Below are 144,179 nucleotides of genomic sequence, written 5' to 3' on the forward strand. Positions count from 1 at the left end.
GTAACTGTTAAAGATACAGGAGCCCTGTCCTCCTTTTGATATGGTCACATATTGGGGAACATTTTGAGCGAGATAGCGTACATCTATCTGCTGCATGTATACTGGAGCCATTAGATATTATGATGGGAATTTCTCATAAGTAGGGACATGGAGTGACCACAAGATTAGGCTTGGAGCCCAATGCAGAAAACAGCCCAATTCAGATCCCATCCATGTTGACTTGGGTCTAGATCTGAATCTTGATTTAGAAACCCATATCTTGATTTCCTGCATTGACTATAATTGAAAACCTATAAATCATGATACATTTTTTTATCTGTCAGAATGGTTTGTCAGAAGTGTCAAAGTTGAACAACATTCAGAGGCATAGTTGCACATTATTACAAAGGGATTATACCTGCCAAATTTCAGAATCAGGTGGTGTGTTTTTGGTGCTACACACCTTTATATTTCGATTTTTGAAAAAGGTAACTGTCAATGACATTTTTCTTTCTTGGCAGAATTGGATGAACATTACAGAGTACAGCACCATGTACATTGATGGTGCTATATAAATAAATAAATAATAATAATAATAATAATAATAATAATAATAATAATAATAATAATAATTGTTGAGGGGATCAGTCCTGCCACATTTCAGATGAATAGATGCATGGAGCTTTGTGCAAGAGCAGCTTTTACATTTGGTGGCCGGTGGAGGAACTTAGCTATGGCCCAGTTCAGAAGACACTTTAAACCATGGCTTTAACCATGGTGGTTAAGGCAGAAAGCCGGGCCGTGTTCAGAAGACACCTTAAACCATGGCTTTAACCGTGGTGAGTAAGGCTTTTTTGCGTTAGTCACCATGATTAAAGCCGTCGTTTAACGTGTCTTCTGAATGGGGCCTATATGTTTGTTCTGGGCAATTATTATGAAAATGACATATAAAATAGAGATGGTCCACCTCCTTGGACAGTTTACAAAGATTAAAATTAAATATTATATACAGTGTAAAAAAAATGAACACACACACACACAATTTAAAACAACATTTCAATTTTATGGCTCATGGTTCTCTTCTTTGTGCACAAAATATAATTAAAGCAGATCTTAAAGCCTAGTATGTATATATTCCCCAAACCTCTGTGGCTATGTAAAATATAATAATAATAAATCTTCTGCTCCTCTGGTCAGAAAAAAAAATCACTGATCCAATTTCAAATATCTGAACTGGTAAATGAAGGCTGCAGGAGGCTGTTCAGCAAAACTGAAGATTAGAGCTTAGTTGTGCGTGTCAGCATGCAGCAGTATCTTTGCACATCTCCTTCCAAATCCAGTGCAGAAAAGTGCCATGTAGTATGACTTCCTATTATTGCAAGCTGAAAATCCAGTCCAGGCTGCGTACCAAAGAAATGGGACATCAGTAGATGAAGATGCAGAAGCTTTGAAAGTTTTCTTTGGAGTCAGAATGAGCGACAAGGGATTTGCATGACATCTCTTTGGCCAGGTTTTAAATACTGCCTTCTACGCCAGGCCTGCAGGTGGCATGATTCAGCAAGCCAAATGCAGTCCACAAATCATGTATAGCACCCCGCAATGACTTGAAACCCTGTTTACAAGGTTGGCTTGCCCCCCCTCTGTGGCTGCCCCCCCAATTGTGAAATTGTCTTCCATGGGTGGTTCATTCCTCTCCCCCCCCTTTTAAGGGAAAACTATTGTCTTTTGTCAGTTGTCATGCTGTCACTTTTTAATTATTTTTAAAATTCCTTTAATTGTTATAATGGTTTTATTGTATTTTTAAAATGTTGTTAGCCACCAAGGTAGCTATTTTGTCATGGAAAGGCGGCATATACGTTATTGGAATAAATACAAATATAAAATTAAGTCCTGCGAGGTATTAAAACAGAAGAGCCTAGTAGGTGACAATGTAGAGTTGGTGGGCTAATTTTCATCTGATGAGTCACGGGTTTGTCAGCGTGTCTTATATTAAGGGCATAGAAATTTGTTAGCATGAAGGCAACAATGACTATTTTAATTTGGCCAGCTAGCTTAAAGTTGGCTATGATTTTTTTTGTCTACTTCATACTGTGAGACGACGAGGGAGTAATAACTAGGTTGATGGGCATTGTTGGTCACAATTTTGATTTGGCAGTTATTTGAGGGCATTGTGTGTAAGCATAGGAATGGTGAGCATTCTTTGGCACCGTTAGTGGTGAGTGGTAACGCCTGAGGCTCACAGCTGGGAGTCTTGTGGCAACAGCTGGCAAGATAGAGCTTACCTCTGAGGCCAACCTTTCTCACTCACCTGGAGTTTCGTAACACAGGTTGAGTGACACCGGAAGGCCTGCCAACCCCATTGCAGGGAAACCTGAAGGGTGGTGGAATAGAGGCCACAACTCTCAGGATACGAATGTCTCGCCTGATCCCTTTAAGGCCAGTTTGATGACCAAGATACGATGCCCGCTTAGGCCTCCACCTCTTGCAGAATCATAAATAAAAGTGGCCCTTATTTTAAATCCATTCCTTGTGTGTCATCTCTTTATTTATGCACTCCACTCACGCAACTGACACATGCACACACAATCCATGTTCTTTCTATCTCTCACTTTCTGACACACACTTACACACATGATCCACATTCTCTCTCTCTCTCTGGGCCTTGCTAGACTAGCTGGATAAGCCGGCAGGGAGGCGGGGCGACGGCGCACTAACTTTAGCGTGCACCGCCCCGCCTCCTACATGCACGACGCACAGGGACTCTGGAAGCCCTGCAGCATCAGCCATTTTTTTTTAGTGTTAAGGGGGCCACGTGCACCCCGAAGACTCAGGACAAGGTAAGTGGTTTTTTTAAAATTAAGCCCCCCACCTGCTCCTGATCCCCCATGCCCCCCTGTCTACTCTTTTCCCGCCCGCCCTCCCCATCCCCGATGTCTGTGGCGCCCTCCGCCATCCTCCCATCCCTGATGTCTGTGCTGCCCTCCGTCATCCCCCCCCGTCCCCGATGTCTGTGCCGCCTGAGGCCAGGACTGTGGAAAAACCGCCCTATAAGCGATTTAGCTTATGGCGGATCAAATGAGGTCTCAGCACGGCCTGACCCCAGATTCCCCTGTGCATCATCTGGATGCACAGCAGGGAAACCGGGCCTCACAGCGTGCTAAGACCTCATCTAGCAAGGCCCTCAGTCTCTCTCTCTCTCTCTCTTTCTGACACACACACACTCGTAATGCAATCCTATGCATGTTTACTTAAAGTAATTCAAAGGACTTACACTGAGGTAAGTGTGTATAAGATTGCACCCACCCACCCACTAGAGCTGTTCACAAGCCAGGAAGGAAATGATTTCCTTTGTTTTTCTTCTCTTCTTATTTTATATATGTACCATAATTGCATGGACTTGCTTCTCTTTTCTGAATGCAAATGGTCTCCAAACAAGAAAACAGCTGAGGAGGACTGCTCCGTACACTCTCCAGGTGTTCTCTCACATTGCTAGCCATTTCAGGATGCATGGAACAGATCAGTGTCAACCTGCCTCTTACCTACGCACTTCTCAGGTACGTGAGTGATAATTAAGACAAATACACTCTGCATGTCAAAGCTGACTTTCCAAAAATAATCTGTGTTTTGCATTCTTGACACACACAAAGGACTCATGCTGTGGGAAGATACAGTGTGTCGTTAAAATTCTTAGCATTGCATTCGCACTAGTAGTTTACAGCTAGGATGGTGTTGGGATCAAAACTTTCTTCCTGAGTTCTTTTTTTGTTTGTTTGTATATAAATAACAATAGCACCTCAATCTTTGGTCAATTTAACCATTTGATTTTTTTAAATTTAAAATATTTTGATTGTCTAAAATGACACCCCAATTAATCGGGCAACATTCCCCCTTCCCAAATACACACACACAAACACACACACATTCAAAGCATAATCCTATGGTCTTGGTGCCCAAATGACAAGACTGGATGAGATTAAAGGCTTCAGATTATACTATGTTATGGGGGGGGGTGCATTTCCCTACCATGGCTTTGCCTCCTGCTTCTGTCCCACAATAGGGATGAAAAGCTTCCTCTTTCTTCACACGGGGAAGAAAGAAGAAACAAGCAATGGCCACATGACTCATTCAGTGGGCATTTTTATTACGCTGCTTCTCCTGCACACAGGAGGAAATGGTGGCAAGGTTCGCTATAGCCCCTCAAATTGGATTTTCTCTGTCTTATTTTATGAAGGAAAAAAGACCAGAAGGAGCATAGGAAGCAGACGTCATTGTCGAAAGGACCCGCAAAAAAAGTGAATGTTGAATAACAAGCGTGCTATAAACACTTGTCTGATGGGGCTCTGCGCCAGCAGGGAAGGGGAACGATAGAAGCTTTCTATTTATTTTATTTATTCTATTTATTTACAATATTTATATACCACTCCCCATTGAACATTTTGGAGCGGTGTACAAGATAAAATAAAATAAAAACAGGGGGGAAAACCCCTTTAAAATATATTTTAAAAGAAGCAAAGTGTACAAAGTGTGAACCGCCCAGAGAGCTTCGGCTATTGGGAGGTATAAAAATGTAATAAATAAATAAATAAATAAATAAATACAGTGACCCGTGGCTGGTAATTAAGGAAAGCTTCCTGGAATAATGACGTTTTCAGGAGGCACCAAAAGGAATACAAAGTTGGTGCCTACCAACAGAGCACCAACAGAGGCAGGGAATTCCATAGGAGGGGGGCTACCACACTGAAGGCTCTTCTTTTAGCCTCTTCATCCTCCTTCACAGAACGTTATACTAGATGCCCCTCTGAACTCATCTAGCTGACTTGCACTGCTAGAGATGGAGACAGAGGCTGAGAGGACATTGGATCCCACACATCCACAGAATTTCCCTACAGAACTTTGCAGAATTCCCCCAAATTGTCTTCCTATTTTGGGGTGGGTTTTGCCTTCCCTTCTCCCCCTTCCTCCCCCTTCCCCATGCTCCAGAATGATTCCATTTTCCTAAGGACCAGTTTGCCGACACAATCAATGCTGTTGCTGCACAGTAGCAGCACAACATTTCCAAACCACTTTCCAAAGCTGTGCTACAACCCTTGCCAGTGGGGAGCCTTCCCTGTGAGAAATTGTTGGAGAATTTCTACTCCTCCTGGAGAAATTTGGTGAAATTGGCCACCAAATTTTTCTACCCACCAGGAGGGGGGAGGATTTCAAGTGGCCATTTGTATACAGTTCTAATCAAAACTGCTGGTGGCAAGTGCCATTTTAGAAGAGGCATTCTCCATTCATGCTCACATGGTACAGAATATTTCATGCTTCTTTATCTTCTTCCAGTGAAACATGTTCTTAGGGATGTATGGATCTGTCTACAACCAGTTCATGTTGGGATCATATGTATTCAATAATAAGTCTGTTCTGTTCAATTTCTGCATTATCTGTAAAAAAGAAAAGAAGAAACATTTTTAAGAAAACTGCATAGAAGGAGGAAAGAGCAATAATAGAACAAAAATGGGGGAAAGTATCATTTATCCCTATTTTGTACCTTAATTACTGATCTCTGAATTTAATGCTTGACACTAGCTCTTCCACCTTATGGTGGAACTCATAATTCAAATCCTATAATTTAACCTCTTCTGAAAGGTTGTCACAGAGAGGAGGGTCGGGATCTCTTCTCAATCATCCTCTAGTGCAGGACACAGAATAGCAGGCTCAAATTAAAGGAAGTCAGATTCTGGATGAACATCAAGAAAAATATCCTGAGCAGTACGGCAATGGAACCAATTACCTAGGGAGATAGTGGGCTCTCCCACACTAGAGGCATTTAAGATGGACAGCCATCTGTCAGGGATGCTTTAATGTGAATTCCTGCATTGAGCAGGGGGTTGGACTCGATGGCCTTGTAGGCCCCTTCCAACTCTGCTATTCTATGATTCTAATGGTCTTCTTTTGTTACCAGAGTTCTCAAATCCAGCCAATGTTAAGAATGTGACAGTGTATCCCCAAATCCATCCTAAAAGAAGGTGAAACTCATCATCCTAACTAAGTGTAAGTTTTTGATTGGTGTGTTTATGCTGTGTTTATGGAATCTAATAGCTTTTGGTGTAATTCAATCCATCAGGTATTAAGACTTATCACTGTTTTTATGTGTATGTTTTTAATTAAAAAAAAAGGTTTTAATTAAAAAAAGGCATTCCAAGGCATGCAAATTTAGCAGAATTTTTAACAGTTCATGTACTTTTTCTCTGCAAGTTCTTTTTCTTAAAGGCCACCTCATCCCCAAACCTGAAGCTAGAAACCAAGTTGCATTTTAAGATGAAACTATGTCTTATTTAAAAAACAACAACAACAAGTAAATATTTATTAGGCCCTTGAATTTTTTAACATAATATTAAAATTGCTCTGAAGTTTACTTGAGAAATATTTATTATGAAAGACATTTATGGTGAATTTTAATATAACTAAACATAACTTGCACATTCCAAAGGTATCAATCTATAAATGCAGTCATTTATAAATCTCTTGCATATTCATGATGTAATATTTTACACTTTATGAATTACATTAGGGAAGTATTCCATCATTTGGTGTAAAATGTCCCATGTTTTCCTAAGAATACTTTTCTTCACAGTCTGGCTTGTGTGTGTGTGTGTAACCTTTAAACCAAGAATTCTGTAAGCTTTTACAGATGACACAAAGCCCCTGATGTTACTGAGGAGCTCAGCCTGACTGCCATTTTGGGTATACTCTTAACACCTTGACTCTAGAAATCTCCATGTTGCCTGGGTTTCAGGTCCCACCATGTCGTCTTCAGGTCCAACCATTGCCTCTCTTTGCCCTTAACAGAAGGTACTTTGAGAGCTGGGATACTTAGTAGTCCATATTTTTGAAGAACTACAGTCCCAATGCCAGAGTCCCATTCTTCCAGATGAACCCTTGAATAACAGCTAAACCCTTCTCACATTTGAAGAGGTAATATTTGCTCTCCAATGCTTCCTTCCTTTGTAATCCCCCCTCTCCCTCCCTCCTGTCACCCTAATTTTAGAGTAATTACCCACTTCTCCCATAGGCCCTACCAGGTGTTTGACTTGCCTGGTTGCTCTTTTAAGGGCTGAGCAGGAATTTTTGGCACACTGCTGGATTGGCTTGCTGGGCGTCTTTTTGCCTGTTTCATTCTGTAAGCGGGATGGAAGCATCTTAGGTTGATTTGGTGGGTTTTCTTTTGGTTCAATGGGTCACATTCCCTTAGGTAGGCTGGTTTGGGTGGGCTGTGTTTGTCTGGGTAGGGATGGTGGTCATTCTGAGGAATCAGTGGTGGTGACAGGTGAAACCCAAAAACCTCCCACTGAGGGTTTTGTGGCCCCAGTGGGGAGATAAGGATTGCTTGTGGAGCCATCTCCCCTTGCACACCTGGTGTTTTGTGGCCTGGGAGGGGATGTGACAGGGGATGCCCCTTTCCTCAAATGAGGAAATTCTGAGGGGTCCCAATTCTATAATTGACATCCAGCAGGCAAATAATGATTTGCCCAATTACATTGACCGGCTAGTGCTGACATAGGGGAGTAGCCGCCCAGGGATTCCCCTTTGTGGATCAGATTTAATAAATGTGGCCCAATTTTCAATCCATACAGCTATGTCTCACCTCATTCACTCACAATTACATCCTCTCTCCACCTCACATACAAGGCCCTTTTCACCTGCCTCCCATCAAGGGCTGATGAGTACAGAGCAGGGCCTTCTCAGTGGTGGCCCCACATCTCTTGAATCAACTTCCATCAAGGGGTTTGTCAGGCCCCATCTTTGCAGGTCTTCAGGAAAACTCTTGCTGGCCTTCCCTTATGTCTGGGCCTTTATTTTTTATTGGTAAATTTTGTTTTCATTCTAACTGGAAATCTCTGTCTTTATGGATTTTATTGAAATATGTGTTTATGGCTTTTGAAAAACTGCATCCATTTTATGTGGTTTTTATCTTGTACACCACCTTGAGAGGTTTCCACCCTTAAAGGCATTTAGAAATAGTTTTAGATAGATTGATCATTCTGCCATGCCCGGCACAGCCTGGGCATGGGGAGAGGATTGCGGGCAGGGCAAGAGAAGAGGTGTGCCCATTGGGCATTGGGTTTGGTGCCACGTGGATGGGAGGGGTGACCCAAGGAACAAAAGCTGGGCACTCACCCTCCCACCCAAATCTGGCCCCTGTTTAAACCCAAAGTTCTGTGTGTCAACTCTTTATTCTTGTGTCTGTCCTGCAATGATCTATATAGGAACAGCCTCCTCCCATTCTTCATTAGGAAGCAGCCTCCTCTCTTCCAATTAAAATCACTCACAAGGCACTCTGCTTATCTCTGTCTTTCTCTCCATCTCTAGGCCCCTCTGTAGACTTACCCAATTAGTTGCTACTCCTATCCAGCTTTTGTGCATGCAATATCTGTGTAACAAATGCATATTTGATTATTCAAATCTTTGTCTCTTCTCTCATGGCTAATTGTCCCTTCCCCCAAGTAAGGGCTCTGGAGCAGTTCTCGTTTTCCCAATCAGGTGCACAGATTTATGCCGCTGAGCACTGGGACTCTAGGCTAAAAAACAGTTGCTTGGCAACCACCCACCCTGGCTTCCCTTCCCCACCCCCAAAGGTTCTGGAATCGGTGCTCCCCCCGCCGCGCTGCATTAATGGCAGCCACCGTTAGTATGGAACGGGGAAATGCGCCGTTTCCAGAGCCTCCGGAAATCGCACATTACTGATCTGAAAGAGCCTGATGGGAGGAATTACCTCATGAAGTTTAGTCTTCCTCTGGGCTTTAAATGAAGCATGGGAAGCCACGGAGGCTACAGGCTGCCAGAGGGGTGATTGTACAATCGGGAAAAAGAGACACTTGCCCACACTCCTTGGCCACCTCATAATACGGTTAGCACAGGAAACCTCAAACCCATCCCATGAGAATTTCTGCAAAATTCCCTTCACCATTGAGGGTTTTCTATCACATTTATTTATTTATTTATTTATTTATTTATTTATTTATTACATTTCTATACTGCCCAATAGCCAGAGCTCTCTGGGCGGTTCACAAAAATTAAACACATTCAAAGTATAAAACAACAGTATAAAACCATAATATAAAATACAATATAAAAGCTCAACCAGATAAAAACAGCAGCAATGCAAAAATACAAATTTAAAACACCAAGTTAATATATATATTACTGTTAAAATGCTGGGAGAATAAAAAGGTCTTCACCTGGCATCTAAAACCATATAATGTAGGTGCCAAGCGAACCTCCTTAGGGAGCTCATTCCACAGCCCGGGTGCCACAGCAGAGAAGGCCGTCCTCCTGGTAGCCACCTGCCTCACTTCCTTTGGCAGGGGCTTGCGGAGAAGGACCCCTGAAGATGACCTTAGGGTCCAGGCAGGTACATACAGGAAGAAGTGTTCCTTCAGATAGCCTGGCCCTAAGCCATTTAGGGCTTTAAATGTTAATACCAGCACTTTGAATCAGGCCTGGACCTGGACTGGCAGCCAATGAAGCTGGAAAAGGACTGGCGTGATGTGGTCTTGTCGGCCAGTCCCTGTTAGTAACCGTGCTGCCCTGTTTTGTACCAGTTGAAGTTTCCGGAAGTTTCATTGAATAAGAATGGTCAAAAAAATGTGGTAAAAGTGTTTGGTACAGCACTCATCGAACACACATACACACACACACACACACACACACACACCTGAAAACAAGTGCCTTCAAACTTACAGTACTTCTGTATTTCTAATAATAAATCTACCTAATTTTTGGAAATACATTTGTTGCTCTCACCATAAAATTAATTGGAAATCCCAATAAAATAGAGGCTTGGGAAAGGGCTCTGAGTTTATTAAAACAGTCACTTCTGCAGATGTAGGGTAGCTGGGTTGGGAAGCTTCCTAGAGTGTGGAACAGGCCAGCGAAGGGGTTGCATGGTCCCTTGTTCATTTATTTATGCAGCTTCTATGGGAAGGTTCACCATTCCCTGAAAAGAATCACTCAGGGTGGTGTTATCCAGCTCTGTTTTGAGCTCAATTGAAAATGATAAGGTGCACTCAATATTATGAGCCAATACACAACTCATTGGTTTTGTTATTTCATTTAGCATTTCCCTGATCGGGTGTGTGTGTATGTGTATCCATGCACAGGTATGTGCATTAAACCCTATCTAGACTTTTCGATTTCTCACTGAACATTCCTTTTTTTGACCTGGAACACAGAATAAATCTTCAAAAAGGAAGGATTCAGCAAGAGCCCTGCATGAGCTTGAAGTCTTAAGTTTACTAGGGGCTCATCTACACCTAAGGGTGTAGCGGGAGGGAGAGGGTAGGATCGCAAACTTACCTGCTTCTGTGATTCTCCTCCAGCATCTATACAGTCGTGTGATGTCCTGGAAGGGAAGAGGGACATCGTGGGTGTCTTTTTTTTTTTTTTTTAAAGAGGAGCTGCGTGCATGCACACAAAAAAGCAAGGAAACAACACATACACACACACACACACACGCCACCGCCAAACTTCATGCCCAATAAAAAAAAAACCACCATCCCAGGCATGGCAAAATTGCTGGGGGGCCCTATGGGCATGGAACCACCCTGCACAGCTCTGTGCCCATTTGAGGCCCTGGGAGGCCATGTCACACCATCCACAGTCCTAAGGGTTGTCCTGGGACCATGGAAAAATCAGGAAATCCCATTTCAATTATCCTGGAGGAAGTCTCTGGTCATCAGCACCATGTACATTGATGGTGCTATATAAATAAATAAATAATAATAATAATAATAATCCCTGGTTGACACGGGGATCCCCTGCACATCATTTGGATGCACAAGGATGACCTAGAGACTACCCCGGGATATAGGCATGGTGTAGACATGCCCTAGGCAAATATTCCTCCATGGTGCCTGAGAAAGCTGTCGTACTGGGAAAGTGAAGGAGGAACACAGAAATGAATGAAGAAGAGGGATGGTTCCATACTACATTAATTCAAATGAGCTTTGGAGTAAATGGAAATATCCACAGAATATATCCCACAATCCCATTGTTAGCCATGTTGCTGGTCATAGCACAGGATGGATGGTTGATGTCTCTTCATGGAAGCTCATTGTTAGGGGAGGTTTTCTTGATCCCTAGGCATCTGTCATGAATATTTCAATGAGAAAGCTGTCAGAGGTTGGAGAAGGTGATGGCCCTCATCTTAGGAGAGGGGCTGATGTTAGAGATGAATGTGTGTGAAGGCAGAAAGGTTTTGCACATAGACACAGAGAAGCAAAAGAGAACTCTGAATTAGTTGAAAGCTGGAAGTGTCTTGTGGATGCAGGTCTTCCTTCTCTCTCTCTCTCCCCCCCCTCTCTCTCTCTCGGCATCTGATCAGGGGGAGCTAATCTGATGCTTGGTAGGCGCATGTGTTCTCTGCTTCCATCAATGTATATTTGTAAAAAAAAAAGAAGAAGAAGAAGCAAACATTACATAAACAGGATAAGTCTACAGTGTTCTTTCATCCAATGATGCCAAATCCAGATGGGAAGCTCAGAGCAACATTATACCAAAGGATCTTGGCTTGGCCACTATCTGACACAGGCCTTAGCTAGACCTAAGGATTATCCCAGGCAAATGGAGGGGTTGTCCCTGCCTGCTCCCGGGATCCCCTGTGTGTCATATGGGTGTACAGGGATGATCCCGGGACAATCCTGGGATATAGGCTTGGTCTAACCATGGCCACAGTATCAGGCTATAGTATGTCTTCTCCTACTTCCTTGTGACCTTCTTATAAGCTAGTACAATATGTTAAAAGGGAGAGAACTATATTTTGAAAGGACAATTGCTTAATGACACAGAAGTAGACATGACTCACCTAACTAAATGAAAAAGGAAATGGTGATACCTCTCCGGTATTTTAAAAGAAGGATTTCTTGCATACAAAGAAGGACTAGTATACTTGATCCAGATTCAAACAGGGCAAATAGTTATTGTACATAATATTTTCTGACAATCATGACAAACTAAGGTTTTGTTCAGAAAACTTTGTTTGCCCGAAACGAAATAAACATACAAACAAATTGAAAGCAAATGAAGCACAGTTTCATAAATGATTTATGAATGCAGAAATGATTTCGAAAGACTACAACTAGAGATGACATCTTCCATAACATATTATTACTTTTTAAAAAATAATCATGAGGATGGGCAATGATCAAAAGTGATAAAGAAATACACAATAGATTTTGCAATATGAAGTGACAGGGGGATTTTGTCTTAGGCCTAATCTACACCAAGCAGGATATAGCACTATAAAAGCAGTATGAAAGCAGTATATGGTATGTGTCAATGGCCCCCAACAGTTGTCATTGCACTTCAATACTGCTATAAAGCAGTAGTGTGGCTCCTGCCTTTTATATACTGCTTTCATGCCGCTTTCATAGTGCAATATCTTGCTTGGTGTAGATTAGGCTTTAATCGGGTAAAATTTGAATGTTTTGAGAAATGTCCCATCTTCATGTACAGGAAATTTCCCATTGGCTTGGGGTTATTGTTAAAGCTATTGTCACTGGAAGCTACTTGCCAGCCTTTTGGTATCTCTTTCTTGGGAAGAAAATGAAGAAAATACACCAAATTTGTTTGCATCACCATCTTCATCATCTTCACTGTCATCAATAACAACAAACTGAGCTTCTCCTTCTGGCTTCTACTGAAGATCCTGTTCCTTAAGCCTGGTGCAACCACACTTAGAATATTATGTACACTTCTGGTCACCACACCTACAAAAAATATACTGTGGAGCAAGAAAAAGGGCAGAAAGGGGGATTGGAGCATCTTCCCTATGAGGGAAGGCCACAACAGTTGGGATTGTTCAGCTTTGGGGGGGGAAAAGGACACTAAGGAGAGAACTGACAGAAGTGTACAAAATTATGCATGGCATGGAGAATGTGGATAGGGAGACATTTTTCTCCCTGTCCCATAATACTAGGACCTAATGGGTCATCCCATGAAGCTGATTTGTGGGAGATTCAGGACAGAAAAAAGGAAGGACTGCTTCACACCAGACGCAGTTAAACTATGGAATTTACTTCCGCAAGATGTGGAAATGGACACCAGTTTGGATGGCTTTAAAAGGAGGTTGTAAAAATTCCTGGAGGAGAAGGACATAGTCACAATGGCTATGTGCAACCTCCAATATCAGAGGCAGTAAGCCTGTATACACCAGATGCTGGGAAACATGGGTGGAAGGGTCCTGTTTCACATGTGTCCTGTTGCACCTGCATTAAAATGAACTAAATCAAAATGGCATTTGTCTCAGCATAGTGCCTGTACATGAATCCAATGCATCTTTTCTCCAGAGCTTTTCTTTCCTCTTTTCAGAGTCATAGAAGAAATCAGATCAAGCATCTGCCTTCACATTATTGGCTCCATTCATCATGTGCTTTCATTCAATGCTAAGGTTCAGAGTGATGAGCATGTGGTTTCTGAGCCCATCCATTGGGCGAGCAAATAACGTGATGCACCTTGCTCCACTATATGGTATTTTAAAAGAATTCTCTGTGTGTGTGTGTGTATAGCATGTGTTTGAAAGGAAGCGATGGGTGCAATCCTATGCATATTTAGACAGAAAAAGGTCCTACATCTCCCAGCAAGTCCCAGCCATTCATGCTGACTGGGACATGTTAGGAGTTGCAGGACTTTTACCTACCACAATGTGCATAGGATTGTGCCTTTAGCCTATTAAGTTGGTGAGGATTTTTTTTAAGTGCCCAGATCTGCTAGGCTTTGCTGTGTGGATGAGTGAGCCACACCTGCAATATATAAATATCATTTTATCCTCATCTCTCCTATCCTCTAGGGTAGCAAGTTTGGGTGATGAACAATTTTCTTGAAGCCAGTGCTACAATAACTAGTGGAGTGGGGAAAGTTATTTGCAGGTAGGTAGAGAAACAGCCTGCATCATGTTTTCCCACTTGAAAAAGGATGATGAAAATTGGTCTTTCTATAGAAAACAGACCTTCCCAAACCTTCTATAGGTATTACTGTCTGGGCCTGAATATGATGCTGTGTAGGTCCTTCCTACCTCCTGATGAGCACATGATACTCCTAGGCCATCTTCCCCCTTCAAACAATAGATAGCCTGTCCAGACAACACACAAATTTATTTATTTATTTATTACATTTTTATACTGCCCAATAGCCAAAGCTCTCTGGGCAGTTCACAAAAAGCCATGGTTAGGCCGCTAACCCTTTTGCAGTAAGTAGTTAGTGACCGTGTTTAAACCATGTTAATAGAAGTATAGCTTCCAAATCACAGGAGGTAATGGTTCCTCTCTATTCAGCCCTGGTTAGGCCTCATCTAGAGTATTGTGTCCAGTTCTGGGCTCCACAATTCAAGAAGGACACAGACAAGCAGGAGCGTGTTCAGAGGAGGGCAACCAGGATGATCAGGGGTCTGGAAACAAAGCCCTATGAAGAGAGACTGAAAGAACTGGGCACGTCTCTGAAATTATTCAACTATTTACACTCTCTCTCTCTCTCTCTCTCTCTCTGTGTGTGTGTGTGTGTTGTGTCTAATTGAAAACCTTCCAATAAGGAACATGGGGTGATGGAGTGGGGTAGTTTTGATAATTGATATTGACATCTGTGGCTAATCAATTAGAAATTGCCACAGTGCTGTCTGTGACCGTGTTCTCTTCCAATCACAGTATTTGGGGAAAGGAATGCCAATCATTTTTTTCATGGTGTCCTTGATTCCACACTCATTGGGGTTCTCGGTCTGGCAGTGTTCATTTCGGTCAGAGAGAGAGAGAGAGAGGCGTCATCTACACCAAGCAGGATATTGCACTATGAAAGCAGCATGAAAGCCGTATATAAAAGGCAGAAGCCACACTACTGCTTTATAGCAGTGTTGACGTGCACTGACACTGTTGGGGCCCATTGGCACATACTATATACCACTTTCATGCCACTATATCCTGCTTGGTGTGGCTCCTGCCTTTTATATACCACTTTCATGCTGCAATATCCTGCTTGGTGTAGATGAGGCCAGAGAGAGAGCAACCCCCAGAGAGATACCATTTCTTTAGCGTTTGTTGCAAAGTGAAATGTTGAAATTATTTAGGAGAGATACAGAGAGAGAGACAGAGAGAGAGACCTGTTTTTCATTTGGCTGCCTTTATGCTTCCTTCGTTTGAGATGTTCCACCCCCAGCATGTGCGCACCCAAAAATCTTAAGAAATAGTTTTAAAAAGTATTTTCTTTTAATGGTTCCTTCAAATATTATTTTAAGACCATTCAAGACAGCTGTGGCCACAGCTAGACCTAAGGTTTATCCTGGGATCATCCAGGGTTCGCCCCTGCCTGAGCACTGGATCCCCTGTGTGTCACCTAGATGAACAGGTTTGACCCCTGGACGATCCAGGGATAAACCATAGGTCTACCTATGGCCTGTGTGTGTGTGTTCTATTCTTTAACTTAAAAATCAGGGGGAAAAGAAGTGGTTTCAATTAAAATCCTCCACATGACACACAGGGGATCCCAGGAGCAGGGAGGGATGATCCCTCCCTTTCCCCTGGATTTCGCTCTACACTTCTAGCCTGCTTTTTCCACAGTCTCGGGATGATCCCGAGACTGGGGAACATGTGGGCGGATGTTGTGGTTTGTCCCGGCTCCTTGCAAGTAATCGTGAGGTACTGGGAGCCAGGCACGGAGCACAGTGCTCCTCAGGAGCTGTGTGCCCATCGGGGGTGGGTTGGGGGGACGTGATTTTTTTTTTAAAAAAACGTACAGTTTTGAGCCTGATCGCTTATGCCCTCCATCTCCCTTACAAAAACAAACAAAATGGTGGGCGCGATGTCCTCTTCCTTCCTGGAAAAGGACATTGTGAGATCATCTCCCTCTGACCCCCTCGTCTAGCTGAGGTCTTAGTATTAATTCTCATGTTCCAAGGCAGGAATCCAGACATGCAAATCCATTTTAACATGCTGAGCTCTGCTTAAGCCAGACTCAAATTAAGTTCTCTCTCAATATAAAAAAATTGTTGTAACATCTTCTAATCTTTGAATTTGGCACATCTAAGTATCTTTCTCTTCAACTATGCGGAACTAAGCTATCTCTGAAGTTTATTATGAAGCTATAGCCTGGCCGAAGCGTCAATTATTGTGACAAAACATTTCAGTGCTTTTACAGTGGCAGACTGTATACTTTCTAGCTCAAAAGTCAATGGAGAGTATTAACAACGGTTCTAATAAAATGCATCTCTGCAATTACAATATGGGTGTATACATATATACACATACATACTGCTGGAAGGTTTTAGCTGTAACTATTAAATCCCCATTGAGTGGATGTTGTTTAGCAAGTCCCAAAGGGCAGCTTTTAAAGTTAGAGCGGGGGAAATGAGTGTAGACAAATTTTCAGTGCCCAGCTTGGTTAGTAATGGAAGGAGATAGGAAGGAAAAGAGAATAATCTGGGTCCCAAAGTTGGCTGTGCTTGGTAGTGGTTAGCTTCAACATCTATTGATCTTGATAATGATATACTGATAATGATAACTGAAAAATAACTATCTTCATAATGAAACATTGCTACAAAACCATAATGGTGTCTTAGATGAAACCCACATTGAAAGAAATAATTTAACAGTAGCAGCATGGCTGGGTTGGATAATGCTACTCGTGTCAATCAGAAGCTATCTTGCTTCTGTAAACCAGTTCCTCCCCAAAGGTGCAGTCTATTCACAGCAGCACATTGCCATGAGGTCTCTGGGGGAGGGAGGAAGAGTAGAATGGACCTTCATAGGAACTGCTCATGGACCATGTGGCCAACACTTGGTGGCTACTTCTTATTCCAATTGTGGGATGAAGGCAGGATCATTGCTTTACCTATTCCTTGGGGTATAGTTACACAATACAAGATGGTTGACTCTCTCTCTGTGAGTGTGTGTGTGTGTGTATTTCAAATAACAATAAATTGCATCGAAACAGTGTGTTATCCAATTAGATAAGTGACAATTGCAATGACAGCAGAAAATGGTATCATAAAGAGGAAAGGAATCTGCATCTGCCAAGTAAAAATATCCCCAAAGGGGTCACATCCAGCTTTTACAGATTGTCAGGGAAGTAGGTCTCAGTAATAAATTAGCTGCCTGCTTCTATGATCCCAAAATGTCTTCTCCTTTCACACTCATATTTTCAGCTTGTTAGACTAGCAACATGACAGTACAAAGGGATGAGATATATATCTGTTCATGCATACTGAGAAAATCATTTTCCAGTACCCTGAGTCAGGATTTCGTAACCAAACAGCAAAGCCACAAGAACAGAAAACAATATTTCTTAGAGTAGAGAAGATCATTTTCGAATCATTTAGAAGACAATTTAAAGGTAAATGGACACGCTCATGTTAAACTCATGATGATTGGTTTCTTGGGAAACTAGGTCTGCATGACTCACAAATGTCTCTCTTGATTCCCATTCATTTCAATGGAGGAAGCAAATCCCTTCCACTTCCACTCCGGAGTTGTCCCTTCCATTAAAATGTAGATTTGCACAACTAATGGGAAGGACCCATAGACCCACCATAGGCTAAAGCATGAAAATGTAGATGGGGGGAGGGTGCATTTAGAGATGTAATGGCTGTAGTGGATAAAGGAAAGAAAGCCTCTTCATAAACAAACCTTCACAAGAGTGTGGGGAGATGCTTCTATGCTCTTCTCTATTTAATATGACTACTCTAATATCAGGAGACATGCTGAATATTTGTGTACAGCACTTTGGATTAGACGCATTTTGTAAACTTCCACCTTCTGAACATCCTTCTGCCTTCTGAACATCCGTGTGTACAGTATTTTGGATTAGATCTATTTTGTAACCTTCTGCCTTCTGAACGTTCTCATGATGATAGCCTTTACAATATATGTTTTATGGCAGACAGTAGGATACCTTATGTACAAGCAATCTGGACACTATTTGTATTGTGTTGCATGGGATGTAAGGATGGGTGAGAAATTCATTTCAGTTTGGCTTTGTTGAAAATTTAGTATGATTGTCAGGAGCGAACACAGCTGTGAGCACAGACCACTGCCAAGCACTCGGGAGGCCTCAGCAAGTACTCAGCAGCTGCCCGCAGCCACTCATGAGATCTTCCCCCTTCCATGTTAATGGTGGCTGCCATTGGTGTGAAAGGGGAAAGTGTGCAATTCCTGGAGCCTCCAGAAACCACACATTTCCCTCCTCTTTCATGTTAATGGTGGCTGCCATTAATGCAACGGGGCAAATGCACAATTTCTAGAACCTTAAAGGCCCCATTGATGCAAGAGTAAAGGTGTGGATTTTACCCTCACATCAATGGGGTCTCTAAAGCTCCCATTGGTGCAGGGGAGTGAAAGCGTGGTTTCCTGAGCTTCCAGAAAACATCATCCAGTTTTTTTCCTGAAAATATTCACAAACGGCAGAAGAGAATGCAAGGTGTCCCCTCCCATGTTAAATTGCAATAAGCTTGAGTGTTTTGAGAATAGATTGCAGGTAAACCACATGCATTTTTAGGATTTCCCAATAGTCCTCCTGCTTAGATTTAAACACATACAGTACATACACCTTACACTCAGGCCTTAGCTAGACCTAAGGTTTATCCCGGGATCATCCCTGTTCATATAAATGACACACAGGATATCCCGGGAGCAGGCAGGGCCAATCCCGGGACGATCCCACGATAAACCTTAGGTCTAGCTAAGGCCTCAGTTGCTTAGGAAGGTATAATCTATGCAGATGCATTTATCCTTTTTCTTTCTTTTTTCCTTTTTTCTTTCTTTGCAATTCTCTTTGCCAAAATGCCATTTCTCCAGATTTGAATTGAATTAATCATGACAAGAGTTAGATCGGTTTCTGAAGAAAGCAGAAGATAATGTGTTCCCTTTATTTGATTTATACAGTGGCACGCTCAGCCCAGGTTTTCAGTGCAATTAGTAATTCATTACCTTTGAAGAGTCCTAAACAAGCAAACTGCAGCTTCTGTTTAGTGGCAGTTTCAGAGCACAGAGAAGAACTACACAAAAAGCATTTTAAACCAGCACATCTCTACCTCTGTTCAGGTTTTCCTCCACTTCTGTAGGCGACTGCAGTGAGAAATTGGATGAGATCCAGTTTGGGTTGGTGTGCAAAGCAGTCAAAGAGAAATTGATCTGAGGATAACGCTTGGTGGTTCAGCCCATCTAGATTCAGATTCTCTAGCTTTTGGCTACCTTATCGAAGGAAAGCCATATTACTTAACAAAGAAAGAAAGAAAGAAAAAAGAAACAGGTTCTTTTATCTCTATTTCCTACCATATGTTGAAACAGGGTGGGATATGTGGACACACTGATCCACCTGGAAAACTAATTAGCCATATCTAGGACCACCCAGACCGACCACATCATTTTAAAATTGTATGGAAGGGCAGGCTAAGTTGCTTTCCCCCCTCTTTTTAATAAGTTGATTGCGGGGGGTGGGGGACCTCCCAGAAACAAACCATTTTGGAATTGCTGTTTTTGCTGATATTGTTTATAACAGGAGCTGGCCCACCTGAAGTAGAAGCAACAAAAGGAAGCCAGCTCCCAAAGAGCGAGCAGTCAGAGCTGCATATAGATTTTCATTAAAAAAAAATATCACACGTTGATGCAGAAATGGGTTGAAAGGCTAGATCATCACTTGTGCTCTCTGTTGGTATTGAATTGCACTGATAAATGTTGGGGCATGTTACGCATTCCATCTGCCACTTTTCGAACATTATTTCCTACTTTTTCTTCTGTATTATCCAAAATGTCAAAACAGATATCATTGTGTCTGCCAGAAGGTATAAATGAGGGATACAGTGTCACCGTGATGCAATCATATTGATATGGCACGAGGTGTAGATCCGGCCAAAGATAAGCCTGGAAAAATTAGAAATGGTGAAACCAAAACGGATTTTAATCTATTGTCTGCAAAGGTTGTTGCTGTTGATACTGAAAAGCAGGCACAAGAGGCAGGAGGCCTGTTTGGAGGATTGACAAGTGAACCCAAGTACTTAAGAAGAGCCATGCTAGATCAGACCAAGGGCCTGTCTAGTCCAGCACTTTGTTCGCACAGTGGCCAACCAGCTACCCACAGGAAGCCCACAAGCAGAACATGACTGCAATAACACCACCCTGCCCGTATTCCTCAGCAACTGGTGTACACAGGCAAACTACCTCTGATACTGGAGGTAGCATATAGCCCTCAGGACTAGTTGCCATTGATAGCCTTCTCCGCCAGGAATTTATTTATCTTGCCCCCTTTTAAAGTCATCCAAATCAGTGGCCATCATCACATCTTCTGGTATGAATTCCATAGTTTAATTATACACTACATGAAGAAGTGCTTCCTTTCATCTCCCACTAATCAGGCAAGTACACAGGGCTGTGGTTACAATGTTTTTCCACTATGGTGAAATCTTATTCCTATGTAAATTATAAGAAATATTTCTAAATTTGTACTTACTCGTATAAATTAGCATGTGCAAATTTTATGCAACCCTATGTCCTCTTTCTTGGTGAAGCATTTCCTCTTTTGGGGGGTGATGCATAAGTGGTCACACTAGCTATATTCTATAATTATCAATTATTTGAGATAGTTGAACATGTACAGAGTTCCAGCTGCACACAAACATTTAGAGCAGGGCTCATGGTTTCTTTTCTTATACCACTTCTTTTAATAAATAAATAAATATCCACATGATTAAGCCAAAAGTTACATGGAATGTACATTGATGGTGCTATATAAATAAATAAATAAATAAATAATAATAATAATAATAATAATAATAATGATAATAATAATAATGTATTTGAGGTATTAATTTTTAGAGAGTACAGATGTGGATTCTATGAAAGTAAATACATTCAAGTTTCCTCTCTAATGATATTTCCTCACCTATGTCCTGCCTCCAGCCCTCATTATATCATATGAAGATCAAATATCTTAAGTTGTTATTTCAAAATCCATTTTATTTTATATGCACATATTCCTTCTCTTTCCTATTGGAACATTATCAATAATAATAATAATAATAATAATAATAATAATAATATGTCCATAGCTACTACTATGAAAGCATTATCCTTGGAAAAACTCAGGAAATTGTGTATTTCTATTGAATTTTTTCCTGATAAATGAATACTACTAATGGTCACCTTTATGCCTTTCCTTGTCTCCATGCATTCTAATATGGTGTGATCAGGAACCGGTGTTTACATTGGTTGAATTTTGACACATACAACCAAATACTGCTCAGGTTCTATAGAAATTAATAAAAGTTGGCCAGAAATTATTTTTGGTCCAGGGTTCATTTCAAGAATCTGGGTGCAATCCTATGGATGTTTAGAAAGCAAAAAAAAGTCCTACAACTCACATCATTCCCCAGCCAACTATGCTGGCTGGCGAATGCTGGGAGTTGTAGGACTTTTTTCTGTCTAAACATGCATAAGATTGTGCCCTTAATTAGCAAGACCATTGTGTTTCTTTAGAAAATTAATGTGTGAATTTTGTCCCAAACAAGATCTATTAACTTCTAAACTCTTCCTGGAGCTTTGACATACACAGGTCTACCTGGGGAGCCAAATATGTGCTGCTGCTGCTGCTCCTCCTCCTCCTCCTCCTCCTCCTCTTTAAACATGGAGCTCATTTCTTTTTCACACAGATCTACAACAATAGTTACCCAGGCAAAACTTTTGCAAGTAGTGACTTAAAGGAATGCATCAAAGGAGCCTTTCTGGAACAGACTAAAAATCCATCTAAAACAACACTTGTGTCTCACAGTGGCCAGCCAGGTGCATTAGGTGATATTCACATTTGTACTAATGCATATTTGCACAGTGTGAATTTGTGCAAACCTAAGAACATAAGAAAAGCCATGCTGGATCAGACCAAGGGTCCATCTTGTCCAGCACTCTGTTCACACAGTGGCCAAACAGCTGTCAACCAGGGATCCACAAGCAAGACATGGTGCAACAACACTCTCCCACCCATGTTCCCCAGCAACTGGTGGACAAAAGGAACCCAAAAGGCAACCACCATCGAAACAAAATAAACCCAATGAATTAAATTGTCATTCAAAAAATTATACATACTTATTTTTACTAAAATAACTATTTACAATCCAAGCTAATACAAGTCTACAACAATTAACTATCACATCAGTGTAGCATTTCATTACATATCAATAGCATTCAATTGTACTTAACAATAATTTCAAACCAAATTTTAAACAATCATTGCAGAAAATCCGACCCATAGACATCAAACACTTTAATCTAGGGGGGATTCGCACGTCGCTCCCAGAGCGCTTCTATGCGACCCCAGAGCACCCCGAAAACGATAGTCCGACTTCCCTGTAAAAGAAACGAGGAAGAGCCGTCCATGCCGCCGCCGCCAAGGACAGCTCTCCGCCGGCGAGGAGAGCTCGGCAAAAGAAGGTGGGGTAGAGAGCTTCTTCCGCTCTTCACCCCGCCTTCTTTTGCCGAGCTCTCCTCACCGGCGGAGAGCTCTCCTCATCGTCGGTGGCGGCGTTCTTCGTTTCTTTTATAGGGAAGTCAGACTATCGTTTTCGGGGTGCTCTGGGGTCGCATAGAAGCGCTCTGGGAGCGACGTGCAGATCCGCCCCTGATCACAACAGTATATTAAGACCAAATTTAGTCTCCAAATTTAGTCAAATTTAGTCAACAAGGTTCATTCTAAATTTGGACTAAATTTGGTCTTAATATACTGTTGTGATTAGATTAAAGTGTTTGATGTCTATAGGTCGGATTTTCTGCAATGATTGTTTAAAATTTGGTTTGAAATGATTGTTAAGTACAATTGAATGCTATTGATATGTAATGAAATGCTACACTGATGTGATAGTTAATTGTTGTAGACTTGTATTAGCATCGGATTGTAAATAGTTATTTTAGTAAAAACAAGTGTGTATAATTTTTTGAATGACAATTTAATTCATTGGGTTTATTTTGTTTCGATGGTGGTCGCCTTTTGGGTTCCTTTTGTTCACATTTTCACCACCACTGCCTCCCTTACTATAGTTCCCCAGCAACTGGTGTACATAGACTTACTGCCTCTGATATTGGAGGTTGCACTTAGCCATCAGCACTAGTAGCCATTAATCGCCTTCTCCTCCAAGAATTTATCCAAACCCCTTTGAAAGCCATCCAAATTGGTGGCCATCACCACGTCTTATGGCAGTGAATTCCATAGTTTATGGACTGTGTAAAGCCCCGCCCATAAAGTAAAAAATCCCAAAACAGTTCACAAGTCCATGCAACTCAGAGAAAGCCAGTCTGCTGCAGAATCAAGAAGTCAGATTCATATACATCTAAACTCATTTGAATCCGTTGTGAATTTCTCCGACATCGGCAGACGGGTCCATATGCAAAGTGCTGATCAAATTGCTGTTGCATGTGGACCAGACTTATTTGTTTCTCATCATTATTCTTTATGCAAAACACTGTCTCGCCCATTTGCTATAGCATGGGGTGATAGACTGTTTCTCACACTTGTTCCTTATTCAAAGTGCTGGCCAGCTTGCTATATCATTTTATTTTGTGTGTTTTTTACAGCATAGGGTGCTTGGCTATTGTACATCCTCCATCATTACATAAAATAGAGTCCCTTCGGTGTGGGGGAGGTAAAATCCCTTGCAAAAGAAGTTGTACTTTATTTCTTATTTCATGGATCTATAATAAGTGTTCCAAAACATGTGAACTATATCTGGGACATTCATCTGCAACTGCAAATATGCAATTTTAACCTTGAGAAATTAAAAGCAACAGTGTTTGTTCTGTCTCTAATATACATATTTTAAAATAAATCATTGCCCATTTGACGTGTTCTGGGTTAGATAAATGAAAAATATAGATCTGTAACTAAATGAAATGAAATAAGAAATAACCCCTATTTTTTCTCAATACATTCTCTAGTACGACTATTATTTATGAACTTTGAAAGTGGGTGCATTCTTTCATCCAGTACCCAGATGTGTTTTTTGGAAAGTTTGTCAAGATGCTAGCAGCTCAACCTCTGGGGGGGGGGTCAATATAGGTCTCCAGAGGTGTTTCAATCATTATTTATTTCCCAGGTGTGCTGATTTTTGTTTTTAGTGGTTGTTGTTGTTGTTAAAAAAATGCACGTAGGTGTGTGCCTGTCGAATCAAGTGTAGAAAGAAGACAAAATGTTATTTCTTCCATCTGTGCACCACACATTTTATGAATTTTATTAAAAAATCTATGTCAGCTTCAGGTGGAAGAATCCCCAGACTTGCCCTGAAGCAATTAGCATTGTCTGTTTTTGTAAATGCATTCAACCCATGCTTGTTTGCCATATGAACTCTACAAATATTCTTTTCACTTTATTTAGTTGTTGTTCTTGTTTTTTTAAAAAAATGCCTGACCAAAGTTGCACAGCTAACTAGGAGATGGAGAACCCATAAGATGAATTGACATGGCCACCTGTACCCTCGCCATTCTGCTAATGAGCAATATTCCAGCTCCAGGCAAAAACAACTTGCCAGTGTGACAAGAGGATGAAAAATAGTTATGAGAAAAATGGGGGGAGGGAGAGAGAGAGAGGGAGAGAGAGAGACAGTTAGAGATGACCCTTCTTTGAGTGGCCCAGTCATTATTTCTTTTAGCAGAGAAAATAGCCTAAGGATCTTGATTCAAATTTGTTTCCATATCAGGCAAGATTCTCCACTAAGGGAACAGCCTCAAGATGTTTAACACAGATTAGCTACCTCTTGACACCACTGGAGAATTCCGTTCTGCTCGTAATCAGGGGTCTCAAGCATGGTTGCAGAGAACCAGCCATCTTGTTATCTGTTAAAATGGCCTCAGGTGGCCAGTTGAACCCATACACACACCCAGTTCTCCCTTCCACCTTATAGACCTTGCTAATTCTCAGCAGTAAGAAAGGAGATAGTCTCAGTCCAGCCTACAGGCTCCAGAATTCAGTCTCCTGCATTCTAAAGGATGGATGCTAGCAACTAGTTGCTTCCACACTTGCTCTATTCCCTGGAATTAACACCCTTCATCCACTCAGTTATATTATGGAAAATCCAAATAATATCACTGCCAGGGTTTTGCAAGCCAGGGTTTTCCTCTGGTCTTTGGCCATTTCTACACCTGCCTTTTTTCCTGGGATCATTCCAGCATCATCTCTGTGCATACAAATGACACACAGGAGATCCTGGGAGTAGGCAGGGATGATCCCTCCATTTGCCTGGGATAATCCTTAGGTGTAGAAAGGGCCTTTGTATAAATTTGTATGTAGTTGTTAGTTTTGTGGGCTGAGACTACAAGTGTCATGATCTAGGGCAGGGAAAATATATTCCACTATCAGGGTTCCATCTGACCCAAATCCTAGAAAGACATTTTCAGAAGTAGAAGGCTGGAATTCAACAAAATCAAAACCAAGAAAACTCCCGCTACCACAGAAGGCCTGGAGGAACCTGCAGCAGACCAAAGGAAGCTGAAGATGCCTCACTCCCCACCCCAGTAATCCCTTCACCCCTATCTTGAGCCTTGCTTTACTCCTTAACTCTCTTCCATCATCTTCTGGGTCTACAAAGCAAAGGCAGCAGCGGATCTAATGGGCGCAGGGTGACACGGGACAGGGAGGGAGGGTGCAGGGCGACACACGGGACAGGGAGGGATGGCGCACAGGGCGACACACGGGACAGGGAGGGAGGGCGCAGGGCAACACACGGGACAGGGAGGGAGGGCGCAGGGCGACACACGGGACGGGGAGGGAGGGCGGGGAAAGAGTGGGCAGGGGGCAGAATTTTAAAAAGGGTGGGGGGCTTAAGTAAAAAAAACCCACTTACCTTCTCCGAAGTCTTCGGGGCGCACGTGGCCCCTTTAACAACAACAACAAAAATGGCCGACGCTGCAGGGCTTCCGTAGTCCCTGCACGTTGGCCATCTAGAAGGCGGGGCGGCGCACGCTAAAGTTAGCTCGCCGTCGCCCCGCCTCCCTGCCGGCTTATCCGGCAGGGTCTAGCAAGGTGACAGCCTACATAGTCCTCCTCCTCCTCCTCTCTCTCCCAACCTCACAAGAACCCTGTGAGGTAGGTTAACATTTATATCCTGTTTTTCTTTTCCCCTTTACAGGGAACCTAAGACAGCCTACATAATCCTCCTCCTCCTCTCCCTCCCAACCTCACAAGAACCCTGTGAGGTAGGTTAGGCTGAGAGTCAGTAACTGACCCAAAGTCACCCAGTGGACTTCATGGGCGGGGGGAGAATGGAACCCAGGACTCCCAAGTCCTAGTCCAACACTCTAACCACTGCACTGCACTGGCTCTACAGTCTGGCTTTACAGACTAAAGCCTTCCATCTGCTCTGTATCTTTGCTGGGTTAGTAGCTCCTTTTGAGCCTCTTACGTCCTGAGGCCAAAATGACATATTCTTCAAATTAATGAAATACCTCAGTGTAAGCCTTTGTGGTTCCAATTTGGGTCATAAATTTAAGCTTCCCCCTCCCATTTTCCTGAAATTCCACCCACCATGGGAGGGGGCTAAAAAAAAAACTACATTGGAATCATCACCTTCCTCAAAGTATGATCTCTGGCCTCTAGAGAAGGTGGGGGAGGTGGTAGCAGACAATATTTGAAGGGATCTCTTTATTTTTTATGTTAAAGTTCCCTCATAGTTTTTTTTGAATATTCATTCAGAGCACTCTGGAAAGCCACACCCACATTTGGGGAGACCATATCACTTCTGTTGTTGATGTAAAATGGCCATGAAGTAACTGGGACCCCACCCTGAAAAAGCTAATGTATATATGATGGAGCAAAAACCAAGGGTGAAACAACACAGGCCACTTCCAGCTCATGGCTTGCAACTCCAATGTTGCTTCTCTCTTCAGAAGGAAACCCTTCAGGAGAAAAGCTGCACTTGGGGAGGGGTACTTCACCTCCTAGGAGTGATTTGTTGATATGGATCAACACAAACTTAGCTGCCATTTTAAACTTTGCCCAGGGGCATGGCTATTGGGATTGTCATGATGAGTGACTGCCCTTTTCCATTGCTTGGGACCAGGTTATCTGAAGGAATGACTCCTCCCATTTGTACCTGCCCAGACCCTAAGATCATCTTGAGGGGCCCTTCTCCATGAGCCCCTGCCAAAGGAAGTGAGGCAGGTGGCTACCAGGGGGAGGGCCTTCTCTGCTGTGGCACCCCGGCTGTGGAATGAGCTCCCTAGAAAGGTTTGCCTGGCGCCTACATTGTACTCTTTCCGATGCCAGGTGAAGACGTTTTTATTTTCCCATTATTTTAACAGTTTATTATCTTAGTCTTTTAACTTTGCTGTTTTAAATCTGTATAAGTCTCTGCATTGCTGCTCGGTTTTATTCCGATTGTATTTTTATATTGTACTTTTTACACTGTGCTTTTATATTGTGGTTGTTTTATGCCTTCAATTGTACTAGATGGTTTTAATTTTTGTGAGCCGCCCAGAAAACTTCGGCTATTGGACGGTACAGAAATGCAATAAATAAATAAATAAAATTGCCTCGACACCGTTGATCACCACTTCTTCCCTATCAATCTCTACCATCTGCCACCACTTTGCAGAGCAGGAGCGGCAGCTAGGATGATATGATGAGAGGCAAAAGTAGAGTATATCGTTTCAGCCTAAGTTGAGTTCTTGGATCAATACACAGGTCTTGGATTTACCGCTTAGAAGCCTTGGAACACTTCAGAAATATGACAGAAGCATTTGTCTGCTCTATGCTTTATTTTCTGCTTCTGTTCTTAATGGGCACTTTGGAAAATGAAGACAGAGCAAAATATAAGTTGTGCTGTTCCCCTTATTAAAGACTAGTGATTCCCCACATATTGTTTCCTTCTGAGCATTACTTGGGACGTATGTGGTTGTGTTCTGCTGGTAAATATTTAATAGAGCAAGTCAGGATGTTCTGTGATGTTCTGGCAGGGTGTCATATTTTGTTTGCTTTTGTAAATGTATAACCTTTACACTTCAGAAGTAGTAAATGGAAGGAAAGAACATAACAGAAGCAGACCAGCTCCCAGTGAAGATATGTGTACTGTCAGCAAACACCTGTACTCCCCCACCCCCCGCTCCATCTTGCTGCCAGAACCCTGGAGTATTTTTCTAATATTATTAGTTTGATCGTTATGATTTTGGCGCATCTGGATGCCGCTTTGGGTGCTCTGGCCAGTTGTACCTGCGCTTTTAGGCAATGGAACGTTATTCAGTTGGTATAAAGGGCACCTGTTTGTTATAATTCATATCTATTTTTAATGAATAAATTACCAGTGAAATACTGGAAGGAAGGAAGCAAAGATGGAATACAGCAGCGAGAGAGTGGGGAAAGTCCCTGGGCTTAAAAAAGGCTCCAGGCTCAGTAGATTTTTAATTCTACTTACAGTATATTTGCAGTGAAGACTCAGGGGTCAAACCTGTTCATCTAGGTGACACACAGGGGATCCAGTGCTCAGGCAGGGGTGAATCCTGGATGATCCCAGGATAAACCTTAGGTCTAGCTGTGGCCTTAAAGTAGTTTAACAGTTATTCCATCTCTCCAGAAACTTTGGGAAATGCAACTTTGTAAATGGGAAGGATATTGCATGTTTCCAGTTGTCTCTCTTTTATTAAGGACACCCCACTTTTGGAGTTACCTATCACTAGGAAAATCACTGTACCTACTTTGTTCTTAGGATTGCCTTTTAGACATTAACATTTTTGTTAGTGTGAGTTTCTGAAGGGTCCACTCCATCCCCACTGCTCAAAGATTTCTTTTGTATATCATAGTGTTACAGAATAATCCCATCAAGGTACATGTTCAGGCTTCTGCACATTCCCTGGGATTCACATTCCATTAAGGGACCTTTTTAACACTGGCAAATAGATCATCTCTGGCTAAGAAGGCAATCCTCACCCGAAGAGATTTACACTCCAACAAGTTTGTAGAATATAATGCCACTTCGGCATGGATTGAAATGCACGACCTGAGCAAAGCTTTTAAGAACATAAGAGTTGCCATGCAGGATCAGATCCAGGTTCCATCTAGTCCAGCACTTTGTTCACACAGTGGCCAACCAGCTGTCAACCAGGAACCCACAAGCAGGACATGGGTGCAACAGCAACTTCCTGCCCATGATCTCCATCTACTGTATATAGGCTTACTGCCTCTGCTACTGGAGGTAGCATATAGCCATCAGGGCTAGTAGCTATTGATCGACTTCTCCTCCAGGAATGTATCCAACCCCCTTTTAAAGCAATCCAAATTGGTGGTCATCATGTGGTAGAGAATTCCATAGTTAACTATGTGCTGCATAATGTTTGTTAAACAATACACAAATTGGGGACACTCCAGCCTTCATCAGAAATCCTCCCTTATATTATTTACACCCAAGAAATGACGTTGCAACTCATATGACTATCCTGCTTAAAACTTGCAAAACTGGCTCCTTTTGCTGAGAATGATGGTTCTTGCTGGAAACAGAAGACCTGATGACTCTTCCTCCCTCATGGCAAAGGAGGGCACTTGAGAAACACAGCTGTCTTAACTAGGATCTGCAATGGATTCAAATGCATTTGGATTTCTATGAATCTGACCAGCAGATTCTGTAGAAGACTTGTGGACCACCTTTTAAAAATCTTTGGGGTGATTCCCCCCCCCAAATGTGCACTAATGCGCATTACTGCAAGTGTGCAAGTGGAACAAAATTATCATGCATTTCTAAAAAAAACCACCACCCTTCACTGAGTGGGCGATGGAATGAAAGACACCTGACAATCCATGAAACACAGACTGAAGGGATTGCATAAAACCTGTATACTATTAATAATATATGTAAATAATGTATGTAAAAATAATATATGTAATGCAAGCAATAGGGACACCTGCAGTACTGACCAGGTGCAGGTATTGCTCTTAGTATGCAGCATATTTGTGTTTTGCTTATTTTTACCCCCCTCTTTTTGCCTTGGAACATTTATATTTGGGAAGTCAGAAACGGAAATGCTTGATCTTATCCCATTCTTGTGCTTTCCCAACTCACTGATGCTGAGGATGGAGACATGTAGTGCATTGCTCCATGCAATGGAGTCTCTACTGTTCACTCTAAGCTTCTTCAGAATAATACCATACAACAGGCCAGAACAGGCTGCAGCTCTGTCAAATTCGACTCAGTGTCAAGTTCCGTTTTGCCTTGTATAACATTTAAAAGTGCCCTAAAACAACACAACATAGTTTTGTTCTTGTTCTTAATAACGAGGCCTGCTAACACTGGAGACCATTGTGGTGATTTTGCTCTATGCTGAGAAATAATTGACTTCTTGCACCCCTGTAGTTTAAAAGATTCAACAAATCATGGATGTTGGCTGCCAAACCCAACAGTAATGGATAAAGGGGGTTCAGTCATTTTTTATAGCCCAGAGGCAACCAATATGATCCTTTCCTTGTTCCCTGTTGTGTCTTAAATTCCTTAAGCAAGTGGAACAGATTTGGGGGTGGCCCCTTTTGCAAATCAGCAAACAACCTCTCCCACGACTTAAGCGAAGGAATGAACTAGGTCAGCTGGAGAAAAGTAATGTTTCTTAATTAGTGGCAGATACATTCTGAGTCTGGGAGCAGATGCTGCATGGCCAAGAGCTAGAGAGGCACTGACAATTGTGCTAATGATGAGACCCATAACTAGAAGGCACTTTTGAGCAGCCACATTGTCCATGAGTCCAATCTACAGATGGTGGAACTGACCCCCAGGGTTTCATAGCCTACATGAGAAATGACTGGAAATCAAACAGTTCTGCTAGTTGTGTCATATAGAGAAAATGGATCTAGCAAGTGACTGACAGCTTGGCACAGCAGAAGAGACAGAGGAAGCAGACAGGAAGTGAGAAAGAGAACAGGAGGACTAAAACTAGGCAAAACCAGCCTCCACACAGGAGTATGGGAGGTTTTATACACACACACACACACACACACCTCAAACAGGTATCTCTGATCTGGCAGAAGAACAAACTGTCATTTTAATTTGTGTGATACTGACAACTCCACCAAGGTTCAAACAACAATTTCATTCTTTTAAAAAAGATACCTTTTGTCATTTCTAAACATTTACTGTTCCCCAATTTATTTCTGTTCTGATTATGTATGGCATCCATCCATTTCTTATACTCTTTCTATAACTCTGCTGCTGGTATGACAGAACCTCAGAACCTGAAGAGACCCAAATCTAAAGCAAACTGAGGCAAAGCAGGCTGTTCACATGGACCTGCAAGATTTGGAAGGGTGTTTGTTTGTTTGACTTCTTCTGGCCAATGTAACTATTTATTTATTTATTTATATTAGGGGTGTGCACAGACCCCCCCAATCCGCTTCTCTTCCAGATTTGCAACTTCCGGACTGAGTCCGCTCCACTCCACCTATAGTCTGCGAAGCTCCAGATCCGGATCGGAGCTCCGCTTCCCCCCCCCCCCCCCATAGACTTGCATTGCAATCCAAAAAAGCCTCCAACTTTTTTTCTGTTAATGTTAGAAACCTCAAACCTGGCACCAAGATAGCTTATTCATGTATATACATGCATGCCAAGCCTCAAACAAATCCAAGCATCTCTGACTTTCGGGGAATTTTTGAAAATCAGACACCCCATTTTCAGACATGGGATTTACTCTGACATTTTGACAGATAAAAACTTTGAAGTGGGCACCCTCACAGATGCCATCTAGGTCCACATTCATGGCAAGTGTCAAGCAAATCCCATCATCCCCTGATTTTTGGCGAGGATTTAACCTTTTAAGTCACCCCAATTGAAGTCCCATACTAGAACTCCGTCAATTTTCATGTTAGAAATGTCAAATTAGGCACCATGACACCTGATGCATGTATACACATGCATGCCAAGCCTCAAGCAAATCCAAGCCTCCCCTGATTTTGGGGGGATTTTTGTAAATCAGACACCCCAGTATCTCAGGGATTTTTAAAGCTGCAGACAGCTCAATGGGCTTTATTCATGGCCATCCCATCATGCCATGAATTGGGGAGTAGATAAACCTAAATATGAATCTTCTTCCACACTTGAAAAATTGATTTGGAACTTCAAAAAGTCTAAGTGAGTGCAGGAAGGGCTTATCCCCTGAGTCAAAGCAAGACACAAACAAACCATCCCTGCGAGGCAGGCACAGAGGAGGACAGGCAGCACTGGGAGCAAGCATGCTGGAGGCTTGTGGGGTTGAACCACAAAGCCCATATGTAGTACAGCTCCCAGGCACCAGGCGGGCACAGAGGCAGGCAGAGATATGCCATAGATCTATGGGGAAGTCAGTCCCTGCGGATGCCCCACAACAGCAGCACTCAGGCAAAGGAGGGAAGGCAGCCAGGCAGCAGACATTTCTGGGGGCAAAACGAAGTGAGCCAAGGATTGTTTCAAAGCCAGTAATGCAAAGCATCCCTGCGAGGCGGGCACAGAGGAGGAGGACAGGCAGCAATGGGAGCAAGCATGCCAGAGGCTTGTGGGGTTGAACCACAAAGCCCATTATGTAGTACAGCTCCCAGGCACCAGGCGGGCAGAGAGGCAGGTAGAGATATGCCAGAGATCTATGGGGAAGTCAGTCCCAGCAGATGCCCCACCACAACAGCACCCAGGCAGAAGCGGGAAGGCAGGCACGGAGCAGACATTTCTGGGAGCACAAGGAAGTGAGCCAAGGATTGTTTCAAAGCCAGTAATGCAAACCATCCCTGCGAGGCAGGAGCAGCACAAAGAGATGCCTTTTCTTTTGCATCCCATAACTAGGAGGCTAGGAGGATAAGAGTAAAGCTTTGTGATCCTTGCTTCAGAGTTGATTGACTGCATTGTGATCACAGCCATTATTAAACAACAACAAAATAATAATGTTAAGAATAGCAGTACTAATTAATATTAATAGCAATAACAATAACAACAACAACAACAACAACAACAACAACAACAACAACAACAAGCCGTTGAACCACAATGAAAGCCTGCCTGACTTCACTGAAGAGGAAAAGCCAGGAGAGCTTGGGCTATGGGGTGTATAAATATAAAATGTAATAAATAAATAAACAAACAAAGGAGGGGTGGAATTAAAAGCAGCAGTGTTGCTGAATAAACAACAACAAGAATATTTTTTAAAAGGCTATGTCTGTCTTTTACCAGTAAGAGGAAAGTGGATGTGCCCAGGGGGAGGGGGAATTATGCCAATTTGACTGGCCCTAAGTAAGTACCAGTCTTTAGGAACTACCTGACACTTCAACTCATGACAGGCATAGCTTGTCATACTTTTCCAGGGTGTTATTTACATTTCTGATTATTAGTTTAAGTGAAATATAAAGCATATATTTCAGTCATCGTGTGGATGCCACTGAAATGGTCATCCCATAGTGTACCCATAGTGTACATGACCTACAACATTTGTAAGAACTTACCATGTGACTAGCCCACATAATGCTATAATGTACTCTGCGTTCCAAGAGGCAGCAGGTGACAGCATAAAGGCCTTAGCTAGACCTAAGGTTTATCCCAGAATCGTCCCGCGGTCATCCCTGTTCATGTAAATGACACACAGGGGATCCTGGGAACAGGCAGGGACGACCCCCAGGACGATCCTGGGATAAACCTTAGGTCTAGCTAAGTCCAAAGACTGACACTCTGATAGCCTCAGTCCATTTGGTGAACACTCATTATGACCAAAAGAGAAAGAACTAGAATGAGGGAGGTCATTTTGGGTAACTGCCATGTGTTCTTGCTCAGTACCTGCAACCTATCACACAAATACATTTATTTTTTACGTAACAGAAACATATGCTTCCTCTGGATTTGTAATGATTGGGTTGCACTTGCACAGGGGCTGCACCAAAGGAGGTCCAGATGGATAAGATACAGGAAGTAAGTTGTAGAATGGGGAAAGAAAACACATTTTGATGTGGTGAAACGCCTCATAAAAGACAGGTTTCTGGGGAAAGAGGTAGTCGTGCTTGCTGGGTGAGAGAGCCTTGCTAGGAACCTTCCCAGCCAGAACTGTTTTATTTCTTCTCGGAAAAGCAAAACATATAAGAATTGATTTTCTTCATCCTGAGAGCTTGTGATGACTACTACCGGGGAGGGGGGGGCATTTAGTGAGGCGATTAAGCAAAGTGAAATAAGTAGGGACTATTTCATAACAATTACCTATATAGTTTAAAATAACGAATTTGGAGATAGATTTGGTGGGGGGCATTTTAATTGCAATCACTCAAACAAACAAAAACACTTACATACTGTCTTCCTTCAGAGGAGTGAAGGAAAGAGATTTTCTCTCTCTAAGACTTGAAGCAAGATCCATTCCATTCTTTGAAAACCAAAAGGGAAATTAGCAGGAAATAGAAGAAAGAAAAGGTTACTCAGAAATAAGCACCCTGTTGCAGTACAAGAAAGCCAGAAACCAAGTCCAATCTCGCTGAAACTGGGCCTGAACACCTAGATTCTTATTGTACTTTATTTTATTTGTAATTTAGCTATTATTATTATTATTATTATTATTATTATTATTATTATTTTACAAAGATTCTGCTAATAACTTCAGTTCAACCTGCATTACAACTCTCTTTTTGTCGGAACAAAATCCAAACTACAGACCTTTGCTTTCCTTAGACTGTGCTGGTTTGGCCTTCTTACTAATTGAAGTTGATGAGCAAGATGGTGCCTTACTGTTGTGCCCACTACGTACACCTGCCTGTTGCATCATCTTGCTCACCTAGGCTAAGCCAGACCTGGAAGCACTCCAAACCTGGCCACATCAGGAAGAATTAAATGGATTACCTACAATTTTACCGCCTCTTAACTCAGATGCTAGACATATACCTTTAAAACGTCCAGTGTAGCAAGCGAGAAGGCAGTTGGTTCCTAGTTGTATAGTCAGTTGTTCATCCTTGGGTGTTATGAGGCACACTCGGAACCAGCTTACCATAGCCAGTAAGGGAGAAGAGTAGATGGGAGCACATGGGGAAGAGCTGACCTCTCTGTTGAATATGGGGAGATATAGGCCTTAGCTAGACCCAAGGATTATCCCAGGCAAATGGAGGGGTCGCCCCTGCTTGCTCCCGGGATCCCCTGTGTGTCATTTCGATGCACAGGGATGATCCCGGGACAATCCCGGGATATAGGTCTGGTCTAGCCATGACCTTAGAAAGCAATCCTATGCATGTTTAGGCAGGAAAAAGGCCTACAGCTCCCAGTATGCCCCACTGCATGGGAGAGATTGCATGCCTTCTTCTGGGAGGACAAGATTATTCCATCTTCTATGCTTCAAGTGACTCACCACAGCATCCAAAAAAAAAGAGGAAGTGGGAAAAAAAAAGAGGAAAAAAAGAGGACATGCTTTGGGCCTTAATAAATCGTTTCAAGTGTTTCTCTGAGGTTTCTAGCTCTTCTTTTTGCTCCTGTTGCTGGTGCCTTCTCTTTCTTCTTGTTTCACTACAACAATCACCAGTGTGCTTGCTTCCAGATAATTCAGATACACTGTTGACTTCAGCATTTGGGGAGTGGGGTGGGTGGCTCAGAACTTAGGCAAAATGGAATCTATGGCCTTTGCTAGACCAGGGGTTATCCTGGGCTGATACCCGGGATAGCCCCTGTGCGCCCAGATGATGCACAGGGGATCCCAGGCTCAGGCAGGGACCATCCCTCCCTGACCCCGAGATAAAGCCTACCCATTTGGGCCCACTTTTTCTCACAGTCTCGGGCTGAGCCAGAGACCGTGAGTGTGTGGCCTGTTTTCGCGGCTTTTCCCGGCTCCACGCAATTACTTGCGAGGAGCCAGGAGCCGCTGCACCAATCGGGGGCAGGGTGGGTGGAGTGGGGAAACCCTTTTTTAAAAAAAACAAAAAAAACACCTTACCTTAGCGCACGAGTGTTCGTGCACTTTGTTCCTTTAAAAAAAATGGTAGACGTGACGGCTCTCTACTTGAGTCGCCTCACGTTACATGTAGACAAGGGCAGGATCTTGTGTTATTGACAACACAAGATCACCCCTCCTCCATCCTGGGATATTCGGTAGGTCTAGCAAAGGCCTATGTCTCCACCTCCTGTGTGAGGCCCCTCCATAACACTGTTACCTATTGCCCATTGTTTACCCTTTGACTCTGGACCCAAGCCACCCCACTGCCCAGAAGAGAACAAGGAAATTGGAGGCTGCTTCTGTTTTGCTCTTGTCACTGCTTTCAGATCTGGATGTTCATGTAAAAAGACAGAAGTTGCAAGGAGGAGGAAGGAGAGTAGGACCAGGAGCCCTTTTTGGGGTGTGCCCAGTGATGTTGAGTCCTGATGCTACTGCTGTTCAGTTAAATAAAGACTTGGGGCCTTGCTAGATGAGGCCTTAGCGCGCCTTCAGACCCGGTTTCCCTGCTGTGCGTCCACATGACGCACAGGGGAATCCGGCGGCAGGCCGCGCTGAGGCCTGGTCTAACGCGCCATAAGCGAATTCGCTTATGGCGCGCCTTTTCCCCAGCTCCGGCCTCAGGCCGGAGCTGAGGAACGTCTAGCGACTTCTGCGGCTTTTCGCGGCTACTCGCGACTAGCCGCAAAAAGCCGCGGACCTGCCTGGCACAGCGCTCATACGAGCGCTGTGCCCATTGGCCCGGGGGGGGAGAGAGGGGAGGGGGAAGGATGGCAGGGTGGGTGCGATCGCGCCGTGCGCCGCCCGAGCAAGCAGGCGAGTGGCGCTTGCCTGGGCAATGCCGCCCCATGCCAGGCATTACCCGGGCAAGCGCTGCTCGCCTGCTTGCTCGGGCAGCAAGTGGCGCGATCGCACCTGCCCTGCCCCCTTGCCACCCACCCTGCCATCCTTCCCCCCCCCATTTTAAAAAAACCCCTTACCTTACCGGAGTCTTCGGGCCGCACCCGGCCCCTTTAAACAAAACAAAAAAATGGCGGACGCCGCAGGGACCCGACGTCCCTGCGCGTCCGGCGTGTGGAAGCCTGGGGGAGGCGCGCTAACGTTAGCGCGCCTTGGTCCCGCCTCCCTGCCGGCGTAAGCCAGCAGGTCTAGCAAAGCCCTTGATCACACCTTACACCTGGTAATTTGGGCCTAGGCAAGTCAGGTTGCTTCTGCACTGATACACTTTGATACTGATGAGACAATAATCTTATTCAGGCATCTGTCTGTTCACTTGTAGGTCTAAATTGGGTATATGGACATGGGTGTCCATTTATGCCCCATACCCAACATTCCCACAGGCCTGGCTTCCATTTAGATCTTTGCACACTGACCACAAAAGTCTGAAGAGGGGTATGAATGTGCTCACAGAATTCTCATGATCAGAAACTAGGAAAGTATGGGAAATTAATTTCAGTTCATTTTGTTTAACAGGTTTTACTCACTTCTTACCTTCTGGATCAAACATGGGCTCTCGGATGCAATCTGCAGTCAAAATCCACATATTTCCAAGTTTGCAATGCAATTTGAAGCGCAAAAAGATTACATCTAGCATGCATACATTTGAAAAATGTGCAAAAAAAATGCATACTTTTGAAAAATGCACACAAATATGCTTTAATCAAGAGGAGAAGAATGCATACAATTCAAACATGTTCACAATTGATGCATACATTTGGAAAATACACATGAAAATATGGACGGATTTTCATACAAACAAACAAACAAACAAACAGCTTGCAATCTGTTATTGACTCAAGTTGCAATGAACATTGAGATGGAATTTGGAGAACTTTGGTGAACACAAGTGTGTGCTTTTCTGATTTGCTCCTCCCTATCAGAAACTCTGGGCAATTACGGGGCAATTCATCCCTCTTCCAGCCATGCTAAACAGGAAGCAAGGAAAGGGTAGACCCTGCAAGAAAAGGATTTTTCAGTTAAAGGTGCTATACTCCTAAAAGTGACAATTGCACAATACCAGCAGATGCAATACCAGCAGACAATACATTTATTGCAAATGTATTGCTTGAGTCTGTCCAGGGGGGAGAAAGGAAAATGGAAGAAAACAAAAGGGGGAGTACAGCATGGCAAACACTGGAATGTAACAACTTTGAACAATGATACCATGAGTCTGTAAATGGCTCTATAAAAAATGAACTTGTATTTGGCTAAAACCCATGTTGGGTTGCCTTAATAATAAAATTCAAATATAAAAAATGAGAGCCAAAGGAAGGCAATTTGGAAGAAAGGAGCTAGTGTGGAAACAACTTGCTGTGTGTGGGGAAAGTAGAGTCAAGATTTTAATTTATCTTTGGCTTAGTTCAATTTGCCAGTCTCTTTGTCCGTCTGCCCGACTCTCCTTTCAGTCCCGAACATCTACACATTTAGCCCAGTTAGACAAGAGGCTGCTTAATAGGGATGTTATTCAGAAGAACACGTTTCCTGCATGACCTTTTTATTCTAGGTTCTGAATTCAGGGAAATAGATGGCGATTTTTTTCTGACAACCTGAGTGGCAGGAGACACACTTTAACAACTAGAGTAGAACAAACAGCTCCCTTTCCTTCTATCCCTTTTCGCAGTGCCACACTTGTGGTTTGCTTTTGGGTGTTTTTCCCCACTTCTTAGTACTAAGTATAACGTTGGTTGAAATGCAAGTAGCAGGAGCAAAACAGCCCTCAGCTAAGTACATCCCTACATAGCTTCTCTCCACATGGATCCAAATTGGTCCATGTGGCTACAGAGATGCATAAAGTCTGATCTAAATCTCTCAGCAGACTCTTACTAATCTTGGTAATGGGGAAAAGATAAGTTACCAAATCTAGTGAAATATGTATGAAGTATATCTGATGGTAGGCTTTGCATTTGGTCTTCTGCCTCATGCTTCAGTTTCAACCACTGTTAAGAGTGAAGAAATATGACCCAATACAGTTTGGTGCCCCAGGCAGAGTTTTAAATGACAGCTCCCTCATGATGGTAAAAAAACCCCGTAACAATAAACTAAGTGACTGACAATTTGCTATCCTATACTGGTCACCAGAAATTTGCCATTTGAGGGTGGGCCGCCTCACCCTTCCTAACTCTGCCATGATACACTTTAATAAACATGAAATAGAAGTACGTAAATTCTTTGAACTTGAGGATATTGAATAAGAGACTTCCACAATCTGGTCATCACAGGGGGAATAGCATAAAGTAAGGCATTTCAAAGCTTTTTTGTTTGGTTTCACAACATGGAAGAAACAGTGGGCCAGTTGTATGATCTATACTATACTGCAATGATCAGATACAAAAGAGGGCAGGGCTCCTGCAATTTTAACTGTTGTGATGAAGTGGGAATTTCACCAGTTGCTGCATGCATACAAATGATACCTGCTGAAATTCCCTTTTCAGTACATCTGTTTATAGATACAGGAGCCCTGTCCTCTTTTTCTTATGGTCACCCTACTTTACAATATTCTAACAGTGGCATGTGTTCAATGCAGTCTACATGGAGTTGTTCTTGAACAGTGTTCAGAGAGCTTTTCTACACATGGCTATTAATCTGCTGTATCTACTTCCAGTTTTGTTGCAAAAATGAAATTCGAGCACACTTGAAGAGCATTTCTTTTTCTCCTTTTCCACTACATAACCTCTAGGTAGTACTGTGGAATAGCGGAATAGCTACACAAATGGAGGGGGGAAGCATTTTCTTTCCTTTTCAGAAATAATATCACATTTTCCATGCTCAAAACCTGTTCAAAAACAAAAACAGAAGCAAAACTGGAGGGTCATAACATCGTCTAAGGAACCTGTAAACATCTATGAGTAGGGAATTATGAGTGCACAATAAATGGCTTTTCTAAAAATGCTCAGAAACTCCAGTTTAATAATAATAATAAAAAAAAGCAGCTGCCAGAGCAGTTTCTGGAGTTCTCTTTTCAGAACATATTGCACGGGTGTCATGACTAGGCCTATTCCCCTTAGGCTGGGTGAAGGAGACGGCACCAGAAACATACCAGCCTATACGGGGAGTGGGGGAGGTGTCTCTCACAGGCTCTTCACCAGCTGGAAATGAACCTTTGCCAGACCTTATCTCTGAAAACCTTAACAACACACAGTCTGTGGGAAATCAGTATTCTTCCAAGGGGGAGGGCACTTCAAGGCTAGCTGATCCTAGAGTACGCTGCAGACAAAAACAGGTGGAGCTAAAGAAAGGTGAGAGAAGGTCAGCCTGGCTAGCTTCTCGCCAAAGGCTTCTTCAGAACCTGTCTCACTGAAGTTAAAGTGTTCTGGGAAAAGGTTTTCCCTTCTTCTGGAAAGGACCATTCTCTCGCTTATTTGCATAGTTTTGCTTAGAGGAAAGTTCCTCCAGGTTGGACTCCCTTCTGGTGGGAAGAGATGTTTATTGCCTGAATAAGGCTTTGTGGATTACATGGCAGACCTGTTTATTGTCTCCCAATAAGGCAGGAGGTTTTGGGAAACACAACAATGAGTTTTTAATTGGTGGTGTCTTCTGATCCATTTCCAGACACAATTTGAAGTGCTGATTATTTCTTTTAAAGCCCTAAATGGCTTGGGGCCAGTTTATCAGAAGTACAGCCTCCTCCTGCGTGAACCTGTTCATGCACTGCATTCAGTATCTAAGGCACTACTTTGTGTTCCACCACTTTTATAGGTACATCTGATGTAGAGATGTGAGCTGGTCTTCTCAGTGGTAACCTACAGATTGCAGGAACTCCCATCCGTAATCTGAAGGTCCCTTCTCTCCTGAGTTTTAGGCCAGCAGCGAAGACTCTTTCATTCCACTGTGCTCTGAATCTGTTTTAACCTCCTGCTGAGGTGATGTCTTTTTAAACTGACCTAGCTGTTTCATGCCCTTTGTATTGCTGTTTTAATTATCTCATTATTATACTGTATTTTTATTTGATTTTTTAATCTGGCAGCCACCTTGGGGAACCAAAAGGCACGGTAGAAATTTCCTTAACTAAATACATAAATTTAGCAAGGAGCTAGGTTACAGTTTATATCCAAAATTGGCAGGTTATCACTTGGGTAGGTGAGTAAGCAGATTGGCCTTATAATGGTAGTCTGTCAGACCATGACTAATAGTGCAATGTTATGCACACTGAGTCAAAAATATGCCCCAGTGTGTTCATTGGGGCCTTCTCCAAGGTAAGCATCTGTAATCCACTACTTGCAGGGATGCTATTTTACTAGAATGTAAAATGTATCTGAATTGATGTAAAATGTTTGGACAGAAAAAAGTCCTACAAATCTAGACATTCTCCAGCCAAGGAAAAGAGCCCAGGGATTACATTTACGTGCACTTTTCCCTCCCTATCATTATGACTTGGGCAAGAGGAGGCTTTTGCAGCCAGGGAGGAGGAAGAAAAGACGCTGTACGTGCCTTGGGCACATGGACAGCATCAAGCGTTGGTGGGGCAGGACTATAAAGGCACACTCCCCAGCCTCTTTTGCAGTCTGGCTGCTGAGTGAACAGCATCAGAGGCAAGGGAGGTGACAAGGCGAGGGGTGTTCGCTCGCTGGCCTGGCTGCCTTTGAGCTTCAGCCTCTTCACTGAATGGGATAGAGGATGCTGGTTCCCAGATAGGTTTGGCAAATTTGTCCAATGCAGGTAATGATAGTTTCCTGCAGAATCTGCATGTGGGCCTGCAGGATTTTCATCCTGGGCAGATGGGGGGGGGGGGTAGGGCCATGAAGCTGAGGCTTGGCACCCTCCAATGGTGGGTTGTGCGGGAATCTTAGGACATCAGAAGAGGTTTGGTGACCATTCATTGGCATCCTGTGGTTACTGGCAAGTTCTGAGGCCTGATCCTGGATGGGCTGTGTGGCTCACGACTCAGGATATAAGTCTTGATTTTTGAGGACCTCTCTGTCTCACCTACTTGGAGTTGGGTGGCACCAGACGGGAGTGACACAGGGTGGTTTCCACCCCACCCCACCCCCAAGCACACAAGTGTAGCTCAAGAAAGGAGCCGGGTTTTACCCGAATCCTGGCTCAGTCGAGTGGTTCACCAATAATGCAGGCTAGTTGCCTGGAGAAAGGATTAATTAGACTTCCACATTCTCACATGCTGATCCAAAGAGGAGTGAATTACCCAACTAAATAAAGAGGCCTTAGTTTTCCCAAGCTCTGGCATCTGTGACGTTATTTCTGAACTTCCTTCTCTGTCCGCAAAAGATTGTAGCCTTAGAGTCCATAGGTCTGTATTTAATCTGCAGTCTTCAGCCCGTTTTATGAATGGCTTCCTCGCATACTGATTAAATGTATAACCTCAACACTTCATAATGCCAAGCAAGTCTGTGTCTGGTCAGTATGCCACCTTAAGTTCCATCATAGAAGCAAGGAAGGTTTTAATTTAAAATAAATTGTTGAACTGAAATTTCTGGAAAGGTAGAGCCAAACTAGTTATGATAGGATCAACCATATTGGTTATTCATGTACCTGTCCCATTCACACATAAAACAGTGTGTCTGCCTCATTCACACACAAAGTTACATTATTTATTTATTTATTTATATGGCACCATCAACATTCTTTGTGCTGTACATCTATTATTTGAACAAGAAGAACCCAGCAGGTGAGGGGAGTTGAATCACGCACACATACACACTGTGTGTGTTTTAGTCCCCCAAGCCTAGGTCACTTCTGCTATCGGAGCTGGGATGGAAGAAAAATGCCCACAGAGAAGGGACATATGGAGTTGGGGGAAGGGAAGTTTCCATTTTCCTCAGCTGTGTCCACTTTTGGGGGGGAAGGGGGAAATTAGTCCCGTCCCCCACTTCAAATATGAATAGGTAGGGCATTTGAACAAACATGACTGTCCCTCACACATCTGGGCAGGATCTACACTTCAGCTTTAAAAATGGTTTATAACAGTTGTGACAACTGTTGGGATCCAGGGCAAACTCCATTTCCAAACCGTTTTCAACGTGTCATATCCTGTTTTCTGTAGAACTGACCCAATTCCACCTCTAGCAAGGCGAATGTGTTTTCTTGCTCACATTTGCTCACACTTAATACATTCTGGATCACAATGGGAAATAAAATTGCATTGTGATTTGTCACCTTGCAGTTTTAATGAGGTGTTTAGTTTCTCACATTCAGTTTCTCCTGCGTTCCCTCAAAGGGATTCATATGTTAACCAAGTGCACCACAGCTGTTGTTTGTGGAATCAGCCTCACACAAGCAGAGACTCTTGTGTAAAGATTTAAATGTCCCATTGTCCAGGTCACTGCACTACCTTATTGGCTCTCGCTTATTAGTCATTAGCCGAAAGGTGAATTTCTCTGCCTCTAATTATATCTCGGCTGGTTTGAATCAAAAGCATATAAAACCACACAAAAGTAAAACAAGGGTTAGGGCAGTAATGAGTTATATATAAAACGGACAAAAGAACTAAGCTCCAATTTTATTTTATTTTTATGGCATAAGAAAGGGCATGTGTTCAAAATCAGAAGTGAATATCAGCATTGGCACATGCAGGATTTGAACACTCTTGTCATTGTGAGATGGAATAGTTCAGTTGTTATTGGGTTGCCAACTTTAGAGCTGGCCCCCGGAGCTAGTCCTTTAACAATCACATTGCTCTGCAGCAATTAACAGATGATCTCTATGCCACAGATGCTCAAGCTGCCAGGCACCTGGCATGGTTTGGCAAATGGCAGGGGTGCCCAACAGGGCTGATGCCAGTTGCAGAAAACCCTTGGATGTACTGCGAAGCAGTGGTTGAAGCTGTAGCTTTCCACCATCTTCATTTACCCAGAATGCCTCTGGGCTCTGCTCTGTGAGGACCCTGAAGCATTCTGGGGGGAAAGAAGATGGCAGGGGGCTACAGTCATGGCTGGTGCTTTGCTTCTCTGTACGCCTGCCAGCCTGAAAAAAAGAAAGGATGAAAAGGGAAAGGAGAGTGAAAGAAAGGAAAGGGAGGGAGGAAGAAGAGGGCCCCCTGCCACCATTAAGTGGAAAGCTTACTGGGGTGGTATGAGGGCCCCCAGAGGACACTTTACAGAGGGCCCTCTCAAACCTAGTACCAATCCTGCTGTTAAAGTCAGAAAAGGAGGCCAGGGCAGTTTTTCCTGCTTCCCAAGATAATTTTTTGATTAACGAAATTTCATATGCCACCGTTCAATAGGCATTTCCAGGGTGGTTCACATTAAAATGATATTAAATCATAAATACAGAATAAAACAACCATCATTTAAAAAGCAGAATAAAAAAAACCAGCAGTAAATAACAGCAAATTATTGTTCTCCTTCTCTTTTTGTTCCTGTCACTTTATGAAATATTTCAAATGAACTGACATACTTTTCACCATGTCAGTCCAACTTTCTAGAGAACATCTCAGGAATATGCCCAAAACCTGAATGTGCGAAGTGGCCCTAAGGGCATGTTTGGATGAAATGTGTTCCCCACCCCAGAATAAAGTGCGCACATCGCTCCATTTGTTTTTAATATCACTTTCCTTTAATTGCAAAGCTTCACTGTTCCTTATATATACACATACACAGTGTGTGTGTGTGTGTGTGTGTGTGTGTGTGTGAGTGTGTGTGTGTGTGTGTGTGTGAGAGAGAGAGAGAGAGAGAGAGAGAGAGAGAGAGACTGAGTCTATTTTAAGGGGAAGGATGAGAGATAGTGGAAGAGAAATCTGCTTCTAGAGGTGCCCAGAAGGAACAAATGCCTCCCTTTTGATATTATAGAACTGGAGGGCTCCTTCTCCCTTGCAAACCCCCATGCTCGTTCCTTAGCATGGGGATAATGCAAAGGAGAGCAAACACGGGTGGGGTGGGGTGTTGAGGGCTTGTGGCACCAAAGCGCCATTGTCAAGATATAGCCCCTTTCCCTCGCCATACAAATCAAGGCATGTGAGGTGCCTGAGAGGACATTTGAATTCAGATTTGAAAAATTCCCTATAAATCACTGCATGCAGGGATCTGATCCAAGCTTGGCATGCCTAAAGCCCTCTTTAAAAGCTGTCATGGTACCAATTTGCATGGGTTTCTCTTTAAAGCTGAGGGAGCTGTGAACATTTCTATTAATTCCCATTCACGAGAATGTAGCTGTTACCCCAAAACGGAGCAGTTTTTCACCAAACTATCCGGCGGAGCAGAGGGAGGGACCCACTCTGGAAATCAGGCTGGAGAAAGGTCCACCTCGAATTTCAGGGCGGAGAACACCAGCTCTGCACACCCCTAGCACATACTTCCCTTCATTTCCATCTTGTATTACAGTTACACATACGTACAGATATCGTAGCATACACATAGATTACTGACTTGGATCATGTGTGTAAATGACCCCATGTTGAAGGGGTCCTGAAGCCAGGACACGCAGGGTGCAATATTGAGACCTGTTTTCCTTGGCCTTCAGAATGTCCTGTTCCCTCTGAGCATAGCTGCAGTCCTCACAGTAGCTGGGAGGAAATGCCTTCTCCCATTAACAATGAGCATCATCACACAGGGGGAAATCAGGTTTGTTTACTGACACTTCTTTGCCTGTGTGTTTGTCCCTCACTGCATGTGGCCCATTCAGTGGGCCTTTTTGATCCCGCTGCTTCTACTGCACACAGCAGGGGATAGCGGCAACTTCCATCTTTAAAAACAAGTCAGGCCTTAGCTAGACCTTAGGTTTATCCTGGGATCATCCCGGGGTCATCCCTATTCATGTAAATGACACACAGGGGATCCCGGGAGCCGGCAGGGACGATCCTGGGATAAACCTTTGGTCTAGCTAAGGCCTCAGACTTACTGGTTTTTGTTGTTGTTGTTGTTGTTGTTGTGTGAAGAAGGCTAGAAGGGGCAGGAGGCAGACATCATGAGAGGGACCCACGAAAATCCATGAGTGCCCATAACGGGCCTGCGATAAAACGTTTATCTGATGGAGCTCATTCCTTCTTGTAATGTGAAGCATTTGGGGGCTTGCTTGGGTTTAAATGGGCAATTAAGAGCCATTAGCTTTATTTATTTTATTTTTTTATTTTTTTAATTATTACGTTTTTATGCCGCCCAATAGCCGAAGTTCTCTGGGCGGGTCACAAAAATTAAAACCATAAAGAACATAATAAAACAACCAAAAATCTAAAAACACAAATACGAAATACAGTATAAAAAGCACAACCAGGATAAAACCACGCAGCAGAAGTTGATATAAGATTAAAATACTGAATTAAAACAGTAAAATTTAAATGTAAGTTAAACTTAGTTTTTAAAATACTGAGAGAATAAAAAGGTCTTCAGCTGGCGACGAAAGGAATACAGTGTAGGTGCCAGGCGGACCTCTCTGGGGAGCTCATTCCACAGCCGGGGTGCCACAGCGGAGAAAGCCCTCCTCCTAGTAGCTTTAAAAAAAGGACTGCTCCTGGTGTAGATGAAAACCCCTAGAACTGGTTTGTTGAGATGGATCAATGCAGCTGCCTGCAATTTTGGACTCTCCTTGGGGATGTGGATATGGTGACTATCATGATGAATGCCTGCAGTTCAGAATGTACCACTACACCACTGCCTGAGCGATGTAGTTATGAGGGTGTGTGGCTCAGGCATGCTGGGGAAACTCACATTTCATTTCCAGTGTAACTGATGGCAATGGTGGTGCTGTTGCAGTGTTGAGGGCACAAGGGGTGGAAGAATGGAAACCAGGAAGGTTGAACCTGTCAAGCTCAATTGCTTCAGCTCTCATTTTCCCACTCTTACATTAGCTCCATCTCATTTCCACATTAGATAGTGAACTTTTTTTTTAAGTTCACATGAAAATTCATATGTATTTCCTTTCACATTTTTTCCAAAATTCTCTGTGTGTGTGTGTGTGTGTGTGTGCATTTTGGTTGGTGTTTTTTTTCAAACTTGTGCCCTTTTTGTGTGCATTCTTTTATTCTCAAACTGAATTGCAAGCTTTGGAAAGGTATGGATTTCAATGTTGAACTGTGTTCTGTTTTGTGAAGTACACATTTGGTAAGTTTGCATTGAAATATGAACTGGACAATTTTTTTCAGCCATCCTTAATAATAGTGTATCAGAAAAGGTTCTAGCAAGATCTCCCTGCCACCACTGAGGGAAACAAATGCTGGATTTTTTATTATTTATTTATTTATTTATTACATTTTTATACCGCCCAATAGCCGAAGCTCTCTGGGCGGTTCACAAAAATTTAAACCATCATAAAGTACATGAAGTACTACATGAGATGAACCTCGGGTCTGATCCAACAGGGTTCTTCTTATATTCTTGGGATTGGATGGGACACTAATCTTTGCACATCACTTGTCACACAACTCCTTTTCTGTATTGATTCAAACTTCCAGCATGTGTAGACTTCTCAATGGATTCCCACTGTGTAAAATGTTCTTCATTTAACCAAGTCCCATCTGCTCTCAAGTGTTGGGGATGTTGCTTCAGAAATTATCGGAGTTGGCAGAATCTTTAAAGCAGTGTTTCCCACATCGGCTCCCGAGATGCTGTTGGACTACTACTTCCATTGACTCTGCTGACTGGGAATGATGGGAGTGGTATTCCAACAATGTATTTGGACCCATTGTTGGGAACTGATGCTTAAAACTTTGGCCATCTTCATTAGCAGTGCAATAATCAGGGGTAAACCTTGTTGATTTCAGTGAATCTTACTGCAAGGGTAAGTGAATATGGGACTGTAGCCTAACTCATCTTGGGATGTGCTAAGTAAAGAAGGATTTTGCCCAAGAATGCATGGACTTCACTACTTCCTATGCCTTTGCCATTGTTAGAAGTCTATTTCCTTTTATTTTTAAATGCCATAAAAAACACCAATTTCCTTAAATAAATTCTAATTGCATACTGTGCACTTAATTACATACTGTGCCTTATGAGTTTTCCCTCCCCCACCCCATTTTATCCAGCAATCATGCTACAAAGTTTGCTTTCCAGAAAATATCGGACCCATTTGATCCTCTCAATAGCCATAAGAGGATTTTAATGAGGCATCTCTGAAGACTTGATAAACATCCACATTGTTGGCTGTAATGTTTTTATAAGTTTCAACCCTTGGGGTGGGGGAGTCCTCTAAATGACTGGGGAGCAGAGCAGAAGTTTAGAACAAGTAGCTGTCTCCTCCATGCCATCACACTAAGAAATGTCACCATCTGTAAACAGGGATCCCATATAGATTAGTAAACTAGCACAGAGTGGTCACTCCAACTCTAGGATAATGTGGTTGTATGTATCACACATTGGGGTCAAATATGTGGCAAAACGATTGCCTGTAGCTATCCTAATCTTTCAGACTTTTTTTCCTTACAAAGTGATCCCTGAATCTCAGTGAAAGCAAAGTTCTGGGCCCCACATAATAAGAGAGGCACTGGTAAGGGAATGTCATATTTGATAAAATATCAGCTCCCCTCCTGTATCAAAATCCAATGGTTGTATAGTAGCTTAATGGCATAGCTCCTCCTTTTTATGAGCTCTGCAAATCTCTCATTAACAGCTTTGCAAATTACCACAATGACTTATACTGACACACTCATTTGTTCTCATTTTGTGAATAAGTCCCATTGACAAGCCTAATGAGATATTGTGGGGAATTCCCAACCTCATGGTCAGAGCGAGTTTCTGAAACACACCTCCAAGTGGAAATGATCTTGGGCTCCAACCCTTGAATAAAATAAGGTGTAAGATGCAATTTCCTTCAAGCCCACACCATCATTAGAAATGTTTTCCTGACACTTGCATAATAGATGTATTTGGAAAATGATCTTCCTACCCACTCATATCTCTGGTTGCAGCATTTTTACCATCTGGGCAAAATGCTCCAAAGATGAAGAAAACCATCTTGCAATGTCTAATTTAGATAAGTTTGTCGGAATGTTATTTTCATGATTGTTGTGTCACTTAAGTATGATGATTAGTTATCCTCTGAGACTTTGTGGGAAGATTTTTTTGTTTGTTTAAAGTTTAAATATCACTGGAATTCAGCCAATGCATGAATAAAATGTTGCAAAAATACTACACTTTGACATAAAAGCTGGTTGTGGGTTGTGGGTGGAATCACAACATCTACAATATAGATACTCAATGAGGGCATTGCATTCCAATAATTTTTGTTTTGTTTTGATCTTATTGTAGTGTTAGATAAACAGAAATGAATTAAGCAAACGTAATTCATAGTGAGATTTTACAAACTGCCAAAGAAATGTAGGGCATGATTAAAAGAAAAAGAGAGGGTGCTAGATGCTGGTGAAAGTAATTAAATGGGGCAGTTTCCCTATTCTTATTGCAAGAGGGTTTGCTCAGCTAGTAATATTGCAAGGATCCATGTGCTAAGTAGTTGGGCATCACAATATCTACGTGGAATTTTGCCGGAAGAGTTTTAGTGCCACTGTCTTGTATGTGAATGCTGACTATACGTGTGTGTGTGTGTGTGTGTGTGTGTGTGTGTGTGTGTGTGTGTGTGTTTGGACATGGCTCTCTTTTAAAAAGGATTAGACAGATTTAGAGAGGATAGCTGGAGGCACGGCTCACTAACAAAAGTCCCCTGGAGTTGCTCCTCCGCTTTGCTATTCCAATATGCTCGTTCACCTGCTTCTCATTCTGGCCCGGACAATGGTACTGGTGGAGGTATGAAGGAAGGAGGAGCCGCAGATGCTACTGATCATTTATTTGCTCACTGTTCTCTGCCTGTCCAGCAAGAGAAGTGGTAGCAATAATGAGAAAAAGTTTGAGGAGCGATAACTCTTGGTGACAATGGTGGTGAGAAGTAGGCTCACTGAGGGCTCATGTTGAATGTGCTTGTCCAACGACCCTCATAACCTAGAGATGGCATTGGCTGAAGGAAACCATCAGGAACATGCAAGATCTGAGATGCACCCTGACTGGTCTTAGGTCTGGAATTAGTTATCTGTTTATTAGCCTCGTGTGGCGCAGAGCAGTAAAGCAGCAGTTTCTGCAGCTGAAACTCTCCCCACGGCCTGAGTTCGATCCCAGCGGAAGCTGGTTTCAGGCAGCCGGCTCGGGTTGACTCAGCCTTCCATCCTTCCGAGGTTGGTAAAATGAGTACCCAGTTAGCTGGGGGAAAGGTAATCACGGCCGGGGAAGGCAACAGCAAACCACCCCGCTATAAGGCCTGCCAAGAAAACGTCAGCGAAAGCTAGCATCCCTCCAAGAGTCAGTAATGACTCAGTGCTTGCACGAGAGGTTCCTTTCCTTTTTTCCTTCTTACCATAGAATGTGTTCATGAATGAGGCTCAGACTCAGTGCCAAACTAAACAATATGTTGAATGTGCCTATGTCTTATTTGTGTGTGTGTGTGTGTGTGTGTGTGTGTACTTTTTGTGGCTTATTACATCCTTGCCATGCAGTTATGTCTGACTGGTGAGTTTGGTTATTTGGCTCATAGTGTGCTATTATCTCCTCCATTGCTTAATAGATCGTCCGAACTCAGCCGTGAATTTTTGCAGGTCCCTCTCATGATGTCGTCTCCCTCCCGAGCACCTCCTGCCCCTTCTAGTCTTCTTTGTGCGACAAAAAAAAAACCCACCCCAGTAAGTCTGACTTATTTTTTTGAGGCGGAAGTTGCTGCTATCTCCTGCTGTGTGCAGGAGAAGCAGCGTGATCAAAACTGCCCACTGAATGGGCCACGTGGATGTTGTTTTCTTCCTCTTTAAAAAGTGGAAGTAATGAGGGACAAACACGTGGGCAGAGAAGTGATGGTAAGTAAATGCAATTTTCCCCCATGTGATGACACTCTTAAAGACCCTGAAGAACAAAGGTCAATTGTCTCTATGATGCATCAGTATTGTAAGATATGCTCTGATTTTCATTGCTTTGTTTTCAATTTGGATAAAAAAAATGAGACAGGCATTTTCTTTTAGATTTTCAGAAACTGATGTCTGTTAGACTGACTTGTCACTGTATACAAACATTCCAACCTGACTTGTTAATTATCACTTGACTGACTTTGCAGTCTTTACTTGGAGTGAACAGCTTGTTAGTCTTCCACAGTCTCCCTGGTCATTGTTATTCATTCCTAGTTTCCTACGGATTTCTCAACATACAGAACCTGAGAGTCATCAGCTGAAATTGATATGCAGCAGGAAAAAGATAAACGAAAGGAAGGACTCTGTTTCTCAATGCTTAATTAACCTGTGGAGCTCATTGTTGCAGGATGCCGTGATGGCTACTAGCATAGATGGCCATTAAATAAGGATTAGGCAAACACTTTAGGGATAAAACTGTTGAGGGTGGAGGTCAGGGCTCCTGTATCTTTAACAGTTGCATAGAAAAGCAGATTTCAGCAGGTGTCATTTGTATGAATGCAGCACCTAGTGAAATTCCCTTTTCATCACAACAGTTGAAGATGCAGGAGCACTGCCCTCTTTTGTATCTGGTTAAGAGGGCAGGGTTCCTGCAGCTTTAACTGTTGTGATGAAGAGGGAATTTCACCAGGTGCTGCATTAATACAAATGACCGCTCCAGTCTTTAAATAACATGGTACTTCTTTCTACCAGATGCTGGAGGTTAACAACAGACTGTGGGAATTACTAATGTTCATGTTTGAATGTCTGTGTGGCATATATCTGGACACCAATCATGGCAGTAAGGAATTCTGAGAAAGAATATTTGCTCTAGACCAGTAGTCTGGCCCAAGTCATATATCAATCACCTGTGGACTGCAGTATTTTTCATGTGGACTGCAGAATTTGAGTTTACGTTCTTATTTAACAATAGATGCTTACTTGATGTATCTCTTCCTGTGATGTTTTGTTTGTTTGTTTCCATTAAAATATTTGAGTACTATAAGAACATAAGAAGAGACGTACTGGATCAGACCAAGGGTCCATCTAGTCCAGCATTCTGTTCACACAGTGGCCACGGGAAACCTGCAAGCAGGACATGAGCGCATCAGCACCTTCCCACCCATATTTCCCTGGCAACTACAAACTTACTGCCTCTGTTACTGGAGGTAGCACATAGCCATCAGGACTAGGAGCCATTGATAGCCTTCTCCAGGAATTTGTCCAATCCTTTTTAAAGCCATCCATAGTAGTGGCCATCACTACATCTTGTGGTTGTGAATTCCATAGTTTAACAATGCACTGTGTGAAGAAGTACTTCCTTTTATCTATCCTGAACCTCTCACCCATCAGCTTCATTGGGTTCTACGATTATGGGAGAGAGAGAGAAATGTCTCCCCATCCACATTCCTCACACCATGCATAATGTGGTACACTTGTATCACATCTCTCTTTATTCTCCTTTTTCCAAGCTAAACAATCCCAGGTGTTGCAATTTTTTCTCACAGGGGAGATGCTCTATAGAATCATAGAATAGTAGAGTTGGAAGGGGCCAATAAGGCCATCAAGACCAACCCCCTGCTCAGTGCTTGATCATTTTAATCACCCCTTTCTGTTATGTTTGAAAGCCATTATTAAGCATATTTAATAATATTACCAGGCTTCCTGATAGTTTGATCCTGGCCACTTTTACCCAGAAGCAAGTCTCTTTGAGTTCAGTGGAACATACTTCCCTAGAAGCAGCGAAGGATCACAGCCTAGGTCTCCTAATGCACCATTTATTTTCAACAGCTTACAGGAGACGTTGTGAAGGGGCATGATGCTCTGTTGTATGATTGATCGCAGCACAATGCAATATCTACATAATGCTACAGGCCTCTGCTATTATTCTCTGTGTGAGAGAAGGTGCCAAGTAAAAGGAACATCTGGTTAATGAACCTCAGGATGATTTTTTTTTTTTTTAAAAAAAAAAAGTAAGCTGAAAGAAATCTATTGTTGGAGTCTTTTGTCACCCTCAACTTTACTAGCAATGTTGATGATACCCTGCTTGCAAGATCCTTTCTAAACATTTTGGAGTATGTGGAGGCCTTTAAACATATGGACTGGATATAAAGATTGCACACACACACACACACACACACACACACACACACACAAAACACACACACACACACACACACACACACAGAGGACTGGGAAAGCACCTTGGAGCTCATGTAGTCCAACGTCCTGTGCAATCCAGGCTCTGCACTGCAGGGTGCAGCTACAGCATCTCTGATAGATGGCCATCCAGCCTCTGGTTAAATACCTCCAGTGAAGAAGAGCCCACCACCTCAAGAGGGAATCAGTTTCCTCCATCTTCTGTGTGACAGCCTTTCAGATACTTGAGGACTGCTCTCCTTGTTGCCTTCATCTTCTCTTCTCCAGGCTGAACATACGCAACCCTTTCAACCATTCCTCATAGGACATGGCTTCTGGATGCCTCATCATCCTGGCTGCGCTTCTCTGGCTGCTCTAACTTGTCAGTGTCCATTTTACTAGGGATGTGCTCCGCTTCTAATCGGACCGGCGAATTAGAAGCGGAGCGGGGGGCTTCGCCTGCCCTTAAGGCGGAGGCGAAGAGGATTGGGGGGCCGGCGGAGCGTGGCGAAGAGGATCGAGGTGAAGGCGGATCCTTCGCCTCGATCCGGAGCTCCGCCAGAAAGGTAAGTGGGGTTTACCGGGCCCTGCCGCTGTCGCTGTCGCCCATGCGGTGACAGCGGCAGGGCCCGGTAACCCCACCTCCTCTCCCTTACCTGCCTCCGTCCACAGTCCGTCGGCGTCTTCAATTGAGCCCAGGGTTCAACCAGGAAGTCTGGGCCGCAAGCTCTGCGGCGAAGAGGAGCGGAGTTTGGGCGGAGCGGCGTGGAGTGGAGCGGGCCGATCCGAAATTTCCGGATCGGCCCGCGGGGCGGAGCAGAGGATCCGTGCACACCCCTACATTTTACCATGTGGGCACCCAGAACTGGACACAGTACTTCAAATGCAGCATTACTAATGCAGAACAAAGTGGAGAACAGCCAGTCTAAACTCAAATTCTTCTTAGTACAAGCTACAAAAGATCCTGGAACTACAAAAGTCAACTCTCAAACAAAACACAGCTACGTCCCCCCCACCAAAATGAATAGCAATCCTTCTGTTATTTATTATTAACATTTATATACCACCTTAGTTGCAAAAAATACCTCAAGGCAATGTAGAACAATGTAAAACATCCAATAAAAAACAAGAACAGTAAACAGCTACATAATTTAAAAGGCTGAATTAAAAAAGGTGCAACTTCACACCATTTCTAAAAGCCAGAAGGGGGGGCAATCGTAGTTCTTGAAGGAGCGCATTCCACAGTTTGTGAGTGATACAGGAGAACACCCTTTTATGTGTGCCTGACAAACAACCTCTTCTACCACTTATCCAATACACCATAAAGAGAAGAGCATAGCAGTACCTTAAGCAGGTGGATATTTTTGCTCACTGCTGATTTAACATTTTGCTTCCTGCTTCTGATAGGCCACAAGTACCTGGACTGGATAAATCAGGCAACTGGAACAGAGAGCAAATAGCTTTTCTTCCTGAAGGCAGAAAGTCTCCTCTTGTCTTGAAAGGCACAGAATAGCCTTCCAAATGAGTGGAGCTTCTCTGGAAACATTTGGTGTGTCTACAAAGATTGCCTGAGTGAGGTCTGCTGAGTGGAAGTCTTTTCAAGTGGGGAAGAAGAAAGCATTGTGTGAGAGTGTGTGTGGCTGACTTTTGATTTATCTTATGTAAGGAAAAAGAGAACATGGTTCCATCTGAAACAAAGGGCTTGTCTACACCAGGGGAGGGGGGGAGGATCTCACGATATGCTGATTGCGAGATCCTCCCCCTCAGTCCACATGGGCCATGCGACATCCTGGGCATTGCACCCATCACGGCGGCCATTTTAAAAAACAAACAAACAAGAAGAGCTTGAGCACTCCAGCAAGAACTGCAAGGTAAACAAAACAACAACAACAACAAAAACTGACCCTGCTCCCCTCCCCACCCCTGAGGGGCATGGAGCTCCTGGAGAGCTCTGTGCCCCCTCACCTGGTTCCCGACACCTCGTGTTTACAAATCTCCTGTTTGATCACTACTCTACTTGCATAATCCAACATTCACGCAAAGTGAGTAGCTGTCACAAATATGAACAGGAATCAGACAAGCGGTGAGACGATATTGAGAGAAACCGGGTGATCTTGAACCTTCCTCGTTCACCCACCCCTAATAACAGTGGCTATCTCAGGCAAAAAATAAAATGGTGCAGAAGGTGACCAGAACAATTGTTCAATCTTACTTCAATAGTGCCATTGGGAGAGGGTCCTCCAGCACACCTGAAGACAACAAGCTAGCTTAGGGCGTTCAGTGAAGGCTCTGAAGAATTCATATATCTGACCTGCCACTGCATCTGCTGCCTGAGGTGGCTGCTTCACTATGTCTAATGGTAGGGCTGGCCCTGATAGTATGCTAGATGGATGAAATTTTCTGACCTGGCATAAGGCAGCATCTTCTTAGTTGTCCTTAACTAATGCATTCATGTTTCCTCAATCAGCATTCTCTGTGCAAGTCAGAACGCTCCGTTGTATGTTGTAACTTCACCTATCTACCGATCTGTCATCTATTCTGAATTCTGCCTCCTTCTATTCCTCCACTTTGACTTCTCCTGTGATTTAGGCAGCCACAATTTAGAACATTTTCACACATCATACTAAAAGGAAAAAACAACAACACCCTTTGTTTTCCTCTCTGACTGTAATGCTAATGTAACAGCTACATGGGCTGGAATGTAAATTTTATTTCAAAATGGTGTTCACCTGCTTTCCATCCTGCATTAACAATATGCACACCTGGACTTAAATAGTATGTGAAATGCTCAAAGGCACTTTTAGCATCAAGTATGAAAAATACCTTTAGAGTGTGGGCCCTTTGGGACTGGGATTTGTTTGATTTATGAATAATCAAATAAATCCTGAACTCTTTCAAGAGGCCATATTCTACTTGAGTAGACGATTCAAAGTACCATAGTATCAATTTTCTTTTTAAATTTTCAATAGATAGAAGAAGTAAAGTCTGATGCCTATTCATTCCTTTTTGATATTTTCCCCTCACATTCTTTTCAATTTTAACCATTATAAATTTGCCCCTTTCTAATGGATAGAATTAGCTTATATTCAGTTTATTATTCCAGCATTTGTCTATTGGGCACTGTAATCCTGTTAGAGCAGTCTAGCAGATGCATAAGGCAATTACAGATGCATATTAACATTTTAATATGTTACAAAGACACGGCCTACCTTGGGAGGCAGTATTGTGTAATTGCCACATCCAATAAACCTTTTGTAATGTGGCATCCAATCACTGGAGCTCAAATCCACTTTCTGCCATTCCGCTATCTGTTCTTTTTGCAGATCTTGGTTTGGAATACTCTGAAGTTGATTCTGTCCAGGAGGTGGGTGGGAATCACTGAGGACAGATATCTGAGTCTTTCAGGCCCCAATCCCATGACCTTCTGTAAAAACCCAATCAGACTGAAGGGGGCTATGCACAACCAAATATAAAGCAATTGGCTTCCCTTCGCAAGAATACAAATTCTGGTTTATAGCATCCATGGTGCCATGGATGGAGCCTTACCTGTAGACACACAGAGCCCACTTTAGACTGATATCAATTTTGTGTCAGCCAGGGGCATGGCTCATTGGTGCTTTATCAGGGCTAACAGGATGCATTAATGGAAGTTCTTTCACACATTCAGTACCCATGAGAACTGAATGCCTAAATAGGGCTCCTGTCTAGCATGAATCACTAAATTAGGGGTGGGCAATACATGGCATGAAGGTCACGAATTCCCCCCCATCTCCCATCATCCCCTTGTTACCCCAATGACCAATGAAGGTGGAAGGTTCAAAGCAGCAGGGAGGCAATTCTTTAATTGAGGGGCCACCACTGAAGGAGTGGTGAATCAAATCAGTGAAGATGGTCCTGCTCCCAGATCATTTAAGGCTTTAAGGGTTCAATCCTATGCATGTTTAGACAAATAATAATAACAACAACAACAACAACAACAACACATTGTTGGGAAATGCTGGGAGTTACAGGACAGGTTTTTCCCCCCTGTCAAAACATGCATAGGATTGCATCCTGAAGGTAATTACCAGCACTTTGAAATAAGCCAGAAAGCAAATTGGTAACCAATGTAACCGATGCATGGGATTGCACTACCAAAGAGGTGTCACGTGCTTAGATTTCCTGATCACCATCAGCATTCCAGTGGCTGCATTTCGCACCAGTTTCAGTTTATAAGCTAGCCTCAAAAGCAGCCCAACATATAGTGCATTACAGTAATCCAGTTTAGAGATAAGTGGGTTACTGTGACTATGTCTGACAATTCCAAATAGGGCTGCAGCTGGTGTTATCATCCTTAGCTGATAAAAGGCGTGCTTTGTTATCCCCAGCTGGGCTTCAGCAGATATGTCCGATATACATAGCAAATTCACTAATGTTATGTAATTGTTTTAAAATACCCCGCAAAGTCACGTTTCAAATGCAAATGGGAAAAATCCACTCCTGAAATTTAGCTTAAGGCTTTTATATAAAGGAGCACAGAAAAAGAAGTCTTAATAATATTTGACTATTGTTCCTGTTTAGCCATTTCGCTGTTATTTTGGTTGAGGATTAAGTGATATACCAATTAAAAACCACCCTAGGTATTTACTAATAAAGAGGTATCAGGTCTCGAATGGGTTAATTTCTGTTTTTAAAAAATGACACAATACTAAGAAGCCTCTCTGGAGAAAGACTGGTGGGTTTGTGCCAGGATTGTGTCCCAAATTAACATCAGGTACTGTTGCTTGTAATATAAACCAAGGAAACTTAACCATTCACCTCCATCTGTCAGCTTTGTTTTGGACAACATGCCCTGATTCAAAGTGATAGCAAGTATCTGAGCCAAATAAGCGAGTACTTTTCCCCCTTCTAAATGTTGTCTGTCACATCATGTTACTCAGCTTTGGCTTTTTTATGCTTTCTACCAACATGATGCACTTTAACGTAACATGATGCGTCACATGTGACTTAATGCAACAAGACAGGAGAGCATAGCTGCACTTTCTGAATAAACACCTGCTTTTAGAAGTTATTCCAGCCCCTGCTGAGGGCACTTACATAAAACCTCCGGCATGGAAACCAGGATAGGATGTTGTGGGTTGCTAAATCTATACCTGCATTACACAACATAGTTTTTTCCTTCCTTGCCATGACCACTTTCTCTTCCAAGTTCTCCAAATACTTGCTCCTGCTACTTAAAAAGAAGTAACTAAGAACTACCAGTGTATGCATAGATAGATAAAACCAGTTGATAGCAATGACCTTCAAACATGGCGGAAATTTAATGTCTTCCTTCTCAAAAAGCAAAGAAGACCTTTCAGGTTGGGGGAAGTGAGAATTTTGTTTCAGTTTGGTTTTGATAAGTGTTTACCCTCTCTGTATTCTCCCCAGCCTCTCGGCTCTTCCTCCAACCTTCTAATTTTCTCTGAATTATCTCTGGCCTAGTCTACACCAAGCAGGATATTTAGGGTAACCATATGAAAAGAAGGACAGGGCTCCTGTATCTTTAACAGTTGCATAGAAAAGGGAATTTCAACAGGTGTCATTTGTATATATGGAGAACCTGGTGAAATTCCCTCTTCATCACAACAGTTAAGCTGCAGGTGCCCTGCCCTCTTTTAAATCTGGTCACTCTAGTATAGCTCCAGCAGCTTTAACTGTTGTGATGAAGAGGGAATTTCACCAGGTTCTCAAAACATGAAAATGACACCTGCTGAAATTCCCTTTTCTGTGCAACTGTTAAAGCTACAGGAGCCCTGCCCTCCTTTTCATATGGCCACCCTACCTTTGAAGCCAACCTTCCTCACCCAATCAGAGCCCTGCAGCCTGGGGAGGGGTGACACTGGAAGGTCTCCCTACCCCAAAAGGGGTAAGCCTGTGGGATGGCAAAGTGCTAGGTGCCAATTCATGGGCAGTGAATGGCTTGCCCAATTTAGGAACAGGCCTTCAAAAATTCAGTTTTAGGAATTTTCCCCTTTGCAGATCATTTAATAAATGTGGCCCTATTTAAACCCAAATTTTCGTGTCGTCTTGTTATTGCTTGACCTGCACTCACCGCAATTCTGTAGAGCACCCGGGAAAGGGACAACTTGCTGACTGACGTCTTATTTAGATTTTAGCCTCCTAGGCTTCATCTCGCCTGGAGCAGCCTTCCCCAATCTGATACACTCCAGATGTTTTGGACTTTGATTCCCATAAGCCCCCAGGCAACATGGCCAAGGGTCAGGAATGCTGGGAGTGGCACTCCGTCATCTCTTCATTGCTTCTTGTTGGTTCATGCTGCCTGTGTTGATGATGAACAGATTTGGCATGCTAGACCCTTTGGGGGAAAGGATGCTGTTTCCTTGGTGCATTCTACTTCAGGGGCTGTAGTCCTTGGGTGATGGGACTTCGTTTTAGAGTTCCAAGTTCAGGGGTCTCATGGTTCCAACAAGTTCTGCTTGCTGATCTTGAGCTCAGTGTCAGGGCTTGGATTTGATGCTTCTGGAGGTGGTGGTGCTGAGTCACCTTCTCCCTCTGAGTCAGTGTCTAGTCACTCACTGCTAGTAGCCTGGGTCATCATGGCTGCAGCTGCTCACCCACCCACTCTCAGAGATGGCAGCTTCAGGGCCCATGGAGGGGGGGCGTCATTGGGGCATGAACTTTGGCAGATGCCTGAGGGTGCAAGGGTGTATGTGTGTGTATAAAGAAGGGCCCCTGAAAGGTTAGAAAGTGAGGTTCCTTCCCCTCCGCCATATCTAAATCTGCCTGTGCTTTTAGAGTAGAAGTGGGGAAATCTTTTAAAACAGGAGGAATATGTTTGTATAGGTTGGGGAGGGGTGGAGGAGAAGAGAGGGAAGTTTCAGTATGCCCCAGGCTAGTTGGGTCTGCAATAAGTGGGAAGACATCCTGATTTCCCAAGAGGCGGAAGCTATTTTTACCAGAGTGCTTTCAGTCAGCAAGCAACAGCAGCTGGAACACAACACTATGCAGCACTGGAGCGTGCACAGTAAACATCATACTTGCATTGCAAGCTGCCCCCTCAGGGTGGGAGTGTCTCTCCCCTCCCCCGCTCCGCCATCCACTTCAGTCTCCAGCACCGACACATGGCTCTTTGTACTTGCAGGTTCGTTAGCCTGTCTGAACATGTCCTGGAGGTAACACAGGAGGAATTAATATTAATGTCAGAAGGCGCTTTGGTTCCAGAAAAGTGTCAGATCATTTGTTGTCTGTATAACCAAGCTACAAAGCAGGTTGAATTTTGAAATACACTAGCCAGATCCTGCAGGCAAGGCCAGGCACAAAACCCCTTTTGACCTTCACTAGAAATTAAGCATAAAGTGAGGATTAACTGATATTTAGAAGTGAGCGTTGTTAGAACTCCTTTAGCAAAATGCCCATCTTTATGACAGGGTGTGTGTGTGTTTGTGTGTTTGAAAACCAGAAAAGATGCCCTATGTCATTTCTGGGAATGTTGGCCAATGAGAACTGGATCATCGAGCATGATGTTGTTAACATGAGTCCTCACACTTGTATACACATGCACTCGATTGACACATATTTTTAGCCCTTGGTTTTAGAGCAAATTTCCCCAACCTTGTGGTCTCCAGAAGTTTTAGACTACAATTCCCATCATCCCTGTCTATCAATTATGCTGGCTGAGGCTGATGGGATCCAAGTTAAGGAAGCCTGGCTTAGAGTCACAGGCCATCATGGGGACATTATATTTTACACTTATCACAAAGGGAAATTAGCAACATTTTATTACAAAATGCAGTGAGGTTAAGGTGGCTGAAAAATAATTTTAAATAAATAAAATAAAACCAAAAAATAAGTAAATGAGCAAATTTGATTCAAAATCAGTATGAAATCCGTACAAACACAGCATGACTTATACCAGCAATTATTTGATTAACCCAAGAGAGAAATGAAGGAAAGGAGGAGGAAGGATTTGGAAAAATGGAGTAGGAGGCCGGATCTACACTACTGCTTTAAAGCGCTTTATAACAGTTATAAAGCGCTTTAACTGCTTTAAAGTGCTATAAAACTGTTATAAAGCGCTTTAAAGCAATAGTGTAGATCCGGCCGTATTCAAGCACAGAGGAAATGAGTCTCTTAACACAAAATATAGACATTGGAAGGTACCAGGGAAATAAATGGTAACCGAGGAAGCCTGAGCACTACAGGGCGAACTTAAGATTCCATGACTCAGGGCTTGGAGCAGCACTTGTAGAGAAGGTTACAAGTTAGAAAAGCATGTCAGAGAGAGAGACAGATACAAGCAATTGGAACATGGATATTTATCTCTCCTAAAGTGAGAGGGAAAGGGAACTTCTTTGGGGAATGCTCATGGATCAGGAGGCCTTCTTTAGTGCCAAGGCACTGAGTTTGCTTGAGTAATGATGGGGAACTGGAGAACTGGGGTCCAACAGAGGCCTGCAAGTCCCTGGAGACAACTATGCTTCAAGGCGTCTGAGCTACAGGCATGGAGAGTAAAGTAAATGCAATGCATCTCACTATGGAGGGGAAGACCCATGCACCTTCCAAATGTGCTGTCCAGATGTTAATTGTTGATGGCCATTGTGGTGTAGTGATTAGAATGTTGGACAAAGGTTGACATGGGTTCTAGTCCCCACTCAGCATTGAAGCTCACTGTTAGGGTGCCCATATGGAAAAGAGGACAGGGCTCCTGTATACAACTTTAAAAGTTGCATAGAAAAGGGAATTTCAGCAGGTGTCTTTTGTATGCATACAGCACCTGCTGAAATTCCCTCCATCACTACAGTTAAAGCTGTTGTAGTATAGCTAGAGTGACCAGATATAGAAGAGGGCAGAGCTTCTGCAGCTTTAACTGTTATGATGAAGAGGGAATTTCACCAGGTGCTGCATGCATACAAGTGACACCTGCTGAAATTCCCTTTTCCATATACTATTAAAGAAACAGGAGTCTTGTCTTCCTTCCCATATGGTCACCCTACTCACTGGGTGACTTTGGGCCAGGTCAGGCTGAAAGCCTCTCTGCAAGGAGGTCCAGGACACTGCAAATGTGCATGGGGCATTTTAAAATAGAAAGTAGACCCTCTGAAGCACTTTCTATATTTAAAAAAGGTAAACAGAACCACTGTCCCCCTCCCGAAATGAGAAAATTCTTCAAATTCTCTCTCCTCATCCTCTTTCACTGGAGTCTTCATTAGGCCTTCACCCCTCACAAATTGCCATAAATTAAATAAGCAAAATATTTGATAGAGGACTACTATGAAAGTAGTCTTAGACTGGACAGTGTTTCAAATAGAGGACATGTTCAAATGGAAAACTGTCCACTGACAGCCCTTCAAATTGAGGACTGCCCTCTCTAAAGTAGGATGTACGGCCACTTTCCTAAAGTGTATTATGCTACTCTGAAGGTTTGCGTGTGTGAGAGTGTTAGTAAAGATGTGGCTTGTGTGTTTGTGGTTTAGCTTGTAGGATTCCAAGCCAAGTTGGCAGTGATGCTGGCTTGGGCCTAGCCTTACCACAAGGTAACTCTAGATGGTTGCCTAGCCTGTCTGGAAAACTAGTGGGGACAATGCTATTTCTAGAACAAGCATTGGGCACAATTCACACACATGCCTTCCTCTCTTAACATGGTTTTTGAGTACTCTCAGCAGCAACAGGTAGTATAGGAAGGATGGAGAATTCATGATGGAGAATTCTAAGAAAGAAGCAAAGGATTTTTTATATAGCTGTGCACATGTGGCCACTCAAAATTCTCTACCCTGTTTGTAGGTAGAGAAATTGAGGGGACATTTTCACCAAATTTCTCCAGGGGGAGGAGAATTTCTCCAACAATTTCTCACAGGTAGGCATCACCATTGTCAAGGGCTATAGAACAGTTTCTTTCTTTCTTTTCCCTAAGTGTTTTTTTTTTGCACTGCCACTGCAAGTGTCAACAGCATCAACTGTGTTGGAATCCAGCCTCCCCCCCCCCATTTTGCATCCTCCACAATGCCCCATATACTTAGCTTCATTCGAGGCATTGAGGGGAGGGAATGCAGCCATCACAAAAAGTAACAGTGAAGAAAATGTGAAAGAAATTCTGAAAAGAGTCCTTTTATTCCTAGAAGGTGAGAATAAAAAAAAATCTCAGGAATATCCTGACAGTTTTCTTTCCCCATGAAAGGAGCTTCCATTTTTCTGCCTCATTCTCAGAGCATTTTATAATTTATTTTGAATGTGCCATGTGTTGATGGTGTTTTTGATCTTAACTAATCACTGTGAGGTGGCTGACGGTACTGTCTGTATTTATCTTTGTATTATATATCTCACCATTGCTCTACAATCTCCTCAGCTGCCTGCACTTCCTGATCTGAAAAGGCCCTATAGGAAGAATAAATTTATTATGTCTTTCCCTGGGTGGGCAGTGCGAGGCTACAGGCAGTTAGAGAGATGACTGTACCATGAAAGACAGGACACTCCCACACACTCTTCAGCCACCTCATAAGTAACCTAAGCACAAGAACCCTGAACCAAACCCAAGAGAATTTCTTCTAAATTTCTTCTCCTTTGAATTTCTTTTCAAAAGCAATTTCCTTTCAATCAAATTGAATGGGAATGGTCAGAATTTCCGTGGGCAAAATTTTCGGCACAGCACTATTTTTTTTTAGCCCACAGCCAGACGTCAGTGAGCCATTTACACTGGACTTTTGCTAAGGGTTCAAAGCGCTTTACAGTATGTACCACATACACTGTATTGCACTTGAGGCAGTGAAGCCAGGCCAGGAAGAGATGAAAACCTTTAGATATGGTAAACCTCAGCGTTGCAGCCACCTAGTGGTGGGAAACACACATAACCTGCAGAATTGACTGCATTTACACAGGAGCAATCCTATGCAGGTTGCTTGGCCATATTTCCCCCCACAGTGTTTAATGAGGCTTACTCCCAAGGACATGTGTGTAGGGCTTCAGTATGAATGTACATGTTTGGTTGTAGCGATTTTTTGGAATGTAAACAGTATAATGGATGGGTTTCTCCTGTTCCACTCTTTTATTGTTTATTGTTCCTCTGGTTCACTGTGCTCCGCACTCCACTCCTTCTGAATGCTGGTGTGACACAGGAGAATGTCTAAAAGTAATTCCAGACTAAAATGTGATGTCCAGTTAGCTATACCTTTCCGTTCCTTAGTCCATTTGAATTTCTTCAGTACAGTCAAGCTGCCTCTCTGCGTAACTGATGCTCATGGATACCTTGATAAAACACTGTGGCAAATCTTGACTGCTTTTGTATCATACACACTGGAGCCCATTGGAGCACAGCCTATTTCTTCCTGGCCTTTAGGGATTGGGGCTGGCTGGCTGAGGGGATTATGGGGCTGGCGGTGCGGACAGAGAGAGACAGAGACAATTCAGAGGAAAATAGAAGGTTGGAGAGAGAGCCGAGAGACTGCGGAGAATACAGAGAGGGAGGGAGGGAGGGAGAAGGAACCACCAAGAGAGGACTGGTAGAGGAGAGAGCAGTGGCCACCTCCTGGTCTCACAGAGAAAACCCTCAGACACGTCTGAGAAGCTTTGAACACTAAGGGCATGGCTAGACAGGGCGATATCCCAGTGATCACCCCTGGATCATCCCTGTGCATCCACATGACGTACAGGACATCCCGGGAGCATTCCTCCCTTGGATTCCTCCCTTGGCCCAGGATATTGCCCTGCAGTTTAGTTCCAATTTTTCCGCGGTCTCGGGATGATCCCAAGACCGCAGAACATGTGGCCCACTGTTGCAGTTTTGTCCCGGCTACTTGCAAGTAACAGCGAGGAGCTGGGACCCATGCACAGGGCATGGAGCGCCTCAGGAGCATTGTGCCCATTGGGGGTGGGGTGGGAGGAGCAGGAGGGTTTTTTTAATTTAAAAAAAACCCTACATTTTTCGCAGGAGTGCTCCTGCGCTCTTCTCGGTTTCAAAAACAAAAAGGGGGGAAATGGCATCAATGACATCCTCTTCTCCCTGGGACGTCGCACACCACGTGTAGATGAGGCCAACGATCTCGCGATCATAAAATCACAAGATCAACGCCCTCCATCCCTCCCTCGTCTAGCCATGCCCTCAGTGTTCAGATTGTATTCCCTCTTATTATGCTACGTACGGACTTGTTTTGTATAAGTTGTTCCTGCTGTTTCTTTCCTTCTTTCCCCCTCCTTGTTAAATGAACCCTCTTGTTTTCCTCTGTACTAGTAAGTTGCCTACTGGTTGTTACTCCACTCTTCTTTTAGGAAACATGGGCATGGTGGTCTTAAGACACTGCATACTATTTTGGGGCTCCTGGCATTTCCCCTCTTGCTATCTCATGCCTAACTGAACCTGGGCTTCATATTTTCCAGTCACCACAAGCTCATGCTGGTAGGGAAAGTGGGGTTTACACATGGATGCACTCCTACACATTGGTAAATCACCATCCACAAATTACCTTGATACAACAGTACATACATTCCAGTCATTTGGTTTTTTGTGATGTGAATGTGTGCACTGGTTAAACTCTGCACAATTAAGAATCTGGCTTTAATCATGCATATGATCACATCAAGATGAACAAAGAAACCAAAGGAACTGACAACTCCAACGAAGTATGGAGGCACAGTGGATAGTTTGAGATTTGGAACACTAAAAAACCGGAGCAATAAAGAACTCTAGTGCATTGGTTCCATTTTAGAAAAAAGAACAAATCATTTGGAATGCCAAATTCCACGGAGAAATTTGGATGAGGAGAATTTCAGAAGCATCCATGGTCAGTGCAATAAATTGGTAAGACTGAAGTTACATTATTGGTAAGACCAGCTATCAGAGGAATAATTTCTTTAGTCAGGATCAGAACAGCACATGCTCTTTTGAATGGTAAAGTTCTGAAGTGGAACAGATTAAAAAGAGAAATTAAAATAATAACAGAGGCTTAGGAAGACCATATCTAAGTTGTGGCTTAAAGAAGCCCTTGATTGAAAGGCTAGGAGGGCCTTCCCCAATCTGGTTCCTCCTAAATGTTTTGGACGTCAACTCCCATCAGCCCCAGGCATCGTGGCCAATGGTCAGGGATGCTGGGAGTTATGGTCCAAATAGAAGGTATCATGTTGTAAACGTCTGGGTTCAAGGATAAATGCTACTGATGGATTATAAAATGCCTTTCTATCTATGAGATTAAGTAAGGCCTGGTCTCCTCCCTGAATTGCCTTTTAAAGCAAGAATAAAGCAGTGAGACCTCCAAAGTTGTTTTACCAGATTCAGAATATGAATTTCTCCAGTTCCAATGGCAGAGAAGGGCTGGATTCCAAAACTTCCAGTAACTAAGACTTAGGAGAGGCATTTTGACCTTTGAGAATGGGGAGCAAACTACAGAATAGCTGGGAAACACACCCACCCCAAATCAGAAGTATCCCCCTGGGATACGATCATGAGCATTCTCAACCATGCCACAGGCTCAAGAAACCCTGGAATATGTTCTTTCCAAGATGCCTTGTGTTCATTCTGAATATTCAAGTAACCTAGAAAGCTGTACGTCCCTAGTGGCTGGAACACTGGCCTCAGCTAGACCTAGTGGTCTAGCGTGAAGATCTTGCAATATTTTTATCCCGAGATCTCCCCCTCTGTTTACACGCGGCGCATGATGACCTCGGAGGGCGAGGATGCCGCGGCCTCCATTTTTAAAAAATATCTTAAAGAAGAAGAACGCACAATTGCTCGTGCGCAGAAAGGTCAGGGTTTTTTTTAATTTAAATTTAATTTCCCCCTCTCCCCACCCCACCACCGATGGGCGCAGAGCTCCTGAGGCTCTGTGCCCCATGCGTAGGAACCCCTTGCAAGGAACTGCGAGGAACCAGGACAACCCGTGATGCCACATGCTCTGTGGTCTCAGAATCATCCCGAGACCACAGAAAAACTGGAGTCAAAGATGGAGGTCCTGGGGCAAGGGAGGGACCATCCCTCCCTGATCCTGGGATCCCCTGTGCATCGTGTGGATGCACAGGGACGATCCCAGGGATCACCCCAGGATTTCGCCCCATCTAGCTAAGGCCACTGTCTTCTTAGTGTTCCACATCCGGGGGAGGAATAGAGAGGCCTCATGATTGTGGCTGGTGCCATGAATTTAGGGTGAAGGGAAGAGGCAGTGGCTGATTGCTTGAGAAGCTTGTCAGCAATTATGTTAGATTTACCATGGACTTTACCTGGTGAACTTGTCGTGTATCTTGCTGGTACACTAGCATAACTTGTTTTCTTTTGCTCCCCTGTGCCATGGTCCTTCCTGTTTGTCTGAACCTAATCCTGAAACAGATTACATGTACCCTTAGCTTCTGGCATTCTTCCCTGACAGATTATTGGGCAGGGGATATAAATGGAGTAAGACCCCATCTTCCTTTCTGCTGTGCATCAGCTGTTTGCAGGTTAGGAGAGCATTTTCTTCTTTTCGTCTGCTACAGATATAAGTATTCGCCTATCACTAGGGCAGCCAGATATCAATAGCCTGGGGATTACTTCTGTGGTTAAAGAGGGCAAGCTCAAAGCTTTTCTTGCTCTGCTAAATTCCTTGCAAACACAGCAACTTAATCGTTCTGACAATTTGCAAGCAAAATGTGTCCCTAAACTGTTAACCTCCCAAAGTATCTGGCAATGTAATAACATCTCAGCTATCTGTCATCACAGGGAATAGAGGTGTTTGAAAATGGAATCCATTAACATCCTAGCCCCCACCCAACTGCTCAAATACCTGGAAACATTATAGTGTTTTCCCTTAAGACTAGAGGTGGAGGAAATATAATAAACGTTGATGTACTGGTAAAGATTCTTTCAGAAAACAGCACTTGCTAGCATATGTATGTGGGCATGCAAGGGGTGGAGGTACTTATTGAAACCAAAGAATTATTTCTTATTTTATAGTTCCTCCCTATTATACCTGCTTTACAGAAGGGGAATTGAGTCTGAGAGGTGGGGGCATGCCCATGATCTATACAGTAAGTCCCTAACTTAAAGTAGCACTATTCAGCAAACACAATTGGTGTATTTTCACCAGGGTATCCTACACCCTTGAATACCTATGTGCAGGTGTCTCTAGTTCAGTTGGGAATCTCATGGGTAGTCCATTTTTGAACAGGATTTTACCCAGCTTGCACTTTCCAGACTGAAATCGAAGTACATACATTTCAAAGCTTGAAAAGTGATTTGTGGACCAAAAACAAAAACAAAAAAAAAGTGTTCAAAAGCATGCGTGCATTTCAGAAATGTGTACATTTCAAACTTAGTGCATTTTTAAAAATGCATAGCTTTCAAAAATGCTCATGGGGCATACATCTGGGGGGGGGGAATATGAACAGAAAAATACATGGATTCTCATGCAAAAAGGACAAAACAAAGCTCACCTGATACAGATCCAAATGGAAACAAGCTCTCATATGGAATTCGGAGAACGTCAGCAAGCTCAGTTTTTGCTGATTTGTACATCTCTCCTCAAGGGTAAACAACATAGAGTGGCAGTTATATATATTTGCATTTAAAATGACTCTGATTATATAGAAAGGCAGATTGGGTGTGTCCAGATCTTTACATGCATATTTTCCTTGCACTCTAGAACCCTGCATGATCAGGTTTCCGGAATGCATGGAGCCTACATGCAAAGAGGTCAATGCATGTAGGCTTCTCCACGGAAGACGTCCATGGTCAACATGTGATTGTTGGGGTGGGGCATTTGGTGCGCATGAGACTGCCGCTTCAATGTATGGATTCCCCCGACATGAGTAATGTGTGAAGGGGGTATCGGAGCTTAGATGAAGGGGGTAGGAAGCATTTGTTGAGGAAGATGCTGTGGGGAGGTAAACCATGAGTGGCAGGAAGGTTCTCCACATTTCATCTTCTCTTTTGCTGTGAAAAACCAATCACACACTCCCTTCCCTTTCTACATGGATCCACTGTCATAGTATGCTGACTTGAGCATCGGGTTTTTTGAGTGGAAAGGCAGGGTATAAATACAATCAATATCTAGTTTGACCTTCTGATGGCATGTACCAATTTCGTCACATTTGCTTATAGGCGGCTAGGTAAGGGCATTCCGGAGAGGAATTTAGGATTGGTGAGCATTCAGGCACTGTTATGGTGATGGCAAATTCAGCTGTGAACCCTGCAGCCTAGCTGGAAGATAAGGCTTACCTTTGAGGCCAACTCTTCTCGGCCATTCAGAGCCCTGCGGCCTGCGTTGGAGCTGACACCGGAAGGTTTTCCTACCCCACAAGAGGTAGGCCCGTGGGGAGGGCGAATGTGGCAGCGCCAACCCACGGGCCGTGAATGGCTTGCTCAACTTAGATGGGCCTGTTTCAGGCCTTACTGGATGCCCTTTGCAGATCTTAAATGAATGTGGCCCTGTTTAAATCCAAACTGTACATGTCTCAGCTCTTATTTGTGCACATGGCAGGTATATATTGAGGCAGCATAATAAGTGTCTTGCGGAATGCCTTACAAGTGTGTGGAAATCACTGCATGGTTAACATTCTACAGCAGCATTCTATTTAGCAGACATTTCCTCCTCTCCAAAGCACCGTCAATAGCCTCCATTTATTGGCATAGAGCAGCAATTGACAAGTTTTTGTCCATGCATTTATACAACTCAAATTCTTTAGGCATCTAGATGCAGGATTCGGCATCATTTGCTTTTCTTTCATTCCCTCCCCCTTTTTAAAGATTGTTCTTTGTCATTATTTAAGAGATGTTGTGCGGTGTGTATATGTTTGTGGGAAAAGGGAGAGTGAAACTACATAAAGGTGTAGCATCAATTTTGCACTGTGCTGCATTTTTGTGAGATTTGATTTCTACTTTGAAAAATGTAATGGGGGAATTCAGAGCTCTACGGGGTGTGCTAGGTATATTGAGTATGGTATTACATCCTGAGCTGAGGCATCTCATTTTTTCATAGGTCGGTTATGAGAATTTTCCCATGGCAAGCAAGCACAGAAACATGTGGTTTCATTCCAGGGATTGAAGTATCTCAGTATCTCTCTAGGAGCATTTCTCCACCAGGGAAAATCCCACAACTTTACTGCAGCTCAATCACAATGTGCTCCCTTTACATACACACTTCCTTTCCCTCTCCCTTTTCTCCCCTTTAAACACGAGTTCTATAGGTTCTATAGGTTTCATTTATACAGCCATAAGATGGCACGGTCTTCTGTCTCTTTTTATAGTGTATTTCTTCTTGTCATGGTGAAATGAAAAGGGGGTCTTTTTGTTATCACTTTTTTCCATTTTCAATTAAACTGCAGAAAGATCAAGAGAGGCACTGAAGGATGGCAGCATCATGGAATTGACCAGGAAACTTCTGTGAATGGACAATCATGAGTGTGCTATAAATAGCTTGTTTAGAGGAGCCCTAGGCGTCCAGCCTGAGAGTTGAAAACTCAATACTGTTCTCACCCGAGATGTATTTTCCCCAAATGTAAGCTTTCCCTAAAGGCAATCTGAAGCACAAATCTCATTCAAAACAGACTTGGAAAATGTGAATCCTGTTGCCTCCAATTCAGCTCTCAGTGATGTGCATACTACCCAATTCCCACTGCATCAAGTTCATAATACTAGAAGAAAATGCTTCTACAAATTGAATATTCACAGGTGTTTTCCCAACTTTTTATATGTAATGCCAAACCCTGAAGCCCTCCTCCCCTCATACTAACTGAATGGGAGAGTTCTCCTTATTCCTCTCTGCTCAGCACTAGTGAAACCGCACCTGGAGTATTGTGAACAATTCTGTACACCACGTTTCCAGAAGGACATTGACAGGTTAGAAAAGGTTCAGAGGAGGGCAACACACATGATATGGGGACTTGAGGACACGCCCTATGAGGACAGGTTGAAGGATTTTAGGATGTTCAGTCTGAAGAAAAGAAGACTGAGGGGAGACATGTTAGCCGTGCTAAGGTACATAAAACAGTGCCACAGGGAAGATGGTCAAGAAGTATTTTCTATTCCCTGAAATAATGGGTATAAGTTACAGCTACCTATATTTCAATTAAATATACAGAAAAACTTCCTGACTAAGATCTGTACAACAGTGGAACAGTTTACCTACAGATGTTGTGGGTTTTTCATCTCTGGAGGTTTTTAAGAAGAGGCTGGACAGCTACCTCTCATGGATGGTTTAATTGGTTTTCCTGTACATTGCCGAGGATCGGAGTAGATGATCCTTGCGGTCTCTTCTATGATTCTTCAGCTCAAACCTTATTTGCCAATTCAACTGCAGTCTTGGTTTGGAGGGCAAAGGCAAACTACACTTTGCTGGACCGGATGTAACAGCAAGCTGGCTTTGCACAAAAAAGGAGGTAATGAGTTGAATTGGAGTGGCAGAGCGGATAGGAGGGTGGGAAGGAAGGAGAGAGTGGAAAGAGAAGGCACAAACCAAAGGCTTGTTCACTTAATAATAAACTATGGTTCAGGGTAATATCAGAACTAAATATGGAGTTCCTAAATATGGAACAACACATTGTAAGGGGGGGAAAGCGGGGATGGTGCCAGAAACTGTTTGCAAAGTGTAGCACGTTCAGACCTCCCCTGATGGCTATTATGAAGTGCAGCCTACTTGGTGTCCTACATGGTTGTGCTGTGAGTTTTCATGTCTCTCTCTTCGTCATCTTTAGGTGTCAGTTGTGGGGAAACTGCAGGATGATATTAAGGCATACAGTAAGTTGTACTGTGCATTACGAACGGGGAAGAGGGGAACTCAACATAGGTATGCTATTTCTTATGTGTAGTTGCAATGTAAAAACTTTATATAGCTATAGTGATGAATTTGTTAATCGCTGCCCTTTCTGCCTCTAATCTTGCATGAATGGCTATTTATGGCAGCCATTGGTTGCAAGAACAGATCTACGCGCTTTTGGAAGCCCAGCATTTTCGGACAGCTCACAGGGGAAGCGAACGACTCACGGGGAAGCGGGCAGCTGTGGGGTGATCACGGACTGCGTGGCACTCAGTGAGCACATGAGTGAATGCCCCACAGCTTGGTGAGCTGGATGCAAGGGTTGGGGGGTGCTTGTTAGATTCCCAGACCCAACTGGATGCCTGCGACATCCTTAGTGAGGTGTATGGAAACCAAATCCTATGAGGAATAGTTGAAAGAACTAGGTATGTTTAGCCTGGAGAAGAGGAGATTAAGAGGAGACATGATAGCAGTCTTACAACTATCTGAAAGGCTGTCATGGAGGTGATGGAAAAGCCTTATTCTCTGTTGTTCCAGAGGGCAAGACTAGAACCAACGGATGGAAATTGCAGACACACATATTTGGGTTAAACACTAGGAGAAACTCATTAACAGTAAGAACTGTTCAGCAATGGAACAAATCTCCTTGAGGGGTGGTGGGTTCACCTTTGCTGGAGATATTTAAGTAAAAGTTGGATATTTAAGTAAAATTCAGGGATGCTGTGGCTGCAACCAGCAGTTCAGAGACTGCATTGAGCAGGGGGTTGGACTACATGATCTCCAAGGTCCCTTCCAACCCGTTGTTGTTGTATACTTTTAGGGAATAGAACCATATACAATTTACAAAAGTATATCCTTTGGGCTTTATTCCTGTCCCATTAGGAACACCACTAAAAATGCAGATTTATTGTGATTTTCTAGAGACCTGAACTTCACATCAAGCACACAATATCCTAATTAAACCATAATGCAAGCCAACAACATTCTGGAAGAAAGTGCATTTAGAAGAACATCGTGTGTGACTCATCCACAAATTTAATGGCTAAACTTCCCTTGACTCCCAAGTGGGCAGGATAGGTTTCAGCCGGTCACATCACTCCTAGTGTAGATAACAATATAGTGGAAGGGCAGAGGAGAGAGAGAGAGATTCTCCCTAATGAATTGATAGCCTGAGCCATAGCAGTCTAGATATTAATTCCTTGTGTAGGCAAAGTATGTTTGTGCAGAAAACAGGCCTGTGCGATAACTCTGCGATTAATTGAGGTTTTCAATTCTGCTTTGCAGTCTTGGACATTTGGGGAACTCTAACTGCCCATTTGAATCTGGGTAGCCTCTGTTATCGAGTAACAAAATGGACATTGTGAGTGGTGTGAATGGAGAATGGTTTGTATATCTCAGGCCCTCTTTTGTGAGTGTGAAAGCACTCAGTGTGGTCTGTGCAAAACAACAGAAGGGCACGCTTTACACTGTCAGGAAATGAGGACACTCTGACCTGGGGATAGGGGTGGGGCGCAGGCAAAAAAGTACACCCCAGTTGTTTTTCCTCTTCCTTTCCAGTGACCTTTTCTGCTGCAGCCAGGTGGAAATCCTTATTTATAAAATGCATTGCCCCCTTTGCATTGTAAAAAAATCCCAAAGCAGTGTACTGTACAATATCAATAAAACACAAGAAAAGCATACGTACATCTCTGGCCTTAGCTAGACCTACCTGCTATCCCGCGATGGAGGAGGGAAGATCTCATGTTGTGTTTAACGCAAAATCCCTCCTCCATTTACACGTGACGAGTGACGACCTCAACAGGAGAGGCATCGCACCCGCCATTTTTAATTTTTTAAAGGGAGAGTAGTGCACGAATGCTCGTGCGCAAAAGGTAAGTGGGTTTTTTAAAATTTAAATTATTTTCCCAGCTTCCCCCACCCTACGCCTGATGGGCGCAGCACTCCTGAGGAGCGGCTCCTCATGAGTAATCGCGCAGAGTCAGGTCAACCCGCGGCAACCGGCCACAAGTTCAGCAGTCTTGGGCTTAGCCTGGGACCATGGAAAAACCGGGACCAAAGGGGAGGGCTATATCCCAGGGCAAGGGAGGGATGATCCCTCCCTGATCCCGGGATCCCCTGTGCATGATGTAGATGCACAGGGATGATCCCGGGGTTCACCCCGTGATAAAGCCCCATCTAGCTATGGCCTCTATCTTTCCTCCCTACGTCCAAGCAAGAATTGATAAATTTGTCATTTTCAGTTTCTCATTTTTTCCAATATTAAATCTCAGTTTCTCAAACTATGAGAATTTCTCCCATCTTAAGTTTGGTTCATCCCAAACTTGGATAAAGTTTACATGAAATTTCATAAGCTTTTTTTCTGCACAACTCTCCAAATACATACATTTTTGCTGAATAGACCCATTTCTTTGCAAGCGATTTTCCTAATGTAATGCATATTTGAACATTATTTTCTCTAATATGCACACTTCAAAACTTTTTTTAAAAAATTGGGAGAACTCCATTTCAAAATTCAGAAATGTGCAAATTTTGAAAGATAACTGAGTTTCGGTCCACATGGTGGTTTGAAAGTGCAAAATTAGATAAGTTTCAATTAAAATGTGAGCTGACCATTTTTTCTACCATCCCTAACCCCAAGTCTGAACATCCATAGCCTTTTCTCATATGATCTTTAAGACATTTCATCTCTCTCAAAGCTCTCTTTTATGCTGCTGCCTCCTCCTCCAACTCCTGTAAACTGATTACAACTCCATGTAACTAGCATCCATAAAGTCTTCCAAATAGTTCTGAATAAGTTATTAGCCAAGAGGAGACCAGTGATCTGCACTGAAAGGCTAGATATAAAAGCAAGTAAACAAACATGGCTTCATTCCACAGTTCGCTACACTCACCAACTGATATGGTAGTCACTTGCCACATACAGTATCTCATCAGCACAGTGGCCCAGGAAAGCCAATACAATGCGAATGAGTGTTGGCAACGCGAAGTTTCAAGGGTTACAGTTTTGAATTTTCTGTTAGGGTTGAAGTTAAATTTATGGATGATATACTGATTTAGAAATGTATTTAGACAGAAACGTGGGATTCTCCCGCCACCCTCCTCCCAGCTCCTCTTCGCTTTAGGCTGGAATCAGAAAGCTTGGTAAAAGAAGATTGTTAAAGGTTCGGCGGTATATAAAATAAATCCAGCTTATACTTTCAGAGAGCCCTCTGGCTGTATAAAAAGATGATGACAGTGACAGTGGGGGAAAAATTGCTTATATCTACAATTCTCCATTATTTTCTCATTAACTTGAGTTTTAAAGGGAATCATATTAGTGCCTCCAGAGGATGAACTATATAAACAAGAACTACAGATTTATCTGTGCATTAAAAGAAATGCTATGGTAACAGGTTTGATTGCCTCTGCTGCAGTTTAAAATCCTAAAGGATGAATTATCCTGAGATAATCTTACCCTTGTACCCTTTTCTATATTATATTTCATACCTCTAATCCTCTCAGCTATGGCTATCTAATAATAACCCTTCCCAGTTTCCCCTTGTTTCCCATGCCACAGCTAAAAAGTATCTCCTTGCAATTTAACTAAAACACATCGGTTAAGTTAATTTTACTTTGATTGCTGAGAATGCAGTGAGTTACAGCATCTGATGTACATCTGGAAGATTTATGGAGATTAATCTGCGGAGTTAGAAGGGGAAATGTTGTCCAACCAACTCACTCAGATCTATTCTTTAAAGCAGAATATCTCATCATGGATTTTTGCTATAAAGAATTTTCAGTGTGTTTGTTATCAGTCTGCTGCGGTTGTGGTTGTTTTTTAAAAAAGGATAGAGGTGTGACATAATGACTCTGATGGCTAATCAAATGAATTCAAAACCAATTCATTAAGACCTTAGTTTTAAGGTTCACTCAAGGCAAAGATTGTTTTCATAAGCGACATTTACATTGCTGTTGGGTATCTTCCACAATAATTGTTGCAACTTTGGAATAGAAAGGAGAAGAGAGGCATTAACTATTCTGACCAATGTAGGCATTACAAAGCAATTCAAGCAAATATCACTCTAAGGATGCAAACTTATATGCATGTACCTGGGAGTAAATCCCATTGAACTCAGTGGGACTTTTTTCTGAGGAGAGATCTGTAGGATCAAGTCTAATAGTGGAATCAATAGATACTTACTTTCCCTCCTTTTAACAATCCCCACAGAGGGGGGAATATTGGGGGAAGGGAAGTTTGAACCCTCCTCTCCCAAAGAGGCCTGGCCCCAATCTGTACTGGGATCAAGCACACTTACACAAAAGTAAAGAATAATGGCAGGCTCAATTGCATCAGGGTTGTATACTCTCACCTTATCTATTTAACTTGTATGCAGAACACATCAAGCGACGTGCTGGGCTTGACGAATCCAAGGCTGGAGTTAAAATTGCAGGAAGAAACATTAACAACCTCAGATATGTAGATGACACCACTTTGATGGCTGAAAGCGAGGAGGAGCTGAGGAGCCTTATGACAAAGGTGAAAGAAGAAAGTGCAGAAGCCGGGTTGCAGTTAAACCTCAAAAAAACCAAGATTATGGCAACCAGCTTGATTGATAACTGGCAAATAGAGGGAGAAAACGTGGAGGCAGTGACAGACTTTGTATCTCTGGGCGCAAAGATTACTGCAGACGCTGACTGCAGCCAGGAAATCAGAAGACGTTTACTTCTTGGGAGGAGAGCAATGACAAATCTTGATAAAATAGTTAAGAGCAGAGACACCACACTGACAACAAAGGTCCGCATAGTTAAAGCAATGGTATTCCCCGTAGTAACCTATGGCTGCGAGAGCTGGACCGTAAGGAAGGCTGAGCGAAGGAAGATAGATGCTTTTGAACTGTGGTGTTGGAGGAAAATTCTGAGAGTGCCTTGGACTGCAAGAAGATCAAACCAGTCCATACTCCAGGAAATAAAGCCAGACTGCTCACTTGAGGGAATGGTATTAAAGGCAAAACTGAAGTACTTTGGCCACATAATGAGAAGACAGGATACCCTGGAGAAGAGGCTGATGCTAGGGAAAGTGGAAGGCAAAAGGAAGAGGGGCCGACCAAGGGCAAGATGGATGGATGATATTCTGGAGGTGACAGACTTGACCTTGGGGAAGCTGGGGGTGGCGACAGCCGACAGAAAGCTCTGGCGTGGGCTGGTCCATGAAGTCACGAAGAGTCGGAAATGACTGAATGAATAAACAACAAATGATTTGGCCCATTGCGTTCAATGGGGCTTAACCCACCCACCCAGGCTAAGTAGGCATTTGATTACAGCATTTGTTCCTCAGACTGTGGGGAAAGAACAAATACAGGACAAAAATGTTATTCAGGTTTTAAGCCACAAACACAAACCCCCACACATACTAATATGGTTTATTTATTTATTTATTTTATTACATTTATATACTGCTCCGTAGCCAAAGCTCTCTGGGCAATTTACAAAGGTTAAAAACAGTGAGCATTAAAATCAAATATACAAAAATTTAAAACCAACGAAAGCATAAAAACAACAATATCCATTTAAAACAACTATTCTGGGGTCAGTTAAAAACTCAGCATATGTTAACAACTACCTGGGAGAAGAGAAAAGTCTTAACCAGGTGCAGAAAAGATAACAGTGTTGGCTCCATGTGAGCCTTATTGAGGAGATTATTCCACAATCGGGGGGGGGGGGGGCACCACTGAAAAGTCTCTCTCCCATGTTGCCATCCTCCGAACTTCCCTCGGAGTAGGCACTCGGAGGAGGACCTTAGATGTAGAGCGCAGTGAGCAGGTAGGTTCATGTTGGGAGAGGTGTTCTGTCAGGTATTGTTGTCCCAAGCCATGTAAGGCTTTATAGGTTAAAACCAGCACCTTGAATTGGGCTTAGAAATGTACAAGCAGCCAATGCAAGCGGGCCAGAGTCGGTCTTATATGCTCAAACCTTCTGGTTGTCAATCTGGCCGCTGCATTTTGCACAAGCTGCAGCTTCCGAACCATCTTCAAAGGCAGCCCCACATAGAGCACATTGCAGTTATCTAATTTGGAAGTTACCAGAGCATGGACAAATGAAGCTAAGTTATCCCTGTCCAGATAGGAGCAAAGCTAGGCCACCAGTCAAAGTTGGTAGAAGGCACTCCATGCCACTGAGGCCACCTGAGCCTCAAGAGACAGAGATGGTACTAAGATAACCCCCAAGTTATGAACCTGCTCCTTCAGAGGGAGTGCAACCCCATCCAAAACTGGTTGGACACTCACTATCTGGTCAGAAGAACCACCCACTAACAGCATCTGAGGCCGTAGCTAGACCTACCTTATAATCCAGGATGGAGGAGGGAAGATTTCACATTGCAATTAACATGAGATCCCTCCTCCATTTACACATGAGGCACGACGACCTCAAGAAGAGAGGCATTGCATCTGCCATTTTTAAATTTTTACAGGAGAAGCAGTGCACAAACGCTCGTGCTCTTAAGGTAGGTCTTTTTATTATTATTTAACTTAATTTCCCTGCTCCCCTCACCCTACCCCCGATGGACGTTCCTGAGGAATCGCACGGGGCTGGATCAAACCATGGCAATGGGCCACGCATTGGGGAGGGCTCTATCCTTAGGCAAGGGAGGGATGATCCCTCCCTGATCCTGAGATCCCCTGTGCATCATATGGATGCACAGGGATGATCCTGGGGTTCACCCCATGATAAAGCCTGGTCTAGCTAAGGCCGAAGTCTTGTCTGGATTGAGTTTCAGTTTATTAGCCCTCATCCAATTCATTGTCGCAGCCAGGCACTGGTTCAGCACATCCACAGCCTCACTTGTTGAAGACAAGGAGAAATAAGAGCTGTAACGCACTCCAAAACTCCAGATGACCGCACCCAACGGTTTCATGTAAATGTTAAACAACATGGGGGACAAGACTGACCCCTGTGGAACTCCATACTGCAGAATCCATGGGGCTGAGCAATGTTCACCAAGCACCACCTTCCGGAGCCGACCAGCCAAGTAGGAGTGGAACCACTGCAATGCAATCTGCCCCTCCTCATCCTAGTTATAGAGACCTGTGCTAACAGGTCCTAATTCTGTGCTAACAGGTCCTAATTCTCAGAAAAATCAGAGAAATGCTATAGTCTCAGAGATGTGCTTTGTTCAGAAATCTTATGGAAACCTACATCAATTGGAAAAGGCTAAACTACAATACTTCACCCCGAGAAGCTACTTTTCTATTTGAAGTGGGGGAGGGGGGTTGACACAGGGGGAAATTCAACTATCTTCTACGCCCGTCCATAATTTGAAATAGGACCACATTTTTATGCTTGAGCTCTTTCATTTTCACTTGTACCAAAGTGAATTGACATAGAAATGTTTTATTATTTATTTATTTATTTATTACATACCGCCCAATAGCCGAAGCTCTCTGGGCGGTTCACAAAAATTAAAATCATAGTAAAACAATCAACAGGTTAAAAGCACAAATACAAAATACAATATAAATAGCACAACCAGAATAAAAACCACGCAGCAAAAATTGATATAAAATTAAAATACAGAGTTAAAACAGTAAAATTTAAATTTAAGTTAAAATACTGGGAGAATAAAAAGGTCTTCAGCTGGCGACGAAAGGAGTACAGTGTAGGCGCCAGGCGGACCTCTCTGGGGAGCTCATTCCACAACCGGGCTGCCACAGCGGAGAAAGCCCTCCTCCTAATAGCCATCTGCCTCACTTCCTTTGGCAGGGGCTCACGGAGAAGGGCCCCTGTAGATGATCTTAAGGTCTGGGCAGGTACATATGGGAGGAGGCGTTGCTTCAAATAACCTGGCCCCAAACCGTTTAGGGCTTTAAATGTCAATACCAGCACTTTGAATCGGGCCCGGACCTGGAATGGCAGCCAATGAAGTTGTAAAAGGACTGACGTAATGTGATCTCGCCGGCCAGTCCCCATTAGTAAATGGGCTGCCCTGTTTTGTACCAGCTGAAGCTTCCATTCCATTTTCAAAGGCAGCCCCACATATAACACGGGATATAATATTATATCCCTTCAAATAAATGTCCCCAACCTCACTTGGAAAGGCATATGGTCTCAAACTCCACGTCCACTCCAGCTCATTATCTACAAACTGATAGCCATATCATCTTTGTAGGCTTTGATTTAACCAATTATCTCTTTATTCCTTAAAAGGATGCCTAGATGGGTTATTACTATGTGCTTAATTACACCTTTTGGTATTGGTTAAAGGTTAATGGGATTCCTGATGTCACAAACTGAGGTTGTTACACTGTTTTAATATACCAAGAGGTATGTCTGTGATTGGTTTGTCGGTCCTTCTAACAACAACATTATAAAGGTGGTGTCTTAAACCAAAGTAAATACACAAAACAAAATTGGTTTTAAAAAAGTAGAGCAATGCAAGGTTCAAAAGGAGCTGCCACTATGCATACTGAAATAAAATTTAATAAAGTACTATTAAGCATAAAAATAATAAACACTTAATTTAATAATTTAAAGCATAATGCAAAATTATGTCAGAGTAAGAACTAACTCAACAGTTAAAGTGCAGGAGCACTGCAGAGTGACCAGATTTAAAAGAGGGCAGGGCACCTGCAGCTTTAACTGTTATGATGGAGAGGAAATTTCACCAGGTTCCCCATATATACAAATGACACCTGCTGAAATTCCCTTTTCAATACAACTGTTAAAGATACAGGAGCTCAGTCATATGGTCACTCTAAGATAGAATCTATTAATATCACTTTTCTACTTGTCATATGGAAGGCTCTATACATCCACTTGTCCCAGACACATTTCAACCACAAGGGTTTTTGTCAGTGGGATAAGAAATTATTCAACATTATAGCCCCCAAAATAGAAGATTTTGATTAGCTTCCTCTTCATTACAATAGTTAAAGGTGCAGGTGCCCTGCCCTCTTTTAAATCTGGTCACTCTAGTATAGCTCCTGCACTTTAACTGTTGTGATGAAGAGGGAATTTCACCAGGTTCTCCTTATATACAAATGATACCTGCTGAAATTCCCTTTTCTATGCAACTATTAAAGACACAGGAGCCCTGTCCTCCTTTTCATATGGTCACCCTAGCTTAGCACTGCAAGGCAAAAACAAAAGTAGCTGGTTACCAAGGCCCATTGGTCCTTTCCTAAAACTAAACACAAGAATTTTAACTGCTAACAATTGTTTTACCAAACATTAACTCTTGTGCAGCTTATCTGTGTTGGTCAGTTTATGGCTGCATCAGGAAAGAGAGGGGGACCTGAAATACATTAAAAAAAATGAAAAGGAGAGAAAAACATATCATGTTAATTTTCTCCAAATAGCCTAGTCAAGGACAAACTGTGTAGAAGTAATTCAAATGGGAAAATAGAATCTTACCATAGCTGCTAAGATACAGCTGTAGCATCCATAAACCAAGTCTACAGTCAAAGCAGGCTTTCAGTAGAGCGCTGCATGCAAAAACCCTAAGCACAGTAAGCTTAGGTGCCGTAGCATCGTTCATTGGGATTTTATTTACTAAGCACTGGTCATGGCCAAAGCCTTGTGCACCTGTGTTATCAACTCATTAGTGGATAATCACAGAAGTCTGCTCCTAATTATGCTACTTGCTACTTTTAAACTGGATTGAATGTGGATTTTTGTTTGAATGGCAATGTAGACTCTTCAACCCTGGTCACTTAAAAAAAGAAAGATCTGCCAATCTAATCTTCCTGAATAGTTGCTAGAGTTCAACCATTGAGGCCTTTGCACCCAGAGATTAGGCTGAACCGTATCTCTTCACATGGATTTGTGTGTCCCCCTCTCACCAGGGGGAAACATTCAGATGTACAGACTGAAGTAGCAATGCAGCTTTTCCTCGGCTGTACAAACCATACGAACTGGCCCTAGTGTGATTATCTACGGCAGATTACTTTTCATGCTGGGTAACCCAGATTCTGCCAAATCAACACAATCATCATGTTACAAACAGAGGTCAATTTCATGCCCTCACAGAAGTAAACATAATTTTCAACAACTCACTTGCTAGTTTAGTCTGTAATCCTGAAGGCCCAGGTTTTGATGCCTCTGGTTTAGAAGAGCCTGGTAGAGACAGTTTTGTTTTAGGCAAGCTAACCTTGGGGCTGAAATGAGTAGCCCAATCAAACTTTGAAGAGCCACCTATTTTATTCTGTTCTTTATCCCTGCTACTCCTCCATGGACTGGGGCTAGATGCTGATCTGGAACACTTGGCCTTGCTCTGGTCTTTTCCCTGTTTCACTCTGGCACTCTGAGGAACAGCAGAAGAGGCAGAAGCAACAACAGAAGATGAGGAGGATGTAGAGGCTGAAGAGGAGGAATCTGCGATGGTGCTACACCCAGCTTTGGCTGAGCTCACTGATTTTGAAGCCAGCTTGGTGGGTTTTGCTGGTCTCGCTTTTCTGCCACTCGATTCAGCTGCTGCACTACTCTTTACAGTGGGCAAGGTCTCTGTCCTTTTCCGTTTCTGGCTTCCGGAGCTACCGGACGCAGACATGCTGGAGGAGGTTCAGAGGAAGGCAACGAGGATGATCAGGGGTCTAGAAACAAAGCCCTATGAGGAGAGAGTGAAAGAATGGGGCATGTTTAGCCTGGAGAAGAGAAGACTGATGGGAGACATGATAGCACTCTTTAAATACTTGAAAGGTTGTCACACAGAGGAGGGCCAGGATCTCCTCTCGATCATCCCAGAGTGAAGGACACGGAATAATGGGCTCAAATTACAGGAAGCCAGATTCCTGCTGGACACCAGGAAAAATGTCCTGACTGTAAGGGAGGTTGTGGGCTCTCCAACACCAGAGGCCTTCAAGAGCAGCTGGACAGCCATCTGTCAGGGTTGCTTTAAGGTGGCTTCTTGCATTGAGCAGGGGGTTGGACTCAATGGCCTTATAGGCCCCTTCCAACTCTGCTATTCTATGATTCTATCATCCCTTCTTCCTTAACTGTGATTCCCCCCCACCAATTGGGCCCCACTTTGAAATCTGACTTCATTTTTGACAGCCATTATCTATCCACATTTACAGTGAGCCTCATTGAGTTCAGTCAGAATGCAGCCTTAATAGCTGGAACGCAATAATAGTTAATGAGTCCTTTTAATATGCAATGGCATTCAATATTGTTCTGTGTTTGGCAGATGACCTGAAATTGCCATCATGCAGTAGCAGACAGGATTTGACAATATTTGGTTCAAGACATGCAGGAGCTGATAATGAGATTCAATAGCATTCAATAAATTCTGACTTCTGTTCTCATTTCATTGATTCCATTAATTAGTCAGGAAACATTCTATAAAATGAAACAATACTGAAACTTCAGTTCAGTTCTAGCAGCAGCTACCTTCATTTAGAGTGGGAATCAATAGCCAAGTGAATTTATTATGTTCCCTAGAATATAGTTAAGAATTCCACTGGGCTTTTTTAGAGTAAAATTATGGTGGGTTAAGATAGCTCATAATGTGACACCTTGTGTATTTCCCCCTTGTCTTATCTTTGTAGAGCATTTATTTAGAGGTTTTAGTGGGATCCTTCCCCCCAATAATAGTGTGCCATTTTTTCCAGTCATCGATTCAAGCCCAGGTAGGTTGCCTTTTGGGCCTGTGGGAACATTTAAAAGATGCAGAAACTGTCCTGGGCACAACTATAAAATGGCTGCCCTTGGTGGTCATGGCAAGTCACAAAAGACAAGAAATCTGCCCAGAGGTATGAAGCCCTCAAATAACACCCAAGAAAATGCCTTCTCCCTTACCAACCTGCCCAGTCACTGTGGTGATCAGAGGGGCATGCTCCTTGTGGTTCTGCACAGACCTATGGCCTTACTGGAGTCTACCTAGAGAAGAGCCTTCAGTGTGGTGCTCCCCTTTCTATGTTCATAGAATCATAGAATAGTAGAGTTGCAAGGGGCCTATAAGGCCATCGAGTCCAACCCCCTGCTCAGTGCAGGAATCCACCCTAAAGCATCCCTGACAGAGGGTTGTCCAGCTGCCTCTTGAATGCTTCTAGTGTGGGAGAGCCCACAACCTCCCTAGGTAACTGATTCCATTGTTGTACTGCTCCCTTTGTCTGGAGTTCAGGCAGGCTGTTTGCAGCACCTCATACAAACATCTTCATTTCAGGGAGCCTTCCTTGACTGACCAACTGTGGCTTTATTGGAATTCTGTGTCTTTTTTCTTTTCTTTTTAAAATAAATTTTAACATGGAGTTTTATTCTTTTATCTTTTATTATTCACTGCTCTGGAATCTGTCTAGATGTGGAGTGGTATATACATGTGATAAAATAAATAAAAATAAATAAAAATGGCAACATCTAGGCTAGAGGCCCCCACTTCACTTCAAAGCAATTCCAGCTGCCAGCAAGAAATATAGACATATTTTTAAAATAAAAATTGAGGGAAGTAGGATGGCTGGGTGGTCACCAAGGAAGGTGTCTCAGGTCGCATTGGTGCCTATGGGCGCCAGTTTGCCTCCGTCTGGATTAGAACTATAGATTTGCAAGTGGGACTTGCAACAAAATGTTGCAGTGTGTGTGTGTGTGTGTGTGTTTCTGTTTCTGTTCACAGTTACCTTGACATGGGCAGGATCTACACTACTGCTTTATAGTGGCACTGAAGTGCACTGACAATTGTTGAGGCCCATGACACGTCTACACCAAGCAGGATCTAACACTATGAAAGTGGTATGAAAGCAGTATATGGTATGTGTCAATGGGCCCCAACAGTTGTCAGTGCACTTCAATACCACTATAAAGCAGTAGTGTGGCTCCTGCCTTTTATATACCACTTTCATACTGCTTTCATAGTGGAATATCCTGCTTGGTGTGGATGAGCCCATGGCCTCTTTCCATTTCCATTTCCCTTCCATTCCATTTCCCTTCCCATGTGCATTTTTCCAGTGAGCTTTCTGTGTCCACTGAGCCTGCTCAGTCTTCATCGAGCTGTTTTTGTGGTTCCTTGAGAGTTTTCCCCTGCCCCACTAAATATTTGTGTACTTCTACAAGCTTTCAGGTTCCCCACACCCTGCTGATACCATCCATTTGTGCACAGATGATGCGATTTCAGTACATATGGACAGGCACTAGGAGAATTGAGTTTGCTCTTAGTATATGTGATACACAGACCTATGATTCAACAGTTGTAGTGCTCAGAGATTCCAGAGATCCAAATGGTTTCACTATATAAACGACACAATTCAGGCATAAAAGGTGGCCTGAATAGGTTATGAATTGAGACAGAGAAGTCTTATTAAGGGGAAATGGCCTCTGTGTGTTTAAGACAGATCGTAGGGCCGTCAAAAGCTCATGAAGGCCTGCCATGTTCAGCAAAGGGTTTATTTTTGTCTGTTTCTCTGGGCCTAAATTGGCTCTGTGCACACCCCTACCTGTCAGTAATGAGCAGCTATTTCCAGGTGTCACAGACTCCTACCTCTTGAGGCCACGTCTTGAAAGGATCGCTGTAATTATCTCACAATAGCGCAGAATATAACAATTGTTACTTATCAGCCACAATGGAAAGCAATTGTTTGTAGGAGTAGGGATTTCCGACTGGTGCGTATGCACAAATGACCATTTTCATATGGAAATGATAGGTTCTGTGCAGGCACAAACACAAGACGCTCACAGTTATTACAGGGGAGATAACATGAACCCTTTGAGATTCTATTTCCAAGTATCTCTGCAAACACTGAAATGTAGCATTCTAGGCAGACTTGCTGTAAATTGCATGCAGTTCATCCTAGAATGTAAGGGCAAAGCTACAGACGATCAGCAAGGAGTCCAGACCAACCTCAGAAAAAACAGCATCCCCAGGTGGAATTTCTTCCTCTGCTGAAAATGTCGCACTAATAGAGGTCTTGAGTAGATATGTGCAAGAATTTGTTCTGTCAAGATTTTAATACAATTTTACCAAATGTATTCATTCTTAGTTGCATGCCCAAAGCTGCATTTCTGTCAGGCCAAAAATGTGCACCAAAAATGTGCATCTTAGTAGAAAGCATGCACCATACAGAAAAGTGTGCACAAAACATCAGTGGAAAAATACTTGGGAAAAATACACACTGAAATGTGTATATTTTTCAAGATGCACACAGTCACAAATTTTCATTTGGGCTTAAAAATAAAAACTTGCAAACTTATGTGGAAATCAGCCAGAATGAGTTTAAACCTGAAAATCCAACGATCTCAGCGAGAATGAAAGTAACAGAACTGTTCCCCCCTAGGATGGTATTGTATCTGTGGCCTTAGCTAGACCTAAGGTTTATCCCGGCATCGTCCCAGGGTCATCCCTGTTCATGTAAATGACACACAGGATATCCTGGGAGCAGGTAGGGACGACCCTGGGATGATCCCGGGATAAACCTTAGGTCTAGCTAAGGCCTCAGTTTCCATATCCATGCTCCACTTCATTGGGCTCCACCTGTTAAGACAGTGAAGTGCTAAAAATAATGACATAAGACTTTGGGAAAACTCTGGTGAAGGAGAACTTGGCATGGACTTTCCATTTGCAATGGCAAGCACACAGGAAATGACCTCATGCCAAATCAACTCCACTTGTCTATCTGGCTTAGGATTCTGTATGCTAACTGGCAGTAGGTTTTTTTGGATTCTGGCAGGAGCCTTTCCCAGATCTCCTGGAGATGCTGGTGATTGAACCTGGAATCTTTTCTGTGCAATGCACGTCCTCTTCCACTGAGCCCCATCTTTCCCACAACATGCAGTTTCACCCTAATGACACCTTTAGAGCACATCTCTCAATTGGCATACTGTATCTCTCAAAGCTGGTTCACTGCTTTGGTGCTAAATAGCATGTTCGGGTGCAATGTGACATGGGAAAGTCTATTTCCATGATAGCTGTCTTTGGGGAGTCCTGCTATTGTCCCACTACTGTCCTTTTTGGCATGATAAATAGATGGAGTTCAGTTCTTACTCAGCCCAGGCACATGAAGCTGAGTGAACGCATTTAGGAAAAAAACAACAAGCTGGACTGTTTCCAGAGAAGGCTTGAATATTTCAAGGATCTCATTTCCTTTGGAGGCCTGTGGCATCATGGGGATACTCATATGAATACTAAATCTAAGAAACATTGCTTCTGTTCAACACTCTTCATGCCAATGAGGCATGCACCTAAGTGGTTCTCAATGGGTTGTGACCAGATTAAAGTAGGCTTAGATGTGTGCTCATGATTATGAGCAGAAGTCATGTTTCTTAAAATGATAATTGAAGAGGATGCTTAAATAAAGTATTGAAACCATTGCTACAGATGGAAGTATCATTATATGGAATAGCTAACGTACAGCACAATCTTATGAATGTCTGTTCAAAATGGCACGAACTGGCAGAGGTTTCTCCACGGTTTCAGGCAGGAGTCTTTCCCAACTCTTCCTGGATTTGGGTCAGGCACACCTGCTCAAACCTTTTCACCCTACGGCACTGTTAATTGGCTGAATGTTCTCTGTTTGTTATGATCAGCTGTTTACCTGATCAAGTGACCAATAGGACATCCTCTTGTCACTTGCTACTATCTAAGTTTGCCATAGGTCACACTCATGAATTTTCATACAAATTCTTGTTATCATTATTTGAAAGTTCTGAAGTATAGCCCGGCTAATCTTGCAACACCTTATAATCAGGGATGATGTATAAAGGTTACACTTAACATATTGTTACGTGGTGAACAGAAAGTGAATAGAGGCCAATAAATCTGTCAACTTTGGTTCTGTTCAGTTTATCATTTTTCTGACGTTTTCAGTTTAGCCCAATTCCGCATCAATGTTCAGATTTTATTTTGAAAAGTCTGCAATGAGTATGCGTATGTGTTCTTATGTGCAAATCTCATAACAGACACATTTTAGCACACCTTTTGCTGAAGTATGCATTTTTCCAGCTATTTTCCATATAATAATATGTTTCTGTACGTTACTTTCAATGTTGTGTGCATTTTTGTGCACACTTTTCTGTAGCATATGGATTTTGTGCATATATTTCCCTGATATGTGCATGTGTACATATGTGGGTAAGTTTGAGTGGAAAACTGTAGCACTAAATTTGAGAAGTATCAATTTTGGTGTGTAGCTCTGTACCAGTTCTCTTCTTGGTCTGTCAGGTGCAAATTTTTATTTTTTTTATTTATTGCATTTTTATACTGCCCAATAGCCAAAGCTCTCTGGATGGTTCACAAAAATTAAAACAATTCAAAGTATAAAACAACAGTATAAAAACATGATATAAAATACAATATAAAAGCACAACCTTGATAAAATCAACAGCAGTGCAGAAATACAAATTTAAAATACCAATTTAAACGAGCAAATTTAAAATTAATTTATAGACTGTTAAAATACTGAGAGAATAAAAAAGTCTTCACCTGGCATCTGAAAGAATGTAGTGTAGTTGCCAGGCGAACCTCCTTAGGGAGCTCATTCCACAGCCGGGGTGCCACAGCAGAGAATTTTCATAAAGATTTGGACAAAATGCATTTCTAATCCAAGAAGTGAATGTTGCTATATGTACTACATGCTCTGGAAGAGTCTTGTTTGATAGTCAGTAATGTTGTAATTTATTTATTTATTTATTTATTACATTTTTATATCGCCCAATAGCTGAAGCTCTTTATTGTATTATATTATGCTTTTAAAATAATTGGTTATTTATATTCTACCCTGTGCTGGAATCTCTTATGATGAAGGGCAGTATGGAAAAGTTTTAAATAAATAACAGATATAATGCTCTGCAGTAATCCAGACAAGAGGTTATCAGAGCATGGATAACTGTAGCAAGGCTATCTCTGTCCAGATAAGGGTCCAATTGGTATATCTGGTCCTTGGGAGAGGAAGCTACCATGGAGTTTTCCATGGTGGCTGAGAGGGTGGGGGAATGTTTGTGTGTTGGGAGTGGGGGAATTTCCCCCTCCAAGGTCAGAGCATTTTCTTCAGCCTTGGAGGGGAAAATCTCTGTCATCCTCTGGGCCCTCAGACGCTGTCAAGGGACCATTGGATTCCTCTCTCACTCCTGTTCCTGTTCTTTTGCTATTCACACAGCAGATCTGCATTAAATGCTGCCATTAACACATTATGAATGAGAGTTACCTTAATTAGAGGCTTCACAACAAATCAACGACTCTTTAAGCACTCAAAACAAGCTCCTTACATCATTATCATATCATTGTTGTTCCCAGGAACTGTAAGTGAATCTCTTAGGCAGTAAGATGCAGAGGCAGAGAAGCGCGATGGAGATGTGTTCCCAGGACACCAACATGGAAACTTCATTTGTCATCTCGCCCTCCCATTACGTGACAAGGAGGCAAGGAGGATTTCCCCGGGGATATCAAAGGTAGCATGTACTTCACCCACAAGGCCTGCTTTGTATCTGATGTTTATCTGCTACAGAGAAAATCTGTTCATAGGAAATAGTGTACATTGCCATTTCAGAAGCCATGACTGTTTATTTAGCTGCCAGAACCCAGGTTACAAATATCACCTAGGAAGGACCCGTTTTGTTGTCTATTCTCTTGTCTTCTCTTCTCCTCTTCTCTCTGTTCTCTTCAGGAGCCTACAAATGGGAGTCTTCAGATCTGTGCACATCTGCCTTGTGTGGTGGCCCACAAGAACTACAGGTTGGAATGTTTTCCCAGGCAGTAAAGCACACTTCGGTACTGGAGTTACTCTGCCTACTGAATCATAGGGGCCTGTGAGGCCATCAAGTCCAATCTCCTGATCAACGCAGGAATCTACATTAAAACATACTTGACAGATGACTGTCCAGCTGCATCTTGAATGCCTCTAGGTAACTGATTCCGTTGTCATACTGCTCTAACAGTCAAGAAGTTTTTTTCTGATGTCTGGCTGAAAACTGGCTCCCTGTAACTTGAGCCCATTATTCCGTGTCCTGCACTCTGGGATGATTGAGAAGAGATCCTGTCCCTCTGTGGGACAACCTTTGAAATACTTGAAGGGTGCTATCATCTCTCCCCTCAGTCTTCTCTTTTCCAGGCTAACAAGGCCCAGTTCTTTCAGTCTCTCTTCAAAGGTCATTCTGTCCTCATTGGCCAACTATTGTCTCTCCTCACCAGGAAATGCTAGAAAGGCTTCCTGTTCCAATGGGACAGCACCTGAGAAATAATCCTCTATGACTCCTGCCGGACCACTCATGTCTAATCCAGTAGAGGCTGGTGGCTCTGACTTGATTGGGGCTGTGAATCCATTCTGAGTTTCAATCAGAACCAGCCAGAAATCTAAAGGATCTATCCAAGGTGCTGAACCTTATGGCCAGAATAGGTTCAACATCTTGGATAGCTCCTTTAGAATTCTGGATATTTGTGACTAAAACCCAGAATGGATTCACAGCCCCACTGAAGTCAGAGTCACCAGCCTCTACTGATCTATTCCTAAACCTTTGGATATAAACACATTTCTTTAATCTAGAAGTAAAACATCTTACATATAAAAATAATGTGAAAAGTAATATTGAAACACATTTAAAAAGGGAACACTAGTTATATGATATGGGTAAAATAAACAAACATAAGAGCATATAGATATAATACAATAAAGATGAAGGTGACTCGATGGCCTTGTAGGCCCCTTCCAACTCTGCTATTCTATGATTCTATTATTCAAACAAAGAAAAACACATATGCGAGGCAGAAATCATATTCCTAACACCCTTTTCCTGTAGTTCATCTCTTCCATTTCTAATATTTTAATTTTGGGGCTGTGTATCACTTCGGGCTGAACCCCTTAATCCAAGGTGAGATGGGCCATTCGGCCTGCCTCGGCCCACATACAAGGCAGTACTGGATCAGCCCAAGGCACCCCATGGTGAATTTGATTGGTACTGAAGGGCCCTATATCTATGAAAATGAGGGGGACCCCATCTTACCTTCAAATTGGAGCTCAAATGCATGAAGGCAGGTAGCAAAGGGAAGTCCTGCAGGCAGCAGCAGCAGTGGCTCTGAGTTGGGGGTGGGGTGAACAAGGAGGGAGGCAAGGAGGGAGGGGGTGAGTGAGCAGGGAGTCATATGAACTCCTAGTAAGTCTTGTGCCTGGCTTTCCTGGGCACCAGCCGCACGGTTGCATGGCAGGCACCCAGGACCTCACAAGGGCTGACCCTCTTCAGGGAGCCAAACCTCACTGGCTTTGGTCCTGAAGCAAGGTGGCCCAGCCCCAAAACACCCCAAGTCGAATCAGGGATATTTTAGGGGCTACAAAATGGCCTCTGAGTCAAGTCAAGGGGTGCTGTGCACAGCCCTATTATTTTTCACATTTGAATCAGGATGGATTAATCTGTCAATTTTGGTTTCTCTTAGTTTCTCTTTTTTTTCATCTTAATTTTTTTTCATCTTGAGCTTTGGTGTTTTTTATGTTTTCATGGAAATTAATAAGCATTTTATGTGTACATTTCTCCAAATACATGTATTTTTATGCATTTTTGCCCAATAGACACTTTTTTTTTTTTTGCAAACCATTTTCTTAATATTGCACATTTTAAATGTTATTTCCCCTAAATACACATTTGTTGTTTAGAAAACTCTGCTGCGAATTTCGGAGAAGTGCACATTTCAAAGGATAACTTTAGTTTCAATTCGCACAGTGGTTCAAAAGGGCACAATTAGGTAAGTTCACAATAAAAAGCAAACTGAATTAATTTCTCCCCTTCCCCTACATTGTATGCTGGTTTAGTTTGATAGGGATTAACTGAAATGCCACCCTTGTGGAACAGAAATTTGAACTCAGGTTGCACCAGGATAAAAGGAGAAGGTACTTCTTGAAGAGGATGTACCAGAATATGATGGAGTTCTTTGTACTTTTTAGATGTAAAATAAATGCTGTAGGTTCTGGTGTAGTCCTGAATTGTGTTAGCCCCATGCAGCTTGGAGGCTTCGGAGACCTATGTGTCAAAATGGGGCCAAGGTTCCCTGGTATAGTTTCAGATTCTGAGTCAGACTTGGAGGCAGAGCTAGAAGAAGCTCAGTCAAGATGGAGAGTGCAGGAGGAAATTCCCCAAGACTTTCCAAGCCCATGGCTAGACCAGGCCTATATCCTGGGATTGTTCTGGGATCATCCCTGTGCATCCAAATGACACACAGGGGATCCTGGGAGCAAGCAGGGGAGACCCCTCCATTTGCCTGGGATAATCCTTAGGTCTAGCTAAGGCCCAAGAGTAAGGAAGGGAGACCCAGGTTCAGAGACTATTTTCCCCTCCCCCCTTGAGAACGCCATCTTTGTCAGAGGAGGAGGGAGCACCAGAATTAACAGATCCTAGAGTTTGCTGCAGGGTTCAGCTGGTGGGGTTGAGAGGAGGTGGGAGGCAGTCCACCAGACTGGCTGCACATCAGAAGTTGGGTCAAGAGGACCCTCCCTGAAGGAGGAGTCTAGTAAAAGCCTATCAGGTACTATTACCTGATTGGCAACTGCCTTCCTTTGTTTGTCTAATTAGGCTTAGAGGACAGCTCCTTGCCTTCACATATGCTACATGTGTAAAGAGGTGTTCTTTGTGCTTTGTTTTACTAAATAAAGACTTTGTGGATTGCATAGTGAGTGTATCTGCCCTAATCTACATCAAGCAGGATTTTGCACTACAAAAGCAGTATATAAAAGCCAGGAGCCACACTACTGTATTGAAGTGCACTGACAACTGTCGGGGGCCATTGACACATACCACATACCACTTCCATACTGCTTTCATACCGCTATATCCTGCTTGGTGTGGCTCCTGTCTTTTACATACTGCTTTCATAGTGCAATCTCCTGCTTGGTAGGCCTCTATTACCTGACATTTCATTTGGAGGGCTTGAAATCCTGACACTGTGCTCATAAAATGGGGCAGATAAGAGAGGGATGTGTTGGGTGACATGCATCCCATTTGCATCCCACCAGCACAACACATACACTATGGTGGGACATGGGAGAGGGCTTTCTCTGTTGTGGCACCCCGACTGTGGAATGCCCTCCCCTTGGACGCCCGACTGGCACCAACGCTGACTTTGTTCCAGGGCCAAGTAAAAACACAGCTTTTTAACGAAGCCTTTCATGGTTAAATTCACCAAGCTCGCACATTGTTTTAACTGTTTTAATTGTTTTTTCTGCTTTTAAATTATATACTGGTTTTAACTTGATTAATGGTTTAATTTGTTTTTACCTGTGTATACTTATTGTTTTATATTGTATAATTTTATCGGTACGCCGCCCTGGGATCCTAGTGATAGAAGGTGGGATACAAATGTTTTCAATAAATAAATAAATAAATTAGCTTTCTTCCATCATGCCTGCAAAACAGTTTATGTAATATCCTGTTAGCATTCTTATCATTCTAAATACAGTTTGCAAGAATATATTTTAGACCTAATTGTAGGCCCTCTCCCCAGATTCTTCATATAGAGAGAGAGCTCCTGGGATCTCATTCCCTTCAGTCTCTCCTTCCCCCTCCCTTTTTTTCTTTTTAATCTTTATTCATTTCCACCTTTTCTATGCTTCCCACATGATCAGAATCGGTGTTTCCCACATGCCCCCAACTCTATTACTTTCTCCATCTTGTTCTCTGTCTCTCATAAGCACACGTGGACATAAAAATGACTTCATTTGTATGCTGGCAATTGACAACCCAATTTAGCCTGACTTGCCAGCTCATTTGAAGTCCCTAAATATGAAGTCATCGAAGACAGCTGACTCCTTTAAAAGAGCATATTTAAATGCAGGCTGACAAACATTCCAGCAGACCTACAGCATTGATAAGTTCTTAACTGACCTTTCCCCACATTTCCCATGCTCCTTTCTGCAAGTAAAATCTTTGTGTGTTTTTCCCCACCAGATGTCTTAATTAAATGACACCACAATGGCGATCTACCACAAAATAAAATGAAGACATAATTTAAGTGCTACACATTAATTTTTCATTGTTTTGCTACTGTGGAAAGGTGACGTACAAGCAGCAACAGTGGCAATTCAAAACACCAGCTGCTGCTGCCTGTGTGGGAATTCTGCTCCATGATATAGGATTTTCCCTTTATTATGCATTCTAGGGTTTAATTTGGTGGGGGGGACTGCCCAGAGCACTTTGATTATTGGACAGTATAGAAGCATAATAAATTAATTAAAATAAATGATTCATAGACATATTGGGACTCATTGACAGAAAGTACCAAGGATGACCAAGGGCATGTCTAGACCTGCCAATATCCCGGAGATTGTACCGGGATCATCCCGTATGATGCACAGGGGATCCCGGGAGCAGGGAGAGATGATCCCTCCCTTTCCCCAGGATATTGGCATACCCTTTAATCCCAGTTTTTCCCATGATCTCGGGCTCATCCTGAGACTGCAGGATGTGTGGCCAGCCAGCCCGTTTTGTCCCGGCTCCTTGCAAGTAACCGTGAGGAGCTGGGCACCGGGCATGGGTCATGGAGCTCCTGAGGAGCTCCGTGCCCATCAGGGGTGGGTGGGTGGAGTGGAAATATATTTTCTTTTTTAAAAAAGAAACACTTACCTTTGCGCTCGAGTGCTCATCTTCCAAAAAGAAAAAGAAAAAAGGCAGGTGTGATGTCCTACGTCCTCCCGGGATGTCACACATGCATGTAGACTGAGGGGGAGGATCTTGTGAGCATAATATTGTGAGATCCTCCCCCATCCCTCCCAGAAAACCAGGAGGATTAGACATGCCTCAAGTCTATCTTCTCCGTGAATGTAAGAGTGTTCATCCAACCCCAACTGATAAACTATGTGAATGCCAACTATAGTATACCACAGGTAGAGTGTGGATGAAGTGTAGAAATTTTCTTGTGAGACAAAATGTTACTAGAAAATCCAACGTACACATGCAACACATTATCAGTATGATGGAGAGAAACTAAATACTAACATTTGACAATAAGTTAGGTGCTGAGAAGGAACAACTCCCAATGACCAAATAATCCTAGTGGAAATTGTATTGCTGTCAACTCCAATGAATCTCTCATTGAGGCCAATCCTGAAAAGGGGCACCTAACTGAACATAAGAAGAGCCATGTAGGATCAGAACAAGAGTCCATCTAGTCCAGCTCATTGTTCAAACAGGGACCAACCAGCTGTCGGCCAGAAACCACAAGCAGGGCACTGCATACGACTGTATGCTCATACATGCCCCTTTTCAGAGGTTTTGGTCTCTACATGCAAAGGTCAGGGTGGGATCAGTCAGGTGCATAGCATTGGAGCGGGGGCACCAGCATGGTTCCTCCCCCACCATGCTGATATTATAAAGCAAAAAACAAAACAAAAAATGACTACGAACCATAGGCTAACGATATATGAAACCTTGCCATAAATTTCTATAAAACATGTCGACTTGCTGAGCATAGAACGTATGGAATGTGTCATTTTTATAAGGTCAAGGGTGGGATTATTTGAAATGTTAGTTCATATGTTACTTGGAATCCCAACTATTGCAAAAGGACCACCTTGTTTTTGCATGAAGTTATTGCATATTACGATTTTTCGTTGAAAAAGCTTGCTATTGGGCATAGTTTGTCAAATGTACATCCTTCCCCATTCTACGTGATTAGCTTAATTGTGTACCATATAATCCTTCCCCTCCACAATAACTGTTATGAAAATCTTTAATTATATTTTGGACGCTTACACATAACTAGGTATATTCTTCCGGCTAGGGCTCCCGAAAAGAAGATTCATGATTCATTTGTGCAGCCCTAAACTAGGTGAGGGAAAAAACAAGTCTAAGATTATATAAGGTTTGAGAAAATGTGAAACTGATGCAGGTTTTGGCCGTTCTACGCCTTGGTAAGTTTTTGGAGGAACACTATTGATGGACAGGTAGAGCCTTTGAAAAATATATTGAGATACAAGAGGTGAAAACTAACTTTTCTGTTTAGTTCTAGCAGTTCAATTCTTCTAGACTTGAAAGAAAACACCTTTCACAAAAGAAAGGAAGAACTCATATTGTTGTTCCCCTGCTAGTTACAAATGGCTGACGAAATGTGGCTGCAATTTTACTAACCATGTTTTTGGCTTTTGTAGCTTGTTGTTTTCTAGCTTTATGGAAGAACTAGTGCCCTTAAAGAGATATTTCTTGGAAGGCTTAATCTAGACAAGACAGATGTGGTACTGCTCAGGTGGGAGCCACGGAGAAATATCCAATGGTGTCCAAGCGCTAGCACTAATGGTTTTGTACTAGCATGCACAATATCAATAGTGCTTGCTAGTGCAATGGGAAATTTGGTGGTGAGAAAAGGGGCTATTTCCTTTAAAATGAGGCAGGTGGGGAGAGTGCGCCTTTTTGTCAAGCAAAATTGAGCTTCTGGAAACCTGCTGGAAGCATGTTTTTACTTGAAAACAAAGAAAAATAGCCTGCCATTTGCTGCCACAGTGCAGCTGAATTTCCTCTTTTACTAGCAATCATGATTGATGTTGCACTAGCAAGCACAGATTTATGTTAGCATGACAATTATTATTATTATTATTATTATTATTATTATTATTATTTTATATTGCACCAACAATGTACTTGGTGCTGTACAGAATATACAAATAAAACAGCAATACCCTGCCTAGAGGCTTACAGTCTAAAATCACATTAAAACATATGAAGTGGGGAAGGGGTTACACAAAACAGAAACAAGGGAATAATCATAGCAATGAGAACAGTAAATCAGGCTAAAATACCAAACGCTATGGGAAATCAATAGTGCTAGCGCATGCACACGATTGGATCATACCCACACTCTGGAATGGAGATTCAACATGTTTGGGAAGTAGTTGTACACTCATTATTATTATTATTATTTATTTATATAGCACCATCAATGTACATGGTGCTGGGGATGTTCTAGGATTTGTGTTCCTGGATTCAGCTTTCAGCCTTGATGACCAGGTAGCAAACATGGCCAGAAATGCCTTTGCTGAGCTTAGCCTGGTGCATCACTCCTGAGGCAGCCAGACCTGGCAACTGTGACACATGCCACAGCCACATGGAAGTTGGATTGTGGTACCATGCTCAACATGAGGTTATCTTTGAAGAGTCTTCAGAAGCTGAAGTTGGTCCAGAATGCATCAGCATGGACATTAGTGACTGTGTGGGTCCTTCAGGTCATGTTACACTATGGCCTTAGCTAGACCTGCCTGGTAGTCTGCAACGGAGGAGGGAAGATCTTGCATTGCGATTAACACGAGATCCCTTCTCCATTTAAACGTGAGGCGCGACAACCTCAGGAAGAGAGGTGTCGTGCCCGCCATTTAAAAAAATATTTTAAAGAAGATGGAGCACACGAACGCTCGTGCGCTAAAGGTAGGTTTTTTGTTTTTTAAAAAAATTAACTTAATTTCCCCACTCCCCTCACCCTACCCCTGATGGGCGTAGCGCAGAGCTGGGTCAAACTGCGGCAATGGGCCACATGTTCTGCGGTCTTGGGCTCAGCATCATGTGGTCGCACAGAGACGATCCCGGGGTTCACCCCGTGCTAGCCCAGTCTAGCTAAGGCCGTACTCTGCAATGTCTTCACTTGTTACTAACTTGCCAATTTGCTTTTGTGCACATTTCAAATGGTGATCATTTTAAAGCCCTGCATTGTCTTGATCCAGGACCATTGAGGGATTGTCTCTTCCCATGACATTCTGCCTGCTCCCTAAGGTCAAAAGTAGAGGCCCTTCTCTCTGTCCCACCAAAGGTGGAGACACAGTTGGTGGTGATAAGAGACAAGGCCTTAAGAAGAGCCATGCTGGATCCAACCAAGGCTCCATCCAGCCCAGCCCTCCATCCACACAGTGGCCAACCAGCTGTTGACCAGGAGCCCACAAGCAGGACACATGTGCAACAGTAGCCTACTTCCCATGTTCCCCAGCAACCAGTGTTTATAGCCTTACTGGAGGTATCACACAGCCATCAGGACTAGAAAATCTTGATCTGTGAAGTTTGGGTGTTCCAGATGTCTGTTTGTTGGATGTTGGTGAAGACATCTCTAATCTGGCAGGCTTGAGCGTTTATGTATTTGTTTTGCTTAACGGTTGCTTTATCTGCAGTATCTGGCTCAGTGCTTTTATTATTTATTTATTTATTACATTTCTATACTGCCCAATAGCCAAAGCTCCCTGGGTAGTATGCAAGAATTAAAACCACACAATACAACATAATAAAATACAATGTAAAATGTTAAAACTACAGTAAAATAAATAAATAAATGAAAACCAAAATAAAACCTAGCATCAATGCAGAGATGTAAAACAGAGTAAAAGATTTAAAACAACAGGACCTGATGTCTGGAGAAATAAGAAGGTCTTCACCAAGTGCCCAAAAGACTACAACGTAGACACAAAGGAAGCCTCTTCGGGAAGGAGATTCGCAATGGTGCCACAATTGCAAAGGCCTTCTTAGTAGTGTGTTTCATTGTATTTTGTTTAACTGAATGTATGATTTTACACTGTATTGTGGTTTCAAATTATTGTGTGCTGCTCTGAGTGGTGCACAGGTACTAGAAGGATGGGATTTGTGTTTTTTTTAAAAAAAATGGAAATACAGTAAAAATAAACAAATTTCTAATTGCAGAAAAGCACTCCAAAGGAGAGTCCCCTCCGTGGAGACCAATCTCTTTCCGCTCTGTAGTGTATCAGCTTTAGCCCTGTTCCATCTTGAATTTCCCGTGGTGTCTTCTTATCTAATCACAGATTAGTAAATTCTATCTCCATGAGAAGCCTTCAATAGAAAATGAGACTTCATCCATCTCCCGCTTGCTGAAAATACTCTTGTATAATGAGACATGGCTGTTCCAGTCAGCTCCAAAAGTGAGAGCTCCCATTCCAGCAATCTTTGAAAAGGGAAAGGCTGCAATGGAGTTCAAAATAGGGTCTGCATTTTGGTTTTTGTAATGGAGCCTCCTTCCAGAAAGATTGAGCTTACAGGGAGGACTGGCAACAAGAAGAGGAGATTTTACTTCCTGCGCCATGAAGATGAAGCCCATTCCCAGAGCCAAAGAGTCCCAGAGCAGGAGTCTGGAGGCACATGATGCACCAACCTTGCTGAAGCCAGGCATGGGCACATCAATCCATTTCTGGTCTGTATCACTTTTGAATGTCCATTCCTGTTTCCACATAAGTCTCCAAATTCTAAAATAAATAAATAAATAAATCTGCTCAAAAATTCACATTGAAATGCCTGCTTAAACGCATTAGTTTTAAACCATTTTATCGCCACATTAGCCTGACCATGTGGAAAGGAAGACAGGGCTCCTGTATCTTTAACAGTTGTACATAAAAGGGCATTTCAGCAGGTGTCATTTGTATGTATGCAGCACCTGGTGAAACTCCCTCTTCATCACAACAGTTAAAGCTGCAGGAGCCCTGCTCTCTTTTGTATCTGGTTGTGAGTTTGCCCAGCACTGCCAGGTGGGCCCTGTTCTGGGATATGGCTTGGCTGAGTGCTCAGCGATGCACACTTCCGGGGTGTCCGGGGAAGTTGTTTTTCCCCTCCATGCTAATGGCAGCCTTGGGGAAATCGTGTTCCCTTGTGCTGATCGTGGCCTTAAAGGCCTTCTTGGATTAAGTGGTCCTTTAAGACCATGATTGATGGGTGGGGAGAAGGCAAAGTGCACTTTCCAGGGCCTCTGGAAAGGCCCAGAAAACACGCTTTAGGGGCACAATTAGTATGGGGGGAAGGAGGCAATGCATGCTTTTCAGGGCCTCTGGAAAGTGTGCAATTCCTCCGGCATGCTGACTGTGTGCTAGGGGATTGTGCACTTTCTGGAGGCCCTGGAAAGTGCACTTTGCCAGCCAATCATGGCCTTAAAGGCCCTCTTAATCCAAGAAGGACTTTAAGCCCATGATTGGCACAGGGGGAATGTGATTTCCCCAAGGCTGACATTAGCACGGAGGGGGAAATTGCATACTTCCTGGAGGCTCCAGAAAGTACACTTCCACCTGCCCTCATGTTTATAACCCCCCCCCCCGCCTTAAAGACACCCCCCATAGTTGGTGGTGGTGGAGAGAAACGCTATTTCCCCAAGGCTGGGGGAATCACATATTTTCCCCTACTGTGTTAATGGTGATTGCCATTAACACAGTGGGGAGAAGGACAAAAAGTGTGTGCAGGTTGGGGCAGAACTGAGTTCCAGCTGGACCTGTGCCTCCTTTATCCTGCTGGCAGCGATGGGGAAAAAATCCACCAGGAAGGCCGGAAGCGGGGGTATCCACTGCCCTCATGGGCCCAGGCCAATTTTTGCCCCATTACTAATACAATTAGCCTGTCCTGTGGAGGACAACTTCTACACAGGGCTCAGATGCAGTTCATTGTGCATTAAATGAAGTATATCATATATCTACTTGTCACTTCCCAGGTCTGCCTGTGGTACAGGCAGGGAAAGGCCGAGATCAGTGACAGAGAACATCTGTTTTTGGTGGAGCAGGAGATGTTTCTCTCAAACTCTCCGAAAGCTGTGCAGGGCCAATAGTTGTGAATCCACATTTCACTCATGCCACTGAAGAATATCTCTAGCAATGCACTGGTGCCCGACAGTAGAGGATTTTTCCTAGATGAAGGGGGTGGGGTGAGCTTAGTAACCTGTTTTCAAAGATAAAGAGTGATACCTCTGTGGAAGCTAATGGCCAAGGCCACACCAGATGTGAGACTCCCATCCCCAGCAAAGATACCAGTGGTCCTCCTACAATATTAGTAGGTCCTCTCTGGTGGGCTTACTGGTGGTGAGCAGCAGCAACACAACACCAGACCAGTTTTAAGAAGGCTCCTATGAGATATAGCTTCTATCAAGGGCAATATGGTAATTTAAAACCTGGTGGCTTCCAAATTACCTGCAAGTGGTACTCAGTGAATCTGACCCCGAGAAGACAGATGTGCAAGACCGTCCAGTCCAGGGCAGACATCTTTGCTAATGAGCTTTGTTGAGGTGCTGAGCCCCTGAACAGCTGTACTGGGTGCTGCTGTCAGTTAGGCCAACGGTTCAGTGTTTCCTTTATTCATCCATTCATCTATCTATTTAAAATATTTTTATACTGGTCCTGTTCAGACAACACACTAAAACATGACAGTTAAGCATTTTGACCTAACCGTTATGGCTTAGCGTGTCATGTGAGCCATGACTTAATGTGTCCTATGAACCATTCCTAACCATGGTGGCTACATAGAATCATAGAATCAAGGCCATCGAGTCCAACCCCCTGCTCAATGCAGGAATCCACCCTAAAGCATCCCTGACAGATGGTTGTCCAGCTGCCTCTTGAAGGCCTCTAGTGTGGGAGAGGCCACAACCTCCCTAGGTTAAACCTCCCATGGTTTAAACATGCTCAGTAGCCACTTGCTGCAAAAGGGTTGGAAGCCTATCCATGGCTTAGCATGTTGTCTGAATAGCCTTTCAATTTTAGGGATGTGCAACTCTGCAAAACTCAAGCTCATCAAAGTTCTCCATATTCTGTCTCAAAGCTCATCCTGACTGGAATCCATATCAGACTGCGAGCTTTTTTCCACACAAAAATCCGTGCATATTTTTGTATGCATTTCTCCAAAGGTACGCATCAGTTGTCCATATCTTTGAAAGATATGCATTCTTTTCCCATTGGTTACCATGTATTTGTGCACATTTTTTCAAAAGTATGTATTTTGTCATGCACACGTTTCAAATGTATGCATGCTGCCGAATGTATTTTTGGAAGTCTGTGAATCAAATTGCAAGCTTGGAAAACAATGTATGTTGACTGCAAATTGCATCTGAGTCTGTGTTCAATCCAGAAGTTGTGGACTGGGTAAATCCTGATAAAAACTGAACTGTAACACATTTTTCATATATCTCTACCTTTAACAAATTCCAGGGCAGTATATAATATTTGTTAAAACAACAATTAAAATTGAGATAAAAATCCACAATAAAAAACAAAATCTAACAAAGCTAGACAAAACAGCAAAAGCTCAATTAAACAAATATATCCTCAACAAGACCATCAGGGTTGGAAGAGGGGGAGGCAGGGCGTCACAACTGAGAAGGCCCTAGTTGTCATCAGATGTACAGATGCAGATGATGGAACAGCTAGGATCTCAACGAGTGGTCAAGTTGATAAAAGAGATGGTGCTCCTTCAGGTAACTTGGGCTGTGGCTAGACGAGGATTTAGCCTGGTGTGAGGCTCGGGCTTCCTGCTGTGCATCCAGATGACGCACAGGGGATCGCGGGGTCAGGCCGGGCTAAGTCCTTCCTTGACCAGGGATAAGCAGATCCGCTTATGGCCCGGGGCTGCGGAAGGTCTAGCGAGTTCCGTGGCTTTTCCCGGCTGCTCGCTTACTCGCGAGTAGCCGGGAGAAACCGCGCACTGGGCACAGCACTCCATAGGAATGCTGTGCCCATCGGGCCAGGGGGGGGGAAATCATGGTGGGGAGAGATGGGGGCTGGGGGAAAGAGCGGACCCGGCAGGAGAGATGGGGGGAAGAGCGGAGCAAGGGTGGGGAGATCTTGGATGGGGGCGCGTGGAGGGGGCATCAGACATGGCGGACGGGGGGGAGAAGAACGGGGCCAGGGCATGGCAAGCGGTGATGGGCATGGTGAGAGGGGACAGGCATGGCGAGCGGGGACGGGCATGGCGAGTGGGGGGAGCATGGGCGAGCGAGCAGGCAGGGGGGCATGAGACATTGTGGGGGGGAAGTCAGGGGCAGGGGGAGCGGGGAACCCTTTATTTTTTTAAAAAAAAAGGACTTACTTTTCCGTTGGTGCGCTCCTGTGCACATGGCCCTTTAAGTCCTAAAAAAAATGGCTGATGCGACGGGGCTTTCCCTTACCCCGTCATGTGTTATGTCTAGAAAAGGGCGACAGCCCACGCTAGCTGTAGCGCGGCGTCACCCCTACTCCCCACCGGATTATCAGGTAGGTTTAGCAAGGCCCTTGGTCCCAAGAACTGAACGGTGTTATATACCAATAACATCACTTCAAACAATAAGAAATTAAACCTTTCTGCTGCTCAGGAAAGGATATCCTTAAGCATCAATATGAAGCATCTACGCTCTTTTCTCCCCTCATGATCATTCATCATTGATGCTTCTGTCCGCAATAATGTTCGCACTGAAGGGCATATCATAAATTAAGATTCAGAGGTGACACTGAATTTAACCTAAAATAGAATTTCAAGCAAATTGGGAGGTTCCGTCACAATCTGAAGGACTGTGATGACAGCAAAATGACTTTTGATGCAACTAGGATAATTTGTCCAGGGGGTTGCACATATCCCTACCTGGGACTCACAGGAATCAGGTTGCAAGTTATTGCCAAACTGTGCTATGGGTCTCATCTGGCACTCACCAGCTCTGGATGTTCTGTTGGGATTCTGGGACTGGTGAAGATACATCTGAGGGATTCCAAGGGAAGCAAAAAAATTGTGAGAACTCTAGCAAAAATGTATCAGAGAAGTTCCAAACAATCCTAATTAATCTGATTTCTTCACTCTTTGCATTGTTCCTTAAAACAGGGAGAACGTCTGTGATGATTTTGTGGGTAACGTTTCAAGCTATTAAAAGGAAAGTGTGTGCTAAATATTTCATTCCCAACCAGCCAAATCAAAATTGTGCCCTTTGACTGGTAGTTTTGAAATAATAGTTTCTAAAACAAAATCAATAATTGATCACCCTTGTAACCTTTTTTTTTCAAGTGTTGTCTTAGCTAAAATTAAAACCAAGCAATTTCACAAGTTCCACTGTGTGATTTTTACCAATATCATATAAATGCTAAAAATCTAACCAAATAATTTACTACCATACCTTATTAGTTGTCTGTTTTGCCTCCTTATCGCTTTTCCTACTCTTCCCAGTACTTTGCTTTCTTACAGTATGGTTTCGTACAAATAATCCTATTATAAGTGGAAACATCCTTTGATGAGAAGAAGTGTTAATATTTCCTGTTAAATCTTCATAATGCATGTCCTCCTTTATTCTACTACTCAGTTCTTCCACCAAAGTTTTCAGCAGCACTCAAACAAATTTCCCCCAAACAAATTTTCCATACCTTTCCAGTTTTGGAAGGTATCCCTTGTGAAAATAGTCTCATTCACTTCCTTCAGGTGGGCTCACTGTCAATTCCCCTCACTTGCCCTCAGTAAGATCATCACAAAGATAAATCTGGTTGGCTATAAAGTATCATGATATCATCCAATTCATTACATGACTTTTGAGTGGACAGAATTAGTGATGTGAGTGACATAAAGCAGAAAGACATAGCTAGTAGTGGAAGGGAAGTGTTTTCAAAGCTGTAGCGGTCAGAAGAAACAATGGTCAATATTTGCATAATTAGTTTTTATAGATAAAAATCTATATTCCATTGAAACTGCTAGTTTCTATCCAAAAAAATCAGAACTGGAGAATATTTAGCACACATCTACAAATGTCAGAGTTCAGGATTGTTGTGGTGTTGTGTGTGTGTGTGTGTGTGTGTGTGTGTGTGTATGCATGCATGAATGCATGCATGATCTAACTCACATATCAGATGCCTGCATGAGGACTTCCCAATGAGGACTATGCAGCTCTCTTCAAAGTAGTTTCCCAGTAAAACAATTCACAATAAAACCATATGTAGCTTCCTATGTTTCGACGTGACAATAAAGCAGTAGAAGTGGGTGCAAACAGATGAAGATGAAGCCCATTCCCAGAGCCAAAGAGTCCCAGAGCAGGAGTCTGGAGGCACATGATGCACCAACCTTGCTGAAGCCAGGCATGGGCACATCAATCCATTTCTGGTCTGTATCACTTTTGAATGTCCATTCCTGTTTCCACATAAGTCTCCAAATTCTAAAATAAATAAATAAATAAATCTGCTCAAAAATGCACATTGAAATGCCTGCTTAAACGCATTAGTTTTAAACCATTTTATCGCCACATTAGCCTGACCATGTGGAAAGGAGGACAGGGCTCCTGCATCTTTAACAGTTGTACAGAAAAAGGAATTTCAGCAGGTGTCATTTGTATGCATGCAGCACCTGATGAAACTCCCTCTTCATCACAACAGTTAAAGCTGCAGGAGCCCTGCTCTCTTTTGTATCTGGTTGTGAGTTCGCCCAGCGCTGCCAGGTGGGCCCTGTTCTGGGATCCGGATTGGCTGAGTGCTCAGTGATGCACACTTCCTGGGGTCTCCGGGGAAGTTGTGTTTCCCCTCTATGCTAATGGCAGCCTTGGGGAAATCACATTCCCTTGTGCTGATCATAGCCTTAAAGGCCTTCTTGGATTAAGAGGTCCTTTAAGCCCATTATTGGTGGGTGGGGAGAAGGCAAAGTGCACTTTCCAGGGCCTCTGGAAAGGCCCAGAAAACACGCTTTACGGGCACAATTAGCATGGAGGGAAGGAGGCAATGCATGCTTTTCAGGGCCTCTGGAAAGTGTGCAATTCCTCCGGCATGCTGACTGTGTGCTAGGGGATTGTGCACTTTCTGGAGGCCCTGGAAAGTGCACTTTGCCAGCCAATCATGGCCTTAAAGGCCCTCTTAATCCAAGAAGGACTTTAAGCCCATGATTGGCATGGGGGGCGGGGGGCAGGATGTGATTTCCCCAAGGCTGACATTAGCATGGAGGGGGAAATTGCATTTTCATGGAGGCAATTTCTAACTCACATACCAGATGCCTGCATGAGGACTTCCCAATGAGGACTATGCAGCTCTCTTCAAAGTGGTTTCCCAGTAACACAATTCACAATAAAACCATACAAATATGTGATCATAAAAAATACAGAATAAAAAATCACAAAATCGTAACCTGAGAAACCAACAGTAAGACAATAATTGTAGCATTCTTTTTTAAAAAACAAAGTTTCATTTTTTTAAAAAAAAATGTGATCTGTAGGTGAGTGGTGGAGGACATGCTTTGCATGCAGAAGGTCCCAGGTTCAATTGCTGCCATCTCCAGGTAGGGCTAGGAAGGAAGCCTGCCTGAAACCCTGGAGAGCCACTGCCAGTCAGTGTCGACAATAAAGGCCTAAAGAGAGCAATGGTCTGACTCAGTATAAAGTAGCTTCCTATGTTTTGACGTGACAGTAAAGCAGTAGAAGTGGGTGTAAGCAGACAGGTCTCATTTTTATTGATTAATTTTACAAAAATGTCATGTGCACAATTTATTTATTTATTTTCATTGCACACACACTAACAAAAGAGTTCAAACAAGTGACTCTATGGGCTCATTTACACCAAGCAGGGTATTCCACTATGAAAGTGGCTTGAAAGTGGTATATAAAATGCAGGAGCCACACTGCTGTTTTATAGCAGTATTGATGTGCATTGCAGGATCTCCACTACTGCTTTATAGTGGTACTGAAGTACACTGACAACTGTTGGGGCCCATGACACATCTACACCAAGCAGGATATAGCACTATGAAAGCAGTATGAAAGCGGTATATTGTATGTTTAAATGGTTCCCAACAGTTGTCAGTGCACTTCAATACCGGCGCTATAAAGTAGTAGTGTGGCTCCTGACTCTTATATACTGCTTTCATACCACTTTCATAGTGGAATATCCTGCTTGGTGTAGATGTGCCCTATGTCATCTCAACTGCATAAAAAGCCAGGTCTCTAAAATCTGTTTTAAAACACACAGCAAATTCCCCGTGGCAGGCAGAGTTCCACGGTATGGCGCCATCTTTGAAAAGACACTTGTACTTGCCTTCCTGATGGACTTTACCAGTAAGCTGAAACCAGGGCCTCAGAGGTTGAATGGGGTGAGGGATAGGCTCATATGGGTGCAGGGAGTCTTTCAAATAAACGTCCCCGGCCAGGTGATGTTGAGAAGTCCAGGAGAACTAACAAGGTTGCATTCCCTGTCATAAGCAATCTACCAGGACAACCAAAGCCATTTCTGCCCCAAAACCTGGTCAGAAAGCAAACTGAAAAGGATCCAAATAATTTATATCACCCAGAACCACTTGGAGTTGGGGGGTTACCACCTTTTCCAGTCATTTTATTCTAGAATGCCACATGAGATACTGGATGATAGTTACCCAACACAAGAAGATCCAATTTTTGATAAGGGTCTAACCATTGCCTTTTAAAGGGCAGTAAGACCTTACTACATCCTCCCTCAGAAAAGCATTATCAACCTCCAAGTTTAAGCTTTCAAAGGCTAAGAAGGACATGGATCCAATGAGCAGGTGATGAATTATCAACACATGGAGCATTGGAGCATCTCTGCCCGTCACAATAAATGGAGAAGCCCTCGCAGGTGGGAAAGTTCTACCTGTGCATCAGTCAGTCAAGTTTATTGCTTTCGGCCAATGGCCTTTGCATAAGACAAACGACAACAATGACAACAATAGTATAATCACAGACAAATATGAAGAAACAAAGAATTTACAGGTTAACCATAATGCATATAGACATAATACATAAAATACATGATACATAAAAATTTAAAAGTATAAAATAGTGTGTCATAGATAATCAATAAGTGATATGATGAAAATCAGATATGGTTAAATGCAACCATCTCCTTTACAATTGATGGCTATCTCTGCTATGTATTTCTTTCTGATCTTTTTGGCAGCTGTGGCAAACAGAGCTAGTTTTCAATTAGGGGTGTCACAAATCGTTGCCTTGGGTCATTGTATAGGGGACAGTGCAAAATATAATGGACAAGGTCCTCTGGCTCAGGACGACCACAAATACAAGAATGCTCATTTATTGGGATGCCCCTGCGTCTCCCATCTCTATAGGCAGTGGCCCATTGATGCCATCACTGTGCATCAGTGGTCCAAGTCTGCAAAGGACTGGCATGTATCTACTTGAACATTTTTGAACTATCTATTTATACAAATGCAAAACTGCATTTAATACACTCAAGTGACGGACAAGCAACCTGAGGCATGATTTGCAATGGTTTATTACCCGTTCCTTTTCAGATAATAATGATTAGTCACATTTCCATTAATCACTGTTAATGAGATGGTTGTTTGCCATCTTGAAACAAAGCCAAGAAATGTTAACTGTACTATAGGCCTATTTGGGGACAAGGAACGTGGGGGAGAAGGCTGCACTTGAAATGCTCAAATTAATTGCTATTTTATCGCTCTATTCTTTCAGAAAGCAGTCATAAGATGTAGGGGCCAGAGTGATTAAAATATAACTAGGACAGCTTTTATAGAAAGCCAGTCACACACTCATAGGGTTGTTTCCTATGTTAGTCTTATTTCATAGAACAGTAGAATTGGAATGGGCCTATAAGGCCATCGAGTCCAACCCCATAGAAATGAAGATGATTTATGTTAGACTAATGATGGATACAACCCACAGTTAATAACTAATTCCTGCTTCAATCAAAATAAGGCTTAGTTTCAAACAAAAAGTCTCATGAAATTAGCAACTGGCTCTTGAGAGTCAACATTTTAGTTGTAGCAACACAGCTAGCTACAGTGTGCAATTACTTTCAGGAAATTACCCACACAAGCGATTAAGCAATATATCAAAGTCCTACTGTTACACCAACCTGTGATGGCTTACTTGTAGTTCTGAAGTGATTTACTGAGTTAGAAAATCAATACAAAGCTACCAAAATTTTCCAGTGGTTTTCCTCATTAGCTATACCAAGACTTTGTCTGGACCATTGTAGAATGTGACAATGACATTTACCTTAAGAGGGTTTTTTTTTTTTTTGGTGTTTGTTTTTAAGGAATTGATAGGGGATTCCCCTGAGGTTTTTGAAATAATGATTCAGGAATGGTGTAGACAGAATGAATAAAGAAAATTATCCTGTCTAGACAAATAAACAAAAGCATCCCAAAACTGGGGAATGCTCTCTTTCAGGGAAAGAGATGATGATGATGATGATGATGATGATGATGATGATGGTGGTGGTGGTGATGCAGCTACTGAAAAAGTTCCTCTGAAGCAGCAAGCCTATGTGCACTTACACGGGGTGAATCCATCTATGTACATAGATGGTGCTATATAAATAATAATAATAAAAATAATAATATTATAACATACTGGGGCTAAAATCTCACTAAATAAATGTAGGACTGAGCAGCAGACGTGTTAACTTAATGCACAACATGAACACAGTGCACCAAATGTGAAAAATCTTCCCATAGGGAAAGGGATAGTCATTCAGACAAGAAAGCTCAAGGATTGACAATAAGTAATTCCCTCCACTTTATTACATCACCGTCCCTTAGCGTCCCCAAACCTCTTGGGTCAGTAAGCCCGTTTGGAATTTTTAGAGGGCACTGTGAGCACTGTCACAAAATGACTACCGTGGTGGACATGGCTAATCACAAAACACAAATTTCCCAGAAGGAAAGAAGAAAAACAGCTTGCCCAAGAACTTAAGTGCAAGGCAGAGATGAAGTCTGAACTCAAAAATAGAAAATCACACTTTGGAACCCAAATAAAGATGGTATGGAGTGCAGCACTTTGCTTTGGAGCATGCCATCTTTCTAATAAATTATACATAGTCCTAAGGAATAAAATAATAATCAGGAGGAGTAGGGAGTCTGACATTTGCCAAGGGAGGGCACCATGTTAGATACCTCAGCCCTAGGCCAACCATGACATGCCAGCCATAGCTTGTAGCACAACAGAAGCCGACAACATTTCTTTTGGGGGTGGGGTATCAATCTACTTGGTTAGCAAAATCTAGGTTTTATTCAGATACATGGAACTTTGGAGTTTTGAGTTTGACAGGCCTACAAATCTGAGCCAGTATCCACAGCAGTCATAATATTAGAAACTGATTGGAACTATACCCAAGGAATCATCTCTTGTTCTGTATAAATTGTTCCAGAGTTATTGGAGAGTGTAGGAATGTGTAAGAAATTAGTTTCAGTTCATTTTTTTTATCAGGATTTACCCAATTTGCAACTTTTCAGACCAAATATAAATAGGATAGATAGATGATAGATAAATAGATAGATAGATAGATATAGATATTCCCAGCATTGCTCCGGTCCCTGAATAATATTAATCCGCTTCCCTCAACTCATCACTGATGCTGCTCTTCACTGCTCTCTTGAGGAGAATCATCACCAAGGAGTGGAGGGAAGCAGCTCTCAGTGGACATGGGCACCTCCAGGCAAGGCATGCTGTGATGTGTAGCTGTTTCAGAGATCTCGGGCAATCGCCTACATGGCCATGCACGATCCCCTGAAATCTCTGAAACATTGCCTAGGGTGACCATATTTTGGAAACCAAAAAGGAGGACAACATGGTCAGCCCCCAAGGGGGCGTGTCTAGCACCAAGGGGGCGTGCCCACCCACACATAGCCTTGGTCACATGTCTGATTTTACAGCACACATTTAAGACAAATCTGTTCTACAAAATAATTTTAAAACCTCAATTTTAAAAAAAATTCCTAAAAAAATCAATGAATGAATGGATCTGTTTCAAATTTGGTACCTAAAACCTATCTACTACCTATCTACTACCTATTTAGGTACCTATTTGCTACCTAAAACCTATCATGGTGCAAAGTTTCATCTCTTTATCTTTAAAAATGACGATTTTAAAAATAATAATTTTAAAATCTCAATTATTAAAAAATTCCTAAAAAATCAATGGATGAACAGATCTATTTCAAATTTGGTATGTCTAAAGCTCTACCTAAAACCTATCATGGTGCAAAGTTTCATCTCTTTATCTTTAAAAATGACGGTTTTAAAAATAATATTTTTAAAACCTCAATTATTAAAAAAAATCCTAAAAAATCAATGGATGAACGGATCTGTTTCAAATTTGGTATAACTAAAGCCCTTCCTAAGAGCTACCATCGTGCCAAGTTTCATGTCTTTATCTTTAAAAATGACGGAGTTATAAGCATTTTTGTTAATTCCTATTAGAGCTGCTCTTTGGCTGGGGAAGATTGGAAAATCCGGATTTCCCCTCCCCCTCCCAGATTTGTCACCAAAACCCCAGACAAATCTGGGCAAATCCGGTCATATGGTCACCCTAACATTGCCCAGCATGCCTTTGGTGGTCCACAGGTGGCCCTGTCCTCTCAGTGGTGCTTCGTCAATGTTTCTGGGAGTTGTAGGCATGCTGGGAGTTGTAGGCATCAGCACACATTTTATTTTAAATACTTTAAAAACAGTTAAACTGAAAAACTGGGGTTTAGGATTTTTTGGTACATTCTACAGGAAGACCTATCAGGGTTGAAAATTTCAAGTTTGTAGCTCATCTAGAAGTGGGTAAACATTTCTGGACATACAAACGCACACACATACATTCAACTTTATATAGATAGATATAGATATTTTTTAAAAGCATGCAAACAGTTCGGAAACATGCATGAAAAAATGTGTACAAATACACTTTACAAAGAATGTGTACGTTTCAAAGATGTACACATTTGATGCACACATTTTTTTTGGTGGGGGGACACATATAGAAATACGGACAGAATTCCATGCAAAAAGATGGAGGGTACTAAGGAAGAAAATATGGGGATTTAAGAACACATGTTTTATATGCAGAAAGTCCTAAGGTTTTTTTTTGTGTGTGTGTTTTAAAAGGTTCTACAGTTAAAAATGTGATTGTGGTTAGCAAGGACATTGGGCCTTGCTAAATGTGGTCTTAGCACGCTGTGAGGCCCGGTTTCCCTGCTGTGCGTCCAGATGACGCACAGGGGAATCCGGGGTCAGGCCGCGCTGAAACCTCCCTTAACGCGCCATAAGCGAAGTCGCTTATGGCGCACCTTTTCTGCAGCCCTGGCCTGAGGCCGGGGCTGTGGAACATCTAGCAAGGTCCGTGGCTTTTTGCGGCTACTCGCGAGTAGCTGGGAAAAGCCACGGACTGGGCACAGCACTCATATGAGCGCTGTGCCCATCGGGCCGGGAGGGAAGGCCGGACCCGGCAGGAGAGGGGGGGTAGAAGGCCGGGAACCGGGATGGCATCGGGGAGAGGGAGGGTGGGCACTGGGATGGCATTGGGGAGAGGGAGCGCAGGCACTGGGATGGCATCGGGGAGAGGGAGCGCGGGCACCGGGATGGCATCGGGGAGAAGGAGGGCGGGCACCGGGATGGCATCGGGGAGAGGGAGGGAGGGCTCCAGGATGGCATCGGGGAGAGGGAGGGAGGGCACTGGGATGGCATCGGGGAGAGGGAGGGAGGGCACCGGGATGGCATCGGGGAGAGGGAGGGAGGGCACCAGGATGGCATCGGGGAGAGGGAGTGTGGGCATCGGGATGGCATCGGGGAGAGGGAGGGCAGGCGACACGAGCATCGGGGAGAGGGCGGGCGGGCAGGGAAAGAGTGGGCAGGGAGGCATCGGGGATGGCAGGGGGGATCAGGAGTGGGGGGCCCCCTTAATTTTAAAAAAAGAGGCACTTACCTTGTCCAGCGGCTTCGGGGCGCACATGGCCCCTTTAACAACAACAACAAATGGCCGACGCTACAGGGCTTCCGGAGTCCCTGCACGTCATGCATGTAGGAGGCGGGGCGGCGCACACTAAAGTTAGCGTGCCGTCACCCCGCCTCCCTGCTGGCTTATCTGGCATGGTCTAGCAAGGCCCATTGTTGGGAAGCACTAGAAACAGTTGTGCCTGAGAACTGGGAAAGCCAGCACTTTCAGAGCCAAGGCTGAATGGACCAGTGGTATGAACCAGTTTTAAGCGGTTTCAGGACCATTTCCAGGTTAGAATGGCCCCAGAAAGGCCCACACCCCGTACCACACACGCACCCTGTGCTCACTCACTTACCCACTTAGTTCACCACTTACACATTTGCTCCTCCAGCAATTGGCTTATTTGGTGGAATCGTCTAGGTCTTGGACATTTCCTGCCATTTTAATTTTGTGAAATACCCGAGAGCAACACTGTGGGAAATTCAAAATGGCAGGTGGGTTCCCAGCTGCTGATGTCTCTGACAGATAAGCCCATTACTGGAGAAACCAGTGGGTGAGTGGGGCAAACATCTGCACCAGAGGGTCCTGAAAAGTTGCTTGGCAACCTCTCCTCCGCCCCCCGCCCCCAAGCTGGTAGTTTCCTGGGCATGCTACATGCTGCCACCAGCACATGATGCACATAGTTTGCCATTAGAACAGACTGGGGGCTGGGAGAGAACACTTTATGCTCCTTGTAAAGTGAAAATAGCAACATCCATCTAAATACCCTGGCAGAGTCAAACCATTTCTTTAACAAGTTTGCTCTTGAAACACAACTGTAAGGATTATTTTCTTATCAGTTAGCAAATGTTGTAATTGTTTAATAGGCATTTAGTGAGTTGTGTGTGCATGCAAGCCAGCCTTTTGATGCCACCTCATAAATTAATGTATATCCTGTAAAGTGAATTCAGGATAATTCTTACCCGTTGATCCACTCTGGAAACTCTCCAACTGTACTTTGTAGAACATACCTTTTCTGTGACAGTAGATGTGAAGGGTTTCGTTTTCTCGGGGCTGCTGTGGTCCTGCTGTTCAGCAAAAGCAGTGGGGAAAGGAAAGACCTGATAGATACTCCAGAAAGTCAAGATAAGGGCTCCCAGAAGCAGCAGAAGAGGCAAGTTTCAGTTGGATGTGGAATGGAATAGGAAATATCCCTTGAGGCTCCCAGACATACCTTTTGAAAAGAACAGGTCTCACCATTAGTTCTCATGGGAATAATGCATCCAAAGAAAAGTATTGCTTCTTTTAATGAATTGCCATGGAAAGTGGCAGGGGACATATTCTTTATATCAAGAAGAAGGTTTATTCATTGGAGCAGGCCAGCAAAAACAGATTGTAAGGATTTAAGAGCTGAGACTCAATGAGAGACATAAACCAAGCTTGATAGAAGTTGGGTCATTTATTCTAACTGCAGAATTTGGATTTCTTTTTTACAGGGTTGGACTCTACCATTAGGCAGAGTGAGGTGGCCGCCACAGGCCACTAAATTTAGGTGTCATAAAAGCGCAACAAATTGCTAATTAATTAATTATTATTTTATTTTATTTTATTTTATTTGCGCAACAAATTGCTAATTAATTAATTATTCTATTCTATTTTATTTACTTCCAGGAGTGGGGACAGGGACTTGTGAGATTCTTCTTCTTCAGGTGCCAAAATGACTTGGTTGGTTTTAGGTACTAGGTACTATGCACCATGACTTGGGGCGGTGGGAGCTCTTGGCTGCTTCACCCAGGCAATGAAATGTATTGGGCTCTTACAGAAGGAGATGTTGAAAAGATTTTTTTTCCAGGGTAGAAAGGGAAGGGAAAGGATGTATCCAGACATTTCTCCTGAATTTATGTTCTTGTCATGCTGCAAACCCTTTCCATACTACCACAGATGGATGCTGTGGGCTTTTGATGAGATATTCTTAACCCCTTGAACTTTCCACTTATAAAGTGCCCTACTTTCTAGGAAAACAACCAGCTGCATTTTCCAACTAGTGTTACCCATGTGTTCAATAGATAAATGCATGGAAATTCTGTACACAGCTAGGTGGCCACGTGTCTTTTTATTTTGAAACAGAGGACAGTCCTCTATTTAGAAGATGTCTATTTGAAGGGCTGTCCTCTCTATGTCTGGTTTAAGGAAGAACTGGGCCTTGAAGTTGCCCATCAGCTTAAATCCACTACCAGGAGAAGACTGAGTAAGGTGCACAGCTCAACTGGATGCTGACTTCACAGTACCAGGTTGGAGCCACCTCCCTCTAAAACCCTGCAGTTTTTCTCTCCCGGAGTGGCATTGAGTAATCCCGATGCCAATGAGGGAGTGTGGGGTTTCTGGTGGCCATCTGGGTACCAGAGCCACCACCTCTCTTCCTAGTGGAAGGTGACCACCAAGGACTACCTCCGGATTGGTCCCAGGTTGGCCCTGGAGTGACATCAGATGGCAGAAGAGCTGTACTAATGTTGCTCCCATTCACAAAGTTGGGATAAGTCCCCAACTTTTTCAATGTGCAGCTTTGCAGGAAAGCCCTGTGGTGGCTGCAAAGCTGCGTCTGTGTCATATAACAGATGCAGCGCAAATCCACAACCAGCGCAGGGCATTCCCTGCATATAGGCAGCTCCCTGATCACAGTCTTCCACACTATGGTGGGACGTACTGCATTTCTATTTAAATTGGAATGCTTCTTTCCAGATTTGGATCTATACCTATAAATTAGCATATGCACATTTTATGCAAATGAGTGTCCTCTTGTTGGATGATGCATTCCCACTTTTTTGACACCTCCGTACACTGCTGGAGCTCCATGCAAGGAGCTGTAAACTGAAGTGAAATAATAATAATAATAATAATAATAATAATAATAATAATAATAATAATAGAGAGAGAGAGAGAGAGAGAGGAGCACTCCCCTTCTTCCCTTCCCTTTGCTTTCTGGACTCAAACCTACTCACTTGCCAAGTTCACTTCAGGAGAAATTATGGCTGGCAGGGCCTTGACTCTGGCCCTTTCTACACCTAAACGGTATAAGAGGGAGGAAGGAGGGGCAATCTCAGACTTACCTGCTTCCAGGATAGTCCCTGTGTGTTTAAAAGGAAGCATGACATCCTGGATGGGAGGAGGGATGTCACGCCCATCACGGCTGCCATTTTTTAAAAAAGGAGTAGGAGCCGGAGGGCACTTGCGCTCTAGCAAAATGTAAGGTTTTTTTTTTTTTAAAAAAGAAAGGCCTTGCTCCCCGACCCTACTCCCCACCCCACCCTTGATGGCCCTGAACTGCCCCTGGCCCAGCTCCTTCCCTCTGCTGACCCCTGCTACTTACAGGGAAGAGGGAAGAAGCTGGGATGAGTGCCTATACCTCCAGTGGTCTCAGGACATTCCTGAGACCACAGAAAGAATTGGGTTTTCACAGGTTTTTTTTCATCCCTGGGAAAGCCCATGCCCATCCCCCCGGGAGTCCATTGTGTCTTTTTGATGCACAGGGACTCAGCCGTGACCAGCCCGGACTATCGTGCTGGTGTAGAAATGGCCACTGATGAGGTTTGGTGGCTCGGAGGATACAGGAGCTGCCCACCTGAGCAGGTTGGCAAGGATTCATGGAGAAGAACAGCATTATTGGATGTTGAAAATTGTGTACCTGAAAGGCCAGAACCTCAATTGTATTTGAATAATTACTTAAGCTTGCTGCAAAGTAAGGCACAAGTTTTATTGCTCACATTACTTACAATAAACCATGAAACTGGATGACTACTATCACTAAAACTCATTGAAAATGGATACTTAGATTACGTACTTAGATGGCTAATGAGTGTGTCTGCCAATTTCAACAGTTACAAACATTGCACTTAACATGCATTTGGGAGGAGATCACACAGAAGTGATAGATAGGTAATTCCAGCAATATGTGGAAAAATAAAATGAAGGCAAAATGGCTAACAGAAATAGGGGAAGAGACTGACATGCGTCATGAGTGACAAAGATTCCTTCAGAGCCTGTGGTCTCCACAGGTTGTGTGTGTATGTGTGTGAACCGCCCAGAGAGCTTGTTTTATTGTTAATTTTCGTGAACTGCCCAGAGAGCTTCAGCTAATGGGCGGTAGAGAAATGAAATAACTGAATAAATTTTGTAGATAGGTGTATGCAGTTGAATCTTCAAACCAGCTATGGTACTTTCCCCAAGTCTGTGTAAAGGCCTATTGACTAGACATGAACATAAAAGGCTGCCTTATTCTGAGTCAGACCATTAGTCCACCTGTCCCAGTAGTGTCAACACTGATTGACAGCAGCTCTCCAGGGTTTCAGGCTGGATTCTTTCCTTGTCCTACCTGGAAAAGCCGGGGATCGAACCAGGAACTCTGTGCATGCAAAGCATGTGCACTATCACACTGAGCTATGGCCCTTCCCTCAATGTGTCCTCATCATTTTTCATTAGAGTTTGATTGTGTATGCAGGTCAGCAATCTGATCTCAGACCCATCTGTACATCTCACTCATGGCAATGGACATTGACCCATTCAATTAGCATGGTCCCTCTTTCAGAACAGAGTCCAGGTCACCTCCTGGAATCTCAATAAATGTCTGGACTATTTCATTCAGATCCAACAAACTTTTTGTTGGATTCAGGAGCCAACCATGTCCATCCATTTCTGTTCACAGTGTACACATGTGTATGAGTTCTCTGAAAGGAATCTACAACAGCCTTCTGCTAGTACTCTCCAGATATTTCGGAGGGTGTTCAACCTGTTCTGGATGAGGTTGCATTCTCCCTGAAGGAGCAAATTCATAGCTTGGGGGAATAATCTGGGCACCACACTTCAAGAAGGACGCAGACAAGCTGGAGCGTGTTCAGAGGAGGGCAACCAGGATGATCAGGGGTCTGGAAACAAAGCCCTATGAAGGGAGACTGAAAGAACTGGGCATGTTTAGCCTGGAGAAGAGAAGATTGAGGGGAGACATGATTGCACTCTTCAAATACGTGAAAGGTTGTCACACAGAGGAGGGCCAGGATCTCTTCTCGATCCTCCCAGAGTGCAGGACACGGAATAATGGGCTCAAGTTACAGGAAGCCAGATTCCGACTGGACATCAGGAAAAACTTCCTGACTGTTAGAGCAGTACGACAATGGAACCAGTTACCTAGGGAGGTTTTGGGCTCTCCCACACCAGAGGCATTCAAGAGGCAGCTGGACAACCATCTGTCAAGTATGCTATAGGGTGGATTCCTGCATTGAGCAGGGGGTTGGACTCGATGGCCTTGTAGGCCCCTTCCAACTCTACTATTCTATGATTCTATGATTTTATTGTCACTGGAGGCTCAGGTAGCCTTGGTGGTGCTTTCTAGAACAGTGGTCTTCAACTGGTGGTTCACAACCCAAAAGTAGGTCACATGATCAGTCAAGATGCATCACGGCAAAGCTGTTGCCGCATGAGTCTTGGTTCTGGACCAGTTGAAAACCATTGCCCTGGAGCACGTATCAGAGTCTAGAGGCAGGGGGAGGAAAGGGTTGTGCATGCTAGAATTTACCAGCCAAAACCTTGGCTTACAGGCTCTAGTCTCTTTTAATACATTAGCAATGGCCAAATGATCCTGAGATGCTGAATGAAGTGATGGCGTTAATCAATTATGTGCAGCCGTAAAGATGTGGGAATAGTTTATTGCAAATCCTTTTCATATCACTTGGCATTACATTTATATTGCATGTGCCTCCACATATGTATTACAAGGCAGTAATTATGAATTGTGTTTGAGTTTCACACACACTGGAAGCTTGGAAAAGAGGAGATGAAGCAGGATCTGCTCTGATATTAACGGCACCTAGGAAACGAGCGAGGATTTGTATAAATTGAAACTGTCAAAAGGGGCTCCGTAGCGCTGCCTTCTGCAAGACTGTATTCCGTTGCTGCGCTAATTAGGGAATGGCTCTAAGCAGTTCCTGGGGGCAAAGGGCATTTGGGAAAGTTCTCCCCCACTAAAACGGTTCCCAAACACCATCTGTTCACCTCTTCTGCCTCTCATCTTTCAGACAGTGTCTGCCTGCCTGCGCTGGCAAAAATGTTCTTGCAGAGGTAGGCAACATGATTGCATAAGACTAGGAAACCTTCATGGAATCAGATCTGAACAAATAGAGGAAACCAGAGCAATTGCCTTCGACGACTGGGATTCTCTAGCTGTTGCTTTGGCTGCATCCTCTTTTCAGAACTGGGAATAGTGTGTGACTAATGGTGAGAGGCTGCTGTCACTGCAGCTTCTGTGGGGAACAGCCTTCTTTGATCCGAAACCTGGATTCCTCTGCTAGCCTGTAACCTTTTCCTGGTTGCCAGCCAATCTCTGTTGCTGGGAGAATAGGACATGAAAGCGCCATCTGGGGGCGCCCAAAGGCATCTGCAGCAAAGCAAAGCAAGGCCGGTTATTATGACAAGAGTGTGAGATTCATCAGCATTTTCCAGTGGGTGGGAAATGTGACTTCTCAATTTAGATGAAAACCAAGCTGTGCAAAAGCAGATTTTTCTAGCACGTGTGGTGGATGGGAGAGCTTTCGTGTGCTCTGTTCCTTCTCACAAATCTCTGCTGGGGATGTTCTGAGCAAAGACGGCTAATTTGTAAATATTTGGGAACCAAAGATAGGCTTCATTTTTAGCTGCACTTTGGATTCATTTTTAGCTGCATTTTAGCTGCATTTAGGATTCATTTTTAGCTGCACTTCTTTCCCTCCCATCCCAGCTTCTAAATTTATTAGATCTTCTGCATGCATACGCATGAACACATACACACATATAGAAACAGCTAGATGCACGCACAGGTAACACACAAATAGAAAGAGCTAGAAGCCTCAGTGTGTACATCACTCTGGCTATTACAGCCTCTGTATTACTTCTTCTCAGTGATGCAGTGGGAAATTTGGAAGCGCAGGCACTCATCATGAAGTCCCCATAGTCACACTCCCAAGAGGAGTCCAAAAATGCAGGCAGCTGTGTTGATCCACATCAACAGACTAGTTCTAGCAGTTTCCATCTCCACCAGGATCAGGTCTTTTGTAATTGGACTTAATTGCCCATTCAAGGCCAAGTCATCCCAAAGTACATTGCAATACAACAGGGAATAATATCTTGTACTTGGGGAAATTCACACACAGAGACACTCTCCTGCCCCAGCTGTTGTGAGGTTTGCAGTGCAGCTCAGAGAGAACAGGGAATTCTGGAGGGGGGGCAGATGACATCAGCATCCCAGCTAATCACAAAGTGCTGGTGCTGCGCCCCTGGCTCTCTACACCACGGGGTCATCTCCACCAATGGTTCTTATAGAGGTGGACAATATCTTTCCCAAACCTGCATTTTGAGATTTCATGTATTTGAGTTGCTGAAGCCTTGCCAGTTTTTAAAATTTTATTTATTTATTTATTTATTTATTAGATTTTTATACCGCCCAATAGCCGAAGCTCTCTGGGCGGTTCACAGAAATTAAAACCACAATAAAACACCCAACAAGTTAAAAACACAATGACGAAATACAGTATAAAAAGCGCAACTAGGATAAAACCACACAGCAAAATTGATATAAGATTAAAATACAGAGTTAAAACAGTAAAATTTAAATTTAAGTTAAAATTAAGTGTTAAAATACTGAGAGAATAAAAAGGTCTTCAGCTGGCAACCAAAGGAGTACAGTGTAGGCGCCAGGCGGAGCTCTCTGGGGAGCTCATTCCACAACCGGGGTGCCACAGCAGAGAAAGCCCTCCTCCTAGTAGCCACCTGCCTCACTTCCTTTGGCAGGGGCTCACGGAGAAGGGCCCCTGTAGATGATCTTAAGGTCTGGGCAGGTACATATGGGAGGAGGCATTCCTTCAAATAACCTGGCCCCAAACTGTTTAGGGCTTTAAATGTCAATACCAGCACTTTGAATTGGGCCCAGACCTGGACTGGCAGCCAATGAAGCTGGAAAAGGACTGGTGTAATGTGATCTCGCCGGCCAGTCCCTGTTAGTATACGGGCTGCCCTATTTTGTACCAGCTGAAGCTTCCGGACCGTTTTCAAAGGCAGCCCCACGTATAACGCATTGCAGTAATCCAAGCGAGAGGTTATCAGAGCATGGATAACTGCAGCTAGGCTATATCTGTCCAGATAAGGGCGTAGTTGGTATATCAACCTAAGCTGATAAAAGGTGCTCTTTGCCACTGAGTTCACCTGTGCCTCAAGTGCCAGTTCTGGATCCAAGAGCACCCCCAAACTACGGACCCGATCCTTTAGGGAGAGTGCAACCCCGTCCAGGACAGGGCAAACATCACCTCGCCGGACAGATGAACCACCCGCTAACAGTACCTCCGTCTTGTCTGGATTAAGTCTCAGTTTGTTAGCCCTCATCCAGTCCATTACCATGCCCAGGCACTGGTTCAGAACAGTCACTGCCTCACCTGGGTTTGATGAAAAGGAAAGGTAGAGCTGGGTATCATCCGCATATTGATGACACCTCAGTCCACATCTCTGGATAACCTCCCCCAGCAGCTTCATGTATATGTTAAACAGCATAGGGGATAAGATAGAGCCCTGCGGAACCCCATGGCTTAGGAGCCACGGCACAGAGCAATAATCCCCCAGCACCACCTTCTGGAATCGGCCATCCAAGTAGGAGCGGAACCACTGCAAAGCAGTACCTCCAACTCCCAGCTCAGACAACCTATCCAGAAGGATACCATGGTTGATGGTATCGAAGGCCGCTGAGAGGTCCAGGAGAACCAACAGGGTCGCACTCCCCCTGTCTCTCCCCCGACAGAGGTCATCCCACAGGGCAACCAAGGCAGTTTCCGTTCCAAAACCAGGCCTGAAACCTGATTGAAATCTAGATAATCCGTTTCATTCAAGAGTGCCTGGAGTTGTCCTGCAACCACCCGCTCAAGCACCTTGCCCAGGAAAGGGATATTAGCCACCGGCCTGTAGTTGTTAACATCCTCCGGGTCCAGATTAGGCTTCTTCAGGAGTGGTCTAATTACCGCATCTTTTAAAGAGGCCGGCACCACTCCCTCTCTCAAGGAGGCATTTACAACCTCCTGGACCCAGCCGGTGATCCCCTCCTTATTTGATGTAATGAGCCATAAGGGGCAAGGGGCAAGCACACAGGTGGTCGACCGGACTTGGCCAAGCACCTTGTCCACATCCTCGGTCCTCAATAACTGAAACTCATCCAATAAAACTTAACTGGACGGCGCTCTGAACACCTCTACTAGTGGAGCTGCATTAAGTGTGGTGTCCAATTCATGACGAATCTGAGTGACTTTATCTTCAAAGTGCCGTGCAAACTCATCACAGCGTGCTACCGAGGGTTCCACCATCTCTCGCCCTGGCCCAGAGTGTAACAGGCCGCGAACCACCCGGAAATGCTCCGCCGGACGACACTGAGAAGACGCAATGCTGGTGGAAAAGAACTGTCTCTTTGCCACCCTCACCGCCACAGGGTAGGCTCGATAGTGAGCTCTAACCCGTGTTCGATCAGACCCAGCACGAGTTTTCCTCCACCTGCGTTCTAGCCGTCTCCCCTCTTGCTTCATTGCCCTCAGCTCAGGTGTATACTAAGGAGCTGACCGGGCTCTGCTCAGAGGGAGAGGACGCTTGGGCGTGATCATGTCAACCGCCCGAGTCATCCCTGCATTCCACAAAGCGACCTGGGCTTCGACAGGAGCACCAGCCATATCAGCAGGAAAATCCCCCAGAGCCCTCTGGAATCCATCGGAGTCCATTAGCCTCCGGGGGCGGACCATTTTAATAGGCCCCCCACCCTTGCAGAGGGGAAAGGCCGCCGAGAGTCTAAACCTCAATAGGAAGTGACCTGACCATGACAAGGGGGTAGATGTTAGTTCCCCCACTTCCAGATCACCATCCTCCTGCCCAGTCGAGAAAACTAGATCAAGCGTGTGCCCCTTTGCATGTGTTGGGCCGATGACATGTTGAGACAGCCCCATGGTTGTCATGGCAGCCATGAAGTCCTGAGCCGCTCCAGATACAGCAGCCTCGGCATGGAAGTTGAGATCCCCCAGAACCACCACGGCAACCCCCCCTCCCCAGCCCTCGAGTCTGTGCTGGTGCTGCACCGAGTACCCAGGAGGGCAGAGCTGGGTGAGAGCAACCCCTCCCAGTTCCCCCACCCAGGTCTCAGTGATACATACCAGGTCAGCCCCCTCATCCACAATCAGATCATGGATGAGAGAGATTTTGTTTTGGACTGACCTGGCATTCAGCAGCAGCACCACCAGACCCGAGAGCAAGCTGATAAGGCCGCCAGGAACCATCTGGTAGGGGGAAGGACTAGAAGAGGGGATAGCTGTAAGGAATCTGTCCTCTCTTCTCCTCATCTGGCCTGTTCCTCCCCCAGCACCATACCTCCCCCTACCCGTGACCACAGTTATGCAGGCACCCCCATATCCCCCAGAGCTCCCCAGGCACATATTAAAAGTTATTTAAAAGTTGATTAAAAGTTTTTTTGAGAAATTGCTGTTGGTTGCTGGTCGGCTGATGTTCTCCAAAACAGGGTGGCTCCTCTGTGCGACGCAAAGTGCGTCGCCGAGGCGCTGCCTCTGGCTGGCTGGAGTTTTACCTGCAAGCAAGGTGGGGCACTGGTCAGCAGATGTTCCACAGGTGGGGAAAGAGACTGCAGAGCTCCGGATAACCTCCCCCAGCGGCTTCATGTATATGTTAAACAGCATAAGGAATAAGATAGAGCCCTGTGGAACCCCATGGCTTAGGAGCCACGGCACAGAGCAATAATCCCCCCAGCACCACTTTCTGGAATCGGCCATCCAAGTAGGAGCGGAACCACTGCAACGCAGTACCTCCAACTCCCAGCTCAGACAACCTATCCAGAAGGATACCGTGGTCGATGGTATCGAAGGCCGCTGAGAGGTCCAGGAGAACCAACAGGGTCGCACTCCCCCTGTCTCTCTCCCGGCAGAGGTCATCCCACAGGGCGACCAAGGCAGTTTCAGTTCCAAAACCAGGCCTGAAACCCGATTGAAATCTAGATAATCCGTTTCATTCAAGAGTGCCTGGAGTTGTCCTGCAACCACCCGCTCAAGCACCTTGCCCAGGAAAGGGATATTAGCCACCGGCCTGTAGTTGTTAACATCCTCCGGGTCCAGATTAGGCTTCTTCAGGAGTGGTCTAATTACCGCCTCTTTTAAAGAGGCCGGCACCACTCCCTCTCTCAAGGAGGCATTTACAGCCTCCTGGACCCATTCCTCTACACACCTCCTGTAGTGAGCACTGCAATAAAGGCATGTGTAAGATCCACCCTGGAAGATCTTTCTACTCCTGCCTAAGCATTTTTGGTTTCCTTTCTGGTACCTCAGATATTTTACTGAAGTTTTCAACTGTGTTACTCTTCATTCTTTAACAAAATCCTGATAACAATCTAAGGATGTTTAGAAACACACAGACACAGACACAGACACACACACACACACACACACACACCTACCTCCTTGTCAGAGCCTATTTATTCCAGCTGCTGTGTTTTGTTTAAGTTGTTTTCATTATTTTTAGAAATGTATCATTCATCTTGAGTGTTGGACTGTTGGATAGGTAACTGAGAAACCACCACCACCATCATCATCATCATCATCTCAATGTACAGATCCAGACTCTATTCTTATTCAGAATCCGCCAGGTTTACACAACACAAAAAACCCCAAGCAGGAGTTGTGTATGCAATTTGGCAGCTAAGGACACTGTGGCTCATTGTGGGTTAAATAACCATAACAAGCCATGATGTATCATCCAAAACTGGTCAGTGATCAGTGCAAGACGATTTAAGATAAAGAGAGAGGCAATAGGTCCTTTGGAGGTCATACCAAGGCCTACATGGAAATTATTAATTTCTGCTTTCTCCTCAGTTGGTCCTGGGTATTATCTACATCTAGAATTTAATGTGAGTTTTAAGATTGTATTAATCCATGATAAATGCTTATCTGAATGAACCCTTAATAAAAGCAGGGCCTCTGGCTATGCTTCTATAGTTTTGTCTTAGAAACCATCAGTTTTCAGATTGGGGGGGGGGGCTGATAGTTTGCAAACAGTTTTATGTTTATATGACTGTAAATCCATCACTCCCAATCAACTTAGTATGTTTGAGATACTTGAAGTCTGTGGCTGTATTGTTACAAATCTGTTTCGATTAGGTTTGCTGTGATATGACTTTGTGGTTTTCTATATTTCAATGAAAATTCTCGAGGATTAGTGTGCCCTCAAATCTCTGTAAGCTGCTTTCCCTAAAATGTGCTTTATAGGGATAATTCATAAAACTGCATGAGATAAAACATTAATTATTGCTATAAAGATGGAGCTGTATTGTTTTGTGCAGATCTGTTTTGATGCGCTCGTCCACATCTTTACATACATACAAACAATCTGAGTAATACTGAAAAGAAATTCAAAACATCACAAGCCTGTTTTTAACAGCGAATGAAAACCAGAAAATAAAAAATCCTTTGTTCCTTTTATCAAGTACACTCCAGTGAGCTCCATTCTGTGCTGCCTTCCATCTTGCTTAAACATGTACAAAATGGATGCTCCAATTTCAATCGGATAATACTTTAAACCTCCTTTGTACAAAACTCAACAGTGCAGGCTGAGGAACTCTTTGCCAGTACATACTATATAATACACCTTGGGGGATTCTACACGTCGTACTGAGGGCGCTTGCATGTGCCCCCAGTGCGCCCCCAAAGCGATCGTGTAGCTTGCCTGTTCGAAGAGACGAGGAAGAGGCGGAGCAGGAGGCGGCTGGGGAATCCGGCCACGTCCTTGCCGCCGCTGCCGCCCACCTCCCCGCCGGCCTCCTGCTGCCAGCGAAAGAGCCAGCCGGGTCGGAGAGCTTCTTCTGCTCTCCGCCCCACCTTCTTCCGCTGAGCTCTCCGACCCGGCCGGCGAGGAGGTAGGTGGGCGGCGGCGGCGGCAAGTACGCAGCCGGATTCCCCAGCCGCCTCCTGCTCCGCCTCTTCCTCATCTCTTCGAACAGGCAAGCTACACAATCGCTTTGGGGGCGCACTGGGGGCACATGCAAGCGCCCTCAGTACGACGTGTAGAATCCCCCCTTCTGCATGTTGGAACGTAACAAAAGTTCAATGGTTAAGGCTGATTTTCTATTTTGTACTATGGGGTCCATATCCGATCATGAAAAGTATACATGCCCTGTCAAATGTGAAGGGCATTTACTTACTTATTTATTTATTGCATTTCTATACATCTCAATAGCCAAAGCTCTCTGAGCAGTTCACAAAAACTAAGTACACAAAGTACAACTTAAAGTATAAAACTTAAAACCACAATATAAAAGTACAATATAAAAATACACCCAGAAGAAAACCAATTGCAATATAGAAATTTAAAATACGAATTCAAAATATAGATTTGAAACAGCAAAGTTAAAAGACTAAAATGATAAAATGTTAAAATACTGGGAAAGAGTATAACATATAACGTAGGTGCCAGGTGAACTCATTTCATAGCCGGACTACCACAGCAGAAAAGGTCCTCCTCCTGGTAGCTACCTGCCTCACTTCCTTTGGCAGGGGCTCACAGAGAAGGACCCCTGAAGATTATCTTAGGGTTCGGCAGGTACATATGGGAGGAGGCTTTCCATCAGATAACCTGGCCCAAAGCCATTTAGGGCTTTGAATGTTAATATCAACACTTTGAATCAGGTCCAGACCTGGACTAGCAGCCAGTGAACCTGGAAAAGGACTGACGTAATGTGGTCTTGTAGTCCAATCTCCATTAACAATCTTGTGAACTGCCCAGAGAGCTCCGGCTATTGGGAGGTATAGAAATGTAATTAATAAATAATAAATAAATAAATAAATATTTTGTACCAGCTGAAGTTTCCAGACCATTTTCAAAGGCAGCCCTATGGATAATGCATTGCAGTAATTAAGATGAAAGGTTATCAGAGCATGTATAACTGTATCTAGGCTATCACTATCCAGCCTAAGCTGATAAAAGTTGCTCCTTACTGCTGAGTCCACCTGTGTCTCATGTGACAGTTCTGGATCCAAGAGCACCACCAAACTATGAACTTGATCCTTTAGGGGGAGTGCAACCCCCTCCAGAACAGGTTGAACACCAACTAGCCAGACAGACAAACCACCTGCTAACAGTATCTCCATCTTGACTGGACAGAGTCTCAGTTTATTGGCCCTCATCCAGTCCATTACCGTACTCAGGCACTGATTCAGAATAGCCACTGCCTCACCTAGGTTTTGATGAAAAGGAAAGGTAAAGCTGAGTGTTATCTGCATATTGATGACACTTCAGCCCACATCTCTGGAGAACCTCTCCCAGTGGTTTCATGTAGATGTTGAACACCACATATAGAACTAGCGTTCTTTCAGTCTTTGCAGTTCTAGATCTAGATCCCTTGTTTTGTTTTAAAGTGTAAACTCTAATCAAGGTGTCCAGGTATTTCCTCGTTGTTTGGTTTGGTTTGGTTTGGTTTGATTTTGGCTTTGGCATTGGGGCCAGTGGCCAGGAAAGCAAGGATATCCCCCCACCCATGTGGCTGCTTGTTTGTTCTTTAACACTTTAGACAGTGAGTAAACAGATTATGCTTTGAACTTTGTCCCAGGATTCACTTAACTCTTGGGTTCTATGAACTCAATGATCCATTCCTTGCCAAGAAATTGCACCCTTTTTTCAGGGGGTAAGACGAATCCTTAAAATTTGGGGGAATGGAGTGGGGAATTACCAGGAAAGCAACAGCACCATTATCCTTATTTTTCAACCAAACTCTTCTTTCTTAAACTTAGGCCATGGCTAGACCAGGCCTATATCCTGGGATCATCCCGGGGTTGTCCCTGGCTGATACCTGGATCCCCTGTGTGTCATTTACATGAACAGGGATGACCCCAGGACAATCCCAGGATAGTCTAGCCATGGCCCTAGTTGCAACATTATTGCAAGCAATAGGTGGACAACAGGACTAGCCAGTAGAAGCTACCATCTCTACCAACACCACACCTATATTAAGGTGGATTCCTGCATTGAGCAGGGGGTTGGACTCGATGGCCTTATAGGCCCCTTGCAACTCTACAATTCTATGATTCTATGATATGGTACTTCTGGAATGATGCTACATTCTCATATAGGCATCTTTCCGGAAAGGAATCGTGAGGGAAATGTCACCCTGTTTCTCCTTTAATTCCATCACTACGTGTGGCAGTGGGACAAGTTTAAGAAGATTGTTTTAATTGAAAAAAGGAATGCCACTACTGCTTATCTGGTAACCCACAACAAGGATAGACTATGGTCACAGCTAGACCTAAGGTTTATCCTGGGATCATCCAGGGTTCGCCCCTGCCTGAGCATTGGATCCCCCGTGTGTCACCTAGATGAACAGGTTTGACCCCTGGACGATCCAGGGATAAAGCTTAGGTCTAGCTATGGCCTATGTCTCAGGATATCGGGGTGGAGGTGGGAATGGTTTATTCCAAAATAAGCCCAATGCATTTCAGCATTTCCAGGGGCTTTTTCGAGGGACTAGAAAAAATAGACAATACAATAAGTTAAACTTTTTTATACCAAACAATTAAAAAAAAAAAAAAAGAAAAAAATAGATACACATTGCATTACACATTTTAAGTACGTGTACTCACTCGTACTTAAAATGCTTTTTTAGAAACCTCTGCAGGCTGCTTTAACATGACTGCATGCAAAACTTGCACATTTCTTTTGTATAAAAAGTTTAATTTATTTGATAGCCCCTGGAGAAGGCCCCAAATAAAGCAGGGTCAACACATGTTGGACTTACGTTAGAATGAAGCAATTATTTTTCCAGCATGCTGGAACTTCTTCTCTCATTGTTGTGGGCTTGTAGTGGGTGCTCTCCAGTTTTGTTTTGTTTTACGTTTCTTAGAATGCCTCCCATGCTCTAAATAATAATAATAATAATAATAATAATAATAATAATAATAATACATTGCAAATTTCTTCCCACCCCCACAAAAGGAGCTTGAGCTTTTCTTTCCATCTTTCTCCATTTCTTCTCTGAGAAAAAAATCAGTTCAGCGCCATACTATTTTACTTTGACCTTCTCCTGATATGTGTGCTGTTGTTGCTGGTTTTATTGCTATTTTTAAATCACTGTTTTTACTGTGTTTTTATTGCTTTTTAAGACTGTAACCAGTATTTTTAAATTATGTGTTTTGTTATTGTACGTCCCCCTTGGGAGGGCTTCTGCCCTGAAAGGTAGTCAAGAAATATTTTAAATAAATAAATAAATAAATAAATAAAAATATATACTACAAAGTAGCTTTCTAGGGTGTCTCCTATGTGGTAGTGACTTCCCCACTAAACTAAGTCTTTTTTTTGTTTTGTTTTTTGGCTTGGAGAAAATGGGAGAAGATTGCAATGGACACCTGAGTAGCAACAGGAGTAGGTCATATCCCTATTTTGAGCCAGGCTCAGCTCAAACAGAGCTGGACTCAACTTGGAATGGGGCTAGCATTTCTGAACATAAGAGGTTCATCATTTTGAGCTTACTTTCAAACAAAGTCTCATACTTTCCCTTCCTTGAACCCACCCCAAACCTCTGTGCTCCATCCTTGGCCCCACCAAACCAAGCAATACTTGACTTCATGCCTCAAACAGTTCTGTGTTACACTGCCTGAGGGCCTTGCTACCGTTAGCGCGCCTCCCCCAGGCTTCCAGATGGCGGAGACGCAGGGAGGACGGAAGCCCTGCGTCATCCGCCATTTTTTGTTTTGTTTAAAGGGGCCGCGTTTGGCCCGAAGACTCCGGAGACAGTAAGTGGCTTTTTGACTTGTTTTTTTAAAACGGGGGGGGGGAAGGATGGGAGGGTGGGTGGCACGGGGGGAGGGCGGGTGCGATCGTGCCGCCGCCGCCCGAGCAAGCAGCCAAGCGGCGCTTGCCCGGGCAATGCCTGGGATGGGGCGGCATTGCCCGGGCAAGCGCCGCTCGCCTGCTTGCTCGAGCTGCGGCGGCGCGATCGCACCCGCCCTCCCCCCGTGCCACCCACACTCCCATCCTTGCCCCTGCCATCCTTCGCCCCCCCCCCCGCCAATGGGCACAGCGCTCCTATGAGCGCTGTGCTAGGTCCGCGGCTTTTTGCGGCTCCTCGCGAGTAAGCGAAGAGCCGCGAAAAGCCGCGGAAGTCTCCACACTTTCCCCAGCCCCGGCCTGAGGCCGGAGCTGGGGAAAAAGCGCGCCATAAGCACATTGGCTTATGGCGCGTAAGACCAGGCCTCAGCGCAGCCTGTCTCCGGATTCCCCTGTGCGTCATCTGGACGCACAGCAGGGAAGCCGGGTCGGAAGGCGCACTAAGGCCTCGTCTAGCAAGGCCCCAAGTCTTTATTTAACTGAACAGCAGTAGCATCAGGAGTCAACATCACTGGGCACACCCCAAAAAGGGCTCCTGGTCCTACTCTTCTTCCTCCTCCTTGCAACTGCTGTCTTTTTACATGAACATCCAGATCTGAAAGCAGTGACAAGAGCAAAACAGAAGCAGCCTCCAATTTCCTTGTTCTCTTCTGGGCAGTGGGGTGGCTTGGGTCCAGAGTCAAGGAAGGCCCTGAGAAAGCAGACTGCAACCCTGGTACCCATCTAAGGACCAGAATACTTGATATATATGCCTTATACTGAGTCAGACCATTGGTCCAACTAGCCTAGTAATGTTGACACTGACTGGCAGCGCTTCTCCAAGGTTTCAGACAGGAGTCTTTCTCAGCCTCAATTGGAAAACCAGGGATTGAACCTGGGGCCTTCAGGATGCAAAGCACGTGCTCTATCACTTCGAGCTATGTGGCCCCTTGGAAGGTCTACCCTGCACAAAAGAACCAAAGCTACTCATCTCCTTCATTGCATTTGATCACCGTCAAGCTACCAAACCAGGATCAAGGCAAGTGCCATCCTGGTAGTAAGGAAGAAGTCACTCCCTTTGATCCTCAATCTGCACATAGCTTTAGTTTATCAAATCAACGCCCAACACTACTCTTTCAGAAGTGCTGATATTTAATACATTATAAGTGTTTGTGAAATGGGGAGATGATTAAAAAATTTATAATACAATATGCCACTGCGTTCATATATTAATATCCTGGAACTTGCTTTCAATCTCTGTTGTTGTGTTGAGTAAGTTGTTAAGATGTCTAATGGTGTAATGTTAAGGGGTATCTTTGGACAGGCTCCAATTTCTTTTATGGATCATTATTATTTGAATGACATGATGTGTTTACTGAAAGACTGTTTAATGAATAGCTTTGACTGACCTCTATGGAAAAGCTCCCTTTATAAAGAGAAATTAGAGAAGTGTGTTGATTTCAATCCCTAATGTAAGGAGCATAATTGTTGAGGGTGAATAAACACAGGGCCTAATTGATTACTCAGACAGCAAAAACCCCAATTAGAGGAAAGGAAGGAAGGAAGAACTGCAGTATGGGTTGATGAATTTATCAAGGATCAATCATTCTTAAAGGCTTTGCAAAAGATCAACAAGTCTTGGAAGAGCAGAATGAAAACCTTCATTTGCAGAGGCGGCCCTAGAGGGTGACCACTTGTGGTGCTTTTGATGGCCAATGTCAAGGCCCAGCTTTCCCTTCAGATTGTTCTTTAACTTTATGCCACACTTGGATGGTACAGACCTTCAAGTGGAGGACACCTTCAAAATAGAAGACTGTCCTCTGGCAACCTTTCAAATGGAGGACTATCCTTTGCAAAAGAGGACATATGGCAACTCTTCAGCCCTACCATGAAGTGAGCTGCTTCAGGTGATAGTTTCCAGGGAACAGCATATTTTGTATTACTGTATACTGGGGGGAAAAGATACTGGAAGAAATGGAAGTGCTCCCTATCAACGCCAACACCAAAATACCCCCAAGGATCCACAAATTTGGTAGCTTGACTTTCTCTATCCATTCGCCCAGATGGATAACCTTGGGGAATGGGGGACCAGCTAGAATTTACTCAGGTCTCTTCCTGATTGGGCAGCAGAGCTTTCAGACATTTCAGAGAGCTCACTACGCTGTCCCGATTAATCACAGATAAGGATCACTTGGCTATTTAGTGCACTTCAGACATTCATGGATTTACTTCTAGGTTTACCTCACTAGGGTAAACAAAGGAATTTCTCACATGTGTGGGAACATCTGTTTTAGCATGGCAGTTGCAAACATGCATTGGACCAAGAGGGTCCTGGTTTATTCAGTGTAGGTCATAGGAGCACACAGTATTTTAAACTGTTGTAAACCACTCAGAGAGCTTCGGCTATGGGGCGGTATATAAATGTAATAAATAAATAAATAGATAGAATGGGACGGCTAGGCAGTTTCTCTGTGTTGCTTGTGGGCAGGGCTAAAAAGATTTCTACTGCCTTAGGAGAGGACTTTCAACTTTTTAGAATGGAAAAAATGGGAAACCACCAAAGGACTGGTGCTGGGCGAAAGAGAGTGGGGTCAGAAGAAGGGAGCATAGCCATCTAAGGAACCTGAGAAGGCTGGATTTGACCACTGGGTGTGAGATTTTTCCCCCCTCAAAGATTTTTTGTACTTCTGCAAACAGTGGGAACACTGATGTGCAAACACTGATGCCTCCCTGATGTACAACTATGAACGATATTGCTTGTTTCGGGTATTTTTGTCCGGCTTCTGAGCCAAAAAGACTCCCAGCGTGGCTTACGAATCTCTACCTATAAAGCTGAAAGTATGTCTGTGGGTTTGTATGTTCAGAAATGTTAACCCACTTCCAGATGAATTAGAAATTAGACACATTGATAGGTCTGGCTGTACAATGTACCAGAAAAATCTAAAAACATTAATGTTTTGGTTTTAAGTATTTTTTAAAGAATTTAATTAAAAACTTAGTCTTACACCAACAACTCCCAGCATGCCTTGGGCAGAACTCCGAGCATGCCTTGGGCGGAGGGCCGGACTTACCAGACTTTGGTGGCTATTGTGAGAAAACACAATATAAGAATCTATTTCTCAAGGACTGAGTGTTCAACCCTTGAAGCTACACCAAGCCGCTTCCCTACGCTCCTTGCCAAAATAAAAATCTCCTACCTTCTTAAAGATGAATAAGTCGCAGAGATATTTTTATTTATTTATCAAATACACATTATTCAGCTTCCTGGGCAATGCTGGGTACATCAGCTAGCAATCAATGAGACAGTCTAAAAATGTCATGCAAAAGGAAATAGGAACGGAGTGAAGGAGGAAAAGATTTTCAGCAAAGAATGTAACTTATGAAGCCGTTGTCCATTCTGTCCAATGGATATAATTCTGGTTTAGAATGAATCAATTACCAGAAAAATAATTTCCATTTTTTTCCATTTCGCTACAATCAGCAATGTTCCTCTGAATACGGTCCCGAAATGTTGATGGCAGCAAACCTGGTTTTCTAACAGTACTAGCACTGGCACAATTATTTAACGTACTTCACATTAGTGAATAAGGCACTGTACAACAGGCTTGCAGTACGATAGACAGGAAAAAGGGTCAAGTAAGAGGACAGCCTATTCCTTTCAGGCCCTGTTCATGGAACTCCCAGAAGCATTTGATCAGCCACGAGGATTTCAAACTCTATCAGCCTACCTCAAGCTTGATAGGTTTGTGACTCAGATCAGGACCCTGATGCTCTGGGAGGGGTTGAATTAAACCTTTCCCCCACCCATTTTAGGGGCAGAAGTTCCATACACGCCTGCAGTGGGTGGCATCAGCAGGGTGGGAGGTTAAAAAAGTGGGGGGAAGAAGACTCCATTGGACAAAGACGGGTGTGATAAAAGGTTCAATCCCACCCTCCAAATCAGGGCTATGCATACTTACACTGGAATAAACAAACATATCTAAAAAGGTGCTTAGTTTGGCCGAAAGACCAACAAACAGGGAATATTATTAGAATATAAGATTAAGTATTATATAAGTCTCAATGAAGTCAATGGGAATTCTAGGGAAAACATGCACAGAGCCGAATTGCTGTTTGGAACTTGGCATCTTATTGAAATTGCTATAATTTGAATTGTTCATTTTCAGAAACTTTGTGTCCTAGGTCTGCCAGGCAATTAACTTTCACTGTTGATGTGGGAAGACAGATTATTTTCCAGTCAGTAACTCAAGTAAAGGAGCAGCCAGTCTGTGCAAATGGAAAGGGATGTCTTGTGTGTTTGTGTGTGTGTTTCCTATCACATCTCCAGCAATACTGAGTGTTACTTATGTGTGTTTTTCTCTGATCTGGTTTTTAAAACGACTTGCCTGAGAACAGCTTTTCATCCAGCAAAGTGTGAAATGCTACTTTAACTCCCGCAGGACAGAATTCCCTGCTTCACACAGAGGCATACAGGATGGGTGTGAGTGGAAGCGGCACTTTTCAGCTACCTTGCCAGTTGTAAGTATTGCAGGATCATTACATTAAAGCCCGATGTGTATTTTTAATCAATCATTCATTCATGAAAGGGTGTTAAAAGGAATAAGTCATTTGGCTTCAGAGAACGCATGTATGTGCCCTCGAATTTGAGGAAAGGGTGCATGTATGAGTTCACTGAAGCCAAACTAGCTGCCCCCTTTAACACCGTTTAACGATGGCCGCTACAGAACGCATTATAGTGATGCGAAAACGATAGCTAAATGGGGAAGAGATGGAAAGAAACAGGCACATGGCTGGGAAAAAGCTCTTTTCAGTTCTGGCACCAGGAGCTTCAAACACATGGAAACAGGAGCCACAATTGCTTGTTTCACCTCAGGTGGCAAAAGGATGCAGGCCAGCCCTTGTCAGGATCACACCCACTTTCCCTGGTGTGGTTCTCAAATCAGACTCAGAGGCTGACGAAGTAGACCAGCTAACACAAGAAGCAGGGGAGGAAATTCTCCAAGACTCTCCAGGAGTCAATGAAGGGTCTTCCCAGGAGCTTATCGAACAGCAGGCCTGGGCTCAGAGATCATCTTCCCTCTCCCTGGGAACTCAGTCTTTGTCAGAGGGGGAGAGAGCATCATAATTGACAGACCCCAGTGTCTGCTGCAGAGTCAAGCAGCCGGAATTGAGAGAAGGTAGGAGGTGGTCCGCTAGACTAGCCACACCACAGAAATTACACCTTGAAGACTCTACTTGAAGAGCGTAAAAGCCTATTGGGCAAGGCAGGAAACCATCCATTTAGTTGATAGGCATCTGCCTTGCTTAGTTCTGCTAATTAAGCTTAGAGGAAAGCTCCTAGCATTCACACTCGCTTCAGGTGTGAAGAGGTGTCTGAATAAAGCTTTTTTGTGGATTGCACAGCTGACCAATTTATCATCTCACATCTCAGTGGGAGGGCTTAGAATCATGACAGCAGCTCATTAATGGGAATTGCCAGTCGATGCCACTGGGAGATTAAGCCTGGGAATGAAGGTAAAGTTCTTCTCCTACTCTTACTGGTTAACCCACAAGCAGAGATAGAAGAGGCAAGGATGGCTCAGTCAGCTTTAACCATGTTTGTAGTTACCAGCCCCGTTCAGAAGACACCTTAAACCATGTCTTTAACCATGGTGAATAATAAGGCTTTTTGCCTTAGCATGGCAAAGCACTGCTGTTGTCAGTGACGTTGGCTATCAACTTTGCTTGCACGGTGCTGACTGAGGCACCTACTGCCTCAACCACCACCTCCTAACAATTACCAACAATGGCCTGGTTCAGAAGACACTTTAAACCACGCCTTTAACCATGGTTAAAGCCATTTAACCAACAGCTTTAACCATGTTAAAACCATGGTTTAAAGTGTCTTCTGAACCAGGCCATTGGTGTGAATTACCACAGCCCCACAGTTCCCATTGGCAAATCCCCTTCCCTGCTGCTGCCTAGTATTGCATTTATGGCTGGTTGGCCACTGTGTGAACAGAGTGCTGGACTAGATGGACCCTCAGTCTGACCCATGGCACTTATGTTTTTATGCTCCAAGAAATTAAAAATGGAAGGCAGGTATTTGTTAGACAGGCTGTGACAAGCCCAGCCTCTGTGCCCCTTAGAACATATCTCTGAACAAAGGACATGCCCATGTCAGTGCAAGCGTTTTGCATTGCTCTTCGTCTGAAGGTCCACTCCTCCCATGACTCAGCCATATGTTAAATAGATGCATTCAGAAATCATGAAGGATGCATGAGCAAGGTCATGTCAGGTGATTGGTTGGTCACTCTGAACTTCCAGCCTCTTTCTGGGAGTCTCCACCCTGAATAGAAATATCTTTGATTGAATTGATGTGAATGGACCAGAAAATTTCAGCAGCATAGAAAGAAGAGGAGGAGGAGGTGGAGGAGAAATCTTGCTTTGTCTTCAAGCTGCTGGCAAAAAGTCAAGGCTCAACCATACTGTGGAGTTCCAGCTGCCCACCACCACCACATATTTATTCTATTTATTTATTACATTTCTATACCGCCCAATAGCTGGAGCTCTCTGGGCAGTTCACATATGCAACCTAGTTTGGTGAGATATTCTTAGGATTTAGTTTCCAGGTAAATAAAGTCTTATCTAGTTAATTCTAGGATTCGTTTTATTGTAAAAGTAGTTGACAATTCCAGTGGATGCCTGTAGCTCTGGTTTTTCGTGGGGCTGTAAATCCATCCAGAACACTAAAGGAGGCCTCCAATTTGCTGAGATTCAGCACCTTAGATATCTCCTTTAGATTTCTGGTTGGTCCTGTGTGATGCCTAGAGTGGATTCACAACCCAACCACAATTGGAGCCACCAGCCTCTACTGGACAATTCCTGAAGTCTCTGTTACTGGTTCTGCTCAACTGGAAAATGGAGTTCGTTTAGTTCTTTTGCCTAGCCTGATATTGGCTTATTCTCACCTTACTCACACATGCATTTTACCAGAGTTTCAATAAGATTAAAGGAGGCTCTGGGAATGGGATCTATCCTTCTCCATAGGAATAAGCCATATGCCTGGATCCTCACATATTCAGAGAAATCAACAGGGACAGAGTGCTGGTGCCCAGGAATAATCTACTACAGGACAAACCCAGAAGAGGAAACATCAATCTCTTGTTGTCACCTTAGTATCCAGCTAAGACCACTCAAACGTATCATCTGTGATCTACAAGTAATCCTGGAAAATGACACTTCTCTCTCACATGCCTTCTGAATCTAGGCCTGTGCTTGATTGCAGAAAGTTGTCCAACCTCAAAAGGTTATACACCAGCAGTAACAGACCTCACAACAGAGATACAGACATAGGAGCTATATTCTTTCACAGACCCAGACAGTGGGCCTGTTCAGACGACACGTTAGGCCATGATTAGGCCAGTAACCCCTTTTGCAGCAAATGGTTAGTGAATGTGTTTAAACCCATGGTTATGTAGCCACCATGGTTAGAAATGGTTCACACGACATGTTAAGTCGTGGTTCACACAAGGCACTAAGCCATAATGTTTAGCTCAAAACGGTTAACCACCATGGCTTAGTGTGTCATCTGAACAGGGTCTCTGTCTCCAAATCTACTCTGACAACACTATTGCAGGACACATTTTAAAACCTTTAGACTGGCTGCCAATTCCTTTCTGGACAAAATATATAAAGTGCTGGTTATCACCTTTAAAGCCCTACATGGTCCAAGGTACCATAGGGAGCACCTCCTCCCCTATGTTCCAGCCTGCCACTTAAGGTCCTCAGAGGCTCATCTGCTGCAACTGCCTAATGTGAGGTTGGCAACCACACGCCACACACGCCACAGGACCTTTTCCTTTGCCACCTGCTCATCTGTGGAATGACCCGCTGGATGAAAAGTGCCTGCTCACTTCTTTGAATGTCTTTAAGCAGACATTAAAGACTGTATTATTCTGGCAGGCCTTCCCTTTTTAGAATCGCTGACCGTTGTATATTGTCTTTATGTTGTATGGGTTTATTGATTATTTTATCTTTTAAAATTGTTTTCAACGTTTTTATGCTGCCTATGGTATTTTATTGATTGCTTTTATCTCGTTTAAATTGTTTTAACTTTGTATGCCACCTAGAGTATTTTGTATATAGGTGGGTTAAAATTGAAAATAATAATAATAATAATAATAATAATAATAATAATAATAATAATAATAATAATAATTCTACAATAGCAAGTACAATAGCAACTACACTCTGCTCGTCTTCCTTCCCATCCTTCCAGGTCACAGTCTTCATGAAAATCACTCCCCCACCCATTAGCTCTAGGAAGAAAGCTTCCAATGGATGTTTCCTTCTGAGGGTTAATAACAGATGGAGGGATTTTCAATAGGACCATGACGAAAGGTTGAGTTAACTCCTCCTTCATTTTGCTACAGTTCTAGAACAAAAGAAGACCCATGCTGGATCTAACCAAGGGTCCTTCTAGTCCAGCACTCTGCTTACACTGTGGCCAACCAGTTGTTGACCAGGAACCCACAAGCAGGACATGACTGCAACCACACCCTCCCACCAAGTTCTGATCCTGGTTGCCCGCCCTGTCCCTTGGCATCACATATGCTCCCTCCACCAAACACTGTCCAATTATCTGCATTAGTGCATATAATGTCACAAATAATTTGGTCCTAATAGACTGGCCTTTTACTTTACCCATGCAAACCAAGAAAGCAGTGCATGGCTTGCTCCCTTTCAGGACCTATGACTGGGCTCAATGGCACTGGGCTGAAAATTACACCTGCCAGGTCTAAGTTTGGGTACAGCTGCTCTTATAGGGACATGGGAATCTGCCTTAAACCGCTATCAGCCCACTGGCCCATCTAGTTCAGTATTGTCTTCACCAACATTTCCCAACCTGGTGCTGTCTAGATGTTTTGGACTACAACTCCCATCATCCTAGAGGGCACCAGGTTGGAGATGGTTGGTCAACATTGCCTGGCAGTGGCTATCCAGCGCTTCGGACAGGGGTCTTTTCACCCAGCCCTACATGGAGATGCCAAGGCTTTATTTATTTATTTATTTATTTATTTATTTATTTATTTAATATATTGCATTTATATACAGCCCCATAGCCGAAGCTCTCTGGGCAGTTTGCAAAAATTAAAAACAGTAAACATTAAAAACAAATATACAAAGTTTAAAAACATAAAAAGCATAAAAATAACAGTATCTTTATAAAACTGGGACCTTCTGTTTGCAAGGTAGATACCGAAATTCCAAACTATGGGCCTCTCCCAAAGGCCTATGTCCAACAGTGACATTATGTGAAAGATCTCTTTCCTGAAAGGCATTTGAAAGAGGCTGTGTTTTAGAGGCCAGAGATAAATGCTGTAAACCAGCTTCAGTAATGTCTGTGAAGCATAACAGCGTTGGGGAACTAAATTTCTGCACCGTAACAGAGGAAGTTGATAATTTCTACAGCTCGGATGGGAAGATGTCTGATAATTCCCAGAGGGAATTATTCTCCCTTTGATCCACACATGAAACTCCTTTCCTCCATCAAAACGAGTTGTGCTTACATAACCATGGCAATACATCACCCTAATAAAGGTCAATGAGACATTCACACAGGAGCAAGATGCAGGATTTATTTCAACTCTATGAATAAAAATATAATTGCCCAGGGTGTACAGAAATGTTATAACTGAAGCCTTAAGTTGTCCTGGGAGAAAGGAATCTGGTCTGGTCACCTGTAGCAAGGGCATAGAACAGCTGTACTTTACGTATTTATGGAGGCTTCTGTCTAACAAAGGAACAACCCATAGGATGGAACCCTTGTTTCTTTGGGCATCATCAGATGAGTGTTTTATCGCATGCTCATTACTGCCCACTCACGGTTTTACATGGGTCCTTTTGACACCATTCACCTCCCGTGCATCTCCCACCCCTTCTGGTCTTTTTTCCGTGGCAAAACAGACCCCTATAAATCCGACTTTTTTTTCCTTTTTTCTTTTGCGAGACTTGTCGCCATTTCCTGCTGGGTGCAGAAAAAACAGCACAATAAAAAAGCCCACTGAATGGGCCAGGTGGTCATTACTGCTGCTTCTTTCTCTCCGGTATAAAGAGATTGGCGCTATTGTGGGACAGCGGCAGGAGGCCATAGCAATGGTAGGGAAATGTGATTTTCCCCTGTCTGATGATGCTCTTTTTTTCCCAGAGGAATTCTATATCACTTTTCATTAAACAAAAACAAAAACACAAAACATCCCAAGCAGTTTGCATGATAAAATCTTGATAAAATACAATAAAACCAATTAATTTTTTTTAAAAAAACCATCATGAAACAGTAACATCTCCTTAATATAACCAGGCGTAACTGACAACACTAATGATAAGGGAAATGCCTGGGCAAACAAATGTGTTTTAAGTTAGCGGTGGGAAAACTCCTCACTAGGTGCCCCCCTGATCTCAATGATGAGTTCATTCCTCATGGTGGATGCCACAACTGAGAAGGCCCTACTCTGCAGCATGGCCAAATAAGACTCAGTAGGTTGGGGTACAGGAAGCAAGACTTCCTCATCAGAACATAGAGACTGGGGTGACCAGTACAGTAGAAACATGGTCAGTCCTCAAGTCTGGATGCATCAAGATGACGTACAAAGAATTCCAGGCAGTCTCTGACTCTGGCACTGACACAACCTGGACCTGCTGACTCTCAAAGAAAGGATGCTTTAACAAGGTTCCAAGTAGTATCTGGAAGCAGTACCAGCTCCACTTTTGGGTCCTTGGGCAAAATACCCTCCGTGGGCCCCATTCCTCAGTGAATCTACCTCCCCACTGCCATTGTCACCAGCTGCTATTGCTCCTCGCCCTCTTTCTCATCATTGCCACCACCTGCTTGCTTGATGGGCAGAGCGTAAGTAGGCAGTGGCATCTGCTGCCCTGCCTTACTGCCACCACTGTTGTCTGGCAGAGAGGCAGGGGAACATGCAGGTTGCAAGGGTGAAGAGGAGGAGAAACTCCAGGGGGCTCTTGTCATTGGGCCCCTATTGGGGTGTGAGCCCTCGGACAGTGCCCAACCATGCCTGGCCTTGATGCTGGCTGTGTCTGAAAGTTAAAAAGTAGCACTTGGCAGCTCTTGGGGGAGGAGCTCTAGGGTAGGGCCAGAGCCTTGTGACAGTCAGGTGAGGGCCATGGACAGCACCTAGTGGGTCAGTGGAAGAGCCTGTCTGGGCATGATAGCTCAGAGCTGAAGCTTGATGGAGAGAAATAGGGTGGTGGGTTGCCTCCTGGAATCTGCCCCTGACCCTGAGATTTCCCTCCTTCCCCTGGAGATCCTGAGAAAAAAAGACTGAAACCCTGAAACCCCAGGACAAGCTTGGAGACTTTGCAATCCTACTGGTTGCAACCCTGATTCCACATATCATCACTACAAACTTTTAAATGGGGCTGGGAACATGGTCTGTGTGCCGAACAGGACAGATTCAAACAACAAAACAAGGAGAAAGGTGTCATGTGGTGAGATCATTTCTGTAGATATTGGATGTCCAAAACAAAAACAAAAAGTAATTGCAAGGAAATGTTCTAAATATGAAATGTTACCTCCAGTATCAGAATGGCAGAACGTCTCTCAACACCAGTTGCAGGGGAACATGAGAAGGAGGGTGATCTTTGGACACTTCTGTGGGCTTCCTAGAGGCATTTGGGTGACCACTGTGGGATCAGACTGCTGGACTAAATAGGCTTTTGGCCTGATCCACCGCAACTCTTCTTACGTTCTTAAATTCACTTTAGTTCCCCTTTCACCACCATGATATAATATGTGGCCCTTCAGAGTTCTGCCCCACAGATGCCTGGATACGTATCCAATGTCTCCTCAGTTCTCTCAACTCATGTACTACACAAGGGGTGAGCAACTTCAGATGTTGTTGGACTGCCCCTTTCATCAGGCCTAGCCACATAGCCAATGATGAAAGTCAATGGGAGTTGCACTCCAACATCTGTGGGGCAGACATGTCTCATTCCACTATTCCCTGGCAAACCCTTCACTATCAAAGAAAAAAAGTGGATGACCCTTGATGCTGCTGCCCTGCCCAGTCACCTGTTAAGCCCCAACATACACCTCCATCATCCTAGCACTACCACAGGTTCCCAGACAGCAGGATCTTGCTTTGCTGCTAAGTTGAAGTCTCTGCCCTTTCTCCTTTGACCTCACTGAGGGCTTCTCTGGATGAGCTATTTATAGCATGCTCATTTCTGGCCACTGATGGAAGTTCCTGGGACAATTAAATGACGTTGTAAATAATCAGGACATCGCCTGTGGTTTTCCCTCACCCTAATTTTGTTTTAAAATAGATCGGAGAAAAACTGGAATAAACCCTTAATGGCATGAAATTGGCAGTGTGTAAAACCGGCATTGCACTATGAAGTTCCTGGTGAAGGACTTTAAATGGAGGAAGAGGAGGGTAAAATGCCTCCCTACAACAAAGGGAGGCAGATCTGATCCCCATGTGTCTACTCAGAAGTAAATCCAACTGTGTTAATAAGTCTCAATAGGGTTTATTCCCAAGTAAGTGTGCCAAGAGTTGTAAATTTACAGCACAATCTTAAGTCCGGGTTTATGTCTGCCATTTAAAGGAGCCCCAGGAAGCAACAGGATCTTCTGCCTTGTCGCCCCTCCCCTCCCATGTAATTCAAGTCATATCAATAAACTAAAGAACCAGGAAGCACAAGAGCACAGGGGAAACAACAGGATTACCCTTAACATAAGAGACATTCTGATCCTCTGTCCTTTGGCCTGGCCAAGCTATTGCTGCCTGTGAAGGTTTGAGGCCTACACAGGCTTGGTTTTGGTGTAAGCCTGACGGCCTGGAAATCTCCTGAGGGGAAGGAGGCATTCCTCAGTTTTATTTTCCCCCTAAAGGGCTTAAGTTCCATTTCCCCCAGTTTTAGGTCACCTGATTGTATGTTTCAGTTTTTGTGGAAGAGTACATAAAGGGGGTTAACTGTATGGAGTTAACAAGCAGTGAGAACTACAGAGAGAGCTTCAGAGAGACAGAGAGAGAGACTCTGGAACAGAAAAATGCTCTGAAGAAGAACAGCCAGGAGAAGGCTGGAAGGGACTCTAGGCCAAAGCCTACAGGTGAAAGCCTGGCTAGGCTAGAGGAAACTGCAATGTTACTTCTTTTATTTTATTTATAATTGCCTTTTGAAATCTAACCACTCTATTTGAGTAAATACATTAGTTTATGTGATTTTGCCATTTTATATAACATAGTAAATAGGTTGTTTAAAACCTTGTTATCTGGAGTGTAATTTACACCGTGCCTAAGGCCTAAACCCCACGTTACTGAGAGGGGAAGGTAAAAGGTAGAAACTTATCATCTGATGGAAGGAAAGTCTCTTAAAAAGGCAAAATATCTTTAAGGAGCTGATCAAGGGGTCCAGGTAAAGGTGGGACCTTGACATGCCCAAACTAAGTGGACCCAATGTCGTCCACTTAGTTTGGTATTTTTGAAGCACGGGGCGGGTGGTGGGTGAAGCCATCGCTGCTGGTTTCTGAGCTGGGTTATTGTGTTCCTTTTTAAAACTGGAACACCATGAGTCAGATTCTAAGAGAAATTTTACTCGTGGGAGCATTTTGGATAAATTTAAAACCTGTTCCATGTGATAAATGAGCTAATGAGGAAACACGCATACACACACACCACCCAACAGATTTATGTTTGCAACCGATTTTGCTTCAGGGATGAGACAGTATGTGGAGCAAAGACATGGGTCCACTCTGAAGAGATGGGTACAGAGATGCATCCAAGTGATAGATGGGGCGGGCGTTGGCACGAGAACTTCAGCCATGAAACTTCAGCCATGAAATAGGGAGGGGCTGTCTCTATGTGGGGAAAGCCCCGCGGTGGCAGTGGGTCTGAGCTGTGTCGGTTAGATTTGTGGCCACTGCAGGGCTTCCCCAGGATGCTGCAACTTGAAAAAGTTGGGGATTTATCCCAACTTTTTAAAATGGAGCAATGTCAATATGGCGCTTTCACTGTACAATGTCACTCCAGGGCCAATTTGAGAGGTCGGCGACTGGGAGAAGGTGACCAGCAATTGGTCACTTTCTGCCAGGAAGAGGGCTGGGGCAGTGCCTGGATGGCCACCTAGAAACCCCACACTTCCTCCTTGGCGTTGGGATTACCCGACGCTTCTTTGGGAGAGGGAAGCTTTGGGGTTTGAGTGAGAGGTGGAACCACCATGAAGACACCCCCTGAGAGAAGAGAGATGCAGGGTCAAATTATTATTATTATTAATATTTATTTATATAGCACCATCAATGTACATGGTGCTGTACAGATTACACAGTAAATAGCAAGACCCTGCCGCTTAGGCTTACAATCTAATAAAGTTGTAGTAAACAATAAGGAGGGAAAGAGAATGTAAACAGGCACAGGGAAGTGTAAACAGGCACCGGGTAGAGAAGTAGCCTTAAATTTAGGACCCCAAGCACATGGGTCTCTGTAAAGGACCAGTCAGACAGCTATTTTTCTTTGAAGCAGATACTTATTGATGCAGTCCCCATAACCCATTCGGGCATTCTGTATCCCCAATGTGATAAAGGAGAGTACACAGCTTTTCTCCACGGGCTAGCTCTGCAAGTACCCTGTCACCATCCCATTGCCAGTGTTGGTTTCAGGCCGTTGAGGGCCCTTGGGCAAAACCCCCTCAACGAGCCCCTTCCCTCAGTGAGTCCAACCTTCTCACCATCATTTTCAGCAGCTGCTATTGTTCCTCATCCTCTTTCTCATCACTTGCTTACTTGACAGGCAGAGAGCCAGGGAGAAGTAGGCCCTGCATCTGCTGCTCCTCCCTTTCACCACTATCATTGTCTGGACAAAAGCAAGAGGCAAGTGAACAAGCAGAGTGCAATGGTGAAGAGGCTTACAACCCTATCAGAAACAGTTTGGGAGAGTCCCCATTTCTCCCCCCCCCCCTTTACTATTTTCTTTTTAAAAACTTTTCTTTATAACTTTTCAGAACAAGCAAATCAGTATTATGCATAAGCTACAATCACAAATGTTTTGGAATGTAACTTAATGATACAGGCCACAACACACATAGGAATGGGCCTATCTGCCAGGTCTGTTTTTGTGGACTTAGAACATAAGAACACAAAAAGCGCCATCCTGGATCAGACCAAGGGGCCATGTAGTCTAGCAGTCTGTTGACACAGTGGCCAACCAGCTGCTGACCAAGGAACCACAAGCAGGACACAGTGCAACAGCACCCTCCTATCCCTGTTCCCCAGCAACTGGTATATATAGGCCTACTGCCTCTGATACTGGAGGTAGCAAATACCCATCAGGACTAGTAGCCACTGATAGCCTTCTCCTCCAGGAATGTATCATCCAACTCCCATTTAAAGCCATCCAAATTGGTGGTCATCACTACATCTTGTGGTAGTGAATTCCATAGGGCATAGCTAGACCAGCCGATATCTTGAGGATCATCCCTGGATTATCCCTGTGTGTCCACATGACACACAGGGCATCCTGGGAGCAGGGAGGGATGGTGTAGTGGC

Source organism: Elgaria multicarinata, chromosome 8 (assembly GCF_023053635.1).
Source record: "Elgaria multicarinata webbii isolate HBS135686 ecotype San Diego chromosome 8, rElgMul1.1.pri, whole genome shotgun sequence".
NCBI classification, from domain to species: domain Eukaryota; kingdom Metazoa; phylum Chordata; class Lepidosauria; order Squamata; family Anguidae; genus Elgaria; species Elgaria multicarinata.